At 31.4% G+C, this 121896-nt stretch overlaps 10 protein-coding genes, 1 long non-coding RNA gene and 1 other non-coding gene across 31 annotated transcripts; 8 read left to right on the forward strand and 4 right to left on the reverse strand.

Annotated features, from left to right (window-relative positions):
• The first annotated feature begins 547 nt into the window (after positions 1 to 547).
• LOC7462560 (pectinesterase inhibitor) lies at positions 548 to 1406 on the forward strand. Its single transcript, XM_002310052.3, has one exon. The coding sequence runs from the start codon at positions 709 to 711 to the stop codon at positions 1249 to 1251; it is 543 nt and encodes a 180-aa protein (XP_002310088.1). The 5' UTR covers positions 548 to 708; the 3' UTR covers positions 1252 to 1406.
• Positions 1407 to 1690: 284 nt separating this feature from the next.
• On the reverse strand, positions 1691 to 3415 carry LOC7456326 (pentatricopeptide repeat-containing protein At3g22470, mitochondrial). Of its 2 annotated transcripts, XM_024605240.2 has the most exons (2): positions 3235 to 3415; positions 1691 to 2886 (listed from the first exon to the last, which is right to left on the reverse strand). In XM_024605240.2, exons 1-2 carry the CDS (start codon positions 3236 to 3238, stop codon positions 1964 to 1966), a joined length of 927 nt encoding a protein of 308 aa, XP_024461008.2. In that variant the 5' UTR covers positions 3239 to 3415; the 3' UTR covers positions 1691 to 1963. The 2 variants fall into 2 exon arrangements, with proteins under 2 accessions (XP_024461008.2, XP_052310346.1); XM_052454386.1 differs by having other exon boundaries at positions 1691 to 3415.
• A 4752-nt stretch (positions 3416 to 8167) lies between these two features.
• LOC7462559 (style cell-cycle inhibitor 1-A) lies at positions 8168 to 10946 on the forward strand. Its single transcript, XM_002310639.4, has 4 exons — positions 8168 to 8480; positions 8936 to 9049; positions 9151 to 9206; positions 10578 to 10946. The coding sequence occupies exons 1-4, from the start codon at positions 8411 to 8413 to the stop codon at positions 10809 to 10811; spliced, it is 474 nt and encodes a 157-aa protein (XP_002310675.2). The 5' UTR covers positions 8168 to 8410; the 3' UTR covers positions 10812 to 10946.
• Positions 10947 to 14598: 3652 nt separating this feature from the next.
• LOC7462558 (pentatricopeptide repeat-containing protein At3g24000, mitochondrial) lies at positions 14599 to 17885 on the forward strand. Its single transcript, XM_024605820.2, has one exon. It carries the CDS (start codon positions 14719 to 14721, stop codon positions 17857 to 17859), a length of 3141 nt encoding a protein of 1046 aa, XP_024461588.2. The 5' UTR covers positions 14599 to 14718; the 3' UTR covers positions 17860 to 17885.
• Positions 17886 to 32867: 14982 nt separating this feature from the next.
• Positions 32868 to 38337, forward strand: LOC7462557 (DEAD-box ATP-dependent RNA helicase 10). The gene is made up of 13 exons (XM_002310637.4): positions 32868 to 33274; positions 33384 to 33519; positions 33644 to 33713; positions 33844 to 33906; positions 34044 to 34118; positions 34253 to 34372; positions 34715 to 34756; positions 34847 to 34921; positions 35775 to 35921; positions 36065 to 36202; positions 37570 to 37681; positions 37766 to 37854; positions 37951 to 38337. The coding sequence occupies exons 1-13, from the start codon at positions 33088 to 33090 to the stop codon at positions 38083 to 38085; spliced, it is 1389 nt and encodes a 462-aa protein (XP_002310673.1). The 5' UTR covers positions 32868 to 33087; the 3' UTR covers positions 38086 to 38337.
• A 1106-nt stretch (positions 38338 to 39443) lies between these two features.
• On the forward strand, positions 39444 to 43605 carry LOC7456325 (pentatricopeptide repeat-containing protein At3g20730). 6 transcript variants are annotated; one of them, XM_052454334.1, is made up of 5 exons: positions 39444 to 40511; positions 40620 to 41967; positions 42077 to 42578; positions 42692 to 42830; positions 43221 to 43605. In XM_052454334.1, exons 1-2 carry the CDS (start codon positions 39836 to 39838, stop codon positions 41693 to 41695), a joined length of 1752 nt encoding a protein of 583 aa, XP_052310294.1. In that variant the 5' UTR covers positions 39444 to 39835; the 3' UTR covers positions 41696 to 41967; positions 42077 to 42578; positions 42692 to 42830; positions 43221 to 43605. The 6 variants fall into 6 exon arrangements, with proteins under 6 accessions (XP_052310294.1, XP_052310292.1, XP_052310293.1 ...); XM_052454332.1 differs by having other exon boundaries at positions 42077 to 42830; XM_052454333.1 differs by having other exon boundaries at positions 42189 to 42830.
• Positions 43606 to 51487: 7882 nt separating this feature from the next.
• Positions 51488 to 56126, reverse strand: LOC112328194 (uncharacterized). Of its 8 annotated transcripts, none has more exons than XR_008059670.1 (4): positions 55830 to 56126; positions 55278 to 55608; positions 53700 to 53808; positions 51488 to 51628 (listed from the first exon to the last, which is right to left on the reverse strand). It is a non-coding gene; the product is annotated as an uncharacterized LOC112328194 (long non-coding RNA). The 8 variants fall into 8 exon arrangements; XR_008059671.1 differs by lacking the exon at positions 55278 to 55608 and adding an exon at positions 54430 to 54765 and having other exon boundaries at positions 55830 to 56124; XR_008059668.1 differs by having other exon boundaries at positions 55278 to 55613; positions 55830 to 56124.
• A 1962-nt stretch (positions 56127 to 58088) lies between these two features.
• LOC7462555 (uncharacterized) lies at positions 58089 to 60019 on the forward strand. 2 transcript variants are annotated; one of them, XM_002310635.4, is made up of 3 exons: positions 58095 to 58193; positions 58270 to 58324; positions 58799 to 60019. In XM_002310635.4, exon 3 carries the CDS (start codon positions 58876 to 58878, stop codon positions 59782 to 59784), a length of 909 nt encoding a protein of 302 aa, XP_002310671.2. In that variant the 5' UTR covers positions 58095 to 58193; positions 58270 to 58324; positions 58799 to 58875; the 3' UTR covers positions 59785 to 60019. The 2 variants fall into 2 exon arrangements, with proteins under 2 accessions (XP_024460856.1, XP_002310671.2); XM_024605088.2 differs by having other exon boundaries at positions 58089 to 58193; positions 58270 to 60019.
• A 29058-nt stretch (positions 60020 to 89077) lies between these two features.
• LOC112324920 (uncharacterized) lies at positions 89078 to 90562 on the reverse strand. The gene is made up of 3 exons (XM_052454688.1): positions 90289 to 90562; positions 89895 to 90057; positions 89078 to 89681 (listed from the first exon to the last, which is right to left on the reverse strand). The coding sequence occupies exons 1-3, from the start codon at positions 90467 to 90469 to the stop codon at positions 89183 to 89185; spliced, it is 843 nt and encodes a 280-aa protein (XP_052310648.1). The 5' UTR covers positions 90470 to 90562; the 3' UTR covers positions 89078 to 89182.
• A 561-nt stretch (positions 90563 to 91123) lies between these two features.
• Positions 91124 to 101331, forward strand: LOC7456324 (thiosulfate/3-mercaptopyruvate sulfurtransferase 1, mitochondrial). Its single transcript, XM_002310634.4, has 12 exons — positions 91124 to 91387; positions 92030 to 92203; positions 92771 to 92830; positions 93054 to 93116; positions 93378 to 93502; positions 93604 to 93766; positions 94150 to 94209; positions 99419 to 99477; positions 100063 to 100144; positions 100251 to 100314; positions 100718 to 100785; positions 100984 to 101331. Exons 1-12 carry the CDS (start codon positions 91283 to 91285, stop codon positions 101077 to 101079), a joined length of 1119 nt encoding a protein of 372 aa, XP_002310670.4. The 5' UTR covers positions 91124 to 91282; the 3' UTR covers positions 101080 to 101331.
• A 12732-nt stretch (positions 101332 to 114063) lies between these two features.
• Positions 114064 to 114136, forward strand: TRNAR-CCG (transfer RNA arginine (anticodon CCG)). The gene has a single exon. It is a non-coding gene; the product is annotated as a tRNA-Arg (tRNA).
• A 194-nt stretch (positions 114137 to 114330) lies between these two features.
• LOC7462554 (uncharacterized) lies at positions 114331 to 117775 on the reverse strand. Of its 6 annotated transcripts, none has more exons than XM_024605211.2 (7): positions 117544 to 117775; positions 117399 to 117462; positions 116876 to 116960; positions 116408 to 116481; positions 115425 to 115580; positions 114810 to 114937; positions 114331 to 114671 (listed from the first exon to the last, which is right to left on the reverse strand). In XM_024605211.2, exons 1-7 carry the CDS (start codon positions 117713 to 117715, stop codon positions 114652 to 114654), a joined length of 699 nt encoding a protein of 232 aa, XP_024460979.2. In that variant the 5' UTR covers positions 117716 to 117775; the 3' UTR covers positions 114331 to 114651. The 6 variants fall into 6 exon arrangements, with proteins under 6 accessions (XP_024460979.2, XP_052310328.1, XP_002310087.4 ...); XM_052454368.1 differs by having other exon boundaries at positions 114331 to 114673; positions 114818 to 114937; positions 117544 to 117774; XM_002310051.4 differs by having other exon boundaries at positions 114331 to 114673; positions 114818 to 114937; positions 116876 to 117068; positions 117544 to 117774.
• Positions 117776 to 121896: the final 4121 nt, after the last annotated feature.

Raw genomic sequence — 121896 nt, forward strand, 5'->3', positions numbered from 1 at the left:
GATTTTCTAATTAATAACGATTTCTTTTTCAATCTTACTTCTATCAATCCTAATCAACTCATATAGATGATGGTCCTGCGACAATGAGAATGTCAAGAGTCACAAAACCTCAAATTCTATAAAAACCAGTGCTTGTCTTTTAAACCAATGATAGCTCGCGAGCCACCAATTATGGGTTGCAACTTGCATCTCCTCAAGAGCAAAAGTGAAACAGAAAAATTGTGAGCTTGTCTTTTTGTTCCATAAAGGGATTTGAAAGAGAAGTGTAACTGCAACTTATGTCCAAACCTATAAATTGCCTATTTGTCAATTAATGACTCCACCTTGAGCGTTTCTCTAACAAGTAAAATGCATTTTCTTCCCACTCAAATAATGGAGTCCACTCAGTAATTTTGATCCCACACACCATCTTGGAGTTCCTAAACTTTAATTATTATTTTTTCTATTTTAGCTCTTTTATTTTTGAAAAATGATCAATCAAGTATTTTTGTTTTAAAAATAACCTTCTCAAACATAGATGGGTTGGATCTCAAAATAAATTAATATTCTTAAATGTACACGAACTGAAATAGAAATTTTGATGAAATAAAAACACCAAATTTGTGATTATTGGTTCTGAAACTACCCTTCTCAAACATTTCTTAGTATATATATATCACGAGAGAAACATGCACTGAACCACAAGACTCGTTAGTTCATGTTGAAACAATGGCTTCTTTCATTCATCGTGTCCTTTTTCTTGTTCTTCTTGCAGCCCTTTCCCCCGTCTTGTTTGGCACCCACAACCTTGTTAAAGCTGATGATAACTTAATCAAGCTACAATGTCGTCATGCAGAAACACCAACACTATGCATCCAATGCCTGAAATCTGACCCCAGAGCCCCACATGCTGACAAGGTAGGAATTGCTACCATTGTCATAAACTGTCTAAGCAGTCATTCGAAGACCTTGGCATCCAACATGACAAAGCTAGCCTCTAAAGAAGAAGACAAGAAGCTGAAATCTGCTTGTCATGGTTGTAGCAAAGGTTATGTGAAAGCAAACAAGAATCTTTTGAAGGCTGTTTCTTTGTTAAAGATTGGTGATTATGATAAGGCTAATTCCGGTGTCAAGTCAGCACTTCAATATGAACTCTTTTGCAGGGAAACCTTTGAGGAATCCAAATGGAAACTTCCTAGTCTTGTTGTTTATGAGATGAGGGTTTATGAAGCACTTTCCGAGGCTGCTCTCAGAATTGTTGATAGGTTCTAAGTTTTAAAATGAAATGAATACGGGGGTTTTTACTAATACATGATGTATTCACCCTCTCATCAGCTATATGATGTGCAGCAGCACTACTACTATATCATGTTCATTCCTGTAACTGAGATGAAAGGGGAAATAAAACTATATCTTTTCTATGGTTAGGTGATTTTTATTTTGCTTTTTTGAAATCAATATGGCTAGTCTGAATCCTTTTGACAGAGCTGTCTTAAATAAGCAGTCATGATGAAAATCATACAATCAGTTGTGAACAAAACAAGCGACTTGTAGTTTTGGAATTACACAAAACTATCATATTTTATCCAGAAATGATAATGTTTGGAATTTTCTCTAGTAAATAGAGTTTCTTCCATTTATTTTCATTCATGAAGGTGCTTGGGGAAGAGATACAGGAACAAAAGCTTACGTGAGCGAGTACACACACACAGACTTTCAACTTCTTTGGTGAAATAAATGTATTAATTCAGTTTGTATTTCTTGTTTTTTTACAAGCATCTACAAGGTCAGAAAAATAATATCAGTGCCCATAAGGTCAAAAAGATGATATTTGTGCTCTATATATAGAGCACAAATATGATGTAAATGCAAGGAGTACAAAAGCCCTCGGTGTTAAATCAAATGTAACAAAAACTACAATGTTAATAGATCTATTAACTTTTAGTTTGCCACAATGATCAAAGCAGCATCAACTATTCAAAGCCTACTTCACCTTCACACCTTGATGCCCTTCAAAGAGTCCTAGCAGTTGTTTTATTGCAGGACTGTCGTTGCCAGGTAGAAAATCTTTCAGAAAGGTTCTCGTGACAGCATCTGCATAGAATCCTCGATCAGCCATTTCATGGATAAGTTGCACTACTGTTGATGTATCATTGTGTTGGAGACATCCTTGGAGAAGGACATTATAAGAGCAACTTCCTGGCATGCAGCCATCCTCTTCCATTTTTCTAAAAAGTCTCAGTGCTTCAATTATTGATCCTTCTCTGCAAAGCCCATCAACTAATGCAGTGTAGGTATGAACATCAGGCTTAAGCCCTTCAACAATGAGTCGAGAAAGTACTTCCTTTGCATCTTTAACCTTTCTGGACCTGCACATTCCATTAATTATGATGGTGTAGACTACCAAGTCAGGCTTCACAAGACGCCTTTGCATCTCTTGAAATAGCACCAACATCTCATCAAGATTCCCTTGTTTACAGAACCCATCAAGCAAAGTAGAGTAAGCTAATATATCAGGAGAAAGGCCACAAGCACACATCTTCCTGAAAAGCACTTGTGCATCCCGAGGTCTCAAAGCTTGACACAAGGCCTTTATCAGAGTATTATAAGTAACCGCATTAGGCACCACACCTCTATGAGACATTTCATCAAAAAGTTCCATAGCCTCATCTATTTTTTCAACCTTGCAGTACCCATTGATGAAGATACTGTAACTATAAACATCAGGTTTAAGACCTTTACTCACCATCAAATGAAATATTTTTCTAACCTTATCGATTTTCCCTTGCGAACAATATCCACGCATTAGCGAATTGCAAGTAACAACATCTGGAACACAACCTACAAGTCCCATTTCCTTCAGCAACCCAGCAGCCAGCTCGGTTTTCCCAATCCTACAGACCCCATCTATCAAGGTAGTAAATATTACAACATCAGGCTTAAAACCACGTTTAAGGGTCTTTCCAAAAACAGAGAACCCATAATCCACATGATGTAAGAAGCAGAAGCAATTAATCAAAATGCTAAGAGTACAGACATTGTATTTGATTCCTCTAAATTCCATTTCTTTGAACAAAGAAACAACTGTCTCATATTTTTTCATCCTCACAACTGAAGATAATAACCGATTAAACTCGATAATAGGAGGCTGAGGATTCCTATCAAGCATGCGATTAAATGAAGCTAAAGCATTATCAAGGTTACCAAAATAGCCCTTCCTACGGCTGCTACTGAAAGAAGAGAAGAAGCCCATACCCATTTAGCGTTGAAGATGAGATTTTGAATCTTTTGTGGGAAAAAGACTTGCTCGATTCATGTTCCCCGCCGTCATCTTTCTTTGCTCTACAAAACCTCTCTGTTTTTTCCCTTGATGCAGACGAAGGATTTGGAAGTGAAGAACACAGTAAGACCATCTCGAATGAAAAATGATATATTTTGAGATAAATTGATATGATGATTTTCTAAATATTATAAATATAGTTTTTCTTCATTATGTGTATTTTAATGATAAAAACCTATTTAGAAAGTCAATTATATTTTAATATATTTCATATAAAATTAATTTTAATATAATTATATAACTAATTTAGATATTTTATATATAATATAATTATGATGTTATTAATTATATAATTAATATGAGTAATTTATAAAAGTAATATAAAATTAATAAAGTAATATGAAAGTTAAAAGATATAATTTAAAATTTATTTATATAAATATTTTTAATTTTTAGTTTTATATGTTATTGTTAAAAAATAAATTTTTAAAAATAAATTTATATTCAAACTTTGAAAAAAAACCGTTAACATTTTAAATTTTGATTTTTAATTTTTTTAAAAAAATATTCAAGCTTTGAAGAAATGACCGCCAACATTTTAGATTTAAAAATCTTAAATTTTAAAAAAATAATCGCCAACATTTTAAATTTTAAAATTTTAAATTTTAAAAAAATGACCGCTAACATTCTAAGATTTTAAAATTTGAAAAAATAATCCATCTATAAATATTCTCATATACCTTAACATTTCTTCTCATCATTTTCTTCTCTCCAAACTTTATTATATTTCATTAAAATTCATCATGAATCATTCTAATTTAAATTTTTATGATGCTTTTGATTTTAATTATGACACTTCTGCGTTCGCTTTTCAAGTTGCTACCGCTGTAGTTGCTAATGAAGAATCGAATAATCAAGGGCGGAGAACAGGGTATCGTGGCTCTGTTATTAGTCACAATATTGTCAATCGTAATAGAAAGGAAGGTGAGTTAAGGTTATATAATGATTATTTTGCTGAAAATTCTAAATTCACTGAAAGTCAATTTCGAATAAGATTTAGGATAAGTCGTCGTCTTTTTCTTCGAATCGCAAATGCAGTGGAAGCTCATAATTCATATTTCAAACAAATGACAGATGCTCTTGTTGTTCTTGGTTTATCTTGCCTTCAAAAGGTAACTGCAGCTCATAGAATACTTGCATATGGTATTCCTACAGATCTTACTGATGAATATCTTCGAATTGGAGAAACCATTGCGATAGAAAGTCTTAGAGTTTTTGTCAAAGCAATCGTAGAAGTTTTTGGTGATTGGTATCTAAGGGCACCAAACGAGGCTGATATTTGTCGATTATTATCAATTGAAGAGCAGTATGGATTTCCAGGGATGTTAGGGAGCATTGACTGTATGCATTGGAAATGGGAGAAATGTCCAATTGCATGGCATGAGATGTATACTGGTCATTGTCGTGTGAACCAATTATAATTCTAAAGGCGGTGGCTTCACAAGATCTTTGGATATGGCATGCCTTTTTTGGAATGCCTGGATCATTAAATGATATTAATGTTCTTAATCGGTCACCTATCTTCGCTGCACTTGCTAAAGGTCATACTGCTCCTGTCAATTTTACAATTAATGGGCATGAATATACAATGGGATACTATTTAGCAGATGGGATTATCCTAATTGGTCAACCTTTGTTAAGACAATCCCAAGACCATTAGGAGCAAAGAGAAAATATTTTGCAAGTAAGCAAGAGTCTGCAAGAAGGATGTGGAGTAGGCATTTGGGATGCTCCAATCTCGTTTTGCAATTGTACATAGACCTGTTCGATACTGGGATGAAGAAACGCTTGCAAATATTATGAAAGCTTGCATAATAATGCATAATATGATTATTGAGGATGAAGGAGCAATGAACCTTGGATTTGACCATGAACGTGAAGTCAATTCCTTTGTATCAGTATCACATGATGAAATACCAGAATTACATGATTTTCTTCAAACTCATAATCGAATCAGGGATAGAGCAACTAGCTCTCAACTACAAGAAGATTTGGTTGAACATTTGTGGGAACAATATGGCAACAAGTAGAATCATTAGATTTGAACTTCTTATGTCATCATAAGTTTCAAGTTTTTTATGTTTTTTTTTCATTATGGTTGTTATCTTTTAAGTTAATTAATCATACTTATTATTATTAAGTGTTAGAGGAACTTCAAAAAAGTATTATGAATTGATATTAATTTTATAACAATATATTTAAAATAACCAAGAATTTTCTACATATTTAATTAAAAATACATTACATTACAATAAATCAATCAAGTTAATTAAAAATTAAAACCCCTCATTTGTATAATTTTTAACTTTCTATTTTAAAAATATGTTGTAGAAATTGGATCCAAATTAGAAATATCAATTTTCATAATTTGTTCTTCTTTCTCAATCCTGTCCAATTCGTGTTTCTCTTGACTTTATTGAATCATCATGGCTTGTTGCTCTAACATAATTTTCTTGTCTTGTTTCTTCTATTCCTCAATTTCAACTAGATTATCCCTGAATTGTTGTAAGAGATTTGTTATAGTTACCTCCCTAACTTTATCTTTTTCTTGTCTACGTTTAAGTCGTTCCTTTGCAGCCTTCTGACCAATTGGTCTATCTTGATAAATCAATGGTTCACTATCTTCTCCTAAACTAATAGAATCAGGGGTAGATGGAGTTGATGAAGCCAGACTTGCATTGACATGACTTTTTTTTATTTCTTGTCTAACCTTTGATGTTGACTTGCACGCTCAAATTGTTATTTGGGTTCTTTTCTTAAGTTAACCCAACAATGTTGTAGTTGAAATCGTTTGCCAAAGCAAGAAGCATACATTTGCCGAGCATCATTAATCTGGTAAAAAAATTAAAGAAATTCAATAATGTGAAAATATGTGTTAAATAATTTAACATGGAAATGAATATTAAAATTATCCTTGATTCTTCGGTCATTTCACTTTGCTGATGATTTTCAATTTGAGTAACAAATCCAACAAATTTACCAACTTCTCTATTTATTTCTTGCCATCAACTTGAGATGCTTATTTGGAAACGATTATTCAAGTTTCCTCCATTCTCTACAAAGTAAGCATGTACTCGAGCCTATAATTGTTTTGTTTGTTGTTCAACTCCTATAATTGGATCCTTGCTTGTATTTAACAATGCAGAGACAAGTAAACAATCTTCTTCTAGTGAGAAGTTTTTATTTCTTTGTGATTTTTTTATTATATGGGCATTTAAATTCGAGTATGTTAAGTCACTAATTAATTAATTAGAATCACTTGGTTGAGAGAGAATATCTTCTGACTCGCTCATAAGAAAGTTGGTAAAAGAGCTTGGAAAATTTGAATCCATTTACTTAAAAAAAAAAAAAAAAACTCAAGTTAAAACCTTATAAGAGGGTGTAAAGGAAGCTCACATTCAATGTCTAGCAATTTTGTAGTTTTCATACATGTGAATTAATAATAAGAATTGTCTTCTACTTGTTATAACATTAATCTAATCATACAACCATTACAATTTGATCATCTTTTGGAACTAAAAAAGGATTGATATACTGGTTTAATTGCATTTTTAACCAGAAAAATATAATTGACCTCAAATTAAAACAGGCCATCAAAAATAATTTTAAGATATGTTACTCCATATTTTTATCAATATCAGCTACCATCATTACTTCCTTTCAATTTTGTCAAAGATCACAGTATAAATAAAAATTCCTTAACCCATATCAAAAACATAAAATAACAAAGAAATAAAAATCATCACAAATAACAAATTAACAACAAAAGGTCTCAAGAATCAAGAGATGCAAAAGAAAAAATATAAAAAGTCTTTAAGCAAACATACCTTTTTATTTCAGCTAACTAACACAATCGATGTTATTAATTAACCGGGGGATAATTGATTCTTGTTTTTCTAAATTAGAGAGAAGGGTGAGGCACAATGCAAGTTTTCTAAATTTTGTTCTGCTTTTAAAAGAAAAAAAATTAAACTTTGTTTTCTTCCTTCTGTTCGTTCTGCTTTTAAAAGAAAAAAAATTAATGTTGGCCAATGAATACAAAATAAAGATGTTGGCCAACAGATATAAACCAACTGAAAAAAAAAACGGTAGCTAATACTGTTATTTACATTTGCCTTTTGCTACATAGAAATGTAGAAATAGCAATTACTGTGTTCAAAAACTATTTTAGCTGTCTATTTAGCTGACCGGTTAGAGTGCATAGAAACAAACATAAAAGCTAAAAGTATAACATTTTCCTTTTGCTTGTTCTTTTAGCTGCCCGGTTGAAGATGCTCTAAGAGAGAGAGCAGAGCAGACCAGACCAGACTGGACCACACGTGCGGAAGGAAACTTCTAATTTTCCTTTGTGGTCCTCGATTTAGGATACAAGATTCCAAATGGTTCGTTTTACAAAAAAAAATAGAAATAGATGGGTTAGGTTTTCCCGTCTACTACTTCGATTGAAGCCACATTTCGCCAAGTTAATTTTTTTAAAAAAAATTGATTTATTTTTATTAGGTTGTGGATGTATTTTTTTGTAGTGTGCTTTGCTGTGTTTTTAAAAATTTTAAATTTTTTTATTATTTAAAATAAAATATTTTTTATATTTTTAGATCGTTTTGATATATTAATATAAAAATAATTTTTAAAAAATAAAAATAATTTATTTTAATATATTTTTAAATAAAAAACACTTTAAATCATAATTATTATCACAATTTAAAAGATATCATGCTTCATTTTTCATTAAATTATAAGCAGTTTTTAAAAATATAGTAAAAATCATGTTTTTTTTTTTAAATTTTTAAAATAAAAAAATATTATTTTAATATAAATACTTTAAACTACAATATTCGAACTAAAAAAAATCATACTTTTCAGATTTTGGCCTTTAAAACTTGAGGGCTCCGACAAGAATTTCAGAGTTTATCAAGTTCCGGCCACATAAGAGTCCGGGCTCCAATCCATTTTGATCCGTAAAGAGCTTCTCAGTCGTCTTCTTACGTCGGGTTATAAACTCATTTTCTCAAGTTTCTCTTACAATTTTCAATCTCCTCTCGTTATGTGCTGCACATAACTTTTCTCTCCTACAAAATTTTTTCGCCGAAAATGGGAATCGACAGGAAGGGGAAGGAGAAGAAGAGCAGGAAGAGAACCTCCTCTCTGTCGTCATCTGAAGGTTCTCATTTTTTGGGGGGGATTTTCTGTTTTTTTTTTTTTTATCTCGAGAAAATGTAAAGGAAAACGAAAATTGAAAGCATCCTGAATTGATATGATATCTTTTCATTTTTGGGCTTCTTATATAATGAAACTCACCTCAATTAAGCTATGAAGTTGTAGTAGGAACCCAAAAGTCCGGATTTTTATGTGCTATTGGTCTCAATTGTTTGCTTTCTTGCACTTTCTCAGCAACCAAACTGAGCCTTTTCTTGCCGGGATTTGAATTAAATGGAACAACCCACCACAATTATGTCAGTAGTTTTATCAGGAAAAAAAAAAGAAAATGATTTTCTTATGGTCTTTAAGGTCTCAAACAGTAGGAATTTCTTCTTTCTCTTTGTTTTATCAGCAACCAAACAGAAGATGGGATTGTTATGTTGTGTTCTAAATTTGGCATTGATTGTGAATGTGTAGATGAAGGAAGAAGAAGGAAAAGACGGAGAAGTGATGATGAAAGGAGAAATAGAAAGAGTGATAAGAAAGAGAAGAGAAAGGACAAGAAGTCTCATAGGCACCACTCTGATAAAGGTATACTTTTGTAGTTTCTTTGTGTTTGTTATGTATGTGAAGCATTAAGTACTATCAACGCTGTTGTTTTGCCTTCACATTGCTATTATTCATTGCCTCAGAGAAGAAGTCTAAGGATAAGCACAAAAGTAAACGACACGAAGGGGATCACCACTCGGTATGTTTTGTTAAGCATGTAATCTTGAAGCTAGCTTGATGTTTTCTTGTTTTGTGATTTGTGAATGTATTTGGGGTTTTGATTCTGCTGCCGCTGGTACTATGAATTTTTAACCTTGGTGTCATTAACCCTTCACTTTACCAACTCGCGCACCTAAACCTGAATGGAAGAGTGTGTTTTGTTTATGAAGCTATAGATTGTGATTTTGAATAATTTCAGTTCTTATAATGGTAAGATATTCCGAGAAATAGATGTTTGGATAAAATGTGAAATAAGTTTGAGTTGGTGCAAGTCGATTTTGATAATTTAAATGTAACAAAAAATACAATGTTAATAGAATTCACTTTTTGTCGATTTTGATAGTTTCTCTTTGTGCTGTAATAGTATCTGAGGCTTTGCAATGAGTTTTTGATTGAGATAAATCTAGAATTCCTAACTATGTAAGCTGAATTACAAGCAAATCTAAATGGGGAGACTAGTTAGTTCCCTCAGCAGATGTGTAGGCGGTCATAAATAATGCTAGATGTACTATTTGGTGATGTGATATCAGGTGACAGGAAAAAAAATCCACTTGTGTGTTGCATTCATTATAAAGAAATCTTATTCTGCAATGATACTTTCAGTTACAGAGAGAAAGTCAATTACTGTTTTGGAAACTTGATTTTGCAAGTTGTATCCACTGCTTGCATGGCCATTGTCCTTGGGCTGGGGAAGAATTTTGATTGTACTCTGCAAACTTGAACATAATTCTTAATCTACACATCAATTATCGGGCCCTACACAGCAAAATGGAAGATAGTTCTAAATGCCCTTTGTTTCATGTAATGCATGGCGCTAAGCTCTACCTATGTAATAGCTAAATGCAGTTTTCCTATTTCAATGGCAAAAGCACTAATTCTTTTGAAGTCAGGAGATTTTAGGGCCTGATTATTTGTAAAATCCGTTCAAATTTTTACTTGGGTGTTGTTAATGGTGGTATAAGTAAATAGGCCAAGGAAGCATCCTATTCCAAGAGTGGAAATAATTCCTAAATTCTATAAATGGCTGGAACAGTTATTGCACTTAATTTGGTTGTCTTTGATGCAGATCATGCATGGAGTATTCTGCTAGGAAGAATTTGCTTAGATTGGAAGTTCTTGATTAGAGCAGTCAAAAGTAGGAAATCTTTATGCCATACACATCCTATATCTTTATCATAGGTATAAAAGTCAAAATTTGAAGTGCTGAAAGTTGACAAATTAGTGTGGAACTTTCAGGTGTTATATATTTGAATTTGAATGTGATGTTGGATGGTCAGCATCTATAGATTTATTTATAGTGTTTAAACATTATTTCACTAATAATGTCTGCTGTTAATTCTTGTCCCCTCAGAAATCTGAGTTTCAAGAGCTGTCTAATGACGACTACTTCTCCAAGAATAATGAGTTCGCTACATGGCTAAAAGAGAAGAAGAAAATGTTTTTCTCTGATCTTTCGTCTGAGTCTGCACGAGAATTGTTTTCAGTTTTTGTCAAAGACTGGAACTCTCAGAAGCTTGAATCTCGATATTATGAGGGCATTTCAAGTGCACCTCGGAGTGCCCATAACTGGGCATTCAAGCGTTAGAAAAGAAAATAGCACCGGTGGTTTGCTTTGCTTTGTTTCTGTTTGTCTCTGTATCCTGTTCTTCCGACACCGAAGAACACATAACTTTTGAATCAACTTATGTTAGAATGTTGGCATTTTGGGCCATTCAATGAATTGCTTGTAGGGCACACACACTTGCTTGATGCGTTTGATAAATTTCAATTTTCAAGAAGAGTCGTTGTTCAACTTTAAGGAAAGCAGATACAAGGACTGTTACGAGTGAGTTGATTCAGTATCCGGGGAGCATTACCACTGAAAATACGCTGTGTTCCGAGTGAGTTGCTACCTTGCCACAATATGTTGTCAATTGAATCGAATGAACAAGGCAAGAGCCAAGAGTCAGAGAGGGTCTGTGTCCTCGGCCATGAAATAACAAAGCAGCTCTTCACCAATTAAATATTCAGTGACGTGCACTATAATTAATTATACAAGGGAAAAGAAGAGGCGCCAAGATGAACCGTGGAAGTCCATAGCACACAGATTCATCATCCACGTTCCCAACACAGTGATTTTCCTATAGTTTTAAGAGTTTCTGTTGAACTACATAGGTGATTCGATATAAATTACGGACTGGATAAAAAAAATTTAATGTATTTTGTAAAAAATAAAAAAATCTAAAACTTAAGTCATTAAACTTGAGCTTGAAATGATTCAATAAACTCAGCTAGTTTAATAATATAATTAAAAAAAGACACTGAAAAAAAATAAAGAAAAAAAAATAATTAACTATAAAAATTAAGTCTCAATATCATACTTAGAAAAAGAAAGAAAAGCTTGTTAGAGATTCATCATCGTTTTGTCGTGGACACCGTTTCATTACTAGAAAGAGCTCACTAAGATAAGTTTAACGTCAATGTGAAAGGCAACATGATGACACTGAAACCCGAAAAGTAAACTAGACAAAACATATGAAATGAGCATCTCATGCATATATTTAATCAATTAATTTAATTTAATTTTTAAACAAGATTTCTTAAGCTAAATTTAATATAGAACAACAAATAAAAAGATCCAAGATAACCTAAGTTATTTTCAGAATTAGTAAAAAAACCAATAGAAAGAAAATAAAAAAGAAATGGAGCTTAATCTCCAATTAAATAAATATTGAAGGATGAAACTAAAAAAATATGAGCTTAAAAAAATCAAGCAAATCTTGGATGAATCTTCTAAATTTGGGTTAATATCTCAAACTAACAACCCATGAAATCCAATATACACGCTCAATTAAGAAGCTCAATTACCAACCAATTCAATGTTGAATGATTAAATTAGAAAAAAAAATATCAATTTTAAAAAATCACCAAAGTATAAAAAAAAATAGTAATCAAAAGAATGAGGATCAAATAGAAAACAAAAATGAAGGAGGATGAAGTGGTAAAAAAATCAATTTTAAAAATTATCTCAAATAAAACAAATAGAAATCAAAAGAATTGGAACCAAATATGACAGATAAAAAAATTAAAAACAGAGCTCAATATTTAATTAAATAAATGTTTAAGGATAAAACTGAAAAAAAAATAAGATTAAACAAAAGGAGAAAAAAAAACTAAGTAAACCTGAGCGAATCTTCTAAACCTGAATTAATGTAACAACCCTTAATTTCCGAGACAAAACATATTTAAATACAGAATTCTTGTAACAACCCTTAGACATATACGCATTATGTAATGAGTATGTCTTATTGGATGAGTTAAAATTACTAATATATATATATATATATATAATAACTGACATGTTAGATAATCAACAGGTAAATAGATATTGTTGTGAAAAAGGTGTTTGACACCTTGATATTTTATTCAAAAAATTCATTTTTCCAAGTAATGGCAAATACGTTAAATGTAACATGTTCTTAATTTCATATTAATATGAATGGAACTATTTACCTGGTAATGAAGCTAGTGCCTAGTAATGGGCATTGGAACTAGTTACCCTAGTTAATGGGACTGGTGCCTTGGTTAATGGGCTATTGGAGAAAATATTTACCTTGATTAATAGGACTAGTGCCCTAGTTAATAGGCAATCAGAGAAACTAGTTACCCTAATTAATGGAACTAGTGCCCTAATAAATGGGTAATTAGAGAGACCAGTTAATTTAGTAATGAAACAAATGTCTAGTTTGGGCTAGAGAGGATATTGATATGTCCTTAATTTGTGTTAATTGTACTGATTTGTGAGGTTAAAGGTAAAATAAAAAATTAATTGTTTTTATAATTGATGTGGTAAATATATAAAAGAGACAGTAGCAAATAATCATTATGTATAAAGCAGATTGTGTTTTATATTAAGTAAATTTTTAGGTATCTCGCAGCATCGTGCCAAGTAGTAGGTCATGTTTTTGTATTAATAATAACATGTAATGAAGTAAGGTGTATATGAGTTTGGTTATGTTGACAGGTTAATAATCGGGTATTCAATTAGCCCTTCTAACAAAGTTTAACAAAAAAAAACAAAGATGATTGGAGCATGTCTTGAAAGTATAAAAGTAATTGAAGATTATGTGAAATTTCCCTTTCCCCTTTTATTGCTGACCATCAGGTTATAACAGAGACAATAGCCAAAGTGGTTCGACTGGTTTATGTAAATCAGTCTTGCCTTTTCTCAAATCAGCTAGACCGTTTTTGCTATTGAAAAAATAGGCATTTTCAGCCATAAACTCTTCTTTTTTTATCTCCTTAACTCCATTTTCTTTTCTTGTTCTTATTTCATTGCATTACACCTTAATTTTTATTATATTATTATTTTCAATTTATCCTGGAGTTTACAAGAGAGAAAATAAGGGGGGAAAGGTCATCGGTGCCAAATTATAAGTCGGTAAGCCACACATGCCGCATGGAGAGTGGAAGGGTTGTCGAGGCAATTCAAACATTGCCCTAGAAGCCATTTTCTCTCCATATGCCCCTACACGCGTCGCCCAAATAATACAAAAATAATCCACACTCTAATATGTGCAATACGCGCATTAATCACTTTTGCTTTTTAAATAATATTTATATTTATTAAATTATCAAATTACTCCTAAATCAACTTAATTATATATATATATATATAAAAAACTCGGCTGAAAATATATATAAAAACCCTTAGACTCTGATTAAAGAGATTTTGTTTTTAAAGGTGATGTAATTATTTTATTGCGCGTCAAAAAGTGAATTATAGGAAAAAAAAAACAAAATAAACCTTAGGTCCCAGTTAAATAATTTGTTCTTTTAGAGTAATTTAATTATTTTAATATGCTTTAAAAGTTGAAAAAAATGATATACATAATGATTGATTAATGAACCTTGAAAAAAAAACAATATTACCCTATAATCAATTCAATAATTTTTTATTGAGAATGAATAAATAATTATTATATTATTTAAACCCACAATGTTTTGTGTTTGTATGCATAATGAAACCATGATTCCTTTTATGTTTTTCTTAATAAGGTTTTTCTATTGAATACTTGATCACCCTGTTTTAAGATAGTGCAACCAATTCCTGAGCTATTTTTTAACAGTTGCTAGATTTCATTATCTTGAGTGAAGTCGTCCCAATAATTTATAGACTCGAAATCTCACATGGATGGAGTTTTATTTCAAATTAGTTTAAAGATCAACTCGATCAAACCCAGTTTACTTACCAAGTCAATTTTAAAGATTTTCCCTTCTAAAATGATGGTTTTTAAAAAAAGAAAAATTAAAAAGACGTGGTTTTGAGATTTACATGGTAACTAAGATCCAACTTTTATGGTAAATGGATGACTCTGTATCAATATTCAATATAGAAAATCTCATTAGTATATTATGGTGAATGTCACCATCAAGGTTGTAAGAGATCGTACGAGCATACACTGCTTTTTCTCAGCCTCTCTCCGGGGCAAAACAAGTAGTTAAACCTGGCTATGTGCTGCAGAAAACTCTCAACTTTCAAACCCAAGCCTCCACTAATACCCCCCATTTTTTCCCGCCGGTACTCCTTAAACCCAAAATCCATCTCAAAAATTTCCTTAGAATGCCGAATCATAGAAGAAGAACCCACAAACATGAACACAAACAGACATTATGGGACATGTGTTTCCCTCTTAAACCACCCAAACCCCGAAATCTCCTGTTTTTATCAGAAGGGTTTCTCTCAAATCACCAAAGAAGTAACTGGAAAGGCTTTACATGCACTTTTCATTAAGGGATTAGTCAATTTAACCGTGTTTTACAGTAACACTCTGATTAATATGTACTCAAAGTTTGGCCATATAGGTTTTTCTCGTTACCTGTTCGATAAAATGTCTGAAAGAAATGATGCTTCTTGGAATAATATGATGTCGGGGTTTGTTCGTGCGGGCTTTTACAGGGAATCGATGCGATTCTTTAATGAAATGAGGGATTTTGGGGTTAAGCCAAGTGGGATTGCTGTTGCTAGTTTGGTAACGGCCTGTGAGAGGTCAGAATGGATGCTTATTGAAGGGGTTCAAGTTCATGGCTTTATTGTTAAAGTTGGTCTTCTGAGTGATGTTTTTGTTGGCACTTCGCTTGTGCATTTATATGGAAACTATGGATTGGCTGCAGATGCAATGAAGGTCTTTCAGGAGATGATTTATAAGAACGTAGTTTCTTGGACTGCATTGATGGTTGCTTATGTGGACTATGGAGAACCAAGCATGGTAATGAATATATATCGGCGAATGAGGTCTGAAGGAATGAGTTGCAATGACAACACAATGTCTTCTGTGATTAGTACTTGTGTGTCACTTGAAAATGAATTGTTGGGTTATCAAGTTCTTGGACATGTAATAAAGTATGGATTAGAAACTAACGTTTCAGTTGCAAACTCTCTTATATCAATGTTTGGTTATTTTGGTAGCGTGGAAGAAGCTTGCTATGTTTTTAGTGGCATGGATGAACATGACACGATATCATGGAACTCAATGATTGCGGCATACATACGTAATGGTCTTTGTAAGGAATCATTAAGATGTTTTTCTTGGATGTTCCGTGTTCACAAGGAAATAAATTCTACTACACTTTCAACTATGTTAGCAGGCTGTGGTTCTGTGGATAACTTGAAGTGGGGCAGAGGAATTCATTCTTTGGTGTTGAAATTTGGGTGGAACTCAAATGTTTGTGCATCCAATACTCTAATAACCATGTACTCTGATGCTGGAAGATGTGAAGATGCAGAATTGGTATTCCAAGGGATGGTGGAGAAGGATATGATTTCATGGAATTCCATGATGGCTTGTTATGCTCAGGATGGGAACTGCCTGGATGCCCTGAAACTTCTTGCTACAATGTTTTACATGAGAAGAGGAGCGAATTATGTGACCTTTACAAGTGCATTGGCTGCATGTTCAGATCCTGAATTTGCTACTGAAGGCAAGATTCTTCATGCCCTTGTAATTCATATTGGTCTTCATGAAAATGTGATTGTTGGCAATGCATTGGTTACACTGTATGCAAAGTCTGGTCTAATGATTGAAGCAAAAAAGGTATTTCAAACAATGCCTAAGCGAGATGGAGTAACTTGGAATGCTCTCATTGGTGGTCATGCGGACAGTGAAGAACCAGATGAGGCATTAAAAGCATTCAAATTGATGAGAGAAGAAGGTGTACCTATAAACTATATTACAATTTCAAATGTTCTTGGTGCTTGCTTGGCTCCTAATGATCTATTGGAACACGGGATGCCCATCCATGCTTTTATAATTCTGACAGGATTTCAGTCTGATGAATATGTGCAGAATTCACTTATAACAATGTATGCTAAGTGTGGTGATCTTAATTCGAGCAACAACATATTTGACAGGTTAACTTATAAGAATGCTAGTGCGTGGAATGCTATGATGGCAGCAAATGCTCATCATGGTCATATGGAAGAGGCTCTGAAATTCCTTCTGGAGATGAGGCGTGCCGGAGTAAATGTGGACGAGTTTAGTTTTTCCGAATGCCTTGCTGCTGCTGCCAAGCTGGCAATATTGGAGGAAGGCCAGCAGCTTCATGGTTTGGCAGTCAAACTTGGTTGTGACTCAAATCCTTTTGTTGCAAGTGCCACAATGGATATGTATGGAAAATGTGGGGAAATTGATGATGTGTTAAGAATAATTCCTCGACCAATCAACCGGTCACGGTTATCATGGAATATATTGACGTCATCTTTTTCCAGACATGGGTTTTTTGAGAAGGCTAAGGAAACTTTTCATGAGATGATAAATCTTGGAGTAAAACCAGATCATGTTACCTTTGTTTCTCTTCTTTCTGCCTGCAGTCATGGGGGTATGGTGGAGGAGGGTCTGGCGTACTATGATTCAATGATAAAAGAGTTTGGTATTCCAGCAAAAATTGGGCATTGCGTATGCATTATTGATCTTCTTGGACGATCAGGAAGGTTTGCCGAGGCTGAAACTTTCATTAAGGAAATGCCAGTTTCACCAACTGATCATGTTTGGCGGAGTTTATTGGCAGCATGTAAAACCCATGGCAATCTGGAGCTTGGAAGAAAAGCTGTAGAAAATCTTTTGAAGTTGGACCCCTCGGATGATTCTGCTTATGTTCTCTATTCAAATATTTGTGCAACCACTGGGAAATGGGAAGATGTAGAGAAAATCAGGAGGCAAATGGGATTAAATAAAATAAAGAAGAAACCTGCGTGCAGTTGGGTCAAATTGAAGAACAAGTTGAGTTTATTTGGAATGGGAGACCATTCCCATCCACAGGCTAGTGAAATATATGCAAAGTTGGAAGAACTTAAGAAGATGATTAAAGAAGCAGGCTATATCCCTGATATAAGCTATGCCTTGCAAGATACAGATGAAGAACAAAAGGAGCACAATCTTTGGAACCATAGCGAGAGACTCGCCTTGGCATATGGCTTGATCAGTTCTCCTGAAGGTTCAACTCTTAAAATTTTCAAGAACCTTCGTGTTTGTGGTGATTGTCATTCTGTATATAAGTTTGCTAGTGGAATTCTTGGGCGGAAAATCGTATTACGAGACCCTTATCGGTTTCATCAGTTTAGCGGTGGCCAATGTTCATGTACTGACTATTGGTAATTGATCTATTAATCTATTATTGGTAACTTAGGGTATCGGAGTTGCATTAATCTAATATCAGGTATGGAAGAGAATCGTCATGCCTAGTTTCATGATCATCGGCATGGGGAAACAAGAATTGGTTCATGCGTGCTTGTGTAGAAAGAGGATCTCGAATCATCAGAAGCTGGTAAATCCAGTTTTCTGTCATCAAGCAGAGATGACTTGCCTGCCGTCTGGATTAGAGCCTTTTAGTGGATCTAAAAGTCTGGACACCCAGAATCAGACTATAGCATTTAGTCAAAGAACTTGAAAATTGGATCTAAGTATTTTCCATGCATTATTTTATCGATGTACATCAAACGATCCTTGTGTTGCAACGTGTATATGAGCTCCCAAACCTGGGAGATTGAAAGGGAGAAGCAAAATGCAATCTATTTATTTAATAAAGTGGCTCAAGTCTTCCGGTAAAATAACAATGAAAAGGATGGCTCAAGTCCAATGATAATTTCTATCTCGACCAATCTCAACTTAAAGAATTGTTTCAGAATCATTAGTTTTTGGAATCTGAAACCATAATAACGTTTTCATTGCACAACAACAACTATACCAACAGGATCAAGCTTTTCCTGTCCCTAACCTGGAAGCCTGTCTCATCAAGAGCAGTCGGAGAAAGTTTCTGCTATTTATATGATCAATGGAGGCACAAGTCTCACCATGTTTCTTTTGCCAAAACTTGAAACTGGAAGGCTAGAATACGACAAGCATTAATAAGTGGTGAAACTGGTAAAACCGTTCAATTACAAGCTTCATTGTTAATTCTCTTTGAGGTATAGCCCTTTATTTGAATGAAACACACACCAGCCAAAGTTTCTGGTTTTGAGATTTTCTCCAGAACTGTACGTACGGCCCGCATCACAGACTAGGGAACCAACATCAAAATGCACTTAAATGGTCACCAGTATTCATGGATGAAGCATCTATTTCAGTTACCAACACAGCACCCACTCTTTCCCTCCACCATCTATCATAAACAATCTTCCTCCCTCCTTGTTATTTTCCCTATCATACTTCGTAACATTGCTGCACATTGAAGCTTTTGGCTTATTTTCCACTGTTCTACGGGTCTCATTTCTTACCATGAGGAGCATGCCATGTTAAATGATAGAATGAGCAACTGGGGATACAATGAAGGAAAACAATTTTCTCGAGAAAACGAAAGTACCCAAGGTCGGTGAAAGAACTTGACCGTGGTGTTATAATCTCCAAAACCCCACAAAACAAACAAAATTGGCACCCGAGAACAAAATTCGTAGATGATCACAAAGGCATAGATGTTCATGTTCTACTGACTGAATCATCTCAAAGACCTGTAATGTGTCCTCAAAGAAGTGAAAGCGGCTAATGCTAGCTCTTCCACACTACTTTTACTGAATCCACTGAAAAAAATTCCAACACTGTCATAAATTGCTGGCACATCTAAGAGATAAAGAGAATTTGACTAGTTCTCTTTATATTGCTGTCTATAAAGAGGATTGTCTAAATACGAGTCTCAGGTGATAAAAGCTAGCAATGTCATGCATCTTACAGTTAACAATGGAAACTATGGTAAGTTTCGGAAAAAAAATTGAAATAGTGAAAATAGAGTTGTGAAAAGAAAAGGTTCAACAACTAAAGTAAATGGTGGGTTTTCTTGTGTGCATGATGGAGATGTTGGGAAATAGCTCGATCTATTACTTTTTTGTTGGAAGATTGGATTTAACCTAATCAATTTTATTGAATTTTATTATTGGAATTTAATTTATATTGTTTTGTTAGTTTTTAATTATTTAGTGAATTTTAAGCCCAAAATTAGTTTTGATTTGAGTTTTAATATTTATATATAATTTTAAAAATTATTTTTTGTTTTTTATGAATTAATAAAATTTATAGAGTTGCAAATTCCCCCTCTTCTTTCTCTCTTCTTTTCTTCGGCTTTTTTATTTTTTTTTAAACTTTTCAAGATTCAACTCTTTTTTTTTTCTTTCTTCTTAGCTTCTTCTTTCTCTCTCTACTTCTTTTGTAATTTTTACATTGTTATGCATCAACTTTGATCCTAGAGCAAGGCCTTTAGTTGTTCCTACAACTAAATCAAAAAGCTTTGTTTAAATTCTTAAAATTCATCAAAGCTAAAACCCTAGTATTTATGGAAAGCTCTCAATAGTGATGTAGAAAAGAAAAATAGTAATACAAGATCCTTAACGTGACCTAAGATAAAATAAAATAAAAATTCTTTACACCCTAGCTAAAGCCCTTAAGCTTATTCCCATTTAAAAAAAAAAAGAACTAGCCATCATTCATCTTCTCGACCAATAGACCAGCTAACATCAGCACACCCATTAGCAACCATGGCAGCCAATCCTTTCCACAGCCATGCAACCACAAACAAACAGCCTCCACGTTGGAGATAACCTCATACCTACAGATCCATCAACAACAACCCTTGATTCAATCTCTTTAGGCTGTAGTCACATCCACCAACCAACAACAACAACCCTATTTTTTTTAGCTACAATCCAAATGAAAAAATCACATGGCAACCCAACAACAATCCACTTTGTTAATGTGTTATAATAGTTGATATAGGAAGAAGAATGATAGCAGACAGGAAGAGAAGCTACCAGCATTGGCATGAAATGTTAGTTGTGACAGTTAGAAAGGCAGTTAGTAGTTAATCATGTGTTAAATAAGCTAGAGTTAGTTAGTAGTTAGTCTTTAGCTGGAAAGGAGGTTAGTTAATTAGTGAAGAGATCTTGTCTAAATAAGGAGTCTTGTATTTATTAGATTGTAAGCCATAATAGTGAAATCATTTATGTAAACTATAGAATTCCTTTATCTTCTCTAATTATTCTATCTCTCAACCTCATTTCTTATATTGTTAAGGGAGACCTTAACAAATTGGTATCAGAGTCACTTTCCAGGATCAAAGGATGGTTGCATTTATTCTTAGATAATCAACAATGGTGGAAAACAACAAAATGAATGGCGGGCAAGTGGAAGAGCAGATACAAGTTCTTCATAAAAAATTACAATGATTTATGATGGAGAGTAAGAGACAATGTTGGAAGCATACTAAATGGAATGAGCATCTCAATACACAAATGGAAACCTTGATGGTTACAATCAAGACTTTCATAAGTGGTCAAGCACTAGAGAAATAAGCAAAGAGTCACTCTAGTTCAGGAGCAACAACACCATAACCAAAAGGAAATTATATGATATAATAAAGGTCATAAGAATGCGTACAATTATCCCTACATATGGTGGAACTGACTACATTTCACATAAACAATCCACGAGGGTGGATAAAAAATATAGAAGATTTTTTAAACTACATTTCACTCCAATTCACCAATGGATTAAGATTGTTTCACTATATTTGGAAGACACATAAAAAGTATGGTATGAAGAGTTCTTACTAAGAGACCATGACTTAGCCAATTAGAAAGAATTTATACAAGCTATTTGTATGAGATTTGGTAGTAGAAAGGATGTGGTGGAAGAATTCATTAGGTTAGTATAGAAAAAAAAAAAGTGGAGGAATGTGTTGAAAGGTTTAAGGAACTCAATTCTCTGACGAGTACCTTGAATTGTACTATATCTCAAGTTTTGTTAGTGGCCTAAAAAATGATATCAAACCAACATTGAAGATATTAAAGCCTAGAACACTAGTATAAGTAATTGACCAATTAAGGTGGAAAGGAGAATATAATTATAGTTAAGAAGAAAAGAATGGCAAAAAAAATAACTTATTCTTTAAACAATAGAAGATCACCAGGTAGCATACCCTTTAAAACTTCTAGCAATGCAAAAACTAATTTATCATTTAGGGAAAAACTTATGCCTGAGTCATTATATGAACAAAAAAGAATGTTAGGTCACTGTTTTAGACATGGGGAAAGGTTTATACCAAGCCATCAATATAAAAAAAAAAACTTGAATATGATGGAAGGTGAAGAAGAAGAAGATGATGATGAAGAAAGAGGAGGAGAAGAATATTTTTTAGAAGTAAATAAGGGAGTTAACAATGGAATTATGGATGAGGAGGATTAAGATGAAAGTTGTGGGTTATCCCTTAATACATTAGCTGAAAGTTATATGTCTAATACAATAAGAATAAAAGGTAGTTGTCAAAACAAGAATCTCATTATTCTTATAGATAGTTGTAGCAATCATAGTTTTATCGATGAACATGTGGTAAAAGAGATCAAAACTGCCATAAAAAGAACTATTGTACTAGCAGAAACTATGGCCAATAGCAATGTCATGAGGTGTAATGTATTATGTTTAAAATTTATATGTAAGTAATCACCTCCAATAATAACCTTGGATCATAGAATTTCTTTGATTCCAAGTGTTAAACCAGTAAACATCAACCCTTATAGAAGTTCTTATGTCCATAAGGAGGGATGGAAAGAATGGTGAAGGAAAGGTTTCTTAATAGGGTGATTCAACATATCACCAATCATTTTGTTTCTCTAGTACTACTAGTTAAAAAAGAAAAACAATAATTGGATATTTTATATTGACTATAGGCAGTTGATAATTAAAAACAAGTTTTTAATATCTCTGACTGATGATCTAATGAATGAGTTATATGGATCATAATTCTTCTCTAAACTAGATTTAAGGTATGGATATCACCAAGTAAGGATGCATGCAGATGACATTGAGAAGACAACATTCAAAACTCAACATGGATATTATAAGAAAGTGATCACTCTTTCTTTTTTCCACTTGGGTAGGTCACTCATTACAATGAGACCATCATTTTTTCTGGTTAGGTCACCCATTACAATGAGACCATTCTCCGTGTTTTGTTTTACTTGGGTAGATCACCCATTACAATGAGACCATTCTTCCACCTGGGTAGGTCACCCATTACAATAAAACTACTCTTTCATCTTCCACTTGGATAGGCCATCCATTACAATGAGACCGTTTTTTCACTTTTTTTTCCTTTTTTTCATCTGGGTAGGTCACCCATTATAATGAGACCACTTTCAAAACCTTCACATTTGTTTCCACTTGGGTAGGTCACTCATTACAATGAGACCACTTTTCACACAAACTTTGGTTCTAGTTAAAGAGGATCACTAGAAGGGATCTCAGGTTAGCCCAACCACACAAACATTCTAGCTTTGATTGAAGGGAGTTGCCAGATGGGATTTCAGGATGACTGAGCTACATACCGACTTTGGTTCTGGTAAAAGGGGATCGCCAGATGAAATCTCAGGTTAACCGAGCCGCCAATGTTATCTCTGTTTGGAAAAAAATGAGAAAAACCCTACCACTAAGAAATTCTCAAAAGAAGAAAAAAGGTTCAAACCCTGCTATCAAGAAGAACAATTTTAGGTTTTGGTTAAAGGAAATCGCCAGATGAGATTTTAGGTTAACCCAATCGAAGATAGAATTCAAAGGATCACCAGATCAGGATCTCAAGATGACCAAGTTGCACATAGTTTTGATCATTAGTTTCAGGTTGAAGAGGATTGATATAGAGACCGAGTTTCAAATCAACCAAACTTTGAGAAGATCAATTCAGTTTTGTTTATCTTTACAAAACTTACTACGCAAATCTTTACTCCGTAAGCATTGTAAAGAGAGGGGCAACTGTCATAACCTATTTTTAGGTTATTCCTAAATTCATTTTTTTTCTAACCTTAGAAAAGTAAACTAAACTAAAACAGTGTCGTTTTGAATGACATTATTTTACTTCTTCCCTTACACACACAAAAGCAGGGGAAGAAGAGATTTTCTCCCCTGTATTTTCCCACTCCCCCTCTCTCCCACTTGCACAAATCCTAACACAGCCCACGCCCCTCATCTACCGCCATGACTACATAAAGACGCCTCAGCCACCCTACCCTGTCTCCAGGATTGGACAAAGGCAGGGTAGCTCATCTCTCCTCCTGCCTATAAATACGGGGGAAGAAAGCAGAACAAGGAGGGAAAAATTTTGAAGAACGAACTGAAGATTTAAGAGAACCAGAGAAAAAAAAAACGAAAGAAGAAGGAAGGAAATAACAAGGGATAGCCGGGGAAGATTTGAAAATAGGGAGGAGTTTGTTTTAAAATAGAGGGAGAATGACCATTACACCGCAGCAGCTGCCACCATTACTCTCAATCGCCACCTAAATCACCGATGCCACCAAAAGCCACCACTATGATCCACCGAGAATAAGAGCACCACCACGAAGCCACTGCAGAGATTGGAGAAACCTTGTTGACAGAGAGAACAAAAAAAAACGAGGAAGAAGAAACAGAGAGAAGCAGAAGAGAAAAGGAGAATAACCATCGCGAACCACCTATCATCCACATAGCCACCACCAGCTGCCACTGTCCTCCCAATTTTCAACAATAACACCTTCACCGTAAGAAACAGAAGAAACAGAGAAGTAGAGGGGACAAAAACAGAAAGAAAAGGCAACACAAAATAGAAGAAAGAAAAGAAGGAGTCATCTACCGCCTCCAGCAACACCACCAACGACAGCAACCCTCCTCCCCTATCTTTCTTCTTCTTCTGCTCTGCCACCCCGGTCTCCACTGTTTTGCTAATGAATAGTGGAGAGTGAATTATAATTCACTCTCCACTATTCACGTAGCATGTTAACAGTGGAGAGCCACTATTCATGGTAGGGCCAATTCTGGCCCAGGCTGAATAGTTGGGCTGGGCCGGCCCACGTCAAAATAGTTGGTCTGGGTCCAATCAAAAAAATATTTTCAAAAAAATTTGTGATTGCCCCGTGTGTTTTTGTCTCAATTTTGTATAATATTAGTTTGTATTTTTATACCATAAAGATACAAATCCGGTATTAAAATACCCGGTTTTCGTTAAAACATTGCAAAAATTATATATATATATATATATATATATATATATATATATATATATATATATATATATATATATAAAGTCTTGTTTTCATGCATACGGTCAAGTCTCTCGAAAAATTCATATCGTATTTTCATACAATAAAGAAAATTTCTAAAAATATTTTAGCATGCATTTTGACTTTAATAACCAGTTTATTAAAGTCACAAGAACTAGACCAATATTTCAAAAATAAAAAAAATATTTTGTTTTCTTTTAGTATCTGGGATTACGAATTTATACATAAAACGTATTCCTGATATTAAAAAGGTATTTCTTTTGATGACACAAAACTGTTAGGTTTTTACCCGATAAGATAAGGATCTCCTTATCGAGGAGGACTTTTCTTAAACCTTAGACAGACCAACAATTAGAAAACACGATAACACCTTAGCTTTTATCAGACAATTAAACAATGCAGTCTACCTTAGGTAGGGCGTATTTGGGGTGCTAATACCTTCCCTTTACGCAACCAATCCTCGTGCCCGATCTCTGAGACCAGTTAGGATTCCTAGTGATCAAAATACTAGATGACGACTCCCATTCTATTTTCCACTGATAAAAGACAAGAAACCCTTGTCTCCCTATATTTGCTAGATAGATAAATATATACACATATACCTGAGAGTGGACGAGTCACCGTAACGCCGTACACGTGCGACATGGATCACAATTCTTCTCTAAACTAGATTTGAGGTATGGATATCACCAAGTGAGGATGCATGTAGATGACATTGAGAAGACAACATTCAGAACTCAACGTGGACATTATAAGTTTAAAGTGATGCTTCATAAGCTTACAAGTGCACCTATAACATTAAAAAGTCACATATAAGTTTTAGAACTTTTTCTAAGGAAATTTGTGTTGATTTTCTTTGATGATATTTTGATATATAGCTTAACTTTAGAGTCACATATCAGTCATCTTAGAATTGTGTCAAAAACATTAAAAAGTCATTAGTTGTTTACCAGGCAATCTAATTGCTCATTTTATAAATCTAAAATTGAATATTTAGGGCATATCTTATCAGCTAAAGGGGTTGCAATAGATCTTAGAAAGATTGAATCTATAAGGAATTGGCTAATCCTAAAACAATACTAAAGCTTGAAGGATTTATTAGGTTGGTAGGGTATTATAGAAAGTTTATAAGAGGATTTTGAATTATAAGTAGGTCATTGATTGAATTGCTAAAGAAGAACAATTTAAAATGGGATAGTAATACACAAAAAGCTTTTGAGGAGCTTAAAACAACCTTGTGTGAAGCCCCAATACTTTGTATTGGCTAATTCTAGAAAGATTTTTATCTTGGAAACTTATGCTTGTGCAACAGGACTAAAAGCAGTTCTTAATAAAAAAGGAAGACCATTGGCATTCCTAAGCAAGGCTTTATTTTTAAAACATTTGGGGTTATCAATTTATGAGAAGGATTATTTAGCCATCTTAATGGTAGTAGAAAGATAAAGACATTATTTAGAACATGATCAGATTGTCATAAAAAATGATCATAAAAGTTTGAGATATTTAATTGATAAAAAGATTCAATTAAAAGGATAGGACTAACAAAAATATTGGGATTGCGATATCAGATTTATTATCGAAAAAAATAGAACAAGGCTACTAATGCATTGTCAAAGATGTAGCAATTGATAATAAGGAGTTAAACATGGCAAACCAAGGCAGTCTAAATGTAATTTTAGCAATAGTACCATCTTGGTACAATAAGATAATGAATACTTGTAAGCATAATCCTTGATTATAAGAAATCATTACTAGCAAAATATTAAGTGCAGACAATTAGCGTGAATACAGTCTAAATAGATGGAATATTGAGATATAAAGGAATGATTGTTATTAGAGAGAATACGAATGTGAGAGATAAGGTGATCAAAATTGCTCATGATTCATGTATTGGATGTCATGTTAGTGTTCAAAATTCATATAGGAGGCTTAAAGTTGTATTTTATTGGCCTATGATGAAAAGAAGGGTGAAATAATATGTGGAAGAGTATATAAATCTTGTGTTGAATAGCAAAGATTTTAGTTGAAAAACAATGAATAAAGAAAAAAAATTTATGACTAAAGAGAAAAATCCCTAGTAAATTAGTTAAAATCTTGGGTAAGAAAATAAATATGAATCTATTCAAAAAAAATATTGATGATTGGAGTTTTAATGAAAATATCATATAGGCTATAAAATGAGTGGCATTGTCATAATTATGGAGAAAAATCTTTCTCCCCCTCCTTAAAAACCTGTCGACCATTGGTGAAGAGGAAAGCTTAGGAATTTTGTTTTTTCTCTTCCTCTCTTCTCTAAATCCTCAAGATCTTATAGTTTGGGAGTATGATTAAAGGTGTTATACCGATAAACCAAATTAAAATAATGAACCATAGAGAGAGGAGAGAGAGAGAGAGAGAGAGAGAGAGAGAGTTTGTCTTCGAGAGAGAATTGAGCAATTGAGGAGAAAGTGAAGAATCTTTGGAAATGGTTAGAAAGACTTATAAAATTGGATAAATTAGTTATGGTAAGAGGTTTCTATCTAATTAATTTCAACTGTTTACTTCATTTTAGTTAGGGGATTGAAAATTCTAAATTTTTAAGTTTTAAGGCTTATGCAAAAATTAAAGAGAAATGTAAATTTGTGTTACTTCTTGAGTAATGGTAATGTTTATTACATGATTAAGGACTATATAGAAGGAATTAAAAACCATTTATGGGGAAATTAAGGAGGGCATTAGTAACCGACCATGAATTAAAAATTTAGGGAAATTGAAATGCGAGTAAATTGTGTTGTTTTTTGCATTCTAATGATGTTGAAAAATGATTATGATTGATTGTGAGTGTTGTAAGGTAGATTACTACAAGTTCAGGTAATGTTATCATATGTGCTTGGTAAATGATAGAAATGTAAAAGATTGGACCAATTATATTGAAATTAATGTTCTTATGATATTATGGATATTGTGTTTGGAATAATGATGGAATTGTGTTTGAGCTTAATTGAGATTCATGTGAGATAAAAACGTTTAAAAATTGAGTTATTTTTGTAAAGGGTAAAAAGAAAAGTATAAAAAGAAATGATGAAATTATGTAATATTAGTGTTCTAATGATGAGATATGCTTAGAATTATTTGGGAAGTGTAATTAAATGGTTATCTATATTGGGTTGTGGGTTAACAAGTTGATGATATGAAAAATATGAGATATACGTTAGATGTAAAATGGTAGTAAAGAATATGTGAAATTAGGGATAGCAAGAGGTACTCATGGATCGGGTTTTACAATATCCATACCCAAAATTAATTTTTTTACTTGAATCTAACTTGAACCCGATCGGGTATAAATGAAACCTGACCCAATCAGATTTTGGGTATCCATCGGGCATCCCAAACCAAAATTTTCTTTTGCCAATTCAATGACAAATAGAAATAAAGAATCTTCTACCATGAAAAGCCAAATTACATCCAACAAAATCCAAAACCACATTTTGAATCTAGTCCAATGAATTACAAAATAACTCATCTCAACCCCGGAACATAGACAAGGGATGCTAAAGAAAAAAAAGTAAAATTATACAAAATAATTCATCTTAACCCTAGAACAAGATAGGACACACTAACATAAAAACCAAGTAACAACATCTCTGGTAGACCATTTCCTTACAACATTGTTTCAACTCTCAAACTCATAGCTCTTCTAAATGCATCAACTTCTTTGAAAAGATGAAACCCCCCCCCCTCCTTTTCATCAACTCCTCAACACACTTAGCCAACAACTGACCATCTTCCTTCTCACTCTCTAATAACTTCTCTAAATGGCATTCAACATCATTTTTATAACTAAAAACCCAAATAATCCCCAAATAACAAAAAAAAACATAATGAAGGGATCCATGATCTCTAGCAAGATTCCAACCCTTTAGCTTCAAAATGGTCATTAGAGGATAAGTCGAAGAGATAAAGCAAAGAAATAAAGCGGAAAAGAAAGAAGAATATTGAAGACAAAAGAAGCAGCTAGAGAGGAAAGATGGTTAAATGTGAAACAAACCCTAAATTTTTAATTTGTATATACTTGGTAAAAATGTAATTTTTTCAAACTCTCAAGATATTATATATTAATGTGGTTCAGGTCGAGCAGGGCAGTATCCATAACCTACTACAAATCTGACCTTTTGCCTTCGAGTATTACCCGAACCGACCCGGACCTGAACAGGTAAAAAAATTTCTTATCCATTCAAGTTGATTCGGGTCAGTATCCATCGATTTTTGGTGAAATTGTCATTCCTATGTAAAACTGCATACAAATACAAGTGAGTAATATGAAAAATGTGAGATTGTAATGAGATATAAACAAGTGGTAAAGAAAGAATAAATTATGTGTTTAAACAACGTGAAAGGAATAATCATGTGTTGAATAAGTGTGATCGAAAAATAGATTAGAATGAATTGGATACTAATTAGAAATATTTCTTTGAGATTAGGAACAATTCCTTAATCATATCATATGAGATCAGGAACAATGGTCAATGAAGTTTTGCCACTAAGACAATAGATGTAAGAGACAAATCATTAGCCTTATTACTTAGCTTTATTAATTTCTGGAAGTAAATTGCTTCGCAAAACATCAACGACCCATCTATATTGCTCTATTCGTGTTGCAGCTTCTTAAGCCTTCTCAAATATTACAGCTTTGTTTGAGTGGATTATCGAGCTTGAATTTCAAATAATGCCTGGTTTTTCTTTGAATTAAAAGTTCTCTGGTAACAATCAATTTTATGTAAAATAAGACTAGACATCTCTTGATTTTCTCGATAAAAAGAAAAGCACATACAAGCAAGCTTATACTGATTTATAACAACAATAAAACTCTCAAAAACATATTCAACAACTGGTAAGATATATAGCCAATAACACAACATGAATTCCATGCTCTTGAGATGGAAATAAACTCAAGCTAACTATCAATTTCACGCTGTTAATTGCTTCATCTTCTTATGTCCTTTCTTCGATTCCAAACACCCCAAAGCAACTTCAAGCATTTGAGTAAAGTGGAATGGAACAATCAATGTTTCTAGAGTACCCTCTCAATTTTAAACTGAAGATTCAGAACCCTTCACCAGCTAGCACACCGGAGTTCTTAATGAAGTAGTTGTCTTAGAACCTCCTTCATTGGATCAGAAAGAACCTTACACTTGACATCATGAGGTTGTGCTTTTCTTTATGAGCCTGTGTTATAGACTTTGAAAAAGAATTGGATAATGGAGGACTTGTATTTCACTTGCAAACTAAACTTGATATATATACAAACAAGTAATAATGCATGCTATATATTAGATATGGAGTAGTGATGGTTACAAGGAGAAACCCTAACAAAATGAAACAAGCATGGATGCTAAAAATTAGAGCAGAAGGTAAACAAGCATAGCAAACATATTAACAACAAATATACAATAAGTCAAAGCTTAGTCCTAAAAATTTTCTGATAGAGTCACCATTCTTTCACATCCGATCACGGAGAACCCAAAACAAAATGTATGGTATTTTAGAAATAGGGGTCAGGAATTGGATTGCGACACCTGAAATAATCGTGGATCTTTGGATTCAAACCTGGAAACCAGCGGTTATTCTCCAAACAGCCTCGCACCACAACCAGAATAAAGTAGAAAAAATCAGTTTTCGAAAGAAAAGGCATCACTCAAGGCTTCAAGAACTAAAATACACAAAAGTAGATGATGGTTCAACGCATTTCAGACAATGAAAAAGGTTGGAAGAAGCTGGATAATATTCTACATATCCATACGTAATGCTCAAAGGAGAAAAGGATCAAACAAAAACTAACTTCAGGAATCCAAACTCTTTAAAAAAAGGTAATACTCACCCAGATTGTGTGAATTCCTGCATAACAGCAGCAAATCCCCTTACAGGTTGTGTAACAGGAATACATTCATCATGTGATATATAGTAAGGACAAGAAATCAAATTATAATCAATCTCAGACCACCGTAGGCCATCCTAGCTAGAGTGAATGGTTGAGAACTACTTCGTATAATTGGTGATATTACCCAGCCAGCTCCCTGCTATTTCGAACCTGAACTCCATAATCTGGACCCATGCCCAATATTTGGCTTTAATGTTTGAATCTTTTGAATCGGCAATCATACATATCAAGAAATTAGAGAAGAATCACGTCATTGTGTTTAATTTAGCTTGGTTTGAGAAAATTGTTTTATTATTATTATTATTATATATTTTATTTTGATTTTTTTTTAATTTTCTCCTTTAAAATTTGATTTTTATATAAACTATGATCTTTATTTATTTTTTTTGTTATTTGTTTTTTTGTTATTATTTTCTTAATTGAAAATCTTTATCTATCATATTTCGTCCCTATTCTTTTAATTGCTATTTATTTTTATTTTAAATAATTTATAAAATTATATTTTTTAATTTTACCATCTTTCAACTTTTTATCTGTCAGATTTGGTTTTCATTATTTTAATTTTAATTTATTTTTTTTGAAATAATTTATGATTTTTTTTCAATTTCATCCTCTGACTTTTTTTATATGTAAGATTTGATCCTTATTCTTTGAATAAATTTGAAAAATAATTAAAACATTAATAAATTATTTTCCAACTCATTTTTCATGATATAGTGAGGCACTGAAAAGTCTTATCTAACTGATTTTCTATAATACTGTCAAACATCATAAAATAATTTATTTTTCAAGAAACCACTTACTTTCTAGTAAACAAGCCTTAAAGGAAAATATGAGAAACGACATTTTTAAAATTAAGGTAAACTCATTCTCTGGTTAGCTTTTTCAAAGCTTATGCATGCATCTAACAAAATAAATTAAAAACAATTTGTGTCAATAAATAAAAATAATAATTAATAAAGACTAAAGATGAAAAATAAAATAAAATTAGGAGACAAATATAGATCAAGATATTTACTCTTATAACACGAGTCATAAATTTGGTTTTGTTCAAAAACTTTGTCTGTTAAAATTATTTTTTATTTAATCAAATGATAATAGAAATATAAACATATATGGAACTGATTGAATAAAATAAAAGAAAAAAAATATCATGCAAGATTGTCCATGTTAAACTATCAGGAAAATTTGACTTGGTTTTCAAGAAAGTGTTTTTCTTTTATTTTGGACGGAAAACATTTTCCAGAAGTTATAAAAAATTTAGAAATGTCATGTTATTTGCTGATTATATCAAATTTGATCCTCAAATTTTTTATTGCTATATATTTTGTTTTGAATTTTTTTTCAATTTCATTTCTTAGAATTTCATTTAATTTGATTTTTATATTTATTTTAGACAGAAATCACTTTTCAAAAGTTGTAAAAAAATTTAGAAATATAATGTTATTTGTTGATTATATCAAATTTGATCCTCAAACTTTTGATTGCTATATATTTTGTTATGATTTGTTTTTCAATTTCATCTTTTAAAATTTGATTTAATTTGATTTTTATATCAACTTTAATTTTTATTTTTCTGATTGTTATTTGCTTTTCTTTTATTATTTTTTTAATTGAAATTTTTTATCTATTAGATTTGGTCCTTATTCTTTTAATTATTATTTATTTTATTTGAAATAATTTATAAAATTACATTTTTTTTTAATTTCATCATCTTTCAACTTTTTATCTATTAGATTTGATCTCCATTATTTTGATTGCTATTTATTTTATTTAAGATAATTTATAAAATTAGATTTTTTTTTCAATTTCATTCTGATTTAATTTTTTAATATGTAAGATTTGTTCCTCATTATTTTAATAAATTTAAAAAATAATAAAATATTAATAAGTTATTTTTCAATTTTTTTTCATGACGTAACTAAATACTAGAAAATGTATTTCAACTCATTTTCCATGACATATCTAAATACTGAAAAAAAATTGAACTTTAATTTTTTTTCATGATATAACTAAATACTGAAAAATATATTTTAACGTATTTTTCATGATATAGTTAACTACGCAAAAAAAAATTTAACTTATTTTTTCTGAAACTATCAAATATTAAAAAATTTATTTTTTAAAAAAAATTCACAAACAAACCGATCTAAAAGTATTTTTTGAACCCTACACTCTCTTAAACCCTAATAAAGCCTTTGAAATCAGTTTTCGTCGTTCTCTCTTCCCACCGCCTTTTCCTACCAGTAGCTCCTGAGTTGCTTCACCTCTGTTTTTCACGCGCAACCGCCACTTCCACCATCAATTAAGCAAACCCACTTGTTAAAACTTTCATTTTTCAATTGAACCTATAATCAACCACCTAAAGTTCAAAACTTTAAACAAAAAGAGAGGGAGACAATGGCAGAGGTGAAAGAAGAAGTGAAGAGTTTTAAGGACTTAGGAATATGTGATCAATTGGAGAAAGAAGAAGTGAAGAGTTTTAAGGACTTAGGAATATGTGATCAATTGGTTGAAGCATGTGATAGTTTGGGTTGGAAAAACCCAACAAAGATTCAAGTTGAAGCTGTTCCTCATGCCCTTGAAGGTATAATTTATTAACCTTTTCTTTCACGGTTGTTCTTTTTTTTTCTTTTTAACAAATTAGGCGTTTTTATTTTGTTTGTGACTTTTAATGGGTGTATATATATATACAGGCAAAGACTTGATTGGTTTAGCACAGACTGGTTCTGGTAAAACTGGAGCTTTTGCTTTACCTATATTACAAGCTTTACTTGAATCTTCACAGAAATCTGTTCAACCTTTCTTTGCCTGCGTTCTCTCCCCTACAAGGTTGGTTTTCTAGTAAGTCATGTTTTTGAAGCTGTTGTTGTTTTCCTTTCTTTTTTATTGTGTTAAGTGTTGGAAATAATAAACAAGTTGTTCTGTTTTGTTGGTTGTTTTTGTTTTCTGAAAGGGAGTTGGCAATTCAGATTGCCGAGCAATTTGAAGCTTTAGGATCTGGGATTGGTTTGAGATGTGGAGTGGTAAGTTTTCACTTTCCAGATTATTTGAATTGGTGCTCTTGTCGTTGTCTACACATTGTCCACTCAACTTTGATGGTAAACTTTATTTGCGTTCTTTTTTTTTTCTCTGCTGTTTCTTTGCTTTTAATAGCTTGTCGGAGGTGTGGATATAGTGCAACAGACTCTTATCCTTGCCAAAAGACCACATATTGTTGTAAGTATTTATTTTTGTTGTTATTTGTAAGTAAAATTCAAATTGCTCCCTTGTAGAACTAATTGAATAAGGGATTTTTTATGATGAATTTATTAAATCATGAACGATTGGTTATCAGTTTCTTTCATCATTTGTAGGTTGCAACACCTGGACGCCTGTTGGATCATCTGTCAAATACCAAAGGTTTTTCTCTTCGTACATTGAAGTATTTGGTACGTTCATTTTTCTGTCCTTGTGCAAGCCATTAGATTCTCAAGTTTCTTTTGCATTGTTCTTTTTTTGGAAAATATCCTTGCTTTGTGTTGAATTGATTGGATGTTTTCCTGGTTGTATGCATTTTGACCAGGTCCTAGACGAGGCAGACAGGTTACTGAATGAAGAGTTTGAGAAATCCCTAGATGAAATTTTAAATGTTATTCCACGGGATCGAAAAACATATCTGTTTTCTGCAACCATGACAAAAAAGGTTAGTAGTACATATGTATGCACAATTCTTTTGTTTATTTGATCCAAGTCCTTGCATAAGTTAAACCTCTGAGGCTTACTGTGCATTTTTCAAAATTTTGAGGTTAACCCTTTTTCTGGATTTTTCTCATGTATGATATGCAATAAAGTGAAAGGGTATTTGCATATGGATCTTAAAAGTGTGAGAAGAAGAACAGCTGATGTAATATTGGCAATTTAACAATAGTTAGATGGTATCATTAGATCAAGAAATAAAGGCGTATGGGATTGATAGCATAAAGAAGGGAGAGATAAATTAATGAGGGAATACTGACAGTTTGATCAAGTTCTCTTCTTTTTACAGGTGAAGAAGCTCCAAAGAGCTTGTTTGAGAAATCCTGTTAAGGTATGATGACAATACCTCCACCCTTATTTATTCTTCCCACTAGTTTTCCTTATTGGTTTGGTACTATGTGTCATCTTTCAATTCTTTCAGATTGAAGCAGCATCAAAATATTCCACTGTTGACACTCTGAAGCAGCAATATCGTTTTGTTCCTTCTAAACACAAGGTCTGTCCTGTCTCCATTGTTTGGCATTACTTCATATGATACTGCAAAAGAAAGACTAAATTTATAAGCAAGTATATACTTTTGATGTTTGACACTGATACAATGGAAATTCAACTTATTTGTATGCTCATTATGGAGTTTGTCTTGGCAAACATTTTTATTCAAGGAAGGATCCTATCAGTATGTATGAGGTTATAAAAAATATTGGATCTAATGTCTTTGAAAAATTTGCTGGGATTCTATTCTGTGAGCCTGTGAAGGCTGTCTCTGAAGATTCTTAAAAAAAAGAACAGGTGCATTTCTGTTTTTCTTCCCAAATTATGTTTCCATATTGGTATAAAAGAGAATTTGTGACGTCCAATTTGTCCGATACCTATATTCAGATGTCTTGGAATTTTTTTGATTTCGAAAGGAAAGGAGGAATTTTTTTTTGAACTCCCAACTTTCTAATCTTCCGCCAAAAAACAGTATTGGTTCATGGATCTTGTTTTCTATACAATATCTGCATAGAAAGATCCTCTTTATATTGGTACGTGTTTTTCCAAAAATATATTGTACAAGGTGTACATTTATCATCAAAATGCAATATTCTTTTTGTAGATCTATGGTTGCATGCCCCAATTTTTTGCTAATCGAGTGCATGCCTTAGGACTTGTGAACTATGTGGTATTGTTGAGCTGATATTTATTGGCTTCATGCTTCACACGCTAGATAACTCTCAATGTGCGTAGAAATTTGTTATTTAATGTATTTCTGATGTCTCAGTCAAGAATTGCTTCCAGTTGTTTTAGTTTTTCTTTTGCTATAGTTCTCAATGTAACTCTTATATTTGCTTCATTTTTCATGCTTACAGGATTGCTATCTTGTATACATTCTGACTGAAATGTCCAATAGTACTGCCATGGTTTTCACTCGAACATGCGATGCAACTAGCTTTTTGGCTTTGGTTCTTCGAAATCTTGGTCTAAGGGCCATCCCTATTAATGGTCACATGAGTCAGGTACAAGCACCTCAACTGTAGTGTTTTGTGCTTGATTTTGCTCCATTTGTGAAGATCAGTTTTTTTTATCCCCACTTCAATTCCTTACTTAAATGGCGATTACTAGATCTGCACTCGCTTTGTTAATCAAAATTTTGTGGCAGCCAAAGAGACTTGGAGCCTTAAACAAGTTCAAGGCAAGGGAGTGCAATGTTCTAATATGCACTGATGTGGCAAGTAGGGGACTTGACATTCCATCTGTTGATATGGTTATAAACTACGATGTCCCCTCAAACTCTAAGGTTAGATCTGCTAGTTCTGTGTGGATTCATACAAGAATACATTTAGAGTGCCATGTTTTAGACCTAGGTTCTGTTTGCATTGAATTATGAAAAATGACTTTTGACTGTGAGTAAAGTAGAAGTATGCTAATATTCATAAATAACTTGTGACAAAAATGAGTAAAGTAGAAGTATGTTTGGTAAGAATTGACTCAACAACTTTTATGATGAAGAGAAGTAATATAAGTTTGAATCAATAAGTTAGAAGTTATAAATTGAACTATTGATTGAATGTTGTTTGGCATTGATGTGTTTTTAAAGGACGCTTTTAGCTAATAAAAGCAATGTTTGGTTGATACATGCTTTGGTTTGAAATCTAAACGTGTCACTTTAAAAGAAAATTGCGTTGCATTTGAAACAAGGCAGGGTATCCCTTGCAAAGCACATTTTCTTATTGTGAGGTTTAATTTTTTAATAAAAACAACAATGTTCTCCTCTCTTTTGAGCTACACTTCCCAAATATTCCAGTGTATTACATAATCATATTTCAAAATCTTTGTTTTATATCATTGATTAAAAGATGTGCCTATATATATATTATCACCTTATTCAAGTTTTTTGTTTTTTGTTTTTTTTTCTTCAGAACTTAAGAATTACTTTCATAAAAAATATATTCACATGTTATGTTAGTTTAAGAACTCACAAGTCATTTAATTTAAATTAAATGTATCTGTTTAGATGTTTTTATTATGGTCCTTATTGGTCATTTTATATCCCAAAAACACAACAATAGAATTTAACCAAACACTGTTTAGCTACTTTAAATATTTATAAGCACAACACAATAACTAGTTATCAAACATTGCTTATGTCTCACAACACGAAACAAGATAGCGAAGCATAGCACAACAATACCTACCAGACCCTAAAACAAAACTTTGACTCAATTTTGTTATGACTTTTTTATTTAAGTCAAAAGTTGTTTCTAAGTCAAAAGTTAAAAAACAACTTAAATCAATTTGCGAAAGTCATACCAAACAGAACCCTGATTTCTAACTCTTATCAATATAGCATGCCGTATTTGAGATCTAGTTTCTCAACAATTTCTCTGCAGTAGACAAGTTCTGATCTATACTATAACTGTTCTCATGTTATTTCTTAATTTTTTAAAAAAAAAGAGAAAAAGAAAGAAGAATCTTCCTTAGATTCCTCCCCCATGCACTCAAGCTTCTAGTTTTTCCCCATCTATTTTTCTGATATGGCTCCTCATTATGTCGTGTTGTGTATCTGAACTTTTTCATCCGTGCACCTAATATTACTGGTTTTAGTAGACAAAATAAAGGAGTCATATCAAGACAATCACCTTTCTGATTCTCAATGTGTTGCAGGATTATATTCATCGCGTTGGCAGAACTGCTCGTGCAGGGCGATCTGGGGTTGCAATCTCACTAGTAAATCAGTATGAACTGGAGTGGTATCTACAGATAGAGAATCTTATAGGTAAAGCTTGACACTGCAATTTTGTTTATGGGAGGCATTTTTAAACAAGTGCTTTAGAGGCTAAACAGTTATGCAATGTTACAGGTAAAAAACTGCCTGAGTTTCCCGCTCAAGAGGAGGAGGTCTTGATGTTGTTGGATCGTGTTATTGATGCCAAAAGAATTTCTCACACGGTATTTATTAACTTGCTCAAGATCATTGCTGCTGTCATTGGTGTTGTTTTTGCTGATATTCATATTAGAATAACTTGTGATCAAACACATCTGCAGAAACTTAAAGAAGGTGGGGGTAAGAAGAGGAGGGGTGGAGATGACGAGGAAGAAGACGATGTTGAAAAGTATTTAGGCTTCAAGCACAAGAAGTCGAAGAAGTTTAAGAAAGGAGACAAGCAACACGTCAAGTGAATGTACACGGTTTTGGATGTTTATATAGCGTTTCCCCATTTGCTCTTATGTTTGTCAGATTGCTTGATGAGAAAATTGTCATTAGATTTCGTAGTGAGAAAATTTTGGTTTTTAATATTTATAGATTTAAGTTATTCTGTGCTCTTTTACTAATGATATTCTATTTGTAGATTTAAGTTATTCACATGTATTTGGAGATGGATTATAACATGATGAACCAGCACAAAATAAATTTGTTTTAACTTTTCTCGACTCTCCTGACTTCGAAAGGCATATTTTGCTGCTCACATTTATAATAAATGAAAAAAAAAAACCTTTTCCTGTCACAACCGCCCATCCGGACTAGTGAATAGTTATCCACCCGCAAGGTTATTTTTTAAGTTTTATTGTGAGTAGGATTAATTTTTTAAAAATATAAAAAGAAAAAAAAATTCATATGGCTAAGCACTTGCTTTTGTATCCAAAGACATCATGATATGTATTAAATCGAACTGTTATCATGGATATGGTTTTAGTTAGTGGTAAGTAAAAAAATTAAAAAACCGAGAAAACTGGAAAAAAAAAATAACCGAAAAAACCGAACCGTGAAAAAAAACTGATTAAAATTTTAAAAAAACCGACTGGTTTGGTTTTATAATCCTGAAACTGAAAAAACTGAATCGAATCAAAATCGGAAAAAAACCGAGTCAAAATCGAGACAAATTGAAAAAACCGAGCCAAAACCGAGCCTAATCGGAAAAAACCGAGCCAAACCGGAAAAAAACCGAGCAAAACCTGAAAAATCGAGTCAAATCGAAAAAAACCGAGCCAAACCGGTTTGAACCAGTTTTGTCCTAAAAAACCGAACCGAACCAAAACTGGTCGGTTTGAACCGGTTTCGGGTTTTTTTTAAAAAAATTTCAATTTGATTATTTTTTTTATAAAAATTGAACTGAAAAATGATCACCTCTAGTTTTAGTTATTATGGATGTGATAAAACCATGGCCTGAATTAAAAAAAATTAATCCAAGTTGATATTTAAAAAAAAATATATTTAAATGATGATTAGATGATGGTATATTAAATTAATTTGAATTAATCTAAGTTAATAAATTAAATCTATAAATTGGATCTTATAAAAAATAAATTAAAATAAATTAATTTTATAAAAATTAAATATATTGAGTCGTTCAAGTTCATGAGTTATAAACTATATTTATTTTTTAAAAAAATTTATTTAATTATATGATAATAAAGAAAATAAAGAATAAAATTGAAAGAAACCGAAGGAAAACAAAATATTGAGCATCGTCTTCTGGAATAATAGCCTTGCACAATTAATATTGTCGACCTGATAATATTATCTTTTGGCCTTGCAATTAGGGGAAGAAATTCAGGCCTCTCAGCAGCAGCACTGTTGTTAATTTTGGTAGAACATTGTTGAAATATTGAGCATGCAAGACAATTGGATAAACAGCAAAACAAGATTTCTCCTGGAGTCATCTTGCATGGCCTACCACGGGCACATGTGTTCTTGCTCTAGTAGCAGTAGGGCTGCAACTTCCTTCCTTCATTTATTTCGAGTGCTGTTCATCTTAGAGCTTTGCTTGTGTTAATTAAAAATATATTTTCAAATCAAAATTATTTCACAAAATAATCCAAGAACATGGAATTCTCCGGTGAATCAAAACCCAACTGAGCTAAACCTTAGACTAAAAAAAATTAAAAATCAACCATAAATAGCACCCCAATCTTGTTTCGTGATCAAACCATGAGAAGTCCAAACACACAAACGGTTGCCTACCTTTCCAAAGCGCACCCAAAATTCAATGCCTCTAACCCATCCCAGTTAGACTACTCTTCCTACATGAAAAGCTTACAACTTTGCATTGAAACAAAAGCTAAAAAACCAGGCCATTTGATTCACAACCAAATTTTAACAAACGGGTTTGCTTCAAATATTCACCTAAGCACCAAATTAATCATATTTTACTCAAAACTTGGTGATACAGTCAGTGCACGAAAGGTGTTCGATAGAATGCCTGAAAGAACTGTTGTGTCATGGTCTGCTCAGATTTCTGGGTACTCACAAAATGGGTGTTACCAAGATGCATTATTGGTGTTTTTAGACATGCTTAGAGCAGGTTTTAAGGCCAACCAGTTTACTTATGGGAGCGTGTTACGCGCATGTACTGGTTTGAGGTGTTTGCAGAGAGGGATGCAAATACAAGGGTGTCTCGAGAAGAGTAGATTTGCTAGTAATCTGATCGTGCAAAGCGCTTTGCTTGATTTGCACTCCAAGTGTGGAAAGATGGAGGATGCTTGTTACTTGTTTGGAATGATGGAAGAAAGGGATGTTGTTTCTTGGAATGCAATAATTGGCGCATATGCTGTTCAGGGTTTTTCTGGTGATTCATTTCGAATGTTTCGTTCGATGATGCAAGAAGGTATCACTATTTTTATTTAAAATCTTGAAAGAAAACGTTTTGTTCTTTGTTATATTTTTGTTTGTGTGGGTTTTTCTCTGATATACTTGAAATACAAGCACTCCATAGGTATGAGCCCTGATCTTTTCACCTTTGGGAGTGTTTTAAAGGCGTCCGGTATGGCTAGTGATGTCATCAGAGTCTGCCAAATACATCAATTGATCATCCAACTAGGTTATGGATCACATATTTCTTTGAGTGGTTCGCTAATTGATGCGTATGCAAAATGTGAAAGCTTAGCAAGTGCTCATTGCTTATATAAAAGTATGCCAATGAAAGATATGATATCTTGCACGGCACTGATGACTGGATATGCACGGGACAGTAACTACAGTAGCAAGGCCCTGGATTTGTTCAAAGAAATACAGCAGATGCACATGAAGATAGATGATGTTATATTATGCTCCATGTTTAATATATGTGCTAACATATCATCTTTGAGTGTGGGAAGACAAATCCATGCTCTTGCCTTAAAATGTAAACCCACTTATGATGTGGCCATGGGAAATGCTCTTATTGATATGTATGCAAAATCTGGAGAGATTAAAGATGCTAACCGTGCTTTCAATGAGATGGAGGAGAAAAATGTGATTTCATGGACATCATTGATTACTGGATATGGGAACCATGGACATGGACATGAAGCAATTGCCCTGTTTAAAAAGATGGAATACGAAGGTTTGAAGCCAAATGACATTACATTCTTATCTCTTCTCTTTGCTTGTAATCATTGTGGATTGACAGGCGAAGGATGGGAGTGCTTCAACAACATGATCAGCAAATACAATATCCTACCGCGAGCTGAACATTTTTCTTGCATGGTTGATCTTTTTGCACGTGGAGGGCTGTTGGAAGAAGCTTATAATTTGATAAACAAGATGAATATCAAACCTAATGCCTCGCTTTGGGGTGCCATTCTTGGTGCATGCTACATCTATGGCAATATGCCCCTTGCAGAAGAAGCAGCCATACATCTTTTCAAAATGGATCCAGAAAATTCAGTGAACTATGTTGTTTTAGCAGACATATATGCTGCAGCTGGTTCATGGGATAATGCTTGGAAGATGAGAAAATTAATGGAAGAAAGAAATTTAAAAAAGGCTCCTGGGTACAGTTTTATACCTTCCATTCCACAATCAAGTTGAGAAGTCAAACTCATATTTGTCTTAATGTTTTGATTGTCTTGTGAGAGGAAGTGGGGATTTTGTTTCAAACACCGGGATCTTAATTAAGTTGATAACAGAATAAGCGAGAGCTCTTGTTTTATCTTATAATACTATAAATAATGTGAACAAGAGCCCACATTCCTCTTCCTGGTTTGCTTCTTGGTGACCGAAAGAGGCTTAAGGACATCAAAGCAGTCTAGTAAAGTACTTTTGGTTCACATTCTCATGCTCCCGATCTTCTCAACACTGAGGTATATGCCATCAACTTTTGTTTTTCTTACCATGTTCAAGATGAGTGAAAAGAACTTTTAGTACTTGTATATAGATATCTACCTGTTTATCTGAAGTTTTTACTTTTAGGTATTCCTTGCGTATCATCTTCTTGAAGAAGAAACCCTTTGAAAGATAAGGAATTGGAACTTGGAGTGTTCAAGACGGAAGAGCTCAACCTTTTTTTTTTTTTTATTTTTAGTTTAACGTGGGTGTCCGGGCCAGCTTGCGCGCACCTCGACTAATCCCACGGGCCTTGAAGTGAACGACCATGTAAGCCTCCAGTCGCCATCATATGAGCAACCACAGGGCTTGAACCTGAGACCATAGAGGGAGCAAACCTCTTGGTACCAAGCTCTTACCACTGGGCCACCACCTAGATGGCTAGCACTGGTGAATGGAGGAGGGCCTGGAGGCCTTTATATTTTGCCCATGGATCAAATAATGAACTACAATATTCTGACAAGTCCAAATTAGAATTTGAATTCTGGTGTCAAAATTTCTAGATATGTCATATTAGGAAGTCTTATATATTTTTTCAACATGATAAATTACAGTTTTCCTTAAGTTGAGGAGTTCAGTTCTGAATCAGGTAGCGATTTGTTTCCTGTCATTGAAGCCTTTTGCAGAGAACCTGCTTGATTTTCACCCAGCTTTTTATGCCAAGTTCTTGAAGAAATTACAATCGAGAGGAAGTTCTTGCAGGGAATAGAGAAGGGAGTACTTGCTGTGAAAAGAGAATGATATGAAACTGCCAGCCCTCGTCCTGTGCTTCATTCAACATTTAAAGGCGGAGACATCTCAAGTAACTATTGTTCAGTTATTAGAGAGAAGCCAATCTCAAGTAAGCAACCCTACTTTCAATTGGAATTAGGATGTCACATGTCTAGTTTCTTTAGTTTGGCCTAAGATAATTAGCTGATTAAGTAATTTACATCGGATTGTTTATAGGAAAGGTGAGTCGTTTGAGCAATTGAAAATCTTGGAGTATGCCAAGGTACTAAAAGAATCCCAAAACAGAAAAAGAGAATAATAGAATAGCTAAAGTATTTTCCTTATTTTGCTAGTCTTGTTGTATGATCCATAATAGTGAGGCAACATGCAATGGCATTCTAAAGGCATTTGACCTAGAAAGGCCTATTTTGTTTTTTGCTCTTTGTAATTATTTCCTGTTTTTCCTCTTCTAAAGAGTTACTTACTAAGTAACTTCGCCTATGATATCACTTGTCTCCAGGATACTATCAGGTATAACTACATCTAACAAACATGGACCAGGAGCCTCTTAACATCTTAATTGGGTTGCCAAGTTCTCCTTACCCCGTCACAAGTGCAGCTGGTATTTCACAGGCTTCTGCAAATTCAACATGTTTGGAAATGTCTTTAAGTCCTTCAATGGAGCATCCAAACGAAGAATGTCCTCGCTGGGACTTTCTGAATCCATCTTGGCATTCATCATCCTTACGTAGATGCTGGCAATTAAGAACAAAGATTTTAATTGGAAGGTTTTGTACTTGAATTGTTACTAGTATCGAAGATTCATTATAGAGCTACCATCTCCATCTAAGAGCTGCTCAAATTTAATGCTTCACCATTAAGTGGCAATAGCTTTCTGCGTGTTTGATATTATGGTGTAGAATATGTTTTAATTGAAAATATATTGAAATAATATATTTTTAGTTTTTTTATTTATTTATTTTTGACATCAACATATCAAAATCATCTAAAAAACTTAAAAAAACATCATTTTGATATTTTTTTTGGCAAAAAATAATTTGAAAAGCAAATTGTAACACAAAAACAAATATTTATAAATTATCTAAAACCACAATCACCACAATTGTGTACTTAGATGAAATTGCTATAACAAAACTTTTAAAACCATATGGATTCTTCTTTTTATTGTGTAATCTCATTCTCTATGCCAAGTAAAAACCTAGTTACAGTACTCTCGAACACCGTATTCATTTCTTGTAATGAAATCTTGCTTATTTTCTTATATGTTGATCATATAAAACAAGTATTTTTTATTGGGTAAATTAAACTTTACATTGTGGAGTGTAGTCATTTTTTCACTTTACTTTTATTATTTCAAAAATTATAGTTTATGTTGGAAAAAAATAGTAGTGGGAAGAAACACTATAAACATGTCCTAAAAGGATCGTGTTGATCCATCATGGGTGATCCAAATCCATTTTTTTCTTTCATCTTCTATTTACACATGTTGGGATCAACTCTCTTATTGATTTTGCAATATTCATACTTAACAAAGAGTTGTGTGACTAGGCATATTCCGAGAGCTCAATTGCTATATATTTATTGGGAATATATATCTTCTTGAATAATAAGACATAAAATATATGTAGTATACAATACCCTATATCATTTGTAACATTTTTATCTCTCACGATCTCATTAATTATACTTCTTGTATTCATAATTATGTCTTATCATATAAACAAACATAATTGGTCGACCAATGAATACAAGTCGATATAATATTACCAAAATGATCTTTCTTTTTTTTCTCCATTCATTAACTTCTACTTAACTCACTTTTTAAGTAATGCCCTTGTAGATCAATTCATTCATAATCATTTAACAACATACTAAGATAACGAACATCAAATCTAAGTATTAAGAAAGGGCACAAATAAAGATTATTTATAATCTTTAAGGTCTCACATAATATCAAATTGAGATCTTAATTTATATTATTCTTATTGACCATATTATGAAACATATGCTACAATATCATCTCATTTCTCTTGAAGTGTATATCTTTATCAATAATACCATACATATGATGGTTTGGACATACTCAATGTCTAATTTTGAGTTCACTTACCTACCCATTCACTTTTGATTCATCAAAAACCATATATGGCAATAAGACAAATAAAGTGATATTTCAAATAATCATTTAGGATCAAAGCTATAACACATATTCCAACGGATTCTTTATATATATATATATATATATATATATATATATATATATATATATATATATATATATATTATTGAGGGGACACTTCATTTATTGAGTTAGATAACAAACTTTAAATTGTCTCATCTTCATTAATCATAATATAATGGAGACGATTGCTTGTGTGAGAAGGTTAATTTTTTATTTGTCTAATATACTTCTCATAATTCTTTTAACGAGTGTACTAAACACAAACATGTACTCATGTCCTACAAATTATGTAATTAGACATCGATAACATTGTGAAACTGAATATACCACTGTCATGAAAACTGTTTTAGACCATAAGTTGACTTCAAAAGTCTTACACACTTTGTGTTCCTAACATTCCTCGATGAAACATATAAGTTGTTCCATATTGATTTCTTCTTTTAATTCTCTATTAACAAAAAAGAGTCTTTACATCCATTTGATGTAATTCAAGATCTAAGTTAACTACTATAGCTAAAATCAATCTTATCAAAGCAAACCTCATAGCAGTTGAAAATAGCTTTATATACTCAATTCCTTTACATTGTGTGTATCCTTTAACCACTAATCAATTTTGTATTTTTTCTACTACCATCACCTTTTCACTTTATTTTAATCACCCATTTGTTTCCAATGGCCTTGTGTTCTTTCAGCAAATAAACCAATTTTCAAACTTGGTTTGATTTCATAGATTCCAACCATTTTTTTCCATAGCTTTAATCTAATTTTTCTTGCGAGGCATATAAGGGCTTCATTTATATTATTTTTTGGCTCATTTTCATCTTATGGAATAACAATAAGTGTTTCTCTTTTGATCTCAAAAGATGACGAGGAATGATATAATGTCCAGTTCATCATAGCTGAAATTGATCCATTGATAAATCAATGGCAATGTTACTCTCACTCGAACCAATAATTGTCGATGGATTCACCATGGGTAGCAATTGAATTTCAATTGAAACTAATTCATCATCCCTCAAATTTCTCCCACTTGGAAGTAAACCCGTTTAGATTTATATAGCGAAAGCATTCTGTTCAGGAGTTTCATAAAGATATAGGTCTTGACCTACTTCCTCCTATCTAGAAAAATCATTATTTAAGAATGTAACATCTTGTGATTCAAATTCATTTATATTTCCCCTTTCTTTCTCACCTATGAATACATGTCTTTTTTATTTAAAATTTCTTATAAAGATATATTTTTTTCCTCATAGACTTAGTCTCTTATTTTTATAAGAAGAATCATGAGCATAAGCAGCACAACCTCAAAACTTCAAAATACTAAAGTTAGGTTTACATTTTATCCATAATTCATATGGTGTAGTTATAACTAACTTATATGGTATACAATTAAGTACATATATGGCAGTTAATAATGCATCACCTCAATAAGTGATAGAAAAATTCGCTTGTATCATGATTGACCTATCAATTTCCTATTTTTTCTTTCCGTAACTCTATTTTGTTGTGGTGTTCCAAAAATAGTCAATTGTTGTTCTATTCCCCTTTCATCACATAATTCTTTGAACTGATCAGATAAATACTCACGTCTTTTATTAGTTTGTAAAGTTTTTATTTTCATGTCTAATTAATTCTTAGACAAGGTTCATGTATTTTATGAAACAACTTAAAATTATATATATATATATATATATATATATATATATATAATCTAGTAAAAATAATATATAAATGTGATGAAATAGACACTCTCTCATGCCTTGCCCTCACATTTCTTAGACCACAAATGTTAGAATTAATTGATTGCAATGGAAATTTGACTATAGTACATTTTCCAAATGGTTTTCTTGCTTCTTTTTTCCAATTAAGCAATATTAACAAGTAGACATATCTATTTTTCCAACTTTTCCCAATTGATGCCTAAAACATAAATGCGTATCCTTAACATCAATTAATTATGCCAACAATAATTTCACATTGCATTTAGAATCAAAAGCATCATCTAAAATCCTAATGTGTAATTTAATTATCATCATAATTAATTATGTAAGGATCATATACTCAAAATAACATATGTTTTAAGAATTCAATAAACTACCAATTCCAAATTAAACATTTTAATTTAAAAAAAAAATGAAATTACACTACCTAGACTACCGGGTAATTGGTGCATTAGTGTTATTAACACTAGCTTCAGTCATCTATCATCTCAATAACTAGATCAACTTTACAAATATTTATCACACTACATTTAATTGCACACTAACATATATCAATTGATAGACGAAATTAATGCATGCATGGCAATCAATGCACAAATTCATTAATACAAAATTAAACATGGAAATAAATGCACAACAATTACTACTACATCATTAATATAAATCATTAATACAAAGTGTATACAAAGATGGGCAATAACATGGTAGAAAAGGATATTTGATTTCAATTTGTTTTTGGCACACCTAAGCTCAATTTTCAGCAGAGACATTTTGAATTTTATTTTATCTATTATACAAATAAAAAAATCCATGCAATGGTCCAATAATAATGGTTTGATTAATCCAATCAAACTTGGACATGCCAAGTTTGAATCTTGGCCTTTACACTTTTTCTTATTTATATATATTTTTTTAAAAAAATTAAACTGATATAAGTGAGGTACAAATTAAATATAAATTTTATGTGTGTCTAAAATAACATTTAGCCTAGTAGCAAAAGACTTTGTAACAAAGTTGTCAAAAACACATTTTTGACACGACACGGAAAATATAATATAAACTCGGATTGTAAAATTATAAGTATTTTTTTTCCTATAGTCAAACACCTTAAAATACATGGTTCAAGTAAAAATTCATACATTGTTTAAATGGCTTAAAAATACAATATAATTATTCATGTCCATAGATTTGTTAGGCTATAATTTGCAAGCATGCAAACAAGGTTACATGAAATAGAACATTCCAAATAATCATATGTCACATAGGATAATTTAAGTTTCCAGCAAATAGATGTAATATCAAACTACCCAATATATTTTAATTGAAACACCATGAAAACACATAATCAACAATGCCTCACATATTTTTTTTTACAATTCAATTTTCAATTTCAACTTCATCAATTCATCATAACCCAAACAATACTAACAATGAAAACCCTTCAATAATACCAGTCACATAACAAAATCTAAACAATACTAACAATTTTTAACTTCATCAATAATGACTCATCATTCACCTCATTCAATTAATAATTTCAAATTTACCAATTTTTATCAAATATTTTTTAATCAAGCCAATATGTAAACAAAAAAAAATCATTAACAACTTATTCTAAAAGAATTAACCACAATCATACTTATTATATCATGTTTGCTTCTTCAACATTAAGAACAAAAATAAGTTTCATTAAAATCATAAACATGATCAAATAAAAACTTTTCATTTAATTCACAAACTAAAATTTTCACTAACATCACAAACACTCAATTTAATCAATACAAAGTATTTTAACATCACAAATCTTACTCACAAATCACATTCAAACAACTAAATCAACCAAACAAGTATGTAACTCAAGAATCTAAACACAATGTCCAATTAAACCACAAACCAAATAAAAAATAGGGTTAACATATTAGTGTTTAGGATCTTAAAAATTAACCTTCAATGATGGAGTAGGAGGTCACCAAAGTAGCTAGAAGTAGTGGTGATAATGGCGACATGTTAGCTTCATGCACAAGAGAACCACCATAATTATTGATGTGTTTTCCCACGTGTTGGTGAGGTCTGGAGGTGCGTGAAAATTAACATTTATATGATACACCAATTTTTTCTCTTTCTACTGGTACCAGAGGTATAGTGCACCATCACTGGAGATGGGAGATCAAGCAGGTTGAAGTTTCAAAGCTTTCTCTCTCTACTTGTAACTGAGTCTTCTCAATCTTCTTTGTGGTTTTTCTTCTTTATTTTCTTGATTATTTTTTTATTAAAAGGCTACCATGCTGTGTGTTTAGTTTGTGTTTGATAGCTTGTAAAAGATGGAGAAAGATTCTAAGCTTATGTGTGTTTTAAAAGAGAGACATTTTTTGTTTTGAGAGAGGGAGATGTATTTTTTTTTATTATTTTCTCTTGTTTTTGGACAAGTAGAGAAGATGAGATTTGAGAACTAAGAAGAAAACTAAAGTTTTATTGAGAAACACACTTATTCTTGTAATGAAATAAGAAGCATTATATTTCTAATAAAAACATAAAACTAGTATTAAAATCACGAGTTTACTGATTCAACCAAGTTAGAACAATTTCAATCCATTTTTATCAGTTTTTAAGTTTTTTAAAGTGATTTTGCATGATAAGTATATGTTGACTTGTAAAATCATGTAATTTTACGAGTCAACTCCTGATTTTAACAATCTTACTTAGCAAGTCATTACTCAATTCATATCCCAAACAACAAATATATATATAAAGTTAATGATGTTATAAAATTTAACAGAAGGATAATCCTTTAAACTTATAAGAGCACAAACAAATGTATGATAGACAAAGATGTATATACGCATTTAAACATATAAATTTGCATAGTAAAAAAATGACCAAAACTAAAATTCTCCTTTCCTTTTTTTTTTACATATTCTATTTTTTAAACATTAAAGATCTATAACTTCTTTATACTTTAACGCAAAAAAATTCATATAATATATCATTTGAAAGCCTGACAACTCTACTTTCAAGTGGTATTACTTTTATAATCTAATTCCTACTATATCATTAGATAATAATATAATTCATATTGTATCATTAGATAATAATGGAAGTAGGCTTTATGAACACTAATTTTGGTTGAAGTAAAAAATAAAATTTCAATGGAAAAAACTATTTTATAATTGAAAACATGATATAACAACATGCTTTGATACCAATGTTGGAAAAAATAGAAGTAGGAAGAAAACAATATAAACATGTTCTAGGAAACTTATATAATTAGTATGAGATAATCACAGTAAATAACAATAAATCATGCTTTTTATTCATTGTCTAAATATATCTTATTTACAAAAACACTTTTTCTCAAAATTGATAGAATTTTCTTCGTAAAGTCCTTTTTTCTCTTTATCTTTTATTCATACCTTTTTCTTGTATTGTTTTCTTTTTAATGTTTGTTGCTGTTAATAGATATATTTACAAGTGTAAAGAGTTATAACCCTTGGCAGTTATTGTCAGGATATAACTCTTCATCATTTTCCCTTATATTACCCTAGTAATATAAATAATATTAATATGAATTGGATTAACCCATCATGGGTGACCCAAATCTATTATTTCTTTTAATTTACATCATTGATCAACTCAAAATTTAAAATAAGACAAGATGAATTTACTCTCGTATATAATATATTGGTTTCTTTTTTCAATATCTTTCCATTCCTTCTTTCCTTCTCTCTCTTCTTTGTTTTAATCAAAAGAAAAGAGATTGTTTTAATCCAAAGATAGAAATTGGATACAAATTCACCACTTACCAAACAATTATTTGTCTACTAATAAGACGCCTTACGATTTCTCCCTCTTCAAATAAAAATTAATTAATCCTTCCAAAATCCTAGCCACTACGCAGTCATAGCCACTCCATCATCCACAAAAACAACAACACATTGTTGACCATCCCAAATAGCCCACATCAAAGACTAGTCACGATAGCTTCTTCATATCTAGCCATCACATTGTCAAACAACCCCACAACCTAGGGGACTCCAACCAAGAATTTAGAGCAGATTCATACAATAACCATCACAACCAGGACCACTAATTCTTTTCTCTTCCTTGTCCTTACCTTAAACTAGCAACTCCTGCCACCATTCACCTGAGCCAAACGAGGATTCCAACTTTCACTCCACCACTAACCAATCAACCTAAATTGAGCCAACCAAACAACCTCTATTCATCTTTCTCTGCCCTTACTAAATCAGCACAACCATCACAACTCAACCTTGATCCTCACAGCAACAACCAACACTTGTCTAGCAACAAACAAATTTTCCTCTCTCTCCTTCACCAATGCTAAGAAACATAACGTCAAGAACTTTTATGGGCATTGTTTTGAAGAATCAGAGGATATTATATTGGTCTAAGAACACCATATTTGGTTGGATGCTAGTGCATGCTCGTTTCAAATTTTATGTAACACCCTGTAATTTAGTACATTCACAAAAGGACTTTGAGCCTTAACTTTAAAAAAATGGGTATTTTTTTTTTCATCCACCGAACTTATCTGAGACTTGCCGAAATTTCCACTGAAATTTTGGCAGAGTTTCCTTTATACCTGGAGTCCCAAGTTATCGACAATCATCCTGTACAGTTATACTCATTTCTCAATCATATCATAATCATGTAGAACCTCAACAACACATCATTCATGGTACATGCCTCACATTTCGCAAGCTCATTTCTTTCCCATTTCGCATGCTCATTTCTTTCCCATTAAACACACATAATTCATAATAATTACACACATAATTCATAATAATTGGAAGTAAACAAACTAAGATTACAAATACAGAATAGTACATGTTTATGTCCCGACACTTAATGTAAAAGGAGTACTATTACATATTAAGTCATTTAGTTCCTTAAAGACAAAATACATTAATGTTCATCTTCTTATTCAATCATACAAAAGGAGACTAGAGGACCTAAAACGCTACTCCTGGCGTGAATCTGAAGGACCTGCAATTTTATAATGTATATAATAAATATAGCATAAAAGGAAAATCACACAATACATGCACCGGTAATTAAACATATATTCAACGATATGCAATTATAGTTCCTTAAAATTCTCACTTGTCCTTCCATTATTACATCTCTATTCATCTTTCCTAGAATCATTTAACATTTTCATTTTATATCTCGTTTCACCTCACAAGCGCATTTAATTCGTTATAATATCTACCACGTGATTTCTCTCTCTCTTACTCTATCTCTTTATATCAATTTCAATCCCAACATCTATTATACCCATTATGGCTTTTCCATATAAATCATCAAACTCGTCATGATTTCGGTCCAATTTTAGTTTATAAATATATTCAACTTACATATTTCTTGTGCTCATTTCGACACATTCCAATGTTTCTTTAGATTTTCAATAAAATCTCTCATTGTTATGGAACCTACCATCATTTTCACAATATTCACATCCGACCCATCTTCAAATAATATGAATATCATACATACATCATTCTATTTAATTCATCAACCTAATCTCATTTGACCACTATAATTAAGGCCAAATTTCATTATCTATCACTATTATTGGCATTTTATTACACTATTATAATTATCACCAAATTCTTATCATGCCAGCAACAACACAAATCCTTAATACAACATATTTACATTATTAGTCATAATTTCTTTGACATCCTCCATGTGCGCAGTACATGATTCTCAAATTATATCAATTACAATTCAGCAATTAATTCAAAATACATCATATATGTATATATAGCATTGCATTCCTCAAGTGTATAACATCTACCATGGTTAATGGACTTCTATTCTCACATCTCAAGCTATACGATATTTGCCTCCATGCTTCACAAGAATTTAGATCTTCATCAGTTTTTTTTTTTATTTATTTATTTCTTCAATAATCCATAACATAAACACAAATTACCATTTTTTTTATTTAATAGTTAGGTGTCATCCAACATTCCATTTATAATCTGACAAGTCAGTCATCCCGGCAATATTAACATCACACAAGTAAGTTTAACTCAAGTTGCATATTCCGGTCATTAGAAAACAAAATTGATGCCACTAGCCCATCACCGGGTAACTAGTTCCTCTGCCCATCTTATTCCATAATTTCCAATCAATATCCGCCTCTTCAAGGCCGAATGAATAATCCTATCAAGATGTCAATCCCCATTTCATTAATATTTTTAATTATTCCATATCGGAAATATCATTATAATACCTCTCCCCTAAAACTTGGAAGGGAATGCTGACATTAATAAATTTTCATTAGTGTTATTAGTCTCCCATATCTGGATCGGCTAATCAAGTTTATTGTAAATGTCAAAATTAATACCACTGATTGATGTCATCGACTATTTCTAACCTGAAATAGCCAATCAGATTTTTCTTTCCATAATATCTTGGAATATTTCCGGAAATGTTGATGTCAAGATTCTTGACATCATTAGCTTTCACTTCAGGAATAGCTAGTCAAGTTTCATGTGATTGCCGATATCGACAGCACCGGTCAATATCATTAACTATTCTCACCCGAATAGTTAATCAAGTTCAGTATCCCTCGTTTTCAGGGATGATTATGCCGATGGATTATTATGCCGATGTTAGTAAACCTTACTAACATCATTAGCCTCCACATTCGGGACCGGCTAATCAAGTTTTGTGTGATTGCCGATATCGACAACACCGGTCGATATCATTAACTATTCTCACCCAAATAGTTAATCAAATTCAGTATCCCTCATTTTTCAGGGATGATTATGCCGATGAATTATTATGCCGATGTTAGTAAACCTTACTAACATCATTAGCCTCCGCATTCGGGACCGGCTAATCAAGTTCGAGGAACGATCATCAACGAAGTCTGTTAGTGTAATTCATATTCTTAACCCAATCAAGTACTCAAATCCATTTTTAATTTCTCGTTTATTTCACTTTATCCTTTCTCTTTGTGGTTTCACCCATAGACGCAAAGACCAAGAATTTAATAAGTTAGTAAATTAGCGCTACGTAAAAAGTATAGGTATAGAACACCTACCACCTGCAGAAGCTCAACTCGCTCTTCCTTGTTGTTGTTGTGTCCCTCCTGCAATCCCTCCTTAAACTCCTACTATACGAGCTCTTGAGAAGTCGAGTGAATGCTTCTCCTACATTTTTAATAGAACATCTTGAATCAATAATTGAATCTTCTCGATTTATTCATAATATTCATAAATTCACAAAATCAAATACTTCCGTAAACAATTTCCATGGATGTTCAAAGACATGAATTCTCGTCACCAATTTTCTAAAGTCCCAAGACATTTAATCTATCACGAAACAATGTAATTTAACTTAAATTTCATCAATGACTACACATGCCAAATTTTTCCAAAGCACACTCAAAATGATTCCTTATATAATAATTCAACTTACAACATCCCTTACCATGATTTCCCATTCCAACACAACCAAAGTATTAATCAATCACTATTCTTTATAGAATTTAACTATACCATCACTTATCAACACATCAAACATGACTCAAACACAACCATCATCATTAAACCCATTGCCATTATCCTTAGTCCGAAAACATACTTTTTATGCTAAACCTCAGATTCTCATTCAATATTTCTCAAACCAAACTTAAAACATCATTCTTTAAATGTAGAATTCAATAAATCCAAACGGTGTAATTATACATCATCATCATTAGAATCACATATCCAAAATTAACATACATCCAACGGTTAAATCTCCCGATATCAGAACAATACCGGACTGACCTGAAAATTGGAGACCTACTGTTCGGGACGTACAATTTCTGGTAGACGTGTTTGTTTCCGATCTTAACCGTTCAGAATTTATATAACATCGATATGAACAACATATCCAAAATCCAGATCAATCCAACGGTGAAACAATGATATAACGTCCGACGAACAAGGCTGTCTTGAAGGGTGATTTTCCAGAAATGTTCCTCCAGTGACAACCCTCAAACAAAGTTTGCTATTTACAATCCCTCTGGTCAGAATGTAGGTGACATTGAGTATAATAACATATCCAAACATCAATCTAATCCAACGGTGGAAAGTCAAAATATGGCTGCCGAAGTTCCTGCCCTATTGCAATCCCAAAACTCATAATTTCAAATCAATTTATTCCTTCTATTTTTCAGCAAATCAAGTCATTATCATGCAATTAATCTCGAAATTCACAAGAACAATTACTCCCCCAAAATATTTACATGAACCCTAGAATTTTAAACTTGGAGGTTTTCTTCTCCTCATGCAAGAACAAGAGAGAAAAACGAAATTATTAAAGGGTATGTTGCTTACCTTTGCTACTTTAACTTATTTAAATGAATTCTTGCAAAAATTTACAAAAATCATGTCCTCGTCTTCCAATTTCCAGCTTCTTCCCTTTGTTTCTCTCAAGCTCTATAGCTCTCTAAGTTGTCACTTAATTTGTTTTCTTGGATATAATCCTCCTAAGAACACTCATTTTTTATTTAGCTTGAAGAAATGAAGAGAAAATGAAGTAATTATACATCATCATCATTAGAATCACATATCCAAAATTAACATACATCCAACGGTTAAATCTCCCGATATCAGAACAATACCGGACTGACCTGAAAATTGGAGACCTACTGTTCGGGACGTACAATTTCTGGTAGACGTGTTTGTTTCCGATCTTAACCGTTCAGAATTTATATAACATCGGTATGAACAACATATCCAAAATCCAGATCAATCCAACGGTGAAACAATGATATAACGTCCGACGAACAAGGCTGTCTTGAAGGGTGATTTTCCAGAAATGTTCCTCCAGTGACAACCCTCAAACAAAGTCTGCTATTTACAATCCCTCCGGTCAGAATGTAGGTGACATTGAGTATAATAACATATCCAAACATCAATCTAATCCAACGGTGGAAAGTCAAAATATGGCTGCCGAAGTTCCTGCCCTATTGCAATCCCAAAACTCATAATTTCAAATCAATTTATTCCTTTTATTTTTCAGCAAATCAAGTCATTATCATGCAATTAATCTCGAAATTCACAAGAACAATTACTCCCCCAAAATATTTACATGAACCCTAGAATTTTAAACTTGGAGGTTTTCTTCTCCTCATGCAAGAACAAGAGAGAAAAACGAAATTATTAAAGGGTATGTTGCTTACCTTTGCTACTTTAACTTATTTAAATGAATTCTTGCAAAAATTTACAAAAATCATGTCCTCGTCTTCCAATTTCCAGCTTCTTCCCTTTGTTTCTCTCAAGCTCTATAGCTCTCTAAGTTGTCACTTAATTTGTTTTCTTGGATATAATCCTCCTAAGAACACTCATTTTTTATTTAGCTTGAAGAAATGAAGAGAAAATGAAGAAAATGGGACAAAACAAATGGTCTCCCTCCTGTTTTTCCATTTGCAGAGGACGTGCTCTGTTTTTAAAGAGAGGAGAGGAGAGTATTTGTTTTGATAAAATTACAACAATGCCCTTATTAATGCCCCTTGTGTCATCTTCTTTAATTTACCTGATTTTCAGTACTCTCGTAAAGCCTTTCCAAACTCCGATTGACATGAAATTTGAACCTAATATAAAACAATATGTCTGGAGATTCCTTATAAAATTTCAGCCCGATCCAACGGTCGGATTGAGATATATCATCGATACTGTAAAACTAGACAATTAGTGTATTTTACGCTAAAATCTGAATTTCATGCATTAATTCATTTACTTAGATCCTCATGACATTTCCCCTTAATTTATACTCAATAAATTCAATATTACCACATTTATCACTAATTTATCAAAATAAGTTTTTTTTTACCGGGGTTTACTTATCTTCTGGTTTTTCTTTCTTATTCTTTTATCCATTGAAACTCGTCACTGGTTTCGCCAACGTTACAAGTTTTAAACTAAAAAATCATGACTCTCTTTTTTACTTCAAAAATACCTTTAAATTTGTTTATGAAGATCATTCTCTCTCTCACATGACACATTTATTGTCATTCCTACTATTTATTCATTTCTTTCATATCGAATATCCATTACTCATCGAAACCTCATTACTCCGAACCTATGTGTTTTTTTTTATTATTATTATTATTATTTATTTTTATTTACGAGGGTTTACATTTTAAATCCTCGAATTCAACGTAGTGTATCAATTTCATATAAATGAAGCAATTTGTTTTTGTTGAAAAAGGAAGAGGGTCGACTGGAGCTGGTGTTTTTGTGGTAGTGAGGATTACATGGTGATTATGGAGGAGATGAGAGAGAGAGAGGGGGGGTAGATAAGAGGGAAATTGTTGGTGACGCTACTTCAATAAAGGCAAAAAAATGAATAATTATTGTTGGTGGCTAAGGTTTTATGTTTGGAAGACAGAGGAATAGTTTTTTTTTTCATTAGTTTCTTTTGGGTTTTTTTTTGGCACGTAACTTAAGAGAAATTTTTTTATTTTAACGCAGCATAAACTCTTTAGCCATTAATTAAAATATAATAATAATCTTATAAATATTTTTTTAAAAAAATGTATGCATTTCAGTGAGGATGTAAAGTGGTACACAACTTATAAACTAAAGGATGTAAATTATATTTTTTGAAAGAATAAAGGCAAAATAAAAATATAACTAAACTACTGAATGTAAAATGTAATTTACCTTTTTTATTTTATTTTTTTAGAATGAAGGTAAAATTCAATATTTTTTTTGTGTTTGTATTAACTATTATCTATTTTGTTATATATATAAACTATTTTTTTTATTAAAAGGGAAATCCTCAAACCTCTCAAACATGCTGGGGTAAAAACATTATTTCCCTAAACTCCAGAACGATAAATAAAAAAGAGATATAAACAATGCAGAAACCATCCATCCTGTTTCCATTCTTAAACCGAATCTGTTTAGAAAAAATATAGTTTTTAACTATAGTTGTGGCTTTTAAAAAGCTATAAATTATAAATTTAGAAAATAACACATAGAAAGAGCTATAATATTAACTTTTAAAGTATCATCAAACACTTAAAAACCACATTTAAAAACCATTGCCATAACTAAGTTAGCGATTCACGGATAGGTTGTATTTGGAAATATGATTGAAACAATGTTTGTTAAAATAAAGGTTTTTTTGTTTAAAATTATTTTTTTTATGTTTTTGAATTGTTTTGATGTGCTGATGTTAAAAATAATTTTTAAAAATAAAAAAATATATATTATTTTAATATATTTCAAATAAAAAACACTTTAAAAAACAACTAATATACTTTTAAATATCTTATTTTAGTATGCCACCAACCAAACACAAATAAATAAAATGCTCCATCCTACCATCTTTGCTAACCCACACGCACCACAGCGTCATTCATCTACCACTGTCGTTTGAGCATCACATAGGTAACAAGTGGTTCTTATAGGACGACATGTCGTGAGTTCTTTATAAACAACAGGGTTCTAACTTCTAAGGGCCCCCAAAACCTCCCTCCTCCTTCCCTGCTCGACTTTACCATCTCGTGCACTTCAGATCCCTCCTCTTCTCTCTCTCGGTGTGTGTGTGTGTGTGTGTGTATTTCTTGGCTTTGTATTGGTTTTTGACTAGCTTCATTTTGGTGTCTTGTTCAGGTTTGCAAACCCCACAAAGACTTTGGGTGGCAAAAATAATTGGTGATAAACCCACGTACTCTCTCTCTCTCTGTCTCTTCCTTTCACTTTGATTCTTTATAAAGAAATAAATGCCCTCTTAAAGACTCTCTATTTCCTTGTTGTTCTCTTGATATTAGAAATTCTTGTTGAAAATTCTGTTTTGAAGCTTTGATGAGCTCAAATCAAACACATCATATAACATTTTATCTTTTACCCTTAATTCTCTTAGCTTCAGTAATCACTGTCCAATTTTTTAGCGTGTTAATGTGTTTCTTGAAGGTTTTTCCCTAATTTATAAGACCCTGTTTCGGTTTTATTGAGATATTGTGAGTTGACATGGAAGCAAAACCCAGTTCTTTAGTTATCAAAGTTGGCTCCCTTTTGGTAAATTCTCAAAGATTGATTTTTTCAAGCAAAAACCCACTATGTAGTTCTTGTATATTGTCTGGTACCTTCAAGTCTGTGACATGTTCGACAATAAGCCAAACCCAATCTGAAACTGTATCAGGGGGTGGTGCAGAGCAACCAGCTAACTCGGTTGAAGTTCTGAGGAGATATGGTTGTAGCGATGATGACATAGAGAAGATGTTCCTGCGACGCCCTTCTTTGCGCAATGCTGATCTTTCCCAGCTTCAATTCAAGCTAAATTTACTTTGGGGGTTGGGTATCACATCGAATGACCTTGTTAAGATCATTAATTGTCGCCCACGATTGCTTAGTGTTCGCATAAATCATTTTTTTGATGAGCGTCTGGAGTATTTTATGACCTTGTTTGGATCAAGGGAAACGCTACTCAAGGCCATTATTAGAAATCCTTCTCTCTTGACATATGACTTTCATAATAGGATTAAACCTGTCATCACACTATATGAAGGACTGGGTATTAGTAGAGAGGATTTGGTTCCCTTGCTATTGTCACGGCCTACTATGATTCCGCGAACTTCATTTAATGATGAGAAGATGGAATACATACGCAAAAGCGGGGTTTCCAAGGATTCCAATATGTTTAAGCATGTGGTTAGCATCATTGGTGTCTCAAGGAGTCAGACCATCTGTGAGAAGGCAGCAAATATAGAGAAGTTTGGGATGTCGAATGAAGAAGTTTGGCATCTTATCGGTCGTAGCCCCTATCTCTTGACACTGTCTGTTGATAAGGTTCAAAGGAATATGACGTTTGTAGTGGGCACAATGAAGCTTCCTGCAAATGTGATCCTTGAGCACCCATTTTTGCTTTACAATAATCTGGAGGCTGTGTTGAAGCCGCGGTGGCTTCTTGCTGGGAAGATAGAGGAGATGGGTCTTTGCCCGAAAATTAAAGGATCATTGATGTTGAGGGCACTTAGGATGGCAGAACAGCGATTCTTGAAGGCATTTGTTTCATGTCACCCTGATGTTGTTGCTAAAGAATTGATGGAGTTCTATACAACGGCAAAATGTGTCAAGCGGCTGGCCGTGTCATCGAAGAAGGCAGTGTTTAAAGGATTTCCTTTCTGAGTTTTGTTGCATGCCAGGTGCTCATCATATTCCAGCTTTAATCCATCTGATAGTATGATTGAATTGCTGTGCACTTGGTGGGGACTCTGAAATACGAGTCATTGATTACGCAAATGTATGATCTTCTATGATGAGGTAGTCCACTTGATGTTCATTGATTAGGAGATTGAGGATATTCAAGTTCAACTTATTGAATTTTATTTAATTATATTATTGGATGTGAATTTATGTTTTATTTTTTTATTATCTAGTGAGTTTTATGGTCAAATTTGATTTTAATTATGATTTTACTATTTATTTGTATTTTTTTTATATTGTAGAGAAATTATATGAATTGATAAAAATGTTATATACTTTTGGTTTTACAACCTTTATTTTATCTCTTCTTAGCTTAATTCTTTTTTATATTCAACCCCCTTTTTTTTTTTTTTTGTTAATTTTAAGCTTTTTTTATTTTTTTATTTAGCTTATCTTAAATATTTATTTGTTCTGGTTTGGTTTTGGTATTATAGCAAATGTTTTTTTAGTTCTCGTAATTAAACGATGAGTCTTAAAAAAGTTTATTTTAGCCTTTTTGTTTACAATTAATTTTTTTAAAAAAAAAAATGTTTGCTTGATCAAACTAGTCTTTAAATCTATTTTACCCTAAACCCTGATCATTATTTATCCTTTTTACCTACAATCACCATAGTAAAATCAATCATTAATCTAAACATGTAATAACTACTTAAACAAAAACTAAAAAAAAAGGATAGATTAAAGGAAGAGTTGAACTAATAAATCATGGGGAACAAAACTGTAATGAACAAAGTTTGTTCAATAGAATTAATGAATGGAAGGTTATAAAATAAAAAATTATATATTAGATTGTATATAAATTTGGTAGGATTAGTTAGCTCCTATAAATTAGGAGTCATTTCTAATTAGGATATATGATTTGATTTGGTTTTTGATTCCATACCTTGTATTCTCCTTTAATTATGAACCTTGTATAAATTATTTTTTTTTTCAAGTTAATATATTGATTTCTTTGTCTTTATGGTATCAGAATAAAGATTTGATCACTAACTTTAAAAAAAAAAAACTCTAGAATTATTTTTCATCCCTTTGTCGCTCTTGTTCACCATATCTGAAACAAAACATGTTGATGCTCAATCCTTCAATAACAAGCCAGAGTCAATCTAGATCACCACCATCCATTTTAAAAGCAAAAACTTCTTGTGTTGATCTCAATCTATGCACTTGTATATTCGAGGGTGAGGAAAAATAGTTTATCTGACTAATAACATGAAGGCATCAAAAAAGGAGAACCTAGCATATCCTACCTAGGATGCTGGAAACTCCATGGTTATGATGTGGCTTGTGAACTCCATAGATGAAGACATCGACTCCAATTATGTTTTATTCAACGACAAAGGAACTTTTGGATAATGTAAACTAGATGTATTATGATTTGGGTAATCAATCCCAAGTTTACAACTTGACTTTGAAACTTGGTAAATCCATCAAGGAAAAAACAATATCACCAAATACTTCAACACACTGAAACTGTTGTGGAGAGACCTTGATATGTTCAATGATTATGAATGAAAATCTACAAAGGATTGCAACCATTACAAGAAAATAGAAATCTTTTGGATTTACAAATTTCTTGTTGGACTCAATGTTGAGTTTGATGAGGTAAAAAAGATCATAATAGGCATAAAACCCTACCTTTAATTGACAAGGTATTTTTAAAGTTAGAAGAGAGGAGAGTCACGGAGGGGGGGTCATGCTTGGAAAATAAGAAACTATAGATCATATAGAGAACTCTGTATTGCCTGTTGTTGATGCAAATACGAGTAGGATTATTGCAAATCAGTGCAGGTGAATAACAAATCATCGCTTGTGGTGTGACCTACTAGAAACTTCATGGAAAACCACTTACTTTAAAAAATAACACACTTGGTGACAAACCAAACCTAGCCATATGGTTCCTACAACAAATGGAGTTGAGAAGAATCATTTTAGTAAAAAGCAAATGGACTAGATTATAAGGCTTCTAAATTCCAATTCATCATCTGATATTCCTTATGTTTCCTTTGTTCAAATAGGTAGTCATCATCATGCCCTATTTTGTTGTTCAGATTCTGCTTCTTGGATCATTAATTCAAGTGTATCTGATCATATAACTAATCATTCCTATCTATTTACAAATTATTTTTCTTTCAAGTGTCATTTTTCTTCAAAGCATTCATTTTTTCCATAAACTGATAACTTTCAATTTGAATCACCTAGAGCTTCCTGAATATTTATTGGAATAAACAAAGATGATGGTGCAAATGGGTGTTTACGATTAAATACAAAGATGATGGGAGCATAAAAAAGTACAAAGCAAGGTTTGTGGTAAAAGACTTCATACAAACATACGACATTAACTAACATGATACATTTGCTCTAATAGCCAAAATAAACTCAATTCGGGTGTTATTATTTTTAATAGTGAATTTTAACTAGCTTTTATATTAGTGGACATTAAAAATGATTTTCTAAATTGAGATTTGGAAGAGAAAGTCTTTATAAACATGCCACGTGGGTTTGAAGAGGGGATTGATAAATATAAAGCCCATAGATTAAAAAAAAAAAAAAGTCTTTTATGGCTTTAAACAATCTTTTATAGCATAGTTTCAACGTTTTGGAAAAGGCCATAAGACATCATTGTTATTGTCAAAGTCAAGTAAATCATACTATGTTTTATAAACATTCAGAAGAAGGTAAAATTGATATCTTAATTGTTTATGTGGATGACATAATCTTGACAGGCGATGACAATGTCGAGCTAGAGAGACTTAAGAAGAAACTTGATAATGATTTTGAGATCAATGATTTAGGTGCTTTAAAATATTTTATTGGAATGTAATTTTCTAGATCTAAGAAAGGTATATTTGTCACTCAATATAAATATGTACTTGATTTATTTGGAGAAACAAGGTTGTTGGGATGCAAAGTAGCTAAAACATCAATTTAAGCCAACTTGAAGCTCCGACCCACCAAAACTAAAAAAAATGGTGAATCAAGAGCAATACCAAAAACTCGTGGGTAAATTAATTTATTTGACCCATACATGCTCAAATATAACCTTTGTAGTAAGTATGATATCATACATTCACCAGGCACAAAACACTTTGATGTTGTTAATAAAATCTTTAAGTACTATTTGAAAGGGACTTCTGGAAGAGGTTTGTTGTTTAAGAAACATGGATATTTATAAATTGAACCCTACACCGATATAGATTAGGCTGAAAGTATAACTAATAAAAGATCAAGTTCTTGTTATTGTACGTATGTTGAAGGGGGTTTAGTTACTTGGTGAAGCAAAAAAATAAAATGTTATGTGAAAGCTGAATTTAGAGAAATCGCACATGAGATTTGTGAAGTTAAGTGGATTAAAAGGTTTTTAGAAGACTTGAAGTTTATTAACTCATCGCTCATTAAGGTATACTGTGACAATAAAGCAACCATCTTAATTTCTTGTAATCCAGTTCTTCAAGATAGAATATAACATGTGGAAATTGATAAGTATTTTATCAAATAAAAGATTGATAGTAAATGATTTGCATGCTATATGTTCCAACCATTGAGCAAGTTGTTGATATACTTACAAAAGAACTTCATAAGAAACAATTTGACTTCTTGATTAGTAAACTGGCAATGAAAGATATCATCAACCCAGGTTAATAGGAAGTGTTGTCAAATAAAATAAAAAACTATATTAGATCATATATAAATTTGGTAATATTAGTCAACTCCTATAAATCAAGAGTCACTCCTAATTAGGATATACGATTTGATTTGATTCTTGATTTTATGCCTTGTATTCACCTTAAAATAGGAACCTTGTATAAACTATTTTGATTCAATTAGGATATACTCTTTGTCTTCATGGAAGCTATGATGTTTGGAGTTATAAAAATTTTAATTCTTATTTTTCTGATAATCTTATCATTGTGGTCCACGGTATCCTTGGAATTAACATAGATTGAAAGTTTAGAGCATATTAGTTTGTTAAAACTTTATCTGACAAGTGTTAGGTTCTGCTTTATCCTTTCTTTATTTATTAAGGTAACCATTGTTTTGGCCTTTCTTTATTACTATTCTACCAAATTCCTTTGTTTTTACTTTTATTTATAATTCTAATTTCTCTGCTATATTGATTTTTAAAAAAGAGTCAAAATGAGAAAAAATAGTAAAAGAAAAAAAGAAAAAAGTAACGTGACAGTAGAAAAAATAAAGAAAAAAGAAAGTGACACTAGCAAAAAGAGATCGACCGATACAACACTATACTACCTACATTAACAATAGCTTGTGTGATCCAAGTGTTCTATCACCATCGTTAAATAATCTAGTCGGTAAATCACTCAATCTTTTGATTTGTTGAATTTTACTTTTTTTGTTTTACACTTATCATTCAAGGCTGTCATTGATATTTCTTTTATGCCTAAAAAAATAAGAATATCCCACCTCATATTTATATCTATTATTTTTCTTATCAACCTTTTTCATCATTAATATCGAGCATCTAGTCTTCTTTGTTAATCTTGAGTCTTTCTTAGACTTATGGGAAGTTTTGACATTGTGTTTTGTTAATCATTTATTCTTAAAAGGTCTTGCATTGCATGCTTATAATTTTCATAGTGTATTGTGATTTTGATTAATCTCCACGTTAAAAAGGGGAAAAAATTAGAATTAGCTTTATTTTTTTGTATTATGATTTCACTTGTAAGAATCACTTGTGATCTCAATTTCATCTCTAAGTTAGTGTTGCATGCATTTGTGTTATAATCATCTGGTGTCCAACCTTGATTCTATAATTACCATAGACCTTAGTAGTACTCTTAAGGCCATTTAAGGGGAACTACAACTTATTCATACCCAATTGACCAACATGTCTAAAAGAATTGAATCCCAAAGAGTTCATAAATAAGGCATCCAAAGATGAGTAAAAATTACAGCAATAACCGTTGCAAGCAAGTTCATTAAGGAAAACACCAATTTAACTATCATTTAGGTTAGTCTAGTCATGATAATCCTGATAAGCGAGTCATGAGATATAATGAAATAAAGGCCTTGACTTTTGATGAACGTCATGACTTTTGGATTTTAAGTAGGTAGATTTGTGACATGAATCACTTCTTTAATTGATATAAAAAGAGTTGGATTTTTTAAAATAAAACTCATTGATATTGCCCAACTTCATTGAAAAACTATTGAGGACTATCTACAGATGAGAGGTAAGCCTCCAATCACTTATTGGAGTGAAGTTAAACAAAAATTATAGGAGAAGTACCTACCTCATTCTTATAAAACTAAACTTTTAGACCAATGGAATAATCTCAAGCAAGAGCACAAATCTATTAATGAGTATATAGTATAATTAAACAATTACAAAATAAGATATGCCATTAAAGAAGATGAAGCCATGCCTTTGAGTAGGTTTTGTAGGGGTTTAAATGATGATCTTAGAAAAGAAGTTGTGTTTAAGGTGTTTCCACTCTTGACCAAACTTATACTTTAGTGTAAGAATACAAGTTGGTTACTAGGAGTTATTGGATGAAACATCAGAAACTCTATAGTACTTAAGGTCCCCTGTAGTACCCATGTCAGGTCTCAATTTAGAAATAATAATTTGTTGTTAGGTGTTCCACCCCATAGATCCAATCCTAGTAGTGCCTAACTTTACAAGAAAAATAAGGGTCAACGAGTCATCAATAAAATGTTTAGGATAAGTTCAAAGGTTCAGTGTGTTAAATGTCAATGTTTCGATCATATCTTTGTCAATTATACCTTAAACCTTTAGTCATCTAAGAATATAAGGATATTGGTAGAAATAAATATTGTAGTAATCAAGTGTATGAGCCTAATCATGAGGATTTTAATGACCTATCTAAAGATGATATGCACGTTAGGGGAAAAGAAGATATATAGTGCCATTCAAAATGGCACTGTTTTGGTTTTTTTTTTTTTTTTAACTGTAGATGAAACAGCGTCGTTTTGCCCAAAACACGTCGTTTAATTTAAAAGGAAATGGCGTCAAGGCTTTGTCAATTTCAAAATCTGTCCTCAATTTGTGATTTGTTCAATCAAGTCCTCAATTGCAATTTTGATTTTTTTAAAATCAATTCAATTGCATCCCTGTCAAATTCAATCGCAGGACCTGAATTTGGCCGCCTTTTTCACTTTAGTCCTTGGTTTTGAATTTGTGAAATTTGACCCTCAATTGATCCATAAATTTTTAATTTCTTCAATTTGGCCCCTGATTCGGACAAATTGTAGCCCCTCTATTTACACGTCTTTCCAGTTTGGTCCTTGGTTTTAAATTTCTTCAATTAAGTCCCTCATTGGCCGTCAAACTTCAATATTTATGCAATTAAGCCCCTGATTTGACCAAATCAACTCTAAAAAATTATAATTTGACCCCAAAACTTTAATTCCTTCCAATTAAAGCCTAAATTGACTTAAAAATCAATTTTTCTTGCAATCAAACCCTTCATAAATTCAATTAAACCTTCAATAAAATTCAATTGAGTCCATAAACATCTGATTTTGGACTTTTATCCTCAAATTGAATTTTCTTTTTCAACAGAGCTCTCATCAGTCAAATATATACTGTCAAATTTCAATCTTTGTATTTTTTAGCCTCCTCAACCAATTTCAGGGCGCTCCGGCACCCTATTTTCACTGATATATATATATTTTTTATTTCTTCCGACTATATTGTTTTTATTTTTTTGTGTACGGGAACCCAAAAATGGGTTACAACAATATGATTCATGCATGTATATGATCTTTATTGATGGATGGTAGCCCAACTATTGTTTATTTATTGGGAGAATGGGCACATCTAAGCCCAAGTTATTGAATTTTATTTAGTTTTATTATTGTAATTTCATCCTCTTACATTCTGTTCAGAAGTTTTTTTTGTTAAAACTTGATCTCTTTTTTCATGCTCTCGTGTATGTAAATTGTTTGAGAAAATTTTGATGTTTAATTAATTATTTTTTTTTAAGAAGTTTAATTTAAGGTTATAGTTAAAAATTGAAATAACAAGGACTAAATAAGAAAATAGAGCCCATTGTTAAAAAAAAAAAAAGATGCAGAAAAATTCATATTGGTCGCTTAAGTTTCCAATTATTCATACTTAGTTCCTTTTGTTTTAAGCTTTTATGTTAAGGTTCAAAACTTTATTTTTATTAAATTTCAATCCATAGATGTTGAGGAAGGAGAAGAAAGTAGCCAAAAAAAAAAGAGAAGAAATAAAGTATTTGGTTGACCACTAAAAAATATCAATCTTTATGTTAATGCGTTTTTTTTTTTTTAAAAGGGAGTGCAATCTAGGTGGTTTTTCCCTTCAACCAAGCAAAAAAAAAAAAGTAGACCAGGATCAATAAATTTTGTTTTAAATTAATTTGATTTTTGTTTGTTTTTCAAGTGATTATAGGATGTTTTTGGGTTGAAAATGATTTTATTGAATTTTCTAATATGTTTTTAGAGTTTTTGGGTGAAAACAAGATGAAATTTGACTTTTAAAGTTAAAAATGCCAGGACTTTGATTTTCCAACCATCAGAAGTAGCCAATATTTAAATTAGTAGACAACACGTCATCTATCCAAGCATTCTACGTGTCATCTAGTTAATTAAAAAAATAAATAAATGACACATCGTTTACCCAAATTTAAAAAAACCCTAGCATGCATGCCTATTTTTTTATTGCACTAAGTGTACATGCTTGAATTTCCAAGCCTAAGCTACTCCTAGCCTCTCTTTTTTTAAATCCTAGCATACTTGGGCTTTATTTTTTAGACCATGCATTTTATCTTTTATTTATTAATTTAATATTTTCTTTTAATAAAACCATTACAATGATATTTGAAAAATCATCTAACATTACAATGCTTTTCAAATAAAAATTAGCATCTTTTATTGTAGTATTAACAATTATTTTATGAGTAGTTATATATGAACCAATTATTTATATTTTTTAAAAAACAATTCTTATTAATATTCAATGAAAATAAAATATCTATTTTTTTATTTTTTATTCTAGTCTTTCTATATCACTTTTTTTAAATTAATTATATTTTATTTCTCATATTGTCGCAGAAAAATTATAAAGGCATGGTTTTGTTTTTTATTGAAGTTTGCTTTTCATATTATGGTGGAAATCATTCTTATAAATATAATAAAAAAGACATATTTTTTTCAAAATAAGAAAGAAAAATATTAATAAGGAAAGGGAGTTTTGATTTAAAAAATACATTTTCTCCTTTAATTTAAATTATTAATATTTTTAAAAATATTTATTTTAATTGTCTTAAGTTTTTGTTAAAAAAAACCATGTTGCTTATAAAAAAGACATGTTTTTGTCTGAAAAAAAAAAAAAGAACACATGAATGAGAAACATAAATTTTGACTTCGCAAACTTTTTTTTTTCCTTAAGAATTTAAATCAATCAATTTCTTATGTATATTAATTTTAATTACCATAAAGTTATATGAAAAATATGTTAAAAGATATTAAGTTTTTATTGAAATTGTGAGTATATATTTTCTAATTGTTTAAGAACAATAGTTGGAAAAGAAATTATAGTTGGGTTAGTATATCCTACATGGACTTCTCAAGTTCAAATATCAAGACCAACATTCAATAAAACTTATTCTTATAATTATATCAAATTGATGTGAAAAAAACGTTGTCATCTAAAAATAACTTTTTAGGATGCTTAGGCTACATTTGACCTTTATATATTCATAAATTAAATAGTTCTCTTTTTTTTTTATCTAATTCTTAAAAGTGTAAATGTTAAGTAAATGATTTGTTTTAAGAATAAACAAATAATTAAGAAAAAAACAAGTAAAATTTGATTATGAGAGAAACATGTCTCTATAATCAATTAAAAAGGATATTTATGTATGTATGCAAGTACAAAAAAATCAAATAGATTCTCGATCGACTTGCAAAGAGGTTTGAAAATAAAAACCATTAAAAAGAGATAAAAAAAAAAAAAGTTTACATTCTTACTATTTTCTAAATTTAACTTTCAATTAATATCCTCTCTCTCAATTTTAAAATTATTTAGTTTCTTTTTTTATATATAATGATTCATTGTTTAGATTGTTTCTATAATTCGTAATAACTTAAAGAAATTATTATAATTTATCTTCAATTTTTTTTATATTAAACTTTAAATAGATAAGTTGTATTTTCATGATGAATTTATATAAACAAAAATTATATGTGAATAGAGATCAAAACTAACCTAAATTAAAAGGACAGATAAGATAAAATATTTATATATGTATCTTATCTTTTGCTTTTAACAAGAAAGATCAAAATTTTACTTTAGTCTTTAATTAACATTAACAATTCATTTTATAATTTATAAAAATATTTTTCCCAGTTAGTCACTCATTTAAAGATAAAAGTTGATAAAACTTATTTTTAAAAAATATTTTATTGTTGATGATTACTTCTTAACTAATCATGATATTATAAATAATAATCAATGCTCGCTATCCACTAATCTACAAATAATGACCCTTAACCTACTAACTTGGAAGCTACATTCAAAATAAACTAGGTCATTGTTTACATTTAATTACTTTCTTTACTAATCTCTTACATTCTTTGCTGCCTTAAGTACCAGATAATCTCTTTTAGGTATAGTTTTTAGACCCAACTCGGTTCCTGGCTCGAGTTCTGGATTTTGACCAGGTCACCGGATCACCAGGGTCAATTTGTTTTTTTTTAAATCAAAACGATGTCGTTTTAGTAAAAAAAAAATCAACGGGTTGCAACTGGGTTTTTGACCGGGTCGCCGGGTCAACTGAGTCACACCGGGCTTTTTCTTCCCCTGTTTTTTCTTCAATCTGGCCCGGTTCCAGTCCCGGGTCAGCCGGGTCCCGGGTCGACCCGCCGGGCCGGGCCGGGTTTTAAAAGTATGCTTTTAGGTCTATTTTTCTAGGTTAACCCCATTGTTTTATAAAGTTTAGCCAATCCAGCCATAACACCTAGCAAGTCCAACAATTACTTTGTTTTCGCGTGCCCTATCTTAAATATAATTCTCATATGATGAAATGACAAAGAGATTGAGAAAACATAATAATAATAATAATAAAATAACACATAGATTTAATTGGTTCAACCAATTTGCCTAGTTCATGTACGAAGACGATATCAAAATTATATTATTATAATGAAGAAATAAGACAACGAAAAAAGCATTCTTAAATCTTAGAAGCCCAATTACGCCAAAATAATATTTCTACATTGACGACTGCCACAACAGCATATATTTATATGCAAGTGTGTTGCTTAAGCCGGCTATAAGTCCAAAACCTAGGAGATTCTCATTGCTTTACAAATGGTTGGAAATTAATCAATTCATCTATGGTATGTTACCATAAAATAAAGTTACCATATTAATTCACATCGTCCAATCAAAAGCCACGAAATCTTATTAGGTTTTTTCTACTATAATTATAATTGAATTGAGTTATAGTATTCAATTTGAATTAAATGAATAATTAAACTGAATTTACAAACTTAAAAAGACAGAATTCAATTAATTGTGTTTCGTATATTATCTTCATTTTATTACCTTAAAGGTCTCCCAAGAAAATAGATGGGTAGATGGTTATTTTAGATAAGCTAGTTTTAATATTAAATTCTCCTCTTGAGCGTAATAAATAAAAAGAGTTGATCTCTAGTTTACTTTTATACAATTTTTAAAGGTTACATTCTATTTAGAATTCAATTATTGACACTCAAAATAATTTCAACACATGAGATTTTATTAAAATATTTTAATTAAATTCACATAATCTTTATATTGGTTTAAATTTTATCAATGCCTTGTTTGTTTCCAGGAAAACACTTTCCTGAAAACCATTTTCCTCACTTTTCTATGTTTGGTAAACATACAGAAAGTTAGTCAAGGAAAATGAATTCCGGTCAAAGAAAAAATTAAACCTTTATAGCAGGAAAGTGTTTTCCTTTTCTTATCCTAAGGAAAACACTTTCTTTTCTATACAAAAAAACATAACACGATACAGAATACAAATCCCTGTCTCTCTCTCTCTCTCTCTCTCTCAAATCTCTTTACTAGGAACAATTGAAGCATATTCCTCTTATTTCAGGTAACTCTTTTTTCCTCAAATGTCTCTCTATTATTTGCCTTATATTTTCATCTTCTTTGTTTAGATTTGTAGTTATAATAATGGCATAAATCTTGTGATCTTGTTTCATTTGCTGTGTTTTTTTCACAGAAACCGTGAAAAAAACACGGCAAACCCATGCTCTGTTTTTTCCACGGAAACCAAACAAAACATCAAAACCATTTTCAAACACAGCAAACCCATTTTGTTTGGTTTCTGTGAAAAAAACACAGAAACCCACGCTCTATTTTTTTCATTCCAGTTGATCTCCCCACTCGTTTTTCATGATTTTTTCCGAACCATTTTCAATTTCACAGTTGATCTCCTCACTCCCCTTACATGATGTTCCGATAAACTTCCTCTCTAGCATGTCCCCATTTGCTTTACCCAACAACAGAGTTCTGCTTTACCCTTTCTTACCCTGTCTTTGGACTTATATTTTGAGCCTCGTGACCTTCTCTTCCCATCATCAATTCACGCATTCATTCACATGAAGGACTAAACAAACCTGAATATACCGATTATATATCCTTTGCACTGCCTAAAGAAATCCCCTTTCGTTGAGGAGTGAACGAGTGACAACAGGAGAGGGATAGTTTGTTTAAATCGGAAAGATCTGCTTTCAATTCCACTTCATCTCTTCATCTTCCTCTCCTTTTCTTCAATTGCTTCTCTTCCAGTAGAACTCGACCCACCCGATGATGTCTCCTCGCATCACCTTCTCTCCATCCTCTCCCATCCTAAGTGGAAAAACACTCTTATTTCCAGAAGCTAATCTCAAATCTTCCCCTTCCTAAATCTGCTACATTTGGCTTTCCTTCTCCTTCTCTTCTGCTTTCCTATAAATTTTGAGATTATGTGGTGTTGGCGAGAAAATCTACATTTTCATGATTAAAGTTTGGGTCTCTGTAGATGATGTGTGTGATGTGCGTTTTCTGTTTCGGTATTTTGAGGCAAATAAATAGAGATGATAGCGATGTTAAGTGTTAGAAAAATTGAAATGGTTTGGTAGAAAAATCATAAAGGGTCTGAACATATAATTTTACAATAAAATTATATGTTCAGACCGTGAAACATGAGATTTGAGAATTTATAAAATAATATACTTTAAGACCTTGTTTGTTTAGGGAATCAGATATCATTGCTATAACTATTATACATTGTCAGCTTCTTTGAGCATAATTTCTTGTATTGATTATGTAAGTATTTCATATGTTTTTTTAATGCTTATTTCCCCAAAATTTTAGGTTTTATTATCAGAAAACTTCACTTTCTTGTTATGGATAGTAAGATTATTCATGTAGCATATATGAGAGCAGTTGTAACTGTGATAGCTACAGGGGTAGCTATTATTGAACAAGAAAGAAATAGAATTTATATACCAAGAGAACCACGTATAAATGCAATTGCTCAACGAGAATTCTATATTTATAGCATTTTGAATCGATGTGATAAACATTGCATTGAACAAATTCGTATGAAACCAGTTGTCTTATTAATTTGTGTGATGTTCTCACAAGTCGTGACCTTTTACGATCAACTCAAAATATATTTATTAGGGAGAAAGTAATGTGTTCTTATAAATTGTAGGCCAAAACCAAAGATTTTGTTTTATTAGTGGTATATACTATAGGTCTGTTGAAACTATCCATCGTTACTTTAGAATTATTTTAAAAGCAGTTCTTAAGTTATACAAAAACCTTATTAAAGATCCAGGGGATACAGTTCCCGCAGAGATAATGAATAATCAAAGATTATATCTTTATTTTAAGGTATGAGAACAATACCAATATTTTTATACATTAATTAATTACATCTAGAAGAAAAGGTTATAAATTATTTTTTCATGTTTATATAGGATTGTGTGGGAGCAATTGATGGTACCCATGTTCCTGCAAATGTTCCTGTTGAGATTCAAGAAAAGTTTTGAGGTCGAAAAGAAGGAACAACACAAAATATTTTAGCAGCTATAACTTTTGATTTGAAGTTTATATATGTTTTAGCTGGTTGGGAATGAAGTGCACACGATTCACGGGTTTTAGGTGATGCATTATCAAGACCTAATGGTCTAAAAATTCCAGAATGTATATAATAAAGTATTTATTATATGCAATAAACATATAAAATGTCTAATTAGATAAAGATAGTAATAATTTTTTTTAATTTTTAGGGAAATATTATATTAGTGATGCTGGTTATGATATTCAAAAAGGAATCATTTCTCCTTTTCGTAGAGTTCGATATCACTTGAATGAGTTTACAGAACATTCACCAGAAAATAAAAAGGAGCTATTTAATTTTCGATACTCTTCATTGAGAACCGCTATTGAGCGAGGGTTTGATATTTTGAAGAGTCATTTTAGATCAATTGATGGAAAATGTTTTTGGTCTTATGAAACACAAGTAGATGTTGTGCTTGCATGTTGTATTATTCATAATCACATAATGGAAATTGATCCTTATGACTTTTTTATGGAAGAAATATGTTCGAAAAGTGAATCAATTAGACGAACAATCAACTTAAGTCAATGGGAGAAGAGGAAAGAGAATAGGGAGTGGATAACAAAAAGAGAAATGATTGCATCAACTATGTGGAATGATTATAACACTCAAAGAAACTAGTAATTGAGTGTTAATTATATGTGTTTGTTTTTATTATATCTTGCTTAAGTTTGTATTATCTTTGTTATGTATTTGGATTGTTTGTTGGCTTTATTATAATTTCTTATGTATTTTATGTATTCTCTTTTAAATATTAATTGTAGTTTTTATATTAAATTTATTAAATCTAAATATTGTATGATTTTATTTTGTATAGATTTGTAAATTTTTTTTGTAGAAATAAGTACCACACATAATGAAAAATATAAGGGCAAGCACTTCACATGGTCTAAGCTTATGTCTCACATGTTACTTGAGATATTAGCTGATGAGGCACTTAAAGGAAATAAACCTTCTTCCACCTTTAAAGCATAAAATTTTGTTAAGGTGGCTACAGAAATTAGTCAGAAGTTCAACGTGCAATGCGAGCCTAAACATGTGGACAATCATCTCAAAACTGTGAAAAAAGAATGGGGAACAATAACCAAACTTAAAAATAAAAGTGGCTTTGGTTGGGATGATTGTTTGAAGATGATTACAGTTTCGAAAGATGTATATGATGAAGAAGTGAAGGTATGATAAATATTATACTCTTTGTAATTTTTATATTTACTTTTGTTTCCAAAATGTTATACAAGGAACTTAAAAATTGCATATTCTAAACTTTATGAACAGGCACATCCCAATCATGATAAGTATCTCAACAGAAAACTTGATATGTACGAGGCAATGATAATTGTTGTTGGAAAAGACATGGCAACCGGAAATTATGCCAAATCATATGTTGATGTCAACTTGGAAGAGAACACTGAAGAGCAATCAATTTCAATTGAAAATGAAGGGGAATATGAAGAAACTTCAAAAGGAAAAGAGACATCTTCCTCTAGTGCATAAAAGAGACAACATAGAAAGAGAAATCACATGTATGAAGATGATGGTGTTGAAAAGTTGTTTAAAAAGATTGGAGATGTAGCATTTGCAATTCAAAGCCTCAGCAAAAATCAACTTGATGTTAATGAGCTATATACAGAAGTGATGAAAATTGAAGGCTTTGATGAGATCACTCTTGGGGATGCATTTGATCACTTGGTCCAAAATGAAATGTTGGCAAAAGCATTTATGGCAAAAAATGCTAATTTGAGGAAAATTTGGGTTCAGAATTTTGTGAACCAACACTACTATACGCCTAATTGCTAAGATGATTTTACTATGATAAGAAAGTTTATGTTTGTTATTTGACAAGTATGTTTACTTGTTTAATTCGGTCTAGCAGTTTATGTTTGTTATTTGACAAGTATATTTACTTGTTTAATTGAGTCTAGTATGTTTATGTTTGTTAATTTGTATGACATCAAAACTTAATATTTATGCATGACTATATTTGATGTAAGATATTTATATTTATTTCTTAATGCTTATTTGATATATATTAAAGGGATATTAAAGGGATAATTGCCCATACCCATAAAAAAAAAAAAAAACAATCTTTATCCAAAAAACCCATCAAAATATTTTTGTATTTATTTATCTTTTAAAAAAATCTTTATACCAAAACAACCCAAATATCTAACTCTTACTTAATACCATGAATTAATTTGGCTTTCTTCATATGAGAAAAAAAACATATTTTAAGTTTTTAAAATTAAAAAATAATATTAATAGGTTTTACTTAAGAAATATTTCACAAGGTTATATATTTATAATATTATATAACATATATAGTTATATTTTATAAAATAAGTTATATATGAATATAGGATATAATAAAAAAAAATCATCATTACACTTTGTAGATTTTATTCTTTTATTATAAGTAATTAAATATTTATATTTTATATATATTAGATAAACTTGAAAAAAAATATTAATCTATTAAGAAATTATTTTTCAGTTTATTTTTCATAATATAACCAAACACTGGAAAGTATTTTCTAGTTTATTTTTCATAACACTATCAAATATCGAAAAATAATTCACTTTTCAAGAAAATTATTTTTTTAAAAAAACTACTTTTCAACAAATAAACGTTGATACATAATAGTTAAATCAATTTTGTTGATCATCTTTGTGCTAGAATGCGACACTTTTGCTTCTTTTATTTCTTCACGTATTACTTTTAACATGTCGATGAAAAAGGAAAAAAAAATGAATAGTAACCCACAAAAGCAATGATTTAAGCAAAATTACACTAGTCATGTTTACAAAATAGTAACCCACAAAAACAAAATTACACGATTTTCTTCCTTAACCTCACTTTACATATAACCAATGATTTCACCAGTCATATTTACACAATTCTTTTCCTTCACCTCACATTATAACCCTAACCCACTCTCCCACTAGTTTATTGTTGTCGATAGTGACTCCACAACACTCTTTGTTTCTTTTTATTTTTAAATAATTTCATATCATTGCTAGATCTAATGTTTTTTTTTTTAATTGATTTGCAGCTTACATGGTGTTGCACTCAATTTTAAGTTTATATTTAAGCAATCAAGTAAATGTTTTATCAAAGAACAATCCAATTAGAAGAATATTTATTGAGGGACTCAATTAAGCTATAACGAATCTCTTACCATCGCACAACAATTTTACTGGAGAAATTTATAACCTAATTGAATTGTTTATGAGGATCAACTCGTTAGCATAACAAAGTACAAGGATCATATTGTTAATGCATATAAATTTTTAAACCTCCTCAGCCGGAGAAAAGAAAACAAAAACAGAACAGGAAAGCCCTAGCAACATGTGGCCTCTTACTATTCATAGCAAAATCAGTTGTGAACCTAAAACTAGTGGAGAATGCTGTGAGCAAGGAAAATGACAATCATTAATGCTTCTTCTTCTTCTTCTTCTTCTTTTTTGAATAAAAAGGGAAAATATTATCTATTTTTAAATAAATAAATAAAAGCTATATCTAGGGGTGAACAACAAAACTGAAAAACCGATTAAACCGAGAAAACCAGAAAAAAAATAACTAAAAAAACCGAACCGTAATAAAAAAACAGATTAAACCAATTAGATTATTTAAAAAAACCGACCGGTTCAGTTTCGGTTTTATAAACCTGAAACCGAAAAACCAAACCGAAATAAATTAATAACCGAGCCAAATCGGAAAAAACCGAGCCAAACTAAAAACAACCGAGCCAATCGGTTGGGTTTTTTTTTTTGCTCTAAAATTATCGAATCGAACCAAACCAAAACCGGTTGGTTTGAACTGGTTTCAGTTCTGTTTCGGTTTTTTATAAAACAAAATCGGTTTAGTTATTTTTCAGGTAAAAACTAAACTGAACCGAAAATGATCACTCTTAGTACAAGAAAAGAGAAGAGTAGACCCTATTTGTTTTTGAGTTTTAAAAGTGCTTTCGAAAAAATTTAAAATTTTTTATTTTTTCTTTGCTTCAAATTAATATTTTTTAGTGTTTTCAAATCATTTTGATGTGCTGATATCAAAAATAATTTTAAAAAAATAAAAAATATATATTATTTGATGCATTTCCGAGTGAAAAACAACCGCAACTACACTCTCAAACATGACCTTAAATACCGCAATCCATAAGCAACACGTAACCTCCTCCTATTGAATTATTCCTAGGACTGTAGCAAAATCCAAGCGCCCGTGCGCCGAAATTTCTCACTAGACAAATGTTGCAATAGCAGCGTATAATCGCAAATAATATAGAAATGACATCCAGTTGCTGTGAGGTGTGAGCTACTACATATGAAAGGTTTTATGATAATGTTATTTAACTCAGCAAAGTCGCTCCATCCAGTCAAGTTTCAAAGCTAATTTTACAAGAGTTGACCAAGTTATTTGATGGGTACACTAATATTCGGTTGACTCGGTAAAATTTTTGATTATTTTCTTTAAAAAAAAATATTATTTTAAAAATAAAATTGATTTAATATTTTTTTTATAACAAATGTTTTTAACAATGATATTTTTAAGAAATCTAGTGAAACTCGATAAATCTGTCCAACCTACCGTATATATCATAGCTCTAATCAAATTCAATAATCTTACTTTCTAGAAACAATTTTATAATCAATTAAATGGTTATAAAAATAGAAAAAATAACAAATAAAATTATTAAAAATAAATGTTTTTTTTTCTCATTTAGCCGAAGCTTTTTTTTCCTTAGCCATTAATTATTTTCCTTTTCTCATGAGTTTTTGAGTTTCCATAATTTTCCTTATTCATTAATGTTTTTAATTTTGGAAGAACATAATTTTTTTATGAAAAGATAGGCTATCTAGCTAACATAAAAAAAAATGTATGTGCTATGGATGCATTTTTGGGTATCACGATTTTTTTTATTTGGAAAACAAAAGGATGTTGTTTATGCTTAATAAAATAAATAAAAAGTAAACAAAATGATAAATCCAAAAAAAGATACCACAAATTAAATAATAATAGAGAAAGTTAATTTTTCTAGTAAAAGTAAGAAATAAATGCAAACATAAATGTTTTTAAAAAATCATAAATAGATAATGTAGGCGTCGTATTGATCATTAATGATAAAAGGAGGCGCCCATATTAACAATTATGTACATGTAATGACAAGTTATAAAGCGGAAAAATAAATGGACGCCACATAATATGGTAGGTGGTTAGGTCGGTATGAGCATTGGCGTGACAATATGTTTTCTTTACCCTTTTGGACAAGTTGGGTTGCACTTTGGGCTGGTTGGGCTATTTTATCTCCTTTTTTTCTTTCCTTCTTCTCTCCCTACATGAGCTTTCCTTGGGCTTGGTTGTGATGAAATTTGGGATTGAATTGAAGAATTATTAGAGAATCATATACTGAATTGAATGAAGGAAAAAAAATGTTTGGCGTGTATACCACATGCACCAGCATGTGAGGAAGGCCACCATATTATGGAGGTGTGTGTATCTTCCTTTGAGCTGTACTAGAAGTCTTCTTTGGCGTTGTTGGAATTGTCTCGATGGGGCTTCTTTTTAAGGTGGTATGTGATGACTATGTAGACCCAGTGATGCAAACTATATGGATATAAAGATCTAGAAATCCACAGTCAAATCGACCATTCACAAGAAAGCTAAATTTAGTATTGTAATTGAGCGTGACACAATGATAACATGTATCGCGGTACCACGATTAAAAGTAACTGAGCCCCCACCCAATGCCTATAAAGAGACACGAACAAGAAGTATAAAAGATGCTATGAAACTTAGTTAATTCTTCGATAAGTCCGAGTGGTTCAATGAAAAACCAAAAAGTATGAGTAAATGTTCACACACAATAATAATTGCTGAAATCAAAGACTGTCCTGAAAAAACCTTAAATAAAAACTAAATAACTATATTTATAATAGCAATAACTTTCTAAACAATATGAAAAATATAATAAAATAGTTATAAATAAAATAGAAAAAATATTCTTAAATCAACTAGGAAACTAATATTATCTTTGCACAGTAGCTTATAAAGCTTATCATAAGCCCTTCCTGATATTTAATTGTCTTGAAATTTTAACCCAACATAGATCAAGACCTTTGAGAACTTCTGGTAAAATTCCAGCTTAATCCAATGGTCGGATCCAAAATTATACATGCTAGAGTAAAATTATGCATTAAAAAAATAAACTCAAAACCGCTTCTAATGCCAAGATTAATTAGCCTATCATTGCAAAATAATTAGGCCTATATTGTTGATGGATCAACCCCTTTTATAGATAGATTAGATTGACTAAGGTCTGATCATCACTCGTTAAAGCTGTAGCCTTTTTTAAACTCACATTGGCCCAAATACTCTGAATAAGCTCATTGAATATATCTTTAAACTTTTTTGCTCTTGATCTTGTAATTGATCCAACTGAAACTTCTAATCAATCCTTTGGTGTAGTTCAGATCACACCATCATCTCTCTCTCTTTAAAAGGATTCATCCATAAATCACCACCTATATAAAACAAAAGGAGATCATAAACATTAAAAGTAAGATTAATATCATTCTCATTATATCCATTTTATAGGCATCATCATTAATTTTTTCAAGGATTTTGAATGGTTCATCTCCTCTAGGTATCAAGTTAGATCTCCTTTGTTAAGGAAATCTTTTTTTTCTCATGCACTAAAACCCAATAATCTGGTTAAAAAGAGAATCTCATTTCGCCTTTTATTAGCTTTGAATGCATATTGTTTATTTTTGTTTTGATATTTTTCCACACATTCTTATGGATAGCCTTTACTACATGTGATTTTCTATTGTCATTAAGACTAATCATTTCATCAATAGGTAAAGGAAACAAATCCAAATGAGTCAAATAGTTGAAGCTATAAAAAACTTCTAAAAGAGAATAATCAGTAGTAGAATACACACTCCTATTATAAAAAAATTCAATAAATGACAAGAAATCTTCCTAACTTTTCAAATTCTTTTGAATAATAGTTCTTAACAATTAGTTAAAGTATTATTAACTACTTCAATTTGACCATCCTTTTGTAAATGACAAGTAGTATAAAATAACAATTTTATTCCTAATTTACCTCTCTAAACCTTCCAAAAGTAGCTAAGAAATTATATATCATGGCCAAACACAATGCTTTTAGGTACCCTATGAAATTGAACTATCTCTTTAAATAATAAATCTGTTATGTTAGTTGTATTATCGTTTTTATGTCAAGATATGAAATGTTCCATCTTAGAAAATCTATCCACAATTACAAAAATAAAATCCCTACACCTTTTTTACTTAGGCAAATCCAGCACAAAATTCATAGATATATCAACCTAAGGTTCCTTAGGCACTAACAAAAGAGTATATAAACCATGAGGTAAAAGTTAGACTTAGATTGTCTACATGTTATTCTTCTATCACAAATTCTTTGCACATCTCTTTTTATCTTAGACTAATAAAAGGGTTCATGCAAAATATTTAAAGTCTTCGCAACTCCAAAATGTTCTATTACTTCACCCCTATAAGTTTTGTCGTACATGCGTGATGTCGCGATGATTATCCTTCTGGATCAGATAAGGGGACATAATTCTGTATAAGGAAGATAATATCACCCCTAATACACCATTCTTAAGGTAAGTTGCATTGTTCAATTTTCAGATTATTACTAAGGCTTTGTTGTGTTTTTCTAACCTATCACCTCTAATACATCATTCTTAAGGTAAGTTGCATTGTTCAATTTTCAGATTATTACTAAGGCTTTGTTGTGTTTTTCTAACCTATCACCTCTAATACATCATTCTTAAGGTAAGTTGCATTGTTCAATTTTTCTTATTATTACTAAGACTTTATTGTGTTTTTCTAACCTATCACCCCTAATACATCATTCTTAAGGTAAGTTGTATTATTCAATTTTCTGATTATTACTAAGGCTTTGTTGTGTTTTTCTAACCATTTGTTTGTCTACTGGTTAAAGTAAATTCACCTCAGTAAGGTGGATTGTGGTTTTATAAGTCAAACCTAGCCATTCTAAAGTCAAAATATATTTTATATTTTTGTTTCCCTTAATACTAGGTATACATCTTACGTATAAGTTTATAAATTCTAATATTAAAAATAACCAAATTGTTTTTTTTATGTGGTTCTGAAATTTAGGCTGAATTCTAATGGATATTTACAAAATAGTTGTAAAATTCATTAATTGATTTTTCTTAAAAAATAAAGAAAATATTTTTAAATTTACAAAAATTTGCATGAAAATTATCTTAGAATTTGACCATATACAATTTAAAACATAAATCTATTTTTTTGAAAGTAGGATTTTTATTTTTTTTATTTTTAAAAAAACTAGTTTATTTAATATAAAAATATTTCACAATCATAAATATTAAATATAAAAAGGTAAAAATGATATAAAAGACCTGGATATGTGTATTTGGTTATTGTCACATTTGTGCTTTTATTTTATTAAGTAAATGGTGTGATTATATGTTTTTTTTTATCTCCCTTTGTGTGGTTGTATATTGATTGTTTTCTTTATTAAAGAATTAACTCGGGGATAATATGATCCATAAATGGGTCTTATCCTCTAGATATCGAGACTTGTTATTTTTATATAAAAAAATAATTTTTTTTGTTTTTACTAAAGAATCAACATAGGGATAGTATGATCGTTAAACGGATCCTATACTCAAAAATTATGACTTTATTTGTTTTCACATAAAATAAATAAAAAGTTTGTGTTTGTTTTTTTTATTAAAGAATCAACCTGAGGAATGGTATGATCCTTAAACTTTACTATCCTTTGTAAGTTGAGACTTTGTTATTTTCATCATAAAAGTTTGTTTTGAAAGGTGATTGAAGATGTTTAATATGACTTTATTTTTTAAAATGAAAATCATGTAAATACTTATTTAATACTTACATATGAATATCATTTTATAATGTGTGAAATGTTTGTCTTTTTTTTAGGTCTTGGGATACATTCCTTATAATTTTAGAGAATGGACTTATGCTAGATTAACATGATCTCACAAATGCCTATTGAGTATAAGTGGCAGCCTTTGAGCCTATTATGAACATAACCAAGTAAAATAAATCAAAGCTCAATTTATTATTCACTTTCTTCTCGAGCCCAACGCTTGTATTTAAAAAGTGAGGATTGGACCATGTAATTATGCCTCTGTCCCAAATCACAGTCTTAGGTTTAGTATTTTTTTTTTACCACAATCAGATATATTAGCTTAAGAAAATTCATATCATCAAGGCATAATATGTACCTTTATCATTATATACAAACATGAAGTAACTTAACTTATATATGATGTTTTAGAGTGATTTTCGTCTTTCTTTTACCATAATCAATCTCTTATCTAGAACTCTGAAAGATCAATTAGAACTTTTAATTATTATAAAACTAGATGACAACTTTTTTTTTTGTACCTTTATCAATCTTGGTTAACTCGTATAAATATAGCTTGTGACAAGTCACATAACATTGAAAACGAGGTTTTCCACCTCGCTCAAGATTTTGGGTTATTCTATATTTGTCGACCAAATTTTGGCTGAGATGTTCCAGCTTTATTTTGTCCATTCCATTTCGGGTGTAAAACCATTCAAACAGAGCTAGATCGGTTCAATTTAAACCCCTAAATCAAACTAGAAACCCAAGTATAAAAAGCTTTTTTTCTTGCCCCTTTCTTTTTCTCTGAAACTCTAATCCCTAATTTGTCACCCCTCAAAACAATCACATATTCATAATCGACATTCCTTCTCTTATAACCTCCCCCCTCTAGTCTGCCACTTTGTCATTTTCTTTCTTGCAAGTTGTAACCTCCCCTCTTTGTCTTTGGCTCTTGTCTCTATCCTCTCTTTTCTTTATAAGTTTTTTAATTGGTTATTGATCATAATATATTGATGATCCCTTGAATATTTATGCATTACATGACTTATAATGGATTTGTATCTTTTTTTCCTTAATTATAATTAAATCATGTTCAATTTGATTGGTTTTAGAAGATGTACTTAGTCTTGTTTTTTGCTTGTGTGAGTAAGAAATAGATTCATGCTTTAGTCAATCATTTGTTCTCCTTTATCTTATGATATGAAAGTCTTGTTGTTATCCAGTACCATCCTCCGTCTCTCTTATTTGATTTTTTATTTATTTTGGTGGCTATTCATAGATCATGTATGATTTAATCTATTTGTTTTAGATTTTTGGTCATGTTTATTAACGAAAACAACTCGGGCAACCATGTCTTTTCTCTTGCCAGTCATGTGGCTTATTAGCATACATAGATTTGGTGGATTATTTTCCCTCTCTGTAGATCCCTATTAATAATAATAGTTTATAAAAAGTTTAGAATATTCAATTTTTATTTTTTTTAGCATACTAGCAATATTCTTGTAAGTTAGTGAAATTAAAGTAATGTTTCTTTCGCAAAGTTATTTGTTCTATTAAACTCCAATGTAGAGCTTCAGACTCAATAATGCTTTTACCTTAGTATATTTGGTATTACTAGGCTATAGCCTTAGGTTAAATTTGATTAGTTAAGTAAGGATATTAAATTGGTTTCACGACAACTAGCCAACAACCCCAAACAACTAATTAGTTTTCCTTGTTTAATTTTCATGTTGACAATGACACATTGATTTTTTTAAAAAAAAATATTATAATCCATTTGTCATATAAATGATCTAATTAACAAAAATTGCCTGGACCATAAGTTTCAAGTTACTTCCTTTGTAGATGAATCACTTAATGCCTATTTCAATAATATAGACTTTGATTGTTCTTAAGTTTGATATTTGGATTCCATTTCCCATGTTGTCTTTTTGGAGCCCACCTTTTATTTTTATTTCAGAAGTAAAATTGTCTTTTAGACTTAACATTTATATTTTTTGCAAGTATTGGTTTAAATAATTCATTTTAGTTCAAAAGTTGTAATACATATTAATGTAATAGTTGCAATTAATTTTGTTTTATCTTTTTCTTCAAATCAAATCACATGGCTGAAAACTTATCAAATGATGTTACTTTTATGGCTTTTGCTTATGCAAGATTAGATGATCCAGATGGGTTTATGGGCAGGTGGTTGTTGGTGCAAAAAATTCAACTATATATGTTCATTGTAGCAAGAAGATCAATGATGGTGGTATTACTAGTCTAAAGTATCACCTTAATGGTGTTAAACGCCAAGTTGAATCTTGTAAAAAATTCTCTCTAGGTGTGAAATGGAAAATGAAACAGTTGGTTGAAGACTTGATAACAAAAAAAGAGAAAGGAAAAAGACTTTGAACTAATATTAAAAATTCTCAATCACTTTCCAATAATGAAGTCAAAGAGGATGATAATGCAAATTCTACTTCAAGTAATACTGGTTCCCAAGCAAATAAGAGAGTGACAATGCAAGACACAAGTGCAACCAAACAAAAGCTAACATTATTAGCTCAACAAATTATACCGAATTCACAACCTAACAATAAAAATGTAATAATGCAAGTAAGGCTATGACAAGATGGTGGTATAATATTAATGTACCATTTAATAGTGTTAAATCATACTATTATCAACCAATGATAAATGCCATAACATCAATGAGATCTGGTTTTAAAGGACCATCATATCATGATTTAAGGGGACCGTTTTTAAAAGGCTCAATTCATGATGTCCATGAATATCTCTTGGGAATCAAGGCTAATTAGAAAACTTTATAGATGCTATATTATGGTGGATATGTGGTCAAATAAGAGGAATATACCAATTATGAATTTCCTAGCTTATTTTTCAAGATGCACCATATTTTTCAAGTCAGTTGACACTTCATATCTTCAAAAAGATAAAGAGATATTGTTTAAAATATTTCCTGAAGTTGTCAAAGAAGTGGGACTAGAAAATATTATCAAATTCATTAGTGACAATTAGTCTCATTCAATGTTTTACAGCAAAGGTATAACACTTTCTTTTGGTCTTTTTATGTTGCCCATTACCTTAATTTGATGTTATAAAATATTTCTAATCCAAATACTCTCTAATGATTTATGAAATCATTAAGAAGGCAAGAAACATAACCAAATTTATATATAATTATGCAAGGGTTTTAGCTTTGATGAGGAAAAACTTTACTAATGAAAATGATCTATATCGTCCTGGCATTATGAGGTTTGCTACTCATTTTTTAAGTATCCAATGTTTATTTAAGTTTAAGAAAGAGCTTCAACAAATGTTTACTTGCATGAAATGGGTAGAATTAAGTTATGGTAAAAGTAAAGTTGGAAAGGAAATAGTTGTTATAACTTTGCAAGATAAAGACTTTTGGCCTCAATGTGAACATATAATCAAAATTATTGAGCCTTTGGTGTGAGTTCTTTAATTAGTAGATAGTGAAGAAAAACCAACAATGAATTATGTATATGAGGCAATGAATAAAGCAAAAGAAACCATCAAGACAAAGTTGAAAAATAAAGTATTTCAATATGGACTATATATCTAGGTAATTGATGCTAGATGGAATAAGTAACTCCATAGTCCATCACATGCAACAAGTTGTTTTTTTAATCCTAGAATCTATTTTAGGCCTTATTTCCCAAAACAAAAGGAGGTTACTTGAGGTTTGCTCAGCACAATTACTAGATTGATCCCTAATTGTGACACTCAAGATGCAATTAGTGGCTAACTTGAAGAATATAAGAAAGCAACTAATGATTTTAGTATGTCCTTAGCTATTTGTCAAAAGGAGAAGTTAAATCTGGGCACTAACTTTTATTGCTTATATTTTTTAAACATATATATTGTTTTGTATCTATAATATCTAATTTATTGAACTTTTATTTTAATTAGTTACATGGGAAGCAACATGTCAATGATACTCCAAAACTTCAAAAGTTTGGAATCCAAGTTTTTAGTTAGTGTTGTAGTGCAATTAGGTGTGAGAGAAATTAGAGTATATTTGAATTCATCCGTTCTAAAAGACAAAATAGGCTGGAGCACAAAAGACTAAGTGATTTGGTCTTTGTTCGTTACAATTTGAGAATTCAACAAAATTAAATATCAATATTATCATATTAATAATAATATTGGAAATGATTATTACTATTTTCATTAACATTTATATTATTTTTAAAAAATAAATTTATCGCTAATTTATATGGTTTATATTCATATTGTTTTATTTCATGTTTGTACTTTATAAAAATTTAATCCAAACAAAACATGTTTTAGATTTTGTTAGCTTTGATAACATTAACCTATTAAATGAGTGAATTTGTAAAGAACAAAGCCTTTTTATGGAGAGAATATAAGTTGGGAGGCTACTGAGATACATTTTCTGCTTTGACTTTAGATGATGAACATATCCATTTTGATAATGAGGATGAGCTTAGTGGAAATGTTTATTTATTGGAATGTCTTATTGATGACTTTTCTAACATACCACTACAAGATTAAGATCCTTATTTTTAAGTTAATGGTGGAGATGATGCTTGATTTATGTTTTTTTTTAACTACAACATTTTACTTCATCAATATTTTGGTACTTTGTTTATGTTGAATTATTTAAAGTTAAAGTTTTTTTTAGTCATGAGTATTAATTATTTAGAAATATTTTAAATTTTAAAATTATACTTAGATACTTGATATTGTATTTATATTATATAATTAAAGTTAATTTATCTTAAAATTTAAATTTAAATTATATATATTAAATTAATATTTTAAATTATATATACACATATATTCTTTGTATATTTTAGGGTTTTTTTGGTACCGCGTTCTTTTAAATTTTAAATTGTTTTTGTTGAAAATTATTTTTTATGTTTTTAAATTGTTTTGATATTAAAAATAATTTTTTAAAAAATATATTTTAATATATTTATTAAAAAACAATTTAAATATAACTGCTAAGTACAATTCCAAAAACACTTACTAAGAGCATCTCCAACCGGAGATGCAAATGGAGAGCTAAATCCAAAAACATGTACTTTTGCCTTTAGGATCTTTATTAAGTTATTCCAACGGAGCAGCCATCAAAGAAGCCAAAATGGCTTTTTAATTTAAGTAGAGGCATTTCTACAGGTTCCTGTAGAAGAGGTAAATTTAAGTTAACGTTGCCAACGGCTATTTTTATAGCCGTTGGCAACAGTATTTATTTTTTCTTTAAAAGGAAGGAAAAAACTTGTTTTTTTTTAAAATCTTGTATTGTGCCTCACTCTTCTCTCAAATTTAGAAAAATTCACTCTTCTCTCAAATTTAGAAAAACAAGAATCAATTATTCTCTGATTAATTAATAACATCAGTTGTGTTAATTAGCTGAAATTAAAAGGTATGTTTATTTAAAAGCTTTTTATATTTACTCTTTAATATCTCTTGATTTTGTAGATTTTTTGTTGTTAATTCGATATTTGTGATGATTTTTATTTCTTTGTTATTTTATGTTTTTGATATGGGTTAAGGAAAACAATTTTTTATTTATGTTGTTATCTTTGACAAAATTAAGAGGAAGTAATAATGGTAGCTGATATTGATAAAAATATAGAGTGACATATTTAAAATTTATTTTTGGTTGTTTGTTTTAATTTGAGGTTAATTATATTTTGTCTTGTTGAAAATGCAATTAAACCAGTATATTAATCCTCTCTTAGTTCCAAAAAATAGTCAAATTGTAATGTTAGAACAAGTAGGATGCAATGCTTGTTATTAATTCACATGTATGTAAACTATAAAATTGCTAAACATTGAATGTGTGCTTCTTTTATACTTTCTTATAAGGTTTTAACTTGAGGTTTTTTTTAATGTAGATGAATTCAAATTTTCCAAGCTCTTTCACCAACTTTCTTATGAGTGAGTCAGAAGATATTCTCTCTCAACCAAGTGATTCTAATCAATTAATTGATGACTTAACATACTCGAATTTGAATGTCCATACAAGAAAAAAATCACAAAGAAGTAAAAACTTCTCACCAGAGGAAGATTGTTTACTTGTCTCTGCATGGCTAAATACAAGCAAAGATCCAATTACAGGAGTTGAACAACAAACAAAACAGTTCTGGGCTCGAGTACATGCTTACTTTGTTGAGAATGGAGGAAACTTGAGTAATCGTTCCCAAATAAGCATCTCAAATAGATGGCAAGAAATAAATAGAGAAGTCGGTAAATTTGTTGGATTTGTTACTCAAATTGAAAATCGTCAGCAAAGTGGAATGACCGAAGAATCAAGGGTAATTTTATTATTCGTTTTCATGTTAAATTGTTTAACATATATTTTAACATTATTTAATTTCTCTAATTTTTTACTTACCAGATTACTGATGCTCGACAAATGTATGCTTCTTGCGTTGACAAACGATTTCAACTAGAACATTGTTGGGTTATCTTAAGAAAAGAACCCAAATGGCAATTTGAGCGTGCAAGTCAACATCAAAGGTCAAACAAGAAACAAAAAAGTCATGTCAATGTAAGTTCGACTTCATCAGCTCCATCTACCCCTGATTCTGTTAGTTTAGGAGAAGACAGTGAACCGTTGATTTATCAAGATAGACCAATTGGTCAGAAGGCTGCAAAGAAACGACTTAAACGTAAACAAGGAAAAGATAAAGTTGGGAGACAACTGCAACAAATCTCTTACAACAATTCAGGGATACTCTAGTTGAAATTGAGGATCAGAAGAAACAAGACAGAAAAATTATGTTAGAGCAACAAGCTATGATGATTCAACAAAGTCAAGAGAAACAAGAATTGGACATGATTGAGAAAGAAGAACAAATTATGAAAATGGATATTTCTAATTTGGATCCAATTTCTGCAGCGTATTTTCAAAATAGAAAGTTAGAAATTATGCAAAAGAGGGGTTTTAATTTTTAATTAACTAGATTTATTTATTGTTTAATGTAATGTATTTTTAATTAACTAGATTTATTTATTGTTTAATGTAATGTATTTTTAATTAAATATTTAAAAATTTATTGGTTATTTTAAATATATTGTTATAAAAGTGGTATCAATTCATAATACTTTTTTGAAGTTCTTCTAACACTTAACAACAATAAGTAGGATTAATTAACTTAAAAGATAACAACCATAATGAAAAACAACAATAAGTAAGATTAATTAACTTAAAAGACAACAACCATAATGAAAAAAAAACATAAAAAACTTGAAAATTATGATGACATAAGAAGTTCAAAGCTAATAATTCTACTCGTTACCATATTGTTCCCATAAATGTTCAACCAAATCTTCTTGTAGTTGAGAGCTAGTTGCTCTATCCCTGATTCGATTATGAGTTTGAAGAAAATCATGTAGTTCTGGTATTTCACCATGTGACACTGATATAAAGGAATTGACTTCACGTTCATGGTCAAATCCAAGGTTCATTGCTCCTTCATCTTCAATAATCATATTATGCATTATTATGCAAGCTTTCATAATATTTGCAAGCGTTTCTTCATCCCAGTATCGAACAGGTCCACGTACAATTGCAAAACGAGATTGGAGCACTCCAAATGCCCGCTCTACATCCTTTCTTGCAGACTCTTGCTTACTTGCAAAATATTTTCTCTTTGCTCCTAATGGCCTTGGGATTGTCTTAACAAAAGTTGACCAATTAGGATAAATCCCATCTGCTAAATAGTATCCCATTGTATATTCATGCCCATTAATTGTATAATTGACAGGAGCAGTACGACCTTCAGCAAGTGCAGCGAAGATAGGTGACCGATCAAGAACATTAATATCATTTAATGATCCAGGCATTCCAAAAAAGGCATGCCATATCCAAAGATCTTGTGAAGCCACCGCCTCTAGAATTATAGTTGGTTCACGACAATGACCAGTATACATCCCATGCCATGCAATTGGGCATTTCTCTCATTTCCAATGCATACAATCAATGCTCCCTAACATCCCTGGAAATCCACGCTGCTCTCCAATTGATAATAATCGACAAATATCGGCCTCGTTTGGTGCCCTTAGATACCAATCACCAAAAACTTCTACAATTGCTTTGACGAAAGCTCTAAGACTTTCTATCGCAGTGCTTTCTCCAATTTGAAGATATTCATCAGTAAGATCTACAAGAATAGCATATGCAAGTATCCTATGAGCTGCAGTTACCTTTTGAAGACAAGATAAACCAAGAACACCAAGAGCATCTGTCCTTTGTTTGAAATATGGATTATGAGCTTCCACTGCATTTGTGATCCGAAGAAAAAGACGACGACTCATCCTAAATCTTCTTCGAAATTGAGTTTCAGTGAATTTAGGATTTTCAGCAAAATAATCATTATATAACCTTAACTCACCTTCCTTTCTATTACGATTGACAATATTGTGGCCAAGAATAGAGCCACGATACCCTGTTCTCCGCCCTTGATTATTCGATTCTTCTTCAGCAACCACAGCAGCAGCAACTTGAAAAGCCAATATAGGAGTATCATCATCAAAATCAAAAGCATCATAAAAATTAAAATTAGAATGATTCATGATGAATTTTAATGAAATATATTTTTGATTGGAGAGAAAACAATGGAATGATGAGAAAAAATGTTAAGGTATATGAGAATATTTATAGATGGATTATTTTTTCAAATTTTGAAATCTTAGAATGTTGGCGGTCATTTTTTCAAAATTTGAAATTTTAAAATTTAAAATGGTGGCGGTCATTTTTTTAAAGCATGAATTTTTTAAAAAAAAATTGAAATCAAAATTTAAAATATTGATGGTTTTTTTCAAAGTTTGAATTTGAATTTACTTTTAAAAAATTAAATTTTTAACAGTAACATATAAAAATAAAATTAAAAATATTCATATAAATAAATTTTAAGTTTAATTTTAAATTATATCTTTTAACTTTCATATTATTTCATTAAATTTTAGTTTATTTTTATAAATTACTCATATTAATTATATAATTAATAACATCATAATTATATTATATATAAAATATCTAAATTAGTTATATAATTATATAAAAATAAATTTAATATAAAATATATTAAAATATAAATGGCTTTTTTAAATAGCTTTTTATCATTGAAATGTATATAATCAAAAAAGATATATTTATATTATTCTTTAATTTTTTAATTTAGCTTTTTACATTATAGATGCTATAACAGAACACTTATTACGAGCAGTAATAAAGTAGCCGTGACCTGTGAGTGATATCTAAGCATCATCCAATCGACAAAACAACACAGTAAACAGACAAAACTGAGCACTCCTTTTTGGCTTCGCTTTCTTTGTAGAATCTGACAACCCCAGAAAAAGAGCTTCAATCCATGTGTCTCTGAGTAAATGGCGTCAACTATTTTAACAAAGAGTCTATTGGGTCATCGCTTGATTCACTCCTCTTTTTCTCTTTCCCATAAAACCCCACAAATCTTTACTTCTCTCTTCCCTGTGAGTGACTATCTGTTGTTTAAGTACCTGGGTTTTGCTTAATTCTATGATTATTTATCTGGTTTTTTTTCTGCTTTCGAATTGGTGGTAGTGTTGAGTTGTTGATTGATTCTGGATAATGGGTTGTCGATTTAGTGGTGAGAAGTAGGGTTTTTGAATTGTATATCAGCAGTTTTAGTGATTGGTTTGGGTAAATTTTGTGACTTTATTATGATTATTAAGCTTGAATTACTTGTGTGGAATTTTATTTGTGTATCAAGATGAGAAACCTTCAATCTATTAGTGTTGAATATATGAACTGATTTTAAGTCTTAAGCGTGCTAAAATTCAAGCATTGTTATCAACTGTAGTTATATAATTGTTTTAGTTTTTCTAAACACTGTATTTTTTTTTCAATTTTTTTTTGCTGCATAGTGAAGGTCTAAATGAATTTTTAATCTCTGCTATTCTGAAAAGAATTGTGCTTTGTTATTGTCATGGGATTCTTTACCTGTTAGGTGTATTGTGCTGTGTAATTTTTTGTGCACTTGGTAAAAGTACCTAGCTTGATATTTGTTTTATTGCATTTGCATTATTGCTGATTACTTGGAGCATACTGACCGAACTTTAATGTGTTTTTCTTTTGTTTCACATTACTTTCAGGGGAGAACATTTCAGAAAAGAGCTGACCCCATCCATACATCATATAAGCCATCTCAGTGGGTTCGTTGTGTAGTTGGGACAAGAGCTAATTTCTCGACGCAATCTTTATCTTTGAACGAACCTGTTGTCTCTGTTGATTGGCTCCATGCGAACCTCCGGGAGCCTGACATGAAGGTACCTGCTAGTTCTTTTTTATAGAAAAGCTTCTCATCAAATTTATAAGAAGTAGGTCATGCATTTCATTTCATCAGAAGAATTGTTTTTTCATTTGAATTTCTCACACATATGTAAGACTATTCTGTGCACCCAAAAGATGAATGTAGTTGTATGACAATATTTTTTGTTTTGTGGAAAGAATGCTAAAAATGATTCCATTGTTGTCTCTTTGAGAGTCTTAGGATTAAAACCTCATTTTTGGCTAATAGCAAACAATTTTTGCCTACATTCAATGAAGAAGCAAAAGAAAAAGCATCATGATCTTAATTTAATTTTTTTTTAAGTTTATGTAAATAGGAAATGTTCCTTGATGCCTGCATTAATAAATTTCACACTTGAGTTATCAAAAGAAATTACACCCTTCATCTCTCTAAACTGGTCATGCTATGTAATTATCAGTCTATGGTTTCTGTTCATCTCATGGAATATTTTATTGTAGTCTAATACATTTGAATACATTTTAATTGATTTTTTTACATCCTAAACATGGTCACACATCATTCTGTCATACATTGTTATATTCAGGTGTTGGATGCATCCTGGTACATGCCTGATGAGCAGAGGAATCCAATTCAAGAGTATCAGGTGTGATGACTATGATTTAGTTTTGAATTTGTTTTAATTTGACTATTTTATTGACAATCTAAACTGATCTTAATAATTAATTTTAGGTTAGAATTTCATAAATATTCTTTTATATTCCACTGAAAATATGCTGTTTTTCTTCTTTCATTCTTCAAGATATTGATGTTATCTCATTTATTTTCCTTCAATGAATAACCTGGTCTACTAAACTTGCTCCTTACAGGTTGCTCACATTCCTGGTGCCCTGTTCTTTGATGTAGATGGAATAGCAGATCAAACTACAAATGTAAGATGCCCTCTCTTTATTATTTGTTACAAATATTTATAGTTTGGGCCTAGAATTGCTAATGCTTCTTTTCCCCTTTTTTATCATTTGAATCATCTTTAAGAATGCATTGTATTTTGTCCATTTACAAGAACCACCCCTGTTATAGTTCATCTTGTTTACTTCACAGGTGATATTCTATAGTTTATTATTTTAATTATTGATTGTACCTTTTCCATTTTATCCCTTTGCTTATCTTGTAAGAACAATTACTTGTATCAGTTGCCACACATGTTGCCATCAGAGGAAGCTTTTGCAGCTGCTGTTTCTGCTCTTGGTATTGAGAATAAAGATGGATTGGTGGTTTATGATGGGAAAGGTATCTTTAGTGCTGCTCGTGTTTGGTGGTAAGTTGTGGGGTTTGATAATGTGCTGTAGTTTTGTGGAATCTAAGTACTACTTTTATGGTTAGTTGTCCATTCTAACATAATTTTGATTAAATGACAAGGATGTTTCGAGTCTTTGGGCATGAAAAGGTCTGGGTGCTAGATGGAGGTCTGCCAAGATGGCGCGCTTCAGGATATGATGTTGAGTCTAGTGCTTCTGGTGATGCTATCTTGAAAGCTAGTGCTGCCAGTGAGGCAATAGAGAAAGTATATCAGGGCCAGACAGTAAGTTCGTTACTCATATATATCCATATGTGCATGCATTATATTTTTAATAAATAATAGTATGATAAAACATGGCATGAACAAGGTATTTTCAAATTGCTTATGTAGCTTTTCCATCCTTGTTTTTTTTTTTTAATAATTAGAAAACTGAGAATATCAAGAAATGCTCTGTTGAACAATCATGCATATGGATAAATGTATCTGCATGCGTGAATATATATGTTTCTATATCCTGCATGGTCTATTTGCAATTTATAATTAATAGCACATATGATTTGTTCTAATTTTCAAATTTGTTATTTATAATTAATAGCATATATGGTTTGTTCTAATTTTCAATCATGTTATGATAAACTCTAATTGACTGTATGTTTTTATGACAGGTAGGACCAATCACATATCAAACAAAGTTTCAGCCACATCTTGTCTGGACACTTGAGCAGGTTGGTTACTATTTTTCAGTTGCTTATGTTCTAATGACAAAATTACAAAGATACATTTTTTTAATCACTCATTAGTGACCTTATAAGCAATATATGTACATTATATTGAATGGCTGGATATGATCATGTAGCTTTGGCATTGGCAATTTGATATAACAACTACATTAGACCATTGACTTGAAGAGTGGTTGATATTCGTTTTACATTTGTAGGCTCTTTTGAGAATGCCATAGATAAAACTTAATTCATGCATGTGTGACTTGTGGAGTAAATTGATGAATTAACAATTTTGGCAATAATCTTCTAAAGTAAATAGGGAGAGGCAGCTCTTAGCCTTTGATGGTGATGATAAAACTGATGGTAATCCCTAACATAACAAGTTTATTCTTTTAGTTAGCAGTGATATCAACATGAATTTTCTAGTTTAATTGAAATTCACTGACAACTTTAAATTATTTTTATCAAACTGTTTTGAGCTTTACGTTAAAAGATCTTAAATTTGGGTATTGAAATTAAGTGGTTTATAATTAAGTTCTCTCAAAAGAAAAGGGTGAACTTGAATTTGATGATAATGTACCGCAAATCATTCTCACCGTGTAGTGGTAACATGACATCCTATGACATTGCTTGTTGTCAGAGGGTTTTGGTCTGAATACCTCTCCTTGTTAAAGTTGCTTTCTTTATATAGAGACTGTCGCACATTACATTGCTGAAAACCAGCCATTTCATCAGACTATACAAGTTAAGAATAAAGCCTATCAATTATATACCTATATACTATATATAGCTAGACTAAATTAGGTAGTGCATATCGAGTTGTCAATTCTACTAATAACCCCCCTCAAATCAATTTTGAGTGATCGAGAAGCATCAATTTGTCAATCAGGTACTGATGGTGAGGATGAGAGAGAGCCTTAGTGAAAACATTAGCGGTTTGGTATTCAGTGGAAATGTGTGGAAGAGTAATCTTCTGACAAGCCAAGGCTTCACGAATTGAATGACAATTCACTTTAATATGTTTGGTGCGCTGATGAAAAATGAGATTGGCAGCAATCTAAATAGCATGGTATTATCAACATGAAGTGGAGTAAGAGTAAGCTATGGAACACTAACAACTTGTGAAGCCATACAATTTCAAAACAGTTAGACAATATAGTTCGATATTTAGACTCAGTGGATGACTTTGAGACATGAACCTGCTTCTTACTCTTTTAAGAAATGAGAGCATCGCCAAGGAACATACACCAACCCATAACAAAACGATGAGTATCCACACAACTAACCCTGTCGGCATCATTGAAGCCCTCTTAACTGTAAAGAATTCCCTGAAGGGAAGAACAAGTTGTAACAAGATGTCCCTTTGAGATATTGAAGAAGACGACAAACAACAACCAAATGTGTCTGGCACAAAGCTTGCATAAATTGATTGATTTGCTAAACAAAAAACAAGATATCAAGTTGAGGTCAAATAGTTCAAACTGCCTACTGGTTGTCAATACATTGAAGGATCAGATAAGGGATCACCATTCACCTTATGTAACTTCAAATTTACCTCTATAGGAGTAAGAACCGAATTATTGTCTTGAAAGCCAGCTAAAGAAAGAAGTTCTTGGGTATACTTATGCTGATGTAAGAGCGTGCTCTTCGAACAAGGTTGAACCTCAAGTCTAAAAAAATACTGCAGAGGACCAAGATCTTTCATATGAAAGGAAGATTTGAGGCGCTGTTGGAGCTAATCAATTAATTAGAGATCAGATCCAGTGATCACAATATCATCAACATACACAAGAAGTATAACGATCCCAAGGGTAGTCTTGCGAAAAAATATTGACTTTGAGTGAAAGCGAGATGCAGTAGAGTAGTACGAAACTTCTCAAACCATGCTCGTGGTGCTTGCTTCAAACGATACATAAGTATTATCAAGAGTAGCCTAGAGAGTGAAAGAAGAAAAATCATACCAATCTGAGGGCTAGGAAACCCTAGTAGATCGGCAGCGCGCATGTAATGCAGGATTAGTGGCAGTTTAGAGGAAGGAAGAGGCAGCGGGCGACGCTGCTGATGCACAATACCTGACTTAAAACGAGGAGTACTAGACATGTTCAAAAAGAGGAAGCGAAATAAAGGAAGACACAAAATTAGGACGAGACAAAAAAAAATATTTATTTTAAAAAAAATCACATTGCATGAAATATGAAGCTTGTTAGCCTCTGCATCATAACATATAAACCCTTTATGAAAGTTACTATAGCCAAGAAAAGCACATTGAACTTAATCTTGTGATGTTTATTGGTTGGTTAGTGAACAAAACAAACGCTATCAAAAGCATGCAGAGAATTATAATCAGGAGGAACATCAAACAAACGATAATATGGAGATCAAGATGCAAAGTAGGAAAAGACAAATGATTAATCAAATATACAATCGTTGATAAGGCTTCTAATCAAAATCTAGAAGGAACATAAGACTCAAGCATCAATGTATATCTAACAAATGCGATTATGATTCTCAGTGGTACTATTTTGTTGAGGGGTATAAGGACATGAATGTTGAGAGAAAATACCCTTTTGTTAGAGAAAAGATTGAAAAACATGAGGCATGTATTTTCCTCCAAAATCTGAGCATAAGATCTTAATTTAGGTAGAAAATTGGGCTTCTACATAGGCAACAAAAGTTTGGAAGGTTAAGAGCACATTAGCTTTAGAACAAAGGAAATAGACCCACATGAAACGACTATTATTGTCAATAAATGTCACAAAATACCTGTATTGAGCATGAGAAGGAACATGACTTGTATCCCAGGCAACAAAATGAATAATTTCAAAACATGTAGAAGTGCAACTACCCTACAAAGGAAAAGGTAAAGATTTGCTTTTGCCAAGTTTACCAGGAAAGAAAAATTATTTTTATTTTTCAAATAACCATGTTTCATAAAATGTGTCAGGATTACAAAGTTGGAATGACCCCATTTGTTATGCCAAAATTGGCAATTATTATTAGTAATAGTAGAACAACCAACATAAATTGAATGAGGAATGAAAAATGACTAAAGAGGAAAAAGACATCCCATTTTAAGCTCTTTTTGCTATCTCCTATCCCGACGCTTGATCCTGCACGCAATTGCAACTAGAATGATCAATATGAAGAGAACAATTTTCTTCTACTAATTTTCTAACTGAAATGAGATTGGCAGATAAATCAGGATACTCAAAAAGCATTAGTAAATGAAGACCCCATATTTCCGATCATAGGAAGAGTATTGCCATTGGCGATCTGCATATGCTGCTTACCATCATAGTTACGAACATCATGTAAAGCTGCCAGATTGCCAATCATGTGATTAGAAGCCACAAAGTCAATTAACCAAGGAGAAGTAAGAAGATGTTTCTTACCTTGGAGACCAAGAGCAGAAATGGTGGAAATAATCATTTGTTGAAAATGTTTGGGAGTAATGTTGGAAGAAGAACCCAGAACAATGGGTTGTACAAAATATGTAGGCAAAAAAGTGGACTGAACAACAATATGAGATCAGTTCTGAGGGCGGACATGACAATCCTTAATTATATGACCTTGCAATAATAGCATAATTTCTAGCTGCAAAATTTTGCGATGTGTCTAATTTCCTTGCAACTATAACACTGTGGCGGAGATCTGGATCGTCATCTTCCTTGAGTAGCGTAGGCCATATTAACCTTCTCAGAACTGCAAGCATTTTGAGCAAGGCCAAGCTGTGAGGCAAGATGTTCTTCACACAAGAGTCCACCCAAGCAAACATCCAAAGATGGGACATGTTGGTGATTGATCAACATAGCTCGTACACTTTCAATCTCAGGTCATAGCTTCAAGAATTGATCCTATTGGCTCTCAGATTGAACCGCTTATAGTGTTGCTAAAGTTGCTTTGGGAACCTGGGAATGCACCAATCCAAAATAATCATGTTATAAATTAATAAAACTAGAATAAAATAGCTCAATAGTTTCTGATGTCTAATTCCAATTGAAACTTTCGAGCAGAATTATCTTGATAATAAATTCGTCAAAGGTAATCTAACATCGTCTTAGCAGTAGTGAACCCATGAATATTGTTGACTATATGAGGTTCAACAAAACTTAGTAGCCAGGTAGCATTTTTGGCATCCCTACTTTCCCATGAATTAAGTTCCTTGGGATCAATGGGAGCTGTAGAAGACCAATCCAAATGACCCCATAACTCCTTCCCTTCCACAAACATATATATTTGGAATTCCTATCTAGCTTAATTCTTGCTAGTAAATCGAACAATAGAATTTTCTCCTGACATAATAACCACAAAAAATTGATAGAAAAAAATCATCATAGCTACAAGACCTGCCGATAGCCACCAAACCAAAGACGACTGAAACTCTAAACTAAATAAGCACCACACCATCGAGAAACCAAGAGACAATTGAGAACCAAGAGACAGCTAAGAACTCCACAATAAAAAACTAAACCTCCAAACCAGAGAACCACTTCTGCCAATACCAAAAAAAAAATATTGAAGTTCTGCTTTCTGTCGCTACCCACAGAAAAGTACCAGAAAAGAAACAAGGAACCAGAAATAAATAAATTCAGCCAAGCCGAGAGAATGCTATGAAGAGAATTTGGGGTTTTGATTCCATGCTAAAGAAGGTTTTGGTCTGAATACCTGTTCTTGTGAGGGTTGCCTTCCTTTTATAGAGACCATCGCACATTACAAGGCTGAAAATCAGTCATCAAGTTAAGAATAAAGCCTATCAATTATATGCCTATATACAATATATATATTTCTGTATTAGCTAGACTAAATAAGATGGCACATATTGAGCTGTCAATTCTGCTAGCACTTGTGAATTTTTTGTGGGTACTGGAATCAAACATTGAGTTATTTGTGAAATTAAATTAACATTTGTTTGTAATGATATAAACAAGTATCAGCTTGACATCAGGACAACACTGAAACAAATTCGAAATTATAATGGAGTTTCTCCTTGATAAGTCTTGCATTCATTCTTCCATTCCTTGGAGTAAAAAGGTTGACAAGTTTGTGCGTATTTTAGCTGGTGTCTTATTTGGTGTGGCCATGGATAAACTTTTAGTTTCTGTAACCATCTAATATGTCAGCAATCGGCAAAATTTAGTTATCTGCTTGACTTACGTAGTCCTCAAAACATGAATGAATCTGCACTACATGCTTTCTCTGGGCCAATTTTCAGGTTAAAAGTAATATTGAAGACAGGACTCATCAACACGTAGATGCTCGTTCAAAGGCCAGGTATGTTCAGTGATTTTGTTTAATTGTATTAATGATAAATGGTTTTCATATTGCGAATGCAATATTGTTATCTTAGTAGAATAATTATTCCGAATCTTCTTTATAATCAATGGCGTTCCCTGGAAATGTTATTGAATGATGCATTTGACGTTTAGCTATTCTCTTAGTTTGGACTTTGTAGATTAGTAGGAAAGTATAAATAGCAAAAAACCATCACTAATTTTCATTGATTAAAGTGTATGATAAAGTTTCAAGTAGGGTTTTAAATATTATCTTACTTGTTAACGCGCTTTCAACTTCCCTACACTTTAAACTCTGGTACGTAATCGGATCTGGTGATTCATGTCAGTTATGTAGCCTAACAGCCATCACAGCCTTTGTCTCTTTATAAGGCTCAACTTTCCAGACTCCCCCTTCCATTCAATCTGCTAACTTAAATTAAATCATCTAACTATATCTTACCAACTTTAAACTGCAATCTCTACTTTTACTTCAAATATCAACATTCGACTCTTCCTATCAATGTGATCTAGGATTGTTTATTGAAGATACGATTTTGATCAAGGACATATGCTCTTCTTGCAGGTTTGATGGCGCTGCTCCAGAACCTCGAAAGGGAATAAAAAGTGGCCATGTTCCTGGCAGCAAGTGCATTCCATTTGCGCAAGTAATAGATAGACTTACAGTGTTCTTAAACTAATGATTATTTTTTAAGCTGACAGGTGGTTCTCTCTATTTTCCTTTTTCTTCATTAGCGTGTTTGTTTTTTGCAGCTGTTAGATTCTTCACAGACACTCTTACCAGCAGATGAGCTTAAAAAACGATTTGATCAAGAAGGTAAGGAAGAACCTTTATGTTTCTGGGTGCCTGCCTAAAAACATTAGTTCCAGAGATCATGACCATACATATCGGCATTGCACATTTAGATGAAGTCCATATCTCAGAATGTGAAATGGTTTTTTTGTTTTTTTTCATGGATTGGTGTTTTTCTTTTTAGTTGATCGAATGGAGGTTTGTTAGGTTTCTAAGAAAAAAAGTGATTAAAGAAACGAAAACATAATTGTTATTTGTCAGAGTTTTCTGATTTCTGCCTTTATAATAAGACATGATGGAAAAACTGTACTTTAGCTGTCAGCATTCAGCTTTACTATCTAGTCATTATCTTACATTATGCTCCTAGAGTATATTTCTGTTTGCTAATCTGCTCAAGGTTTAGGGGATCTGACACAGTTTTATACAGGCATCTCTTTGAAAAGCCCTGTTGTTACTTCATGCGGGACTGGCGTAACTGCTTGCATTCTTGCTCTGGTATTTATCCTTCTATTTATTACAATCCATCCTGAAAAATTTCATGAAAGTTTTTCCACTATGCGATGTTGAACCTAGTGAGTGGAAAACCACGAAGCTCAAATTCTTGATTCTTGTTTTGCATTTCCGGGAAAATTGTTGGCATAAATATAGTCCGATCTTGTTAAAGTGCAAATGACTCCGGCTCATGTCTTTCAGGGTCTCCATCGACTTGGAAAGTCAGATGTTGCAGTCTATGATGGATCTTGGACTGAATGGGGAGCTAATCCTGAAACACCTGTTGACTCTTCATAAATCTTACTAATGTATCAGATGTCAGCAGCCACATGCATGGCGTGAAGTTTTCCTGTTAAATACTCAGATTGTGATGAAAGATGTGCCTAAAACAGTTGGATATAAGAGTTGCATTTTTTTTTCTTGTCAATTTTGAAGTTGTAATTTGCATTTCGTGCTCCAAAACATTGGCATCAAAATAAGAATAGAAAAAAAAGAGTTCTGAAGGAGAAATTGATTTTAAATCAATCCCTCTCTCTTCTAATTAAACTATGACTAGTCCGATTTATATCACTACATTTAATACATGTTAATAGCTAGCTAGCTGTAATTTTCTTTCGAAAAACCCAAAAGCACTATTACCAATCCATGGAATGCTCTCTCTATATAATATAGCGAGTATTTGTAGGGTACCAGAATCATCTATCTCATATAAAACTTTCAACTTTCAAATAATATGGCATTGCAAGCACGTTTAATGACAAATATGTTGCAATTTATAACAAAATCTAGAAAATAAGGGTATTTAAAACGCTAGGTTTGCTGTTATAAACCTCTGACCGTAGAGAAAACTGTTTTTATAACTTTAGAATTTAATAATAATAATATATTTTAAAAATTAAGTATAAATTGTTTAAATAGTGGTTGAAATTAAATAAATTTGTATTAAATTAAATAATAAAAAATGATAAAAATAAAAAATAACATCTTTTAGATCTATAGAGACTTTTCCAACCTTGGTTGGTTATAGTGAGTTGATCTTCAGAATACTTTGATAAAATTTAGGCATTGTTTAATGATCAAATTTAAAATTATATTTGTTTCTGTTAGAATGATCATTTGACATGTTTACACTTTTTAAGTATTTTCTTTGTCCTTTTAGCCTATAAATATATTTACTAGATATTTTATATTAGTCCTTTCCACTTACAAAAGACTCTACTTCGAGTAAACATTTAAATCTAGATATAACTGCTCATCATTATATAAGAATAATGCCAGAAACATTGAAGGTTTTAGAAATATCCATATTGTTTGACATATTGAGAATAAAAATATGACATTTACTTTTCTTATTATCATATTTATTCTACTGTAGTGTGTTATACAAAAAATAGTGTCAGACGACATATCACCTGACACTATTCTTTGTCTTTTTTCTCTAAACCCGGAAGAGCTACCTGAAAAGCTTTTTTTTAGAGCCATTTAAGTGTGCTTGGTATTGTGGTAGCTGTTGTGGTTGTGGTTGTGGTTTAAAAAAAACTGTTTTATAAAAAGTATTTTTAGTTGAGTTTGGTTTGAAAAAATATATATTTGTTTAAATTTTGGTTGAAATTGAGGTTGAACAAAAAGTAATTTAATATGTTTGGTTAAAAATACTTTTTAAATTGAGGTTATAAAATAACTAAAAAAGATATATATTAATATTGATGGTTTTTAATTTAAATATTATAGATTTAACTACTATTATTATATCATGAAATAAATAATATTTTACATAAAATATTTTTTATTATTTCATTAAACTATCTACAATTCCATCACGTACGAAATTCATCGGATAAGGACTACAATTTTCATGGTTTTTTGAGCGTGCAACAAAATCATGTAAAATATCATCAGAAACAAAATTAGAATTACGATCAAATTCTGCAAATATCACGCATTCATGTGATCTCCTTCTAATTTATGTAGTCTTATTAAATAATATTAAACACTAATTTTTTTAATAAAATACAATTAAAAATTATTTTTTTTACTGTTCATTTTTTTGTTGTTGTGGAGAGTGAATTTAACTCACTCGCTACGCAGACAAGGAGAGCACATAAATAAGACTAGGAAGAACAAAGGGAAAATAGAAGAGAAGAAAATGGTTTCAGTAGGCCAGCCCTCCTCGCCATCATCATCATCTTCAAGTGCAGCAATAGGGGAAGAACAAAAGGAAAACTGTTAAGAACAGCCCTTGTGGTTGAACAAAAAAAAATGGTTTCAGTAGGCCAGCCCAGCTATCTCCCTCGCCTCCAGCAGCAGCACGCGCAAGTAAGAACAGCCCTCATGGTTTTCTCATATGGACAAAATCCACCCATACCCGAAGCACTGGTCAAGGAAGGAAGAGGAGAACAATTTTATACTGTGTTTAAACACAGTTGCAATAAACAGGAAATGAAAAGCATGCAATTTGTGCTTCAGCGAAACTGAGTTTTGAACGCAGATAAAGGTGGGGCATATACATGAAAATTGCCACTCGTTTTGTAACCAAACAGTATGTTGCAACTGTTAAATAAAAACACAGCCGCAAATGCTTAGCCAAACGGACTCTTAATGCACCACTCACGCCTCAAATAAAATGACAAAGACACCTTTTAATAAAGCTCAAGTTGTACAACATTCTCAGTTATATTCCCATCGATTTTCCACCAAAAACCAGCGAAAAAGTTGACCCAAAGATGCTGACCCAGTCAACTTTACAACCCATTTTTTACAGCCCAAGGTATCATTTTCTAGCCAACAATTGAGATCCTTCATGTGAGAATCAAGGACAAGATTCATGCCCAATAAAAATCATATGTTCCTTTTTCATCCCTATAATAAGGGTGAATTTCATGCAAAAAAAAGGAGAAAATCATGTGGAGAAAGGTAGCTAAAAAACCAACCTTTACACACTATTTTTTTAGTTACCCAACTAGCAACCTTTATCCCCCTCCAGCAGCTACCATAAACCACCAACATCCCTGGAGGCGCCACCATCAGACAATCAACAGTCACCTCTCACCCAGGTAAGCTTATTCTACCTCTTTTGGTTATTTACATAATGTTTTACATAGACTAAAGTGAGTGTAACTCATTTTTTTGGCAATTTTATTGCCAACAAAATTCTATCACTAGGTTGGGCCAATGATAAAAGAAAGGGTTGCACCCTCCAGCCAGCCTAGCCTGTGTGGCTAGGTTAGGTCCAGCCCATATTTAATAGGGGGAAAAGAGAGAAGTTTATTGGGTCGACTGTCGGCCTAACAAAAACCGGGTTGGGTTGGACCTCAGCCCAACCCGTGTGCATGGCCTAGGGCCTTGGGCCTAATAGACCCTGTTCATGTAGTTGGCCAATCCCAACTCAAAAGCTAAAGGCGTGTTTGGCTCGCGTCAATTTTGTTAAGAAAATAAAGCCTTGTTTGGGTCTTTAAGGCGTGTTTGCCAAACACGGCCTTAAGATATTTTTAATGCCTTTGATTTTAAACCAATGGTGTGTTTGACAAACTCGCTTTAAGGTTTTTTCTTTAGTTTTAATTTGTCCTTATTTTAGGGTCTTGCCAAACAAACCCTTAAAAATTTCAAAAAAAATTGTAAAAAATTTGGGGCATCAATTTTACCTGATATTGGGTTATATACTTACACTGTGAGATACAAACCTGATATTAAAAATACCTTATTTTTCTCCAAAAATTTCAAAAAAAATCCAAAATAATTGCCTTGTTTTTTAAAAAATACACAAAATGTCTTTCTTCAAGAATTTCACTTAATATTGAGTTGTAGACGTACACTGTAAGATATGGACTCAATATTAAAAATACATGGTTTTCGTCGAAATCTCAAAAAATTCCAAAAAAAAAATCCTCATTTCAAAAAAATACAAAAATATGTTTTGTTTTCGTGTATACGACCAAATTCTAAAGTTTTTTTGTGCATATTTTCTAAAAAACAAAATGAATTTTTATCATGTTTTAAAAGTTCAAAATGAATATCATAACTAACTTATGATTATCCATTAAGATTTGAGAAAATTTTCAAAATTAACACAAAAATTAATTTGTTTAATTAATATTCAAGGTATGAATTTTACAACATAATGCATACTTACAATATTAAATTAAATAAATTAATAGCAATAAACGTTAGGAATTAGATGTATCCAAAAAACAAGTGTGATGCTAAAGTTTGAGCCTTAGAATAGTTAAGATTTAACCCGCTAAGGTAGACTTCCTCACGAACGGAGATTTGCCTTGAACCTTAGATAAGACCAACGGATAGAAACACGACTTAGAATAACAATCAATCAACAATGTAACTTATCTTAGGTATGGTGCACTGGGGGTGATGTGTTTTCCCCTTGCACAACTAGTCCTCTTATCCAGGCTCTCATAAACAATAGGTTTCCTAGTGACCATGATACTAGATGACAACTCCTTCAAATTATAACTTTATGATTAACCCAAACACCCTTCAATCCAGGAGGCAGCTCCGTCATTTAATGTTGTGCATGTGATGACAGGAGGTAAATAGGAAAAAAAATAAATCACCATTTAATTTTATGGTAACTAGAAAACCTCATATTAATCTTTCAAAGATTCTTAAGTAAGGGATGATTATGTTTAAGGAAAGATAAAAGTTACCCTAATACATCGTACCTATTGTAAATGCTTTGTGTTTGTTTGTAAAAAAATGTCTGTCGAGCTTTAAATTATGGTTGCTAAAACAAACATGTGTTTATTATTATGGCTAAAAACCTAAACTAAACTAAAGGAAGTGATTTGGGACTTGAGCCTGAAGAAGGCATAATCCTCACTTTTATGAAAATAGCCTTTGAACTTGTAAGGAGAGTGAACGATCAATGAATTTAAATCCATTTTAACCTATAATGATCAAAATAGGCTTAAAAGTAACCACTCAATCTCAATTAGTTTGTGTGAGATAGCATTGATCCAACTCTAGCTCACTTATTATAGAAAGGAGGGTTATATCTCGAAAACTAAAATAAATAAACATTAAAAAATACCATCACACATAAGATAAACAAAAACATTTGAGATAACTAACAATTTACAAAAAGTATTTATAAATAAAAATTTATGTTGATATTTTATCAATATTTACAATTAAAATTAAGCTAAATAGTGATATGGGTGCATGATCACAACTCCATATCCAATCCTAGAATAAGAATAAAATAAAGATGTATAAAACAAAGACTAAAAAAACAACACAAACAAAGATATATGCAAAAGTAAAAAAGATCAAATCAAATATATTAATAAAAAACACACATTATTTATTTATTAAGAAAAAACATAATAAAAATATTCAAAGCTTGTATTAAATCACATAAAGCATGTTATCATTGAAAACAATAAACAAAGTTTAGCCCTAACATGAATCCTTAGTGGGGTTATCATGCTATCATAAGAGATATTTCGACGAACTATATGGAAAAGGGATACATAGGAAAAACAAATATGGCACCACCTACATTTAAAGTAACTAGAAAACCTTTTATTGATCTTTCAGAGATTCTTTGGGTGATTCGTTGCATATTCTAATGACCACGAAGGCACATGATCTGCTGGATTGGGCATGCCTCCTTTTTATCTCTCTTCTTGTACCAACGGTGAAGATGAACAGTACTTATGGTGGTAGATCAAGCATTGGAAAGTCTTAGCCTTTCTCCCTTCCTCTCGCTGCTAGTTCAATCTATAAGGGTTATTACTGTTATGTTTCGATGACGGGGGAGGAGAGGCGATTAGTGTGGAGCTATTGGGGGCTATCATTACTCTTACTACTGTTATTTTTGGATTCTGGCAATGATAAAAGGATGGTGACTGGTCTTATTGGTCTGACATTTCTTGATATATAGTTTTTTTACAAGAGTGATTTTTTTTGTAGAGGATTTTTTTTCTCTTTTTATAAGGTATGTTGTACCCTTCGCAAGAGCGCGACATAACAGAGACCCTTCCCAGATGAATTAAGAGGTTTTTGGTTGGATAAGGATTCACCACCTAGTATTATAGTTATTAGGAAGTTAACATGACTTTAAAGATTCTAGGCAAAAGACTAGTTGCATAAAACAAAGGTATTAGCATCCCTAGTATGCTTTACCTGAAGTAAGTTGCATCATTTTCCTGTGTTTGTGGTTGTTATGGTTTAATGGTGTTTCTAAATTCTATCAGCCTACTATAGAGGGTTTATTATGATGAACAAAACCTGGTTTTCTAGATCAAGAACTTGGTCTAAAAATTCTCGGCTTAAAAAGATATTAGAAAAAAGCAAGCTCATTCATAACTCATCTGTCGAGGAGCTAAAGTTAGAAATCCAAAGAGAAGATGATGGTTTGTTGTTAAAAGGAGCAGGATTTAAAGGATAATAGTGACGCGAACCTCATGATCACGTGGTCACGCAACCCACAATCAAGATTGAAATTTGATTTCGAAAAGTCAAAAAAGGTCTGATAAAAGTGTGATACAATGAAAACTTGTCCCAAGGCACTAGTACTATTGGAATTGAATCGAATGATGCCTCAAAACCAAATAATCTTTGATAAGTTATTTTTAGCTCTTTTAAGAACCAAATGATGCAAAAATCACTCTTACATGTTAAGTTGAGAAAACTTTATAATTATTATTGATCAAAATGTGCTAAAACTTAGGCTTACAAGAGTTTAAGTACTTCTGAAAAATTAACCATAATGGATCTATCCTTGTAGGCTGAATTGACCTATTTACAAAACTAATCCAAAACCTATACTAGTAAGCCCAAACCCTAATCCAAATAAGTCTTGGATCCTAGCTGAAAACAAAGTATTAATTAAGCCCAAATAAGCCTTGGGTTATAGTTGATGTAAAAGAAATAAATTCCATAAGTCTGATTCCTATGATGTCGTGAGAAAAGAAGAAGAAAAGAAAATATTGTAGGTCTGATACAAGGCATATTTATAGCCTACAATGTTTCCAATAATCCTAGGAACTAAAAGAGAAGCTGCCGCCAAAGTAGTTTCCTAGATAAAAGATGATTTTAATTGCAGCTTTGTATTTATCTTTTTTTTTTAAAGGAAACTACTTGTTGTCCTTATTTTCCTTCTTTTGTTGCCATTAATTTTCCTTCTAATATTAAGAAACATGATCAAAGTTATTGAAATATTCTCCTTGCATGCTAGAAAACCTTATCGCCACTTATGTTTCTCAAATCAGCTTGGATTTCTTTTTTGTGTTTTCTCCTCACCTGACAAGGAAATAAATAAAAATAATAGAAATAAATATTTTTCCCACACATAACATGAAATCCTCAAAACACATGAAAACTGAAATAAACAAGGCTAATCAAAATTGATACAAAAATTGACAGCCTTGTTGCTGAGAATTCATAGCCCAAATAAGGTTGGATTAGACCCCTCTAATGGATCTTTAAGATCTGCCTTGTCTAAAACTTGTAGAACCAACTCATTCAATGCTTCTTTCAATGCATTTATTTTGAATTGTGTAATTAGCTCATTTGGCGCATGTAATGGGTATTTGCTAGTGTGTGGGTTAATCCACATCAAATTGTCTAATAGTGGTGTCTATTCTAACAATATTATTGTTGGTGTTGTCATTACTTAGAATGGGAGAGAGATACATGTTCTTTTATTTTCTTTTCTTTTTGGTTTTAAGTCAAGGTATGGTGAAAGTGTGTGTGTGTGTGTGTTGGTGTTTTGCTGGTGGCTAGTGAGGGAGAATAAAAAAGGATTAATTTCAGCTCATGGTGGCTGTCAATGGCAATGTAACGATGAGAAAGGTATGTGTTTGTGATTTTTAGAAGATTAATAGGTTTGACTGTTGGTCGTAGTTAATGGTGGTTTTTAGGAAAGAAATAGAGGTTATGGTGTTAACTGAGAAAGGGTTATGGTGGTGCTGGAGAAGATGGCCCCCATGGTGTTTTTTTTATGTTCTATCCTTTATATGGTTGGTGGTTGGGTTTAGGAATAATGGGTCTAGGATTTTTTGTTTCTTTTATGACAGTGTGTGAGCTAAAGAGAAAAGTGTGGGAAATCCTTTTTGGCTTTTTTGTATTTTTTTTTCTATGATTTTAGGAGAGAGTGTGTGATTGTGTGTGTGGCTTTTTTATGCAATAACTAATTCTTTTTTCTTTGGCTAATGCTTCCCTAAAATTCTCCCTCTCCTCTTTTGTATGTGAGATTCCCTTATTATTTATAGGAAAAATAATTTATCTTTTTCTTCTCATTGCTTGGCCACCAAGCAAACTTGGTGACCAAGAAACCTAAAATCACTTTGGTCTCTCATTTCTTTCTTTGAACTTTAGTCCTCTTGTCCAAATTTTTTTTTTTTTTTGAAAAAGGAAATGTCAACGTTGACTTGATGAGCAAAATAAACCAATAATTTTGAAATGAGCGCGTTAAAAATTGAACGCATAGAAAGTAAATTTTTGAATTTTTAATTCTTTTGAAAAGATGCTAAAAATGATAAAAATAACGCAATACATCAAAAATATATTTTTTTTTAATTTTGTGTTTTTCTTTTTGCTATTTTTTTATTTAAAAAAAAAAGATGGGTAAAAAATCGAGTTATGACAGTTGCCCCCTTCTTTACAATACTTATGGTATAAAGTCTTATGAGACTTTAGAAAGTACATTTGTAAAGAAAAGAAAAATGTGTTGGGTGTTTAAGTGTCAGCCTTCTGAGTGAAAATATCTAGGATTTTTCATAAATGGTCTTTATTCAAGTGACATACTCATGGTTCATGATCAAGTAACCTGCTCATTATTTCTAATCGGGTGACTTGTTCATGGTTTGTGTTCAGGTAACATACTCGTGGTCTATATTCAAGTAACCTACTCATGGTCTTTAATCGAGTGTCCTGCCTATAGTTTGTGATCGGATAACCTGCTGTTGTGTGAAAAATATCAAGGATTTGTCATAGATGATCTTTGTTTGGGTGACCTACCGTGGTTCGTGATAAGGTAACCTGGTTGTGGTCTTTGTTCAAATGACTTGCTCGTGGTTTGTGATCGGATAACCTACCTATGGTTCGTGATCGGGTGACTTGTTCTTGGTGTGAAAACTATCTAGGATTTTCACGGATGGTCTTTTTGTACAGGTGACCTGCTTGTGGTTTGTGATCGGTTAATCTACCCATAGTCTCTGTTCAGGAAACTAGTGTGTGGTTCGTGATCGGTTAACCTGCTTGTGGTGTGAAAAATATCTAGGATTTTTTCATGGATAATTGATTATGTCTTGGAGATATCTTACTTTCCTTTTCTTAAATGGACCATCTTCTGATTTTTCTTTGGATTGTTCATGTTGGACTTCTAGTCATCTGTTGGAACCTTGTTGGGTTTTTACTTGCTGGACCTTTTTTTATTGGAATTTTGTTGGGGTTTTTTATCAATTAAAGCTTTGTTGGGCTCGAATCCTCACTGAATTTCTAATCAACAAGAACCTTGTTAGGCTCAGAACCTTATTGAGTCCTAATTTGCAAGAGTCTTGCTGGACTTTTTATTTAAAACCTTGCTGGGTTTTTAATTAACTGAAGCTTTATTGGGCTTAGAGCCCTGTCGGGTCCTAATTTACTGGAGTTTTGTTGGACTCTTTCTTGAAAACCTTGTTGGGCTTTTAATCAATTGGAGCCTTGTTGGGCTCAGAACCTTGTCAGGTTTTAATTTATCAGAGTTTTACTGGATTATTTCTTTGTAGCCTTGCTGAGTTTTTAATTAATTGGAGCCTTATTTGGCTCAAAACCTTGTCGTGTCTTAATTTGCTAGAGTCTTGCCGAACTCTTTCTTTAAAACCTTGCTGGGTTTTTAATCAACTGGAACTTTACTGAGCTCAGAACCTTGTCGTCCTAATTTGTTGGAGTCTTATTAGACTCTTTCTTTGTTAAACCTTGTTGGGTTTTTAATTGTTAGAGCCTTATCAGGCTTAGAACCTTGCTAGGTCCTAATTTGCTAGACTTTTATTGGACTCTTTCTTTGTTAAGCCTTGTTGGGTTCTTAATTGCTAGAGTCTTAGTGGGCTCAGAACCTTATCAGGTCCTAATTTGTTGGAGTCTTGCTGGATTCTTTCTTTGTTAAACCTTATTTGGCTTTTAATTGTTGGAGCCTTACTAAGCTCAAAACCTTGTTAGGTGGAGTCTCGCTGGACTTTTCTTCATGAGTTTTCTTGGAAAATATCTGCAAAAACATTATGCAATGATTTGGGATTAAATGATATGTATGCATCCTTACCTGGTTTGAAATATAGGCCCCAATTTCTTGCCATCTCTCTATTGCTTAGTGGATGAGGTTTGCAATTTCTAAAATAAATTCTCTTGATCTTTTGACTCTTCAGCTCACACGAGTTTTATCTATTTGGTCAATGTGTTTGATTGCCTCTTTGTTACATATCCTGGACCTTTAGGTGATAAATGAAACTCTACTCAGTTAGTTATTCTTTGAGAAGTAATAAACTTTCTTAGCCGTGAAATTGCCCCCTAGTTGGATGATGTCCCCTTTAATTTTGATATTCTTGCACCATTGCCCACTTATTTTATTTTGATGGAGAAGTAGTGTTATCTTATTCTTACTTCTTTGAAAGAGTTTTTACAATCATTTACATCAATGATTATTGCAAATTGTCTCTCGGCAACTCCTTCATGTGATAATATGTTTTTCATGTATCATAGTCATCCTTCAAAGGGTAAACCTAATCTTTGGCCATGAAGATGCCCCTCAAGCGCAGCGTTACTCTCAACTGTTGTTGGAGTTCACCAAGTAGCATACTATCTTTGAGAAAAGTTTCCTTTTTTTAATCTAGTTGTATTCGTTCTTCTGATTATCATTAAAAACACTTGTCGTTGTGAGATGTCATTCATAGTTTCGATGGATTTTATTGAATCATCGTTTGATTATTCACAATGGACTTTTTTGCCCCTAACTGGTATGTTCACTTGTCTGATATAAACTAAAGTATTGTTGTGTTTTCTAATCATTTGTCTATTTTAAGTTTAAGAAAGTCATCATCAATAAAAAGATATCTTATCAGGTTAAAACCTAACTATTCTAATATCAAAAAATATTATTTTTTTTACATTTTTCTTTTAATATCGGAAATACATTATATGTATAAGTTCATAATCCTTGGTATTCGAACAAAAAAAAAATTGTTTTGATATTTTTAAAATGTAGGTCAAGTTCTTATGGATTTCATAAACTGGTTATTAAATTTAAAAATGCATGCAGGGATATCAACAAAACTATTTTCTTGGATTTTTTATATTTAATGATGCTAAATCATGCCATGTATTTTTTTTATTTATGCAAATATGATATTTTATTTATTTTTGAGAGACTTGGTTATAAGCAATTTAAAATAAAATTGTATTTTTGAAAGAATTTTTTTTTTGTGGAAGGAAATTGATTTATTTAATACCAAAAAAAGTATCTCACGTATAGATCACAATTCCAAATATTAAATATAAAAGGGTAAAAAAATGAGGAATTCAAAATTGATTTCAAGATGATCTTTCAAAAATTAAAAATTTATTAAAATTGGACTAAGGTCGTGTTTGGCCGAACATAAATAAAATGTTTTTATCAAGCTATTTTAAATATGATATCCACTCAAGATGAATTATCATTCATCAACTCAAAACCGAGTACCACTAAAAATCCACATAAATCTTATTAATTTCATGAATTTTATTCAAATCGCATACTAATTCAAATGACTCAACACCAACCCAAACATAATTGATGAATAAAAAATCAATACTCAAATCAACATAAATTCAACCACAATTCCAAAATCAACATTTAATGTTCAAATAGAAATCACAACCTTAAAAAAATAAGTTCATAATTCAACACAAAAAATCAAGTCATTTCAGAGTTAAAAGACACATCAAACAAAATTAATAACGTCCAAACAATCCAAAATTATACATAATAATCAGCATTTTGTCCTAAAATTTCATAATTTTTAGCAATTTGTCAACAAAAATGATTTAAGATTATAGATCAACCTTCTAAGGACTAGGAAATAATTGGAGAGGCTTTTGTAACCAAGGAAACAATGGTGGAGAACTTTGGGAAGTGGAGGAATAGTGGTGATGCGTGAGTTCACGTGCTATCATCGGTGAAGAAAAAAAAGGGTGGATATGGAATTGATTCTTCTCCCTTTTCTTCTTGTGCTGGTGGCGAGGGTCACTGTCACATGCAAAAAAAAGAAAAACCACGCAAACCAGCTTATTCATTTTATTTTCTTCTCCTTGATTTAACTTTTTTTTAATGTTTCTTGGTTTTTCTTCTCCTTTTTGTCGGGTTGTTACTGAAGGTGGTTGTAAGCTGGTCTATTCACGAGGAGAAGTTGAGGATGTTGCCTCGATATAGTGGTCACTGAGTCACCAAGAGAAGCAAGAAAATAGATTTATTTCTTGAGCTTGACTAACTGTCAAGTCCAAATTCTTTGGATTTATAATGTTTGATAGGCTTATTTTGTTCTTTTTTAAGATTTTCTCTATTTATAAAATTTTATAACAAAAAATGTTCAGTAATGTACCAATTGCATAGATCACCTTTTACTAAGGTTATGTTCTCCTCAATTTACCTCACTCCTTTCCATGATCACATCATTGTCCATGCATGGATCACCGTTTTGCCATAACCAAGCTATTGGTTTGAATGCTTTTGAAGTGTTTTATTTGTTGTTTCCCTGATTTTCATAACTATGGTTCTTAAATAATAAATTTGTATTAAAATTTTAATATTTTTTCAATTACTATGTATCTAATATAAAAATAATAATATTATTAATAATAATAATAATAATAAAGTGTTCATGAGAACCTCATTCAAATTATTATTAATTTTTAAAATTTCTAAATAAATTTTGAAAATAATTTTTTTCACATTTATGATTTTTTTTAGCTTTCAGTCATATATAAAATATAAAAAATACTATTTTAATATTTTTTTAACAAAAACAATTATTCTAATTAAAAACCTTATGTTCTTTAAAATAAATAAGAGATATGTTAATAAAAACAAAATTCAAAATAATTGTATTTTCAAGTTTAACAATAATATAAAACAATTTTATTTTTTTTATTTTTTTTTGACATTTAAAAAGAAAATTTATCCCCTGCAGTGTTGCACAGATACTAGTATTTATTAAACCAACTGCAACCTTCTCTTTGCCCCGGAATACAAAAAAGGTTATGATATGATATAATATATATATATATATAATATTCAAAGAGTTATTCACAAGTGATCGCGTGGCCTAATGGATAAGGCGCTCGCCTCCGGAGCGGGAGATTGTGGGTTCGAGTCCCATCGCGATCGTTTATTAACTACTTCTCCTTTTTGTACTTTTATTATAGGAAAACAAAATCATATCATACGTCTCGAGTTCCTCCTTAAGTTTAACCTTAGCTCCTTTCTTTTTTTCGTTATGGCAAATATTTAATATCAAAATCTGAATAAAATGGTCAGTTTTTTTTATATATATAAAAAAAAAAGACCTACGAACTAAGCAATTTGACTTTTCGTAAATGAACCCATGAACGAAGGAAATTTACAAATGTTAATTTGAATGACTAGAGCGTATATACTAATCCACCAAAAAATATATATAAATATACACAAGTGTTTCCTTTGTAACCATCTTTTTCATGGGACTAAGATCGTCCACGAAATATCCAGTGGCAGTCATGGGTGGCAAATGGATTGGGTACAAAAAGCAAACATGCTCAGGAGTTACAGGTGTGGTGGGTTTCAGATTGGCTGTTCACCTCATGACGTAATCATCCTTCGCGTAGGCTTCCTTCTGCAAGAAGATGGGTCCAAAACGCAGAACCTCATTGTGTTTCAGCTACTTCTCTGTGAGGAATCCATGCATATTCAGAGTTTTAGTAGGACCTTGTAGAGTCACTATTTTTATCAAGAAAGAAAAATGACTGAAGAAATTTGTCTCAGAAAACACCAAATTCTAAAGCTACTAAGGTATGTAATTCACCATGATACCTCTTGAATAAGAGAACCAGTACAGGAGCTAAAGGTCGGTTTAACATCTGGAACTTGCAGCAGATCCAATTATCAACTGATAATCCCGAAGCAAAAGCTTCAACAGTCTCCAGTTCTTCCCTGGAAGGTATATGCCAAAGATAAATCTGACACATCAGTTGAAGATTAAAAAGAAGACAGAAACATATGACCCTCGAGATAAAAGCATACATCAGTAAGAAGGGACTATGATTTAATTCTAGAATATTTCCCAGAAAAGGAAAGAGAAAATGAATAATATCAAGAAACTGTAGATAATAGATTTGGGTGCTATATCAGACAGTAGTTAAAATGACCAGCACAGTTGTGAGTGGGTTCATCCTACATTCATAAATTTCATTTGCCGGTGAAAATAATAGAGTTTTACAAAAAAAACACGTACAATATCAGGTAGAAAGAGAATACTTGCAAGTTCCAACTCATGAAAAGTTGAACTCTTTAAGAGGTTCACAACACAGTGCAGCACTATATGGAGCAAAACATGACTTGTCAAGGGCAGAAAACCATACAGCACATGCAGATATCATGACAAAATGAAAAAAAGAATCAAGTCAAGCAAGAAATTTACATTCCACCAGGATGCCCCACATACACAACTAAACTGATCAGCCCTCCAGGAATTAATATTTTCTTTGCAGCCTCCAATGCCAATTGTGTTGTTTCTGAAGCCGTGGTTATCGTTTTGTCACCTCCTGGAAGATACCCCAAGTTGAATGCAACAAGCCTGGAAGAAAGAAGGAATTAAATCACTTCAATGGGAGTATGGAGTACAGATGAAGTGTAATCTATTCAAATTGGAGATATATTGATGTGGGGAGTTTTGAACAGATGGATGTGAATTTGTTGCAATTGAACCAAGTGGAAAACCTAAAAGATATATTTATGGACTAGTGGGATAGATCTAAGTTCAAGAAGAGGCATGGTCGAGCCAAACAACCTAACTAACCAAAAGTCTCATAACTTTTGATCAGATCATTAGATCGCACTCAAATTTTGTCAAGAGATTCTACATGCCTTGTTCTAAGAAGGGAAGCCCACTTCGTTGGTTCACATCGGGAAGGCCTTCAAAAAAGGCCTAGAAGGTACTGTTTGATTTTTTTTTTGGTTTAATTTCAGATCTTTAGCCTTAATTTCAGATTTTGTTTTTATTTCTCCTATCTGTTTAGGGATTCTGATTTTCCTTTCTTGTAAGAGTCCGTTTCATACATATTTTGAAGGGTTGTAATCCTTTTTGGAGAGGCAGATAATTAGAGAATAAATTATTCAATAATAGAGCATGGTTAGGGCTCTTGTTTTAGGCCCTTTTCAGAAATTCTGTCTTCCTTTGATCTTTGATTCCTAATCAGATTAGGTTCAGGTGCATCATATATTCGGATATTCCAACTATGTAAGAAAAAGGTTCACTGAAAAAGCAAAGCAAGTAAAGGGAACTTCAGAGGCATAAGTACATCAAATAGAAGCAAAACTTGAAATCACTAGCCTCGACAATCTATATCTAAAAACTAAACATAAAAAGTCAAGAGCAAGAGAAACTTGAGCGGCAGGAAGTACCTTACAGGGCTATTTGCAGGAACAATTTCTTCCATTCTACTGTGACAGATGGAGAAGAGCTTCACAAGTTCTTTCTGCATACATTGAGTTTCAGTAAGGACTGCATGAGTATAGATAATCAAAATAGCCTCTTCATGAACAATAGGGTCAAAGCTTTCTGCTTTTTCGAAGATCAAAACACTGACAACAAACAAATTACATGTTGAATTAAAAAAAAAATAGTGAGCCATACAACCATAAATGGCTGGATAAAGCATCATAGATGTTAACATAGACCTTATGAGATGCAGGATTAGCACCCCTGGAATTATATTGCTACCTCAAGTCTCTAATCATTAAAACTGAAATGCTGGCCATAAAAATTAGGGTAGAAGTCTCAATCTTTAATTATGAGTTCCAAGATTGGTGAATGGAAATACATAATAGAAATTTTAGACAAGTGGTAAATTAAATACGCGATAGAATTACCTCCTTCAAAGTGACACTTTCATCCAGCAAAGAAGAAGTTCTCTTTAAAGCATCTCCCTGTATGTCCATCCCATAAACACGACCCCTGCCCAATTCATCGGCCACCATTTTCAGCATGGCTAAAGTATCATAACCATTGCCACAAGTAGCATCTATAACAGTATCACCATTTTGAACAACACGTTTCCATATCCTAAATTTTTTATAAAAAAAAAAAAAAAAAACCAGAAGAATTAACAAAAACTCAAAACCAAAACACTCGTGTAAGAAATCATCAAGTGTTTTCAAAAGAATCAAACTTTATACTCATTTTCTAAACTAATGAATACCCAAAACCATGAAAACAACTAGACAAATGAAGTAGCTAGAAGTGAAAGTACTTAAACATGTAAGAAATCATGAACAGATTCGTCAGAGTTTCAAAATTTATACTCATTTGCTAAAACAATGAATAACTAAAACCATAAAAACAAAACAACAACAAAATAGACAAATTCAAGTAAGTTAACAGAGAAGTAGCTACAAATGGGCTACTTCAGTTGCCTTCTTCTTCCCAAAAACATAACCCACCAAATCCTCCTCAGCACCTGCAAAATTACATCATAACACAATAACTAATATTTTCAGCATCATATTTAGACTGTAAGAACAAACAAAAAAAAAAGTACCTGAAAGGGGATTCTGCATTAAGGATGTAATGGCAGTGTTGGCAGACAATTTTCTTTTCTGGTGAATGGAAATGGGTTTTGAGTAAAAGGGGACATTGATAGAAGGGAAATTAAAGGTAAGATTTGAGTGCAAGGGAGGTTTTAGTATTAGCCTCCTGCTTAAACAGTTCATTGCTGTTAGGCTGGACAGATCAAGAAGCTTTGGTTATGGATTATATGTATGAGCCTCCGGCTCCCAGCAAACTGTGCAGGTGGACTAAAAAGCAAGCCCACATGAAACCCATATTTTCCAGCCTTAGCATTTTAATTATTTTAATTTATTATTATTACTATTTTAATTTAACTTGTAATATCATGACTTTATTGATTATTTCATAAATATAGGCATGAGGACTGATGAACTACAATCACGACTGAAAGAGTAGTTGGGAAGAATTATCTTAGGAGGAAAAATAATAAAAATGCCGAAAAAAATGCTTTTGTAATCTACAACTTGAAAACATTATAGAATTTGAAATCCATTAGAAAAGAACAAAATTTTTAGAGTTTTTTTTTAAAAAATAATAGAAAATACCTAATTTTTTAAAAGTTTTTGTGGTGATGGTTACTTTTACAACTGTTGCTTAAACAATTATTAAAATAATATTTTTTATTTTAAAAAATTTATTTTTTAAATTAATAAACCAAAATAATCTTAAAAAATTAAAAACATTATTTAAAATTAAAAAATTAAATTTCAATAAAAGAAAAAAATCACTAAAAAAAATTAAAACTAAAGAAAACTTTAAAAAACAGTGTCCAACATAAACTAAAAGAAATTTTTCAAAAAGTAATTTTTTCTTTTATTATTAGTATAATTAGACTATACAAATAAACAAATTTCAAAAACATTGCCTATAATCTCAAAGGAGGGAAGGATTCCTTTTAAAGAGAGGTTAGAGCTTCACTCTTAAAAGTAGAAACGTAACTTTTTATTAGAATAGTCTAATTATTATTATGCATATACTAAAAGAAAATAAATTATGTAGAAATAACATGATATTAAATTTTTCTAATTTTTTATTGTAGCGGGTATTATAATAGTGGGAAATCTATAATTTTTGTTATATTTTTTTCTCACTCTATACTTAGCTTATTTATATTATTATTTTTTTGTTCTTATCTTTATTATTTTATAATTTATTTTTAAATTATTTCTTTTTTCTTTACATTTTTTTTGAAAAAATATTATACAAAGACTAAGAAAATAATGTTTCACTGTAGCAATTGCAATAGTATTTTGTTTTTCTAGTATATTAAAAATTAGCTTAAAATATTGCATATTTTTATTATTGCATATGATCCTCACTATATTTTATTATATGCAAGTATTGACTTTTGATTCACAATTATATTTTTATTTGATGTCAAAAAAAAAAAGTTAATAACACCTATACATTAATTCTTTTACGTTAAAAAAATATTCAACTTGCAGTGAGACGAATTGAATAGATATGTTAACACTTTTATTTGTATTTATTGGCATAGATGATTCTTGATTTATTTAATTAAAAGCATGCATATTTTTTTTATTTGTGATTAGGAATTTGTTTTTGTAAAAAAAAACCCTTTGAAAAGCTTGCATATTTATTTTTTTGTCAAAAGAAATTATTCGACCCATTGTTTTCTTTATACTCGGCATATTTATCCTTTTACTCTTGGCATATATATCACTATTTTTTTGTAATATTTTTTTATTTTTTTCTTTTCTTTCTTTATATTTGTTTTTGAAAAACAAATATTATTTTTTATTCCTTACACTTGAAATATTTATTCTTCATTCTTTTGTAATTTGTTTTTGGATTTTTTTCTTTGCACTTTTTTTTTTAGAAATTATTATACAAAGACTAAAAAAATGATATTTCATTGTAGCAACTGCAACATCATCTCATTTTTTTTACTACATTAAAAATCAGTTGAGATTTTATATGTCTATATTAATGCATATGATCTTCACTATATTTTATTATATATAAGCATCGACTTTTTATTTTACAATTATATTTTTTACTCAAAGTAAAAAACCATATTAATAACATCTACACTTTAATTCTCTTGCACTAGAAAAAAAAAATTATTCGACCAACAGCGAGGCGAGTTGAATAGACATGTTAACACCTTCTTTTGCATTTACTGACATAAATGGTTCTCAATTTATGTAATTAAATGCATGCATAGGCCTTTTGATTTATAATTAAGATCTTTTTGTAAAAAAAAAAACATTTGAAAAGCTTGCATATTTATTTATTTATTATAAAAAAAAAATATTCAGCTTGCAGCAAAAAATGAATCAAATAACTAGTTTTAACTAAATTATTGATGGTTGATGTGTTATGTTGACAAAGAAGAAGAAGAAGAAGAAGTAATAATCTATTTGAAGTTTCAATAATAATAATAAAGAGAACAAAGCTACTTAGGTCGCGTTTGTTTTTCACTAGCTTTTGCATTTGCGGTGAAATAAACGCAACAAGGTGTTTGGTAACAAACCAAATTATGTTTTATGCTGCGAGGTCCACTAAAAAGTTGAGTTTGAAATTATAACAGTCCGGCCCAACATGCTGTATATTTTCTGTTTTGGGCCTTACTTTCCTCACGGTTTTGTTCTTGGTGACACAAGCTCACTTCTGAGCCTGATGCCCCAAAAAACATACAGTAGAGTAGCGTAGTGACCCACACTTGTCATATACTGTCCACTTTGGGTCCCTCCCATCCCAGGGTTGTTGACCCGCATGGTTTTCAAACGCGTATAACATGTTAGCAGCTAGCACTACTAATAAGGCCCTGACTCTGGACGCTCGCTTCTGCTGTGGGATATCACAATCTCCCCACCTTAAGACGAGCCGTCATCAACTCTGATACCAAAATATAACATCATCATATCCGAGATAAAGCAACGATCTCATGTTAACTCATAAACATTGTGGTTGATATGAATGATGACGTTTGTGGGATTGAAACCCATGATGATTGGGTTGAATTGAGTTAGGAAATGCGGTATATTAGACCTGTAAACAAATCGTATGTCGATAACTTGGGACCTCTCAATAAAGGGAAGACTCCGTCGAAATTTCGGTAGACTTTAATACAAACACCATGAATAGATATAGAAAAAAAAATTAATCACTCTCTTTATCAATTAATATGAGATCGTTGCTTTATATTGGATAAGTGGATGTTACAGAAACGCAGTTTTTGTGTAAATGTTTTTACAAGGTTTTTTAACTGAGTTTCGTAAAAATTTCGCAAATATTTTATACATGTTTTTTGCTATACATAAACTTCAACCATGATTTTTACCAAATACATATCTAAATTCAACTAATTACAGTTAATAATACTTTTTTAAATTGTATTTTTTTCAAACCACAAAAAATAAACTACCTAAAAATAAACAAACTCGTTAGTCAAACCTTCAAATTAGTATATATAATAATGATAAAAAGGTATTTATTAACTAATACTCTAAAAGGCGTGGGGGAAAGCACTGTAGCTTTCCCCACTCCACATGTTTTTTTTTTATTATTCATTTTTTTTTCAGTTTATTCATTTTTTTTTTGTATTTTTTTTTCCTTTTTTTTCCCACATTTGTTTTCCTTTTTTTAAGCTTTACATTTTTTTTTTCCAAGATTGACTTTTTTTTTCTTTTTTCTTTTTTCTTTTTTTGTTTTTTTTCAAAATTATTTTTTTTATTTTTTTTTAATATTGATTTGGTTGAAAATTTAGTTATGTAGTTTTTTTCTTTAAAACATTATGGATTACTACAATATTTCCTTATATTTTTTTTTCTTTTTCTTTTTTGAATTTTTTTCTTCTTTTTTTTTCAAAATGGTCTTTGTCGATTTTGCTTCATAGTTTTTTTCTTTAAAACACTGTGGATTGTCACGCCACATGCTTGTTTTTTTTTTCATTTTTTTTGTTTTGTTTATTCATTTTTTTGTTTTGTATTTATTTTTTTTCCTTTGTTTTCCCACATTTTTTCCCTTTTTTTAGGCTTTACATTTTTTTTTTCCAAGATTGACTTCTTTTTTTTTTCAAAATTATCTTTATTGATTTTTTTTTTAATATTGAACTGATTGAAAATTTAGTTATTTAGTTTTTTTCTTTAGAACATTATGAATTACTATAATGTTTCCCTACATGGGTTTTTTTTTTTTTTTCCAAAATGGTCTTTGTCGATTTTGCTTCATAGTTTTTTTTTTAAAAAAAAAACATTGTGGATTGTTACAATATTTCCCCACATGGTTTTTGTTTTGCTACAGTGTTTCCCCACATGTTTTTTTTCTAAAATTATCTTTGTCGAATTGTTTTTTTAAT

The sequence above is a fragment of the Populus trichocarpa genome, chromosome 7 (genome assembly GCF_000002775.5).
Source record: "Populus trichocarpa isolate Nisqually-1 chromosome 7, P.trichocarpa_v4.1, whole genome shotgun sequence".
In the NCBI taxonomy this organism is placed as follows: domain Eukaryota; kingdom Viridiplantae; phylum Streptophyta; class Magnoliopsida; order Malpighiales; family Salicaceae; genus Populus; species Populus trichocarpa.

Bases quoted from the DNA above. Each gene is read 5' to 3' on its own strand.
- LOC7462560 (XM_002310052.3), top strand. From the start codon at position 709: ATGGCTTCTTTCATTCATCGTGTCCTTTTTCTTGTTCTTCTTGCAGCC.
- LOC7456326 (XM_052454386.1), bottom strand. From the start codon at position 3,238: ATGGGTATGGGCTTCTTCTCTTCTTTCAGTAGCAGCCGTAGGAAGGGC.
- LOC7462559 (XM_002310639.4), top strand. From the start codon at position 8,411: ATGGGAATCGACAGGAAGGGGAAGGAGAAGAAGAGCAGGAAGAGAACC. The intron at 8,481-8,935 runs GTTCTCATTTTT...GTGAATGTGTAG, and splicing joins CTCTCTGTCGTCATCTGAAG to ATGAAGGAAGAAGAAGGAAA. The intron at 9,050-9,150 runs GTATACTTTTGT...TCATTGCCTCAG, and splicing joins TAGGCACCACTCTGATAAAG to AGAAGAAGTCTAAGGATAAG.
- LOC7462558 (XM_024605820.2), top strand. From the start codon at position 14,719: ATGTGCTGCAGAAAACTCTCAACTTTCAAACCCAAGCCTCCACTAATA.
- LOC7462557 (XM_002310637.4), top strand. From the start codon at position 33,088: ATGGCAGAGGTGAAAGAAGAAGTGAAGAGTTTTAAGGACTTAGGAATA. The intron at 33,714-33,843 runs GTAAGTTTTCAC...TGCTTTTAATAG, and splicing joins TTGGTTTGAGATGTGGAGTG to CTTGTCGGAGGTGTGGATAT. The intron at 36,203-37,569 runs GTTAGATCTGCT...AATGTGTTGCAG, and splicing joins ATGTCCCCTCAAACTCTAAG to GATTATATTCATCGCGTTGG.
- LOC7456325 (XM_052454332.1), top strand. From the start codon at position 39,836: ATGAGAAGTCCAAACACACAAACGGTTGCCTACCTTTCCAAAGCGCAC. The intron at 40,512-40,619 runs GTATCACTATTT...AGCACTCCATAG, and splicing joins TCGTTCGATGATGCAAGAAG to GTATGAGCCCTGATCTTTTC.
- LOC7462555 (XM_024605088.2), top strand. From the start codon at position 58,627: ATGGAAGCAAAACCCAGTTCTTTAGTTATCAAAGTTGGCTCCCTTTTG.
- LOC112324920 (XM_052454688.1), bottom strand. From the start codon at position 90,469: ATGAATCATTCTAATTTTAATTTTTATGATGCTTTTGATTTTGATGAT. The intron at 90,058-90,288 runs GTGAGTTAAGGT...CTATTCTTGTAG, and splicing joins CAATCGTAATAGAAAGGAAG to ATCTTACTGATGAATATCTT. The intron at 89,682-89,894 runs AGGGATGTTAGG...CTTCGCTGCACT, and splicing joins GGAGAGCAGCGTGGATTTCC to TGCTGAAGGTCGTACTGCTC.
- LOC7456324 (XM_002310634.4), top strand. From the start codon at position 91,283: ATGGCGTCAACTATTTTAACAAAGAGTCTATTGGGTCATCGCTTGATT. The intron at 93,503-93,603 runs GTAAGTTGTGGG...TTAAATGACAAG, and splicing joins AGTGCTGCTCGTGTTTGGTG to GATGTTTCGAGTCTTTGGGC. The intron at 100,145-100,250 runs GTAATAGATAGA...TGTTTTTTGCAG, and splicing joins AGTGCATTCCATTTGCGCAA to CTGTTAGATTCTTCACAGAC.
- LOC7462554 (XM_002310051.4), bottom strand. From the start codon at position 117,715: ATGAACTGTTTAAGCAGGAGGCTAATACTAAAACCTCCCTTGCACTCA. The intron at 117,463-117,543 runs GTACTTTTTTTT...GTAATTTTGCAG, and splicing joins AATGCAGAATCCCCTTTCAG to GTGCTGAGGAGGATTTGGTG. The intron at 115,581-116,407 runs GTACTTCCTGCC...TCTTTCTTCCAG, and splicing joins CCTGCAAATAGCCCTGTAAG to GCTTGTTGCATTCAACTTGG.